At 32.0% G+C, this 144,179-nt stretch overlaps 4 protein-coding genes across 5 annotated transcripts; all 4 read right to left on the minus strand.

Annotated features, from left to right (window-relative positions):
* Positions 1–4,501: 4,501 nt before the first annotated feature.
* On the minus strand, positions 4,502–41,534 carry LOC115884440 (60 kDa lysophospholipase-like). 2 transcript variants are annotated; one of them, XM_030903033.1, is made up of 10 exons: positions 41,280–41,534; positions 35,947–36,048; positions 34,321–34,432; positions 32,444–32,555; positions 32,157–32,282; positions 29,448–29,658; positions 28,142–28,254; positions 18,806–18,991; positions 5,386–5,496; positions 4,502–4,577 (listed from the first exon to the last, which is right to left on the minus strand). In XM_030903033.1, exons 2-10 carry the CDS (start codon positions 36,029–36,031, stop codon positions 4,530–4,532), a joined length of 1,104 nt encoding a protein of 367 aa, XP_030758893.1. In that variant the 5' UTR covers positions 36,032–36,048; positions 41,280–41,534; the 3' UTR covers positions 4,502–4,529. The 2 variants fall into 2 exon arrangements, with proteins under 2 accessions (XP_030758893.1, XP_030758885.1); XM_030903025.1 differs by having other exon boundaries at positions 41,169–41,534.
* A 5,376-nt stretch (positions 41,535–46,910) lies between these two features.
* On the minus strand, positions 46,911–48,441 carry LOC115883320. Its single transcript, XM_030901668.1, has 3 exons — positions 48,254–48,441; positions 47,698–48,038; positions 46,911–47,536 (listed from the first exon to the last, which is right to left on the minus strand). The coding sequence occupies exons 2-3, from the start codon at positions 48,020–48,022 to the stop codon at positions 46,911–46,913; spliced, it is 951 nt and encodes a 316-aa protein (XP_030757528.1). The 5' UTR covers positions 48,023–48,038; positions 48,254–48,441.
* A 1,847-nt stretch (positions 48,442–50,288) lies between these two features.
* LOC115884452 (methionine--tRNA ligase, mitochondrial) lies at positions 50,289–70,177 on the minus strand. Its single transcript, XM_030903045.1, has 7 exons — positions 69,993–70,177; positions 69,483–69,763; positions 67,572–67,803; positions 63,737–64,004; positions 63,225–63,436; positions 57,835–58,029; positions 50,289–50,764 (listed from the first exon to the last, which is right to left on the minus strand). The coding sequence occupies exons 1-7, from the start codon at positions 70,081–70,083 to the stop codon at positions 50,367–50,369; spliced, it is 1,677 nt and encodes a 558-aa protein (XP_030758905.1). The 5' UTR covers positions 70,084–70,177; the 3' UTR covers positions 50,289–50,366.
* A 1,383-nt stretch (positions 70,178–71,560) lies between these two features.
* LOC115884460 (DDB1- and CUL4-associated factor 7) lies at positions 71,561–73,293 on the minus strand. Its single transcript, XM_030903054.1, has 4 exons — positions 72,781–73,293; positions 72,455–72,644; positions 72,001–72,394; positions 71,561–71,942 (listed from the first exon to the last, which is right to left on the minus strand). Exons 1-4 carry the CDS (start codon positions 73,062–73,064, stop codon positions 71,767–71,769), a joined length of 1,044 nt encoding a protein of 347 aa, XP_030758914.1. The 5' UTR covers positions 73,065–73,293; the 3' UTR covers positions 71,561–71,766.
* Positions 73,294–144,179: the final 70,886 nt, after the last annotated feature.

Here is a 144,179-nt window from a genome sequence, read left to right on the forward strand (position 1 = left end):
AGAGCCTTTGAATCTGCTTCGGTTTATTTAAAAAAATACAGGGTGTTGTATTTGAAATAACGAAGTTTTTATGTAAAATAAATCCTTAAAATAGAACAGCAATTTTTGGTACCCCTGTATAAATTTAAGAAAGCAATAACACTTTTCAGTAGAGTTTATTTCTCTACCTTTAAACTTAGCACAAGAATTAATTCTGAAAAGTAAGGTACAGGGTGTAAATAATCTATTTTATTGTAGCATGCTTATTTAAATATCTTTAAATGTCTCAAAAACCAAAGATTTTAAACATATTTAACCCTTATAATAAACGCCTTTTTTTGGGCCCAAGAATTCAAAAATTAAATACTGGGTGTTCCATAAGAAAAAATATAACTTTGGTATGGATCTTAGTTCTGACATACCCTGTACATTTCAAAATAATTTTAAATTATGCACATTGCCTTCCTACATATAGGTACCCATAAAATATTTTGTTTCTACATCTTTCCGTTTTCGTATAATCAACCGAGGCGAATGAGGTGCGCCACCCTGTATATTAATTTTAACAAATTATATGAAAAAGGGAATTTTTTACCTAAATACAGGGACTCTTCGTTTAGTTCGAAAAGGTGAACGGTTTTCAAGATATCTGCGTTTAAAGATTACGATGCATCGATTTTAGTCTTAGTGAAATGATAAAATGTAAGGAAATCTTAAATAAACTAATCTCCTGATTTCGCTAATGCTCGAAATCGATGCATCGGAACCTTCAAATCAAATATCCTGAAAACCGTTCACTGTTACGAACTAATCGAATAGCACTATTTACATAAAAATCCTATCTTCAATTTTCATTTATTGAAATTACTGTATTTATAGGACAAAAAAGTACAACCAGTAGTACTCTCTACCATAATGGAAAGTACCTTTTCAGGGCTGTTACGGAATTTTACACTATCGCCATTCGCTTTGACATTAAAATGTATGTAAGAGCACCAAATTTTAGGAAAAACGGTTTACCAATATTCTTAAAAATAAACAAAATATGTTATTTTTATTTAACCTTTCGAGGGTTGTACGTTGTACCTTCTTCGAGAAGCATTTGAGGGTATATGTTCATAGGAAGTTTTTGTTTTACTTGTATCTGTAGAATCACCCACCGAAGTTAGATTTTTAACATTTTTAACGACCACTATTTTTTTGACACCCTGTATAATTTGGTTTGCTTAGAAGAATACGATACCACGCATATTTCGTAGAATAAAGAGTATGAAACGTGAATTGATAAACACTAGCAGTACAAATTTAGAATCCACCAGTCGTCAGGACGATCAGGGAATCACTCAATTTCTGCCTGTTCGTAAGTTGTACATTGTTGCCTATAATAGTTACTGTTCTTGATATTAAAGATAAGAACAGTTTTATTTATACATATAGGGAGGGATTACATCTGAAATATTTGAGTTTATGCCTCTTGCGATAATTAATCATAAATATCTTGATTTAGAAAAAAATATGTATCTATTATCTTTGCTATCTACTAAAATTATCTATATATACAGGGTGGCGCACCTCATTCGCCTCGGTTGATTATACGAAAACGGAAAGATGTAGAAACAATTTTTTTTGTAGGTATATGTAGAGAGGCAATGTGCATAATTTAAAATTATTTTCAAATGTATAGGGTGTGTCAGAACTAAGATCCATACTAAAGTTATATTTTTTCTTATGGAACACTCAGCATTTTATTTCATTTTTGCATTCTTGGGCATAACATAGGCCATTTATTATAAGGGTCTAATATGTTTAAATGCTTTGGTTTTTGAGATATTTAAAGATATTTAAATATGCATGCTATTACAAAAAAGTTTGTCACAACTCTGTACATTACTTTTCGAGTTAATTCTTGTGCTGACTTTGAAGCCAGAGAAATAAACTTTACTAAAAAAATTTATAGCTTTCTTAAATGTATGCAGGGGTATCAAAAATTGCTGGTTTATTTTAAATATTTATTTTACATAAAAGCTTCGATATTTCAAATACAACGCTATGTATTTCTTTAAATAAGTCGAAGCAGATTTAAATGCTCTTTCAAAATATATATTGGGGTTTCCTATACCTATCTGGCTCAGATTTTGAATAAAAAGCGATTTTTTCGTTCCGTTAAAATAACGGAGTTATTTTACTTTGAAAATTTCCAAAAAAAAATGATTTTTTGCTAAAATGTTGAGAACCACTGGATCTTTTCTGGATTTTCTTGTAAATTTAATGTTTGTTAATTAACCTATGTTGCCATATTATCAAGAAATTATGTTTTTTAACTAAAAACTAAAAAAATTTCGAATTTTCAAAATTTTTTTTTCGCGAAAAATACATCATAGGCATGTTTCTGGGGTTGAACTATACTACATAGAATATTTGCACTTATTTCTGGGACACCCTGTATATCAATATATAAAACGATATATTAGTATAGACTTTAATTTACTAAAAAAACTTAATCACTTTTTAAATTCGTGGATTTTATCAGTTTTATCATTTATTTATGTTTAACAGCATTAATTTTTCATTAATTTATTGTTACACAGCATTAAATAGATTATATTATTGTTATATTGTTAGATATAGTAAATTATACGTTATTGTTTTATTAATTTGTGATTCAAAAAGATAATAATACAAATAATATACCTAATATACCGCATTAAAAATAACGAATATCCGAAAATATCTATCTCCTGATAAAAAAATATACAGAACGCATACGAAGTTGCTCAGCTACGTAGATTGCCTTTTATGTTTTTAAGTGAAACAGAAACGAAGAAGTTGAAAAAAAAGTGTTTTGTTGCTTTTCAAAATATTCGTCCTTAAGGTCTATACATTTAACGATGGCGTCAGTATTGACGCCATCGTACGTCATCGTATGTCATGATATGACGCCATCATACGTATGATGAAACCAATTCTGGAAACATTTTTTCCACTCTGAAACTGATATCGGAGAAGCATGGTTGTGAAAGGCTTAACAGCTTCTTGAGGTAATGAAAATCGCTGTCCGCGTATCTTTTGATTGACAGTGAGTAACAAGAAAAAGTCATTGGGTGATAAATCGGTTGAATAGGGAGGGTTGAATGTTTTTCTCCTTCAAACATGCCATTGTCGTAGTGAAGAATGATGCGACGTTTTTTGTTCTCTTATTTCATCGAAAAGCGTTGGCAAACAAATATTGTATACCATTCAGCATTAACAGTTCTTCGATCCTCTAATGGAATGATTGCAACGTGTCCAGTATAACCGAAGACATAAGCGATTGTAAAAACTTAAAAGGTAACCTACATTATAACATAACATACTGTTACGTTTTTCGTCGGTTCCGTGTGGATAGAAAGTCCCAATTTATTTAAACACTATTTATTTACACTAATTAACAAAAAAAAACAATAACGATAAAAGACTTAAAGAACTATTTACAAACGATTTACAAATATTTATCTAGAAAGAATTTATTTTGAATTTCGCGCGTCATCTGTACTCGTCTTATTTATATCTGTCCTCTTTAGGCCCCAGCCGCCGGCTTTTATACCAACAGCTAAAGATTTCTAGAATAGTCCATAGATCGTTAGGTGCATAGAGAAGGATTCGATTGTTCTCGTATGTACTACTCCATTCCAGTGGAACTTTCTTCTCGAAACTTCGAATGAATCATTACGATGTCTATTCTTTAATGCGATATTAAGGTCATCTGAGGGCGGGCCATATAGTTAAGTTAGGTCGAGTCCACACCGGTCCGCAACAATACTTATCTTTTATTTCAAAGATATTTCACAAAACCTTACAATATTCTTCCGCTACTCAGATTCAAGCTGATCTTCATCATCAATAATTGATAATTCTACAAAGTATAAAAGGCCAATTTATCATTTTTCTTAGGCAATAATTAAACATTATTCAAAATTACTGTAGCTTCCTAATTTTTGCTTTTTGTAAGTAAAAGTAAAGCTTTAAGTTAAATTCAGCGTATAAAAATACGTTTACTACACAATGTACGAGTATCAGGAAGAGATGAGAGCATCATCAACACTAGCGGCTAGAGACAGGTGGCAACTGGCTTTCGGCTGCTTTCGACTAGAAGCTCGGGCGCCGCACTCCACGTGTGCATATAAATACAAAAAAACTCACACCAAAGACTAACCAACGCAATCAAAATACGCCTACGGCGTATTTTGATTGCCAGAGAGATTTTGATTACCAGAGACAACTTCGTCGGGGCAGGCAGATAATCGGCGATGCCGAAAGCCAGTTGCCGCCTATCTCTAGACGCTATTATCATCAACAGATGGTTTTTCGGTTCCAGTGCATTCTAGTGCAAAAGTAAAGTATTTTGGTGTCTTGTGGTGAATTAGTGTTTAATTTTGCTGTTGTAACACCAAAGGATCCAACCTCCAACTGTAATATTGGAATTGCTTTAATATAGACCTGCAAATGACTGAGATAATAGATGAGCAAATAAAACACAGATTCGTTTTTAAGTTAAGATTTATTTGAATTAATTAGTATGGTTGAATAGTCATTTCTCCTCTCATTACTTGCTTCATTAGCTGAAACAAAAAAACGGGTTACTATTTAATTATTATCTATGTATATTTATTATATTCTTAACGTCTATAGCTGCTAGGCAGTTATATCCAAATAAATCCAAGAAATTAAACATTTTTGCCACATTAAACCAGTAAAAATATCTATCATAATATCTTCTCTGTACAGGGTGGCTCGAATTCGACGCTCATCATTGGGATTTCGGAAACCGTAAGAGATACAGGATCGGTTAAATGGAGGCAAAGTTGCGCAATTTGATGCTCAATAAAATCCCGTATTGCATTTTTTTATTTTTTTTGCATAAAATATTCTGGTGATGGAATTTTCTGTACGAAACGTCGGCAAATATCAAAGTGACTATATATAGTGTTTTCAGAGTGATGAAACGATTTAATTAAATTGAAAAAAAATCAGGTCCGTATTTAAAAAAATTAAGTTTATGATGGTCGCCAGAAGACGAAACGTCAGAGTCAATATTTCATCAGAGTTATAGAGCAGAAAAAGTGGCCATAAAAATGTGTTTTTCATTTTAAGTTATCTTAACAAATAAAGCCAGTAAACAATAGAAAACAAAATTGAAAATTCCGTTTTTTTTTTCGAATATATTCGGAAGTATTCGAAATTTTTCAAAATGCAATACGGCATTTTATTGAGCATCAAATTGCGTAACTTTGTCTCCATTTAACCGATCCTGTATCTCTTACGGTTTCCGAAATCCCAATGATGAGCGTCGAATTCGAGCCACCCTGTACACGAATCCGAAAGACGTTCTACTATAAAAATGTTATACTACTATATAAAATTTCATACCTCAGCTCTTTCTTCAGACTTCTTTTCCATGCCGCAAATAACCATCAGTTTAGTGTAGGCTGCTTCAACGGTTATATCGTAACACGGAATAATTCCAATTTCCTCCATACGCTAAAAATATAAAAAACACTTATATAATAATAATAGCTCCCGTATATAGCGTTTAACGCCTTGGGAGTAACAAGGTACAGCTTGCCATACTAGAGCCGTTCGGTATAAAAGGAAGGTAATGTGGCTAGCACTACGCTTCAACCACCTATTATTACCTTAGGATTGTGAATCCCAAATACTCATTTAAGGCTGAATCGACCTAAGTACCCAAACTATTTTTATTTTGATAAAAATAGTCGGCTGATGAAATGCCGGGTGTAGGATTCAAACCCACTACCTTGAGATTGGTAGACGAGAGCCTGTACCTCTACGCCACCGGGCTCAAAAAAAATTGGCGCCGGGAGGCACGTATAGCCGCCCATACTAAAATATGTTAATAATCCAAATTATTAACAAAAATTAATCTCAAAAACGGGACTTTGACTGATTTTTATGTTATTATAAATTTTGTTGCAAATATTATTCCTAATCTTAAATTGAAAACCGCGTTTCTCTAGCTAGTGTAATATTAGAGTTACAATTTTTTAAAATTTGTAACCCCCTCCCATACCCCCATACCAACCCCCCACCCCCACCAAAAACTAATAGCCAGATTCTCGGATGCCACAGTATTTTTGTGCCAAATTTGGTTAAGATTGGTTGAGCGGTTTTTGAGTTATCGTGTTACAGACGGCAGACGGACAGACGGACAGACAGACAGACGGACAGACGGACAGACGGACAGACGGACAGACGGACAGACGGACGGACAGACGGACGGACAGACGGACGGACGGACAGACGGACGGACAGACAGACAGACAGACAGACAGACAGACAGACAGACTGACGGACGGACGGACGGACGGACGGACCGACAGACAGACAGACAGACAGACAGACAGACAGACAGACAGACAGACAGACAGACAGACAGACAGACATACAGACATACAGACAGACAGACAGACAGACAGACAGACAGACAGACAGACAGACCTATTGGTATGGTCGGCTAAAAATATTTATTAGTAGTCAAGTAACTGCGAAAACGGAATTTTGCAAATGAATTCCTTAAGTGTTGTATTCGAAAAATTTTTGGAAATCCATCTTCCAAGAGGATAAAAATAGAGGATTTTCTTTGTAAAACTTCACTTCAATCAACTTTGGCTTTAAAAATAAAAACTTGTACAATGTTCTTTTTAAATAACATTTGTTATTACGATAAAGGGATTTTAGTAAATTCATCTCCTAAGGCATGTGCATCAAAAGCAACATGAAAAACTGGACAAACGGTGTATGAATATTTTTTTACTATTTGGTCTGGGAGTTTTACAAAGGATTCTTGGAGATATATAAATACTCCCTTACTTCTACATTCTTCTCTGTAGTGTGAGTGGACCGACTAACCCTTGCGATGTAATTCACCTCAAATACAAGGAGGCAGTAGAGAATGAAGAAGAGGGATATATCCTCTATTATAGATTCGGGACAACACCGGTATCAGGTCTAAGGAGAGACCAAGTTAAAGAGGTGGTAAAATAGGAGACAGATCCTCCAGCCTCCACCTCACGGGTACTTCAGCCGGATACAAGCTCCTTGACTGTGAAGGGCACGGAGGGCTAAACCCCAACCGTGGAAGGGTGTATACCTTCGTAGAAGGTAGATGCCCACTTCTCGAAGTATGATGAGTTATAGACTGTATGATGAGCTATAATTCAAGAAAAGGGAACACAATAGATATTTAAGGTCGCGGTGATTAACCCCCTCTTACTCATTCTACATTCTACAACATCCAGAAGAAGATCAAAGCAATTTTCCAGGAATCATTGATTTCATTATAAGGTAATTATGAGTGAATATTAGGGTGCACCAAAAAAAGAATATTTTTTTTTTCTTTTTAGTGTATACCCTCCTAGAATGTAGATGCCCACTCCTCGAAGTATGATGAGTTATAGACTTTATGATGAGCTATAATCACAGATTAGGTATCCTATAAGTATACAGATAAAAATCTTGTCCCTAATTCGTGGTACGAAAATTGTTTTTTATGACGATGTGCAAACGAGTCAAATTTCCTGTGCGCAAAAATAAACTCGCGTAAAATAACAATAAACAGCGTAATAGAGAGATATCGCTAAACCGAATAGCGTGCATGGACGTTAATAAGGCCAGGTGTTATTTCCTTTACGTGAGGTGGTATTAACTCTCTTCATTTAAGCTACATGCACACTGGTGCGATCACGGCCGCGATCACGATCACGATCAAGGCAGCAATAAAGTGTTTTTACACTTAAATCCTTGATCGTGATTGTGATCGCGGCCGTGATCGCGCCAGTGTACGTACAGCTTTATAGTTATCGGATCGGAAAGAATTCTGATCGCGTCGCGTCCGCTATTTAAACTTAACCTAACTTTGAATTTAAAACTTTGAAATTGTTTTGTTTACTAGGTATTTTAAAACTAAAGGGCTAAAGTGCTTATTTCCAGTGCTTTATTGTTCAACGTCTGCCAGTGAGTTTAGGGCAACAAGCAACAAATTCTCTTAGAAGGGCTAAGTCGTCATCTGCTGTAAACCTAAGACTCTTTATAGGTTCTTTAGTATTGGAAGAGGTGGAATCCATATTTTGGGCCATATTTATTTAACTAAAACTAATTCCAGCTACTTAAATATCAAATTACCTAATAAAACTAAAGCAATAATTCAAAACAATTCAAACATAACCTAAAATAAAAGATCTCGCCGGCCGGCCCCGATTGTCAAATACCCGCAAATGCCAATTTAAGCAATTTTTAAACGTTATCAGAGGTTATTTAGAAAGAGCGCTTGGTGTAATTGATCCGCAAATTACGTCAGGCGGTAACGTTATTAGCGGGTGTTGCGTTAAAAATTGAGTCGCGCATATCGTAACCATGATAAGGTACGCGTAAGTACTGGATGACGCTATTCGGTTTTCCGATATCTCTCTAATAACTGTGCCAGTCAGGCGCTGTGCACAATTTTAGAGGCCATAAGTGGGCGTGCTATGTGCGCAAACTAGTCACCTAACTAGTGCCCGATTCCGAAAATTGCAACCACGAAAAACAATAAAGAAAAAACAAAGATTATAGTCTGTATAATCTGTGCTATAATTCAAGAAAAGGGGACACAATAGATCTTTAAGGTCGCAGTGATTAACCCCCCTCTTACTCATTCTATATTCTACAACATCAATAAGAAGATCAAAACAATTTTCCAGGAATCATTGATTTCATTATAAGGTAATATGAGTGGATATAAGGGTGCATAAAAAAATATATATTTTTTTATTTTTAGTTACAGTGAAAATATCGTTCAGGATAATGAAAAAAAATCTGATAAAGTTTGATCTTTTAATATTAATATTAAGAGGTGTCTCATCGCGATTTCCTATTTCCGATTTAAATAACACGGAGAAACAAATTTTTCTTCTTTGGAATTTCATTGCATTCTCACAAATCAGCGTTTTGTAAAAATCAATACATTGTAAAATAAAGTAAGTGGTAAATTGAACGGTCTTCAAAAAAGGTCTGATATGAATTTTCATTTAATCGACTCGTTTGAAAGTTATTGAAGGTTAAATTTCAACTTCAAATCGTATATGATATAGTCTGTCCAACGACAAGATCCTTGACAGTGATAGATGTGTCTGTCATTTTATTTTCAAAGTAGTATATTTTATTTTACAAAGAAATTAGTTGGTACAATTGGAACGCATAGCAGAAAATTAATATATTTAAAATTTGAGTGACAATTCAAAATATTGTGAAAAAAAACTGTATAAAATTGAAAAAATATAATCGAGTTATTTTATTAAAGACAATTACAGTATGTGTTAATACAAAACAAGCAAGGATTTATTTTAAAAAACCGCATATCAAAAAAAGATATAAAAAGATTTCTTGCTTTCAAGTCGTGTTTTAAGCTCACGCAACTTCCAGCATTTATTGTTACATTTATTAATATAATTATTTAATATGATTATTATTATTTACCTATCGTGTGCTGCTATTTTACTGTATACTCCAGTTTTTGGTATCATATATAAGATAGTATACAAACTTTATTTGTGGCTAATACAACTCAGTGGCCATAATCTCTGGCAAACTGTCTCTGGGCACCGAATATTAACTATAAACTATGGTTTGGGTCAACACTTAATTTCCCCTTTGAGTTTTCCTCCACATAATTTTAAAAAACACGAAACACACGTAATAACACAGTCCAAAATGCAAAATATTTATCATTTCTATTTGACATAATTTGACACAAAATTATAAACAAACAAACAAACAACGCTTTATTGTGCAAAAAGCCAAAACAGCTTCATCGACAAAGCACTCACAAACAACAAAATCACAAAAAAATACAAACAACAAAAAATACACAATACAAATAATACAATTAAAAAAAATTTAAGTCTTTAAAATTACAAAAAGAATATACATGGACAATTTTAGAACAGTACGCAGTAAATAGATATAATTTTAAAGTTATAGAATATTAAATACTTGACCTTTGACCAGTGTGTGAGATGATCAAAATTTTAAAATTCAAAATTGTTCATAATTAAACATCAACAAGAAAGTCGTTTACCGCATATAGGGCTCTCTCCAGTAGGTATGATTTTAGAGCCTTGCGAAATGCGGGAAAGAATGAAAGCGATTTGATATTCAAAGGCAGATGATTGTACATTTTTTTGGCATTGTACAGTATTGATCCCTTAACTAGTTCTGAGCTCGGGGTTGGCAGATAAAGATCGTGCTCTGCATTCCTAAGTGGATAGTTATGAGATGGCCTTTCGGGAATAGCAGATATGTGCTTGCGGATTAAGCAAACGGATTCAAAAATGAATAAAGAAGGAAGAGTCAGTATTTTCAAATTTTTAAAGAAATTCTGGCAGTGAGTTCTACTGTTCAGTCCCAATAAATATCGAACTGCTCTCTTTTGAAGTATGAAAACACGATCAAATTTTGTTGCGCAGCAAGTACCCCAGAATGGAAGAATGGAATGGATATAACCTATAATTTATCAAATATAATTTTTTTTTTTTTTTTTTTTTTTTTTTTTTTTAATTATAGTTGGCGCCGGTCGGACGTGAAAGACGGTTGAGCGTAAAAAATCCTTTTCTGAATAGAATTTAATTCAGGTTCCAATTTCCCATTGTTGTTAGTTCGTACTTGTTTTTGGTGAGTGTTTTCCATTTTATTAAGTAGTTTTAGTTTTTTGCTTATATAATCCTAGCCTTAAAATCCTGCTGACCCTTCCTGATCGTTCCTGATCCTATGCTAAATGGGGAAGGGGGGCCTACGGGTCCTCCTAATGATTTCGTTCGAAAATTAGCCCATATTTTATCGCCCCAAAATTACAATTTAATTTTGAGCTTTTCAAAAGGTACATGTCAAGAAATACCCGTAAATGTCATTAAGCACCTGGAAGAGGAACTTTATGGAATTAGAAATAAATTTATAGATGATGTTGAAGTACAGCAAGAAATTTCTCAATGTTTTTTTAATATTAGGAAATATACAAATAAAATTTCAGAGTATGATATTTCTGCTTTTCCTCCCTTCCTTGCAGTTATCCAAGGTGAACGTTCCCTTCATCCGATGAATGTTGGAAAATATTTATTTGAAAACAAAATTGAGGGAATTAAAAAAATCGAAAGTAAAGGGAGAAATAGAATGGGCATATATTTTAATACTCCTGAACAAGCTAATTCATTTGTCAATAATAAAGAAATTTTAAATAAAAATTGGGTAATTACTATTCCTCCCAGGATGATCACTTGTAGAGGTGTAGTGTGGAACATGGGTGATGATATATATGAAGAAGATATTATTAATTATGGACTAGGTATAAGGGGTAATTCCAGAATCAAAATTTTAAATGCCCGTAGAATTTATAAAAGATCTCGAAATGAAGATAATACCATGACAAGGAAAAGGACTAATTCCTTTATTATTACATTTAAAGGTAATCAAGTTCCTTTGGATTTGGAATTGTTCAATGTTTTACGCGAAATTCATACTTATAAAATTCCAGTAATTATATGTCATAATTGCTACAGATTTGGACATAGAATTCTGCAATGTAGGAGTAGGAAAAGATGTATTAAGTGTAGTGATACTCATGAAGATGATGATAGATGTTCTTTAAATCAATTAGAAATTAAATGTATTAATTGTAAAGAAAATCATTATCCCACTAACAAGGAATGCAAAGAATTTAAAAGGCAATTTATGATTAATGATGCGATGGCTAAGCATAACATATCTTTTTTTGAAGCAAATAAATTATTTCCAAAGGAACACGTTTCTTCTCCAGATAGTCAGCATTTTCCCGAGACTTTAGTTAATTTGTCTGTCCCTAGATCTGTAAAGAAGCATCATTATATTTCTACCTTAAAGAAAAGTAGACCTCGTTCTCCCGTTTCACAGAGGATACAAACCAAAATATCTTATAAAGACATCCTTTTTCCTGATTCGGCTAGATTATCATCCAGTCCAATTTTAAATAATTTATCACAATCTGAAAATAAATCCAAAATTGATGAAAATATAGATGCATCTATGGAGGTTGGAGAGTCATCCAATTTTAGTTTAGAATCATCTAGCCAAAATATTGTTCAGTCTCAAGAAAGTTTTGTAGATAGTTCAAGTTTAAGAAAGTTGATAAATGATACAAATGTTAAAACTAAAGATAAACATATTACAAAGAAGTCAAAAAGAGCCATATAAAAACTTTATTTTTTAAATTCTTACATGTTATATTTACTTTATTATTTTATGGTTATTTACTCTTATTTATGTCCAGTCAGGTTTAATTTTGTTATTTTTTATAATGTTTAATATTTATATATGATTATTATTTTATGGAATATTAGAAGTGTTTTGTCTAACAGAGATACCTTAATGAATATCATAAGAGATTTTAGTCCTGATATTATTGGATTAAATGAGACATGGCTAAATAGAAATAATTCGTTTAATATTTTGGGTTATGTTTGCTTGAGGGCAGATAGAGATGATGGAAAAGGTGGCATTGCCTTTTTAATCAGGGATTCGATTCCATTTAATTTAGTTGATATAAGCAATATTTCAGTTCCAGCAAAATTTCAACATAAAATTATTGAGTTAGAAATGTTTTATCTTGCATTAATTTATAATCCGCCAGATTCAAATTTACCTAAAAATTTTTTCACTCATCTGACTGCTTATGCAGGGGTTGGGGTGAAAAAGTTAATGTTAATGGGAGATTTTAATGCCCAACACATGGCGTGGGGTTCAGATGTTAATAATAGCAATGGTTTTATTCTTACTGACATATTGGAAACTCATAATTTGACTTTTTTGAATAATGGAGATGCCACGCGGATTACTCCTCCCAATCAGCATAAAAGTGTTCCAGATTTAATTCTGGGAAATAATTCATTACTACAAGATTATTCGTTTGAGGTTTTGTCAGATTATATAGGTATGAGCGATCATCTTCCCATTCTTTGCAAGAATGTATCAATGCTTTTAAATAACAATAATTTTTTAAATAGATACAATACTAAGAAAGCTAATTGGCCTTTGTTTTATGATTGCTTGACGGAGTATGATGGTCAAAGTAACAGTTTGTCTTATCATCATTTTGTTCAGCAGATTAAAAATGCGGCCAACAAGTCAATTCCGGTAAATAAGAAAGAAAAGAGACTAGGTAATCCTTGGTGGGATAAAGATTGTGATATAGCCTGGGAAAGTAAACGAGCAGCATTTAAGACGTTTAAAAGACAGTTTACGGAGAAGAATTATATACTTTTTCGAAAGGCTAGAGCACAATGTCGAAAAGTTCTCAGAGAAAAACGAAAGTTAAGTTTTAATAATTATTGTAGTAGTCTATCTCCATTAACACCTATTAATGAGGTTTGGTGTAAAATAAAACGTTTTTCAAAATCAATTAATCAAATTTCGTTAAGAAAACCTTTGAATTGTTCCATTGCTGAAGATATGCTTGCCCTTTTAGCGCCCCCAATTATTCCAGATGTAGATCCTGACATTTTATTTCAAAAGTGTCAGAGTTCTAATATTTCTCTTGAGGAGACACAGGTTGCCATATTTAGAAAGCAGAGAGATTCTGCTCCAGGCATTGATCTAATAACTTATTCCATGATCAATAATCTTCCTTTGAATCATATTAAATTTTTAGTGTACTTCTTTAATCAAGTTCTTTATCATTCAGAATTAATTCCAGACGATTGGAAAACAGGATTAGTTTGTCCAATTCCTAAACCTAATAAAAATTTAAATAATATTAGCGGTTACAGGCCAATTACTCTCACATCTTGCATAGGGAAAATTATGGAAGATATAGTGAAATGTAGATTGGATTGGTATGTGGAAAACCACAAAATTCTCAGTGATTCTCAGTTTGGGTTTAGAAAAGGTAAAGGAGTTTTTGAAGCATTAACTTCTTTATGTTCATCGATAATTTCTGGACTCTCATATAATAAATTTTCAGTAATTGTTTTTTTAGATATGAAAAATGCATATGATAAAGTTAATATTTCTATTTTGATTCGTAAATTAGCTGAATTGGGTATTGAAGAGAATATTTGTAAATACATTAAAGAGATACATACCAACAGGAAAATTTATATTGTTGATAATTTTTCAAAAAAATTGATTGGTCCTGGTTTTACTAATAAGGGTTTAGCACAAGGATCTCCTTTAGCTCCAATTTTATTTAATATTTATATTAATAATGTTAGTGACTTTATTGGGGATGATGTTAAATTAATTCAATATGCTGATGATATTGCTCTCCTGGCTCAAGGTTATGATATAGATTTGATAGTTAATAAATTAAATGTTACATTGGACAGTCTTGAGGAATGGGCGAGATTAAATGAAATGAGTTTTTCTCCTGAAAAATCTTCCTGTATTTTAATTCAAAGAAAATTTTATAATCGTATTTTACCAGATATTAAATTTCAAAATCATGTTATTAGATGGGTTGAATATGTTAAATATTTGGGTATTTTTATTGATAATCGGTTTTCTTGGAATCATCAAATTGAGGCTATGTGTTCTAAAGCTACTAAGGGTATTAATTTAATGAGATATTTTTGTAAAACCTGGTGGGGGGGACATCCAATTACTATGTTAAATTTTTTTAAGTCCTATATTCGGTCACATTTAGATTATGGTAGTATATTATTAGCTAAATGTTCTAAAAAGTTATTAGAAAAACTTGATAAAGTTCATTTTCAAGCCTTACGCATTTGTTTAGGGTTTATGCGTTCCTGTCCAACTAATATCATTTTATCAGAATCGGCAGAACTTCCCCTTAATATTAGACGTAATTTTTTGGCCACTAAATTGCTTTTAAAAGCATTCTCTATTCAGGATAATCCCATTATTCAGTCTGTTACAGAAGCTTATGGGGCATATAATCAATCATTTGGTTTTTGGTCAAGATATTATCATGTTCCTCCTCTTATTGAAGGCATTGATCAAATTTTTCCTCATGTTCAAGATGTTGATGTTGTTAATATGCATCATTATTATAAGTTTCCTCTTTATTTTAGTAAAAATGAATATTTAAGATTGGATTTAAATAAGAGTGAAAATAATTCTATTAAATTTAGAGAAGTTATTGAGTTAAAATTTAAACAAAAAATTAAGTTTTTTACGGACGCTTCTAAGGAAGTAAATAAAAATGTTGGAGTGGGTATATTTTGCCCGGATTTAAATTTGGAAGCCACCTATATGATTCCTGGATATGCTTCCATATTTGTTGGAGAAATGTTTGCTATTATGATGGCATTGAATGTAATTGAAAGCAAAGAATTGGAGGATTCTGTAATTTTTAGTGATAGTGAAAGTGCTTTACGAGCATTAGCAGCTTATCCAAATTTTAAGGACAGTCAAATTACATTTGCTACAAAACGTAAACTATTTGGGTTAAGAGAAAAACAATTTCGAATTTCATTGGCATGGCTACCCAGTCACACGAATATTTTGGGCAATGATAAAGCTGATCAATTAGCAAATATTGGAAAGACAAATGGTCGAGATGCTGAGATTAAATGTTGGTTTACTGATTTTATTCCAATTCTTAAGGAAAAGTTTTGGTCGTTATGGAAAGGCAGATGGAAGGAGATTTCTTGTACAAAAGGGAAAAATTATGCAGAAATTGTTACTTTTCCCTACAAAAGCATATGGTTTAGATCATGTAAAGATTTTCCCAGGAAAAGATTGACAACCTTCTTCAGATTAAGAAGCGGACATTGTCTAATTCCGTCCCATTTACATCGTATAGGTGTAAATGCAGATTCCTTATGTGAGTGTGGAGAAATTGGAACGTTAAACCACATCTTTTTTGAATGCAATAAATTTCCCGCTTTAGTAGATAAACTATATAAATCACTTATTGGCTTTTACAAAACATCCCCTCATAATTTTACCTCCGCTTTGCATGCTCATCCAATTGTAGTTAATATTATAGGCGAATTCTTAGATAGTTGTGGAATTAATCTTTGACATTTTAAATGAAATTGTTATTAAATTTGTTTATTTTGCAGGATCTTCCTTTGCCAACATTTTCTTCAACTCAACAGTCGGGGTATGGGATTTCCCAGGCTCGCTTTATAGCGATCCTCGTCTGTGTGTCATCATCTATATAAACGCTCAACCGTAGGTAGTTAATTCTACCATCCGGCCGGATAGCCCTGGCAGCTGTGGCCATTAAACTAATATACTACTATAACCTATAATTTGGCAAGAGTTTGACAACTCTCAAAAATTTTAAGTCGAGTTCAAACGCATCGGCGTCCGTTTGTCGTTCATCGTTCCGTTAAACCAATAATATTGAAATATGATCTGTTAGTTTTAAAATAAACCAATAAAACTGGTTAAAAACAACAAGAGATGACCATGACGGATTTATAAATAAACCCATCCATAATTTACTTAAAAAATATTAGAAACTTTTTTTAGTTAAATAAATGGATTGATATGGACGTCATCTGCTTTTTTCTATCATCGTCTGTCGAAATCTTGCCTGAGAAAAAAAAACAGAGTATACCTTCTACATTTTTTTATATTCTATCACGAAATAGTGACCTAAAAACCATAAAATATCATGTTTTATGTATTTGATTATTTCGTGATAAATATAAAAAATTGTGGAATTTATCATATACGATTTGAAGTTGAACTTTAACCTTCAATAACTGTCAAACAAGTCGATTAAATGAAAATTCATATCAGACCTTTTTTGAAGACCGTTCAATCTCCTACAAGAATGTGTATTGATTTTTACAAAACTCTAATTTGTTAGAAAGTAATAAAATTCCCCCAAAAAATTGTTATTTAAATGAGAAATAGAAAATCACGATGAGGCATCTCTTAATATACATACACATACATACTGCCATTACTCGCTGACGAGTATTTGACACGCATCAAAAGATGGTCACGCAAGGCGTTTTCTTTCATGAGCTTTTCTGTGACTCAAAAGCCCGATCTTCTTCTTAAAGTGCCTATCCTCTTTGGATGTTGGCTATCACATTGATCCATATTACCGTTCTGAACAAAGCTGTTGACGTCAATCCGGTCCATGTTCGTAGATTTCGCAGCCACGATATTCGTCTGCGTCCCGCTGATCTTCTGCCTTCTATTTTCCCCTGCTGTATGAGATGGAGTAGGCGGTATTTCTCGTTCCGCATGATGTGTCCGAAGTATTCCAGTTTTCTTCGTTTGACATTTACCAGAAACTCCAACTCCGTTGATGCGATGTAGTACAGTCTCATTTGACACGCGATGCACCCACGAAATCCTAAGCATGCTCCGATAGCACCACATCTCAAATGCCTCCACACGCTTGCATGATGCGTCGGTAAGGGTCCACGCCTCTGCTCCATATAGAAGGGTTGAGAGCACGTAGCATCTCAGGATTCTGATTCTAGTGCGGACGTTGAGGGACAGGTTGCATAGTATATTTCGCATTTTGTTAAATGTCCCTCTCGCGATTTCGATTCGGTGTTTTATTTCGCGAGAGTGGTCCCAGTCTTTAGTCAGGGTGCAGCCCAGGTATGCAACCGTCTAGGCCGCTGGGAGAACGATGTTGTTAGCAGTGAACTGAAAGTTGTTGATGTACTTCTTGCTAATGATCAACGTTTGAGTCTTCTTGCAGTTCATCTTCATTCCGTATCTGCTACATGTATTCGCCACACGAGCCTTTTTTTAAGCCTTTGGGGACATTCAGCGGTATCGGCCAACAGAACGGTATCATCTGCGTATCTCAAATTGTTTACTATTTCTCCGTTTATTACCAGCCCATCCTCTGTGCCATCCAGTGCCTCTCTAAATAGATGTTCCGAGTACACATTGAATAGCAGAGGCGACAATATACAGCCCTGTCGCGACAATAAAAGCCCGATACGTGATGTTATCTGCCTACCGCACTCCGGGCATTCAAAAATCGCATTGCTTTGTTGTCTCTTTACTCTTTAGTTGTCGCTGTTAACTGAGTTTACAATTCTTCTCCATTGAGTTCTATTGTGAGCTGCTTCTTCCCACTCATTCTGCATGTCAATCCCCTTTAAGTTTTCGTGGAAAATATCCTTATATCTTTTGAGTTGCCCACCCGGCCTCCTCTTACCGTCTACAAGCTCACCGTAAAGCAGAGATTTTGGTATGCGGTTTTCTTGCATTCTGCATAGGTGACCAGCCCATCTTAAGCGGGATTTTGTAACCATGACTTCAATACTCTCGCAGTTAGCTTTTTCAAGGACCGATACGGTTGAGACATGGTGGAACCATCGGATACTTAAGAGTTGTCTAAGGTGTCTCTGTTGCAACTTGTTTAATGCCTTCATGTGTCGGCGGTACGGCACCCAGGTTTCGCTCCCATATAACAATGTGGGGATTATGATTGCCTCAATACACTGCAAGTTTCAAATAATTAATATAAATAATAAAAGCTCAAACTTTACCAGAATTTTTTTTTATCATCCTGAACGATATTTTCGCGGTAACTAAAAAGAAAAAAAAATTTTTTTTTTTTGGTGTTTTTGTTTATTTGCACCTTAGTGGATATAATAAGAAATTCAGGTAGACCATAAAAACGGAACAGAAAACTTTATGATTTTTAACCAAGTTCTTACCTTGGTTAAAGAGACGGAAAACTAAAACACAGACGGAATACAGCCTTAGAATTAGAATAGTCATAGCCAGATATGACCTGACATAACTATTTTCTTTAGTCTCAAATTAGTTAGTAATTTCATATTAAAGTTTTTAATTCAAACTTGAAACTCACATGTCCTGTTTCGTATAGGACCGCTACCGATCCTCTTAGGCATTGAGTTACGTTCACCACGGTGACTCCACGTCCTACAGCGTTCCTCAAAACATCGATCAAGTCCTGTCTGTCGGAAGGGATGTTTCCCACCCCGTAGGTTATTAAAACCACCCCTTCCAGGGTTGGTTCCAGGAAGGATAGTAACTGAAATTGATTGACAAATAAATTAGAAAATGTAGTAGAAAATTCAGACGGCTTAATAATAAGAATAATACTAGTTTTTATAATAAAAGTACTCTAAAAGTACTATGATAATAAAAATAAGAAAACCTGCAGTTATAGCAAACATGGACAAAAAGCTCATATTTTTCGTTTAAAGTATATAGAGTGCTCCTGAAACAATCTACTTTATACATAATCTTGATATCTTCTAAAAATCTTTGCTATTTATTTATTACATGACATTTTATCGTTGTCACTTTCTTTTCAGATAAGATATACGTATATATATATATATATATATATATATATATATATATATATATATATATATATATATATATATATATATATATATAGAAAAAAATATATATATATATATATAGAAACCTATATATATATATATATATATATATATATATATATATATATATATATATATATATATATATATATATATATATATATATATATATAGGTAGGCAAGCATAAAGGAAGAGGGGTGTAAGGAACTGCTGATTATAGACAACATTGCCACCATGCAGGCAAGAAAACGTCAAAGAAACCTCTCTGTTGCCTGGATTGATTACCAGAAGGCATTTGACTCGGTTCCTCATTCCTGGCTGATGGAGATTTTGAAAATCTATAAAATTAATGAGCAAACCATCGACCTACTCCGGCACCTAATGGGTTCATGGCGCACCACACTATTAGTTAGAGGAAATACCAACTCTTACAAGACCAGAGAAATCCCCATCCAGAGAGGAATATTCCAGGGAGACAGCTTGAGTCCCTTGTGGTTTTGTCTCGCTATGAACCCGTTGAGTAACATGCTAAACCGAAGCGCATACGGATACAAGATTGACGACCGAACGAAGCTTACACATCTATTTTACATGGATGACCTCAAGTTGTATGCAAAAAGTCGAGAGCAGCTTGAGGGACAGCTTGAGCTGGTCAGAAGTTTCAGCCAGGGTATTTGTATGAGGTTTGGGCTCGATAAATGTGCGACTATCCATATAAAGAGGGGAAAGCTAACTGAAAGCGCAGACATCACGCTAGCGGACGGAAGCGAAATTCGAAATTTGGGAGCGGAGACTTCATACAAATATTTAGGCATACAACAAACCTACGAGCTGAAACAGAAAGACAATAAAGAGCAGGCCGAAAAGGAATTGGTACGAAGAACAAATAAAATATTAAAAACACAACTCGATGCCAAAAATAAGTTTACTGCATACAACATCTGGGCAGTACCGGTGCTAACATATACCGCCGGCATACTCACGTGGTCAAAAACGGATCTAGAAAGACTGGACCGGAAAATTAGATCTCTACTTACAAAGCATGGCATACTACACCCAAACTCGGCCATAGAAAGGTTGTACTTACCTAGGGATGAAGGGGGTCGAGGACTAATCAGTTTAGAGTCTGCTAGCCAGGAAGAAAGACAGAAATTACGAAAATATTTACTCACCAACAATGCACCTGTGTATAAAAGCATACGAGTCTTAGATAAAAACTATACATCACTCAACCTGGCTAGCGACCAAGAACCGGAAGCTGTAAATCTTGCTGGACAGATGAAACAGCGCTGGCAGAGTAAAGAACTGCATGGCAGATTTTACGCCTCCTTACACCAAGAAGATGTGGATTTCAAGGCCTCAAATACCTACCTAACAGCTGGATACCTCTTCCCAGGAACCGAAGGCGCAATACTATCCATTCAAGACCAAGTAGTAAAAACCCGAACATATGCACGGTATATATTAAAACAACAAGTTGAAAACACAAAATGTCGTTTGTGTAATATTAGTGAGGAGTCTGTACAGCACTTGTCTTCTGGATGCAGTAAAATAGCCGGGACCAGATACCTAGAAAGACATAATAACATGGGAAAAGTAGTGCACCAGTTGGTATGCCTGAATAAGGGCCTCCTTGACACATTTACCCCCCACCACATGTACGTTCCAAAAGCTGTATTAGAGAATAACACCACCAAGATATACTGGGACTTTACAGTAGAAACAGATATAGGAGTAGAACATAATAAACCCGATATGGTAATATGGAATAAACCTGAAAAAACCGCCATCATAATCGACTTCTCAGTACCGCAGGATTATAACGTGGCTAAAGCCTATGCAGATAAGATAAACAAGTACGCTGCACTTTCTCAGGAAATAAAAGCAATCTGGGAACTGCGGAAGGTGATTATAGTACCGTTAATAATAAGTGCCAATGGACTTGTGCACAAAATGACAAACCAACATATCAAAGAACTAAACCTCCCGAACAACACCATAATGTGGATGCAAAAAGCAGTTGTGCTTGGTACCGTCGGAATTATTCGAAGAATTGTCTCACCTTATTGACAATATTCGTCGTGCCCTTGGCTGGTTACAGCCCGGCATGGACTAGAACTACCACTAACAGTGTGAAAAAAAAAAATATATATATATATATATATATATATATATATATATATATATATATATATATATATATATATATATATATATATATATATATATATACAGGGTCTTACACAATCTTTAAATATTAAGTTAGAGCTTACCCTTTTGATGAAAATTGATCAGTATTTTTATCCAACATATACCATTACACATACACCCCAAATATCTAATAATCTGAACATCACAAATCTATCACTTGCAAAATATTATAATTAAAATATTTCACATAATTAAACACTAAACTCACAAATACAACAAAAAGTGTTAAAAAACTTGCTTTAATAACTACTTAAAACCTCTTCTGAACTCTCCCACAAAAGAAAATTAATGATTTTACAATAAAAGTGCCAAAACTTTACGCGATACACGCACGATACACGAATACACGTACAACATACGTTGATTTTGGTTTGTTTACATTCTTTAAATGATTTTGGGAACCCCCGAGACATCGTAAATACCGTTAAGAACAGTAGGGCCCTCTACCGCTCCCGTATAATACGACTTGCCTTGCGCGCCACAGTGCCGATTGTCCGTTCACAAAAAAGCTTAATCCGTTATTCTATAGATGTCGCTGGTTAATTGATTTGAGTTTAATTTTGGTAAATAAGATGATCAGCACAATCGACTATCAGAAATCGTTCTAATAGTATCTAGCTTTTAAAACTCCAGAAAGTTATCGGAGATTGTGTTTAAAATGTTTGTTAGTGCGGTAAATGGTGTGGATCCGGTGGCTGACCTTGAAACGAGTTTTTGCTGCATATAATCACAGACACTACGCAGGCGCACATCTTCGATGTTGCCAGATTGCAAGTTATTTTGGAATTATTTTCAGTAGAAAACAAATATGTGCTTTTCAGTGTTTTTTTGTCAATATATACCGTATGATCGAAAAAACGGCGTCCAGTTGGCTGGGAAATGACGATTGAGGACATTTCCCATATAAAATGACCGCGATCTTTATTTCATAGTCATCGCTGACGCTATTTTTTTTTCAATCATAGTACGCGGTATATATTTATATTATTATTTTAATATTTCGCACAACACGTGAACGCTTATTATGTATTTTCATAGTCAATAAAATTAAATAGAAATAAAACTCTAGATTCCCATAATTAATCTAATTGCTCTAGATTATTATGCTACGTTTAAAAAGTGCTTCATTAAAAATTCGGATGTGTCCAAGTTTTTTCTTTTTTTTTTAATTTTTAAATGCTGTAGCTCCATGTCATGTTCATAATAGGTTTTTTTTAACATTCCATCAAAACTACGGAGGCTTTCTAAGGCCTTTTAGCCTCCGTAATTAAAATTGTAGAATCAGCTTCAGCAACATTAACAGTTACCTTGTTTAATTCTGCTATACATATATTGTATTAATTTTCTGCTACCTTCGGTAGCAATCTATTCTTACACCTAATGTATGTGATTTTCTTAGCATATATGATTTATAAACCATATTTTTCCTATGGAAGGATGGAATAGGATATGAAAATTAAGATATTTTAACATTTATTTTCCAGACAAAGCATGATATAGTATTAAGATTAAGACATAACAAATATTATAAGAAAGAGCTTAATATAAATCACAAACTAACTAAGTCTTAATTTGGTCTTGTAGTCTTGTATAAACATAGGTATAAAACTAATAAGATCAAAACTCAACCTTCACCATATTGTCAAGATTTGGCATTTTAGGAAACAATTAATTACAGTAAATTAAGAAAAGAATATCAAAGTACACGATATTAAATACTGTAATGTATTCTACGACACAAGCCATCTCCCTTCTAAAGAAAAAAAGATAAAACATAAAGCTTATTTTAGTCTTATCAACACACTCTTCGATAAAATATATGTCTAAAATTGCTATTAATCTACTAACTTGATATTTTTAAGAAACTATGATACAAACATTATAATCAAAGTAGGTAAAATGTTACCTCTATCTCCCATTGACGTGTATTGTTCTATAAGACTCGTCATGGTAGTACTTTAATACATATAACCAAAACTATTGTTGCCTGTAAATAACTAGAAATTAAACAACTTGGAGTAATAAATGATGTGTCATATTGATGATACAAAATAATTCTAATAAGTTTAAAACCATTAAGAAAAAATCCGTAAATGATAATTTTTAATTCTAATGTAAATATATAAATACATACGTTATTATTATTACAATTTTATATACTCATAATACTTTCATTTCACAATCTTCATTTTCCTTCTTACCTTAATTTTGGATATCAAGATAAGTCTCAAATTATAAACTTAATTATAGAATTTGTATTATTACTGATTCACACTCAAAAAAAATAATTTTGAACTGCAAAGAATTCGAAAATAAACTGCAATTTGGCAACACCGACGATGTGCGCTTGCGTAGTATCAATGATCAAATGCAGCAAATATGGGCTTCAAGGTCAGCCACCGGATCCACACCTTTACCCTATTAGAACGATTTCTGATAGTCGATTGTGCTGATCATCTTATTTACCAAAATTAAACTCAAATCAATTAACCAGCGACATCTATAGAATAACGGATTAAGCTTTTTTGTGAACGGACAATCGGCACTGTGGCGCGCAAGGCAAGTCGTATTATACGGGAGCGGTAGAGGGCCCTACTGCTCTTAACGGTATTTACGATGTCTCGGGGGTTTCCAGAATCATTTAAAAATGTAAACAAACCAAAATCAACGTATGTTGTACGTGTATTCGTGTATCGTGCGTGTATCGCGTAAAGTTTTGGCACTTTTGGTGTAAAATCATTAATTTTCTTTTGTGGGAGAGTTCAGTAGAGGTTTTAAGTAGTTATTAAAAGCAAGTTTTTAACACTTTTTTGTTGTATTTGTGAGTTTAGTGTTTAATTATTATGTGAAACATTTTAAATAATATTTTGCAAGTGATAGATTTGTGATGTTCAGATTATTAGATATTTGGGGTGTATGTGTAATGGTATATGTTGGATAAAAATACTGATCAATTTTCATCAAAAGGGTAAGCTCTAACTTAATATTTAAAGATTGAAACGATTGAAAAAAATCCTAATATGGCGAAAAAGAAGCTCTTATAATTTATTTTTTTCAGCCTACTCAACTGTAAAAGTACTTAAAACATTGCGCATTTTCCTAAAATTAGTATTAGCAATGTCCACTAATATGAATAAATTTAGTTTTCGTATATTTCTATAGAAACTTATGGCGGGTTTATACAACATAATCGTAATCATAATCACAATTTTAGTCACAATCATAAAAGTCATAACAATCGCAGTAATAACATCGCAGTCGTAATCATAAGCATAATTTAATAACCTTGAAGTTCGTAAATTTTAACTTTTTTGATTGGGAGTCCTAATCCCAATCAAAAAAGTTAAAATTAAACCAAACCAAACCAAACCAAAAATCGGCTAGGGGCATTATTTTTATTTTTTTTTCATTTTTATGTTTAATAATTATGATAATTTTCGTGTTTAAAAAACCTGAGTAATAAAATTTAAACAAAAATACACTTCTAAAATGATTATGAAATAGAAAAATAAGAAAATTAGGTTACTTTATCAGCTGTATTTACATTTCCAAGTTATGCGACTATGTTGTATAAACGCATATTAAAATTTTGATTGTGACTGTGCTTATGCTTAGTACAAAAATTATGATTATGATTACTGCTATGTTGCAGCCCATTAAAATTATTACTGTGAATTTATAAACATTTAGAGTGTGGGTATGGTAGGAAGTGGCAACATTGCATTCTCTCCGAGATTCTCTCCATGCACGGTAAACGAATTTCGGAGAGTGAACAGTGGCACTCAAAAGTTTTTTCAAAATTTTCCGGAAAATATAAAATTTTCAACATTTTTTTTCGCAAAAACACCTCATAGGCGTGTTTCTGGGGTTGAACTATACTACCAGTTAAAATATTTGCACTCATTTCTGGGACACCCTGTATATATATATATATATATATATATATATATATATATATATATACCCTACCCCTTCTTTTTTTGTTGCACACGCGGTGCTTCACTATCTATCCTTGTCGAGGACCTATCGCCCACGCCACAAAATTTGGACATTAATTTTAAAAATTTAATTTGCAAAATGTATATATTTGAACAATAATTGAATGTTACTCTCACAAAAATTAAATTATATAACAAATAAATTAGCCACTCCATACGAATATCAATATTCTTAGTAAATCTAACCAGAAAGTATGCATGTGGTTTAATATACCTACATAAAAGAACAAGTGAACACTTGACTTGCCTGTGAAAAGATAATTCGGGGACATTTATATTTTAATTTCCACACTCCAAACACTTTCTTGTCATTTTTACGAGTATTTACCCAAAAATTAAAACCCAACGAATAAAAAATATAAATATAATTGCACAAACTTAAAATTAACTTCTCACTGAACACACTTGCATCCTTGGCTATATAAAAGCGGTCGATAAAAGAGTAATTAATACAATGTTTAAAATAAAAAAAACGCAAAAAACAAGCGTCGTTACACAATGGAAATAACATTATGACATATGATTATGACAAGATTATGACAATATGATGACAATGAAAAGTTGGTTTCCATAACAATGTATAATTTGTACTTTCTAAACCGGATAAAATTGTAATTATTTTAGAAATACGTGCCACTTTTAATGCGCATGCGTAAAGTCAGGTCCTCGAGAAAGACAAACCTATTGAACGTTTCATAAGTGCAATAAAAAGGTTTGAAAATGGCATGTAGTGATGTTGAGGACATATTTTTTAATGCTAAACTTATGGCGTTGATTTATCCACGTAAGTATAAATGATCTAGGATATATACACATACACACATGGCCAAAATTATTGCATATATCGTTTAAAAATATACGGAAAGGAATTTAAAGAATCTTTTTTATACATAGCTTTGATAATCTGTAATAAACATTTTTTTGTTAAAATTCTGAACGATAAACAATGTTTAGAAATAGAATGTTAGAATTTGTAATAATATTGGGTCTGAACGATAAACATTGTTTAAAGTTAAAGTTTTACAATATTATTACAAATTCTTGCACATTTTAATTTGTGGCCTCTTGGGTTTCAGAAGAAATTTGACCATTGTTTTGGCCTTAAAATTCCTAGAAACATTATTTCACAGTTTAATAGAGTCAGAATACACTGTCTCAACAGGGCTACTGGCAAGTTGCAATAGCTGAAATTGTAGGAGTTAACCAAAGCGATGTTTCGCGAATATTAAAAAAAAATCAGGGAGACAAACGAGGTTACAGACCGGCCTGGAAGAGGTAGAAAGAGAGTTACTACTGCTGTGCAAGACCGTCAAATATCCCTAATTGCACGACGCAATCCCCTGCTTTCTAGTACTGCTATTAAAAATCAGTTAGCTCGCCTTGAAGGAGTAAATGTTTCAAGAAAGACCATAGCAAGAATACTCCATGACAGAGGATTACATTTAAGGAGGCTCTACGTGTTTCGAAGCTTAATTTACACCATAAAATTATGCGACTACAATGGGCTGAGGAGATGAGAGCAAATGGAATTTCGTCATGTTTAGTGATGAAACAACAATAGGCCTAGAGAGTGTCAGACTCGCGACGAACTTTGGTCTGGAGAGCATCTGGATGAGCTTGAATGCAGCTCAACCCCGTGTCCCGGTTCAAGGGGGAAGCATTATGGTATGGGCAGGTATAAGCACGGAGCTAGAATTCCCCTTGTTTTTATTGATGGCACAATTACAGGTGCATCATATCTTAGAGACGTTTTAGAGCCTATTGTGCGTCCATTTCGAGAGGAGTATAAGAAAGGGTATAAGAAAACTGCGGTGGCTACCGATGTCATCAGATATGAACGTGATCGAGCATGTCTGCTACATGCTAAAATGCCATATTGCCAAAAGGAATAATCCCCTCCCCATACCTTAAATGAATTGAAAATTGCTGCGCGCGAAACATGGAAAGCCATTCCTCAATATCTTCTGGACAACTTAATTGAGAGCATGCCACGTCGCGTCGTCTCACAGCTGGCATGGAGGCTCGAGGACCCGTCCCGAATACAGACTATTAGTACTGAGAAATAAATAAAATTGTTTTCAATATTTTCTGTTTAAAATGAAATTTGTATTTATTATAAAATAAAATTATAATAACAGCCTAGTTGCACAGCAGGATACCTGACAAGAAGGACGGACAACAGATGGACCACAAAAATTACAGCATGGCACCCACGAGGAATTAAGAGACCTAGAAGTAGACCGAAGCTAAGATGGGAACATGATATTAGAATATTAGAGATTATTTGGGCCCGCATAGCCAACAACAGACAACAATAAATATGCGATGGAGAGTGTACTATAATTGGAAATGGTTGAATAAGCTGAAAATAATGACGATGATGATGATATCTCATCACTTGTTCTCTTCCTCCCAAATGCAATGATGTCTAAAAATATAAAAAAATCAAATCCGTATTTAAAATAATAAAATTGATAATGATATCTCGAAAACAAAATGCACCTTCTTATAAAGAGAAAAAAGTGACAATTATCAAGTGGGTTACAACCTAACCCAGTAAAAATGAATGTATAATTTTGGCCATGTGTACATTTTTTTTCAAATTTTTTTTTTTATATTACCTGCGTTCGAGATAATGTTGGAAAGATATGTAGAATACCAACGCGAGTGCATAAATTTGTAAAAACAGACAACATTCCTCTCTCCATTTTGGGAAGCATAAAGTTTCGATACACTAAAAATAGAAAGAAACTGTGAGCTTGTTGATATTATTAAAAGAATGTGATAAAAGAATGGACTTTCATGGAATTAGAAACAAGGAAAGTAGTAGGTAGATGATATAGATATATGGTAGTTTCTATACCATCTACCTAGATATGGATTATTAATAATTAATCAAATATTTTTAATCCTCCGGAGGTCGCGCGCGGACTTTCAGTCCGCAGATACCTATTTTTCCCGATAATTCGAAAATCTGGAAACATCAGTTCCTGCGCCGCTTCCTGTCACTGCATATTTTATGAGAAGTGTACGTTTGCACATCGTTTAGAGTAGTTAGTATCTTTTTATACTCATATGCGGAGTGCCAGTCCGCGCGCAGGCGTTTATGGTACTATTTTAACATCAATAATTTTATAATGTCGAACTTGGTAAGTTATTTTACTGGTTTGTTTTAATTGAAAATGAGCAAATTGTGATAAAAAAGTGAATAATCGACTTTTTTATTAAATAAGTATTTTTTAGGTCTACTCTGCAAGAAAGATTGCAACAGCTCATGCAAGACTGTTTGGAAGAAGATGACAAATTAACTACTGAACTTGACGATAAAAAGGAAGAACGAGAAGTGGATATTATAGAAAGGCAAGGGCCCAAAATAATTTCTGATAAATAAATTTCAGATTCTGAAGAATCTGAATACAGTAGTACCAGAGGATCGGCACTACAGAATTGTGATAGGCCGAAAAACAGACCAACTTGTTACTCTATGTAGTGTCACAATTTCGTATGTTTTGAGCACACACAAATATTCTGTAATCACTGTTATACGGGTTGGTTTTTTCATTATTATTAATTATTTTTGTTTTTGAAAAATATTTATTAATTTGTTTTTTTGATTGTTTTATATATATATATATATATATATATATATATATATATATATATATATATATATATATATATATATATATATATATATATTTATGCTTTATGTTTGCTATGTGTAATGAAGCAAGTCAATAAATAATTGATACTTTGATTATCATATTATTTTATGTCTTTACACCACTAGCAACGCTTATGACCTCTTGAATTTCGCATGCGGACTCAGAGTCCGCGCGCGACCCCCCCCCTTTCATGTAACAAACAAACGCGACCTCCGGAAGGTTAATGAAAACAAAATATAAAGAATAATTTAGTAATACCCACTTTTTACATGCAGTCCTGTTTCAGCTAGAATATGATAATTAGGCGTTTCGAAGGCTATTATTTGCGAATTGTGAACTTTCTTAACTCTGTTTCCTCGCAACAGTCTGTTGGCGAAGAACACGCACACTTCGGGTATATCTGAACAGCTGGCGAACACTAACGAATACAAAAAGTTGTTCTTCGCGTCGCTTGGAGTTTCAAAAATAGGAATCTGAAAAATAATGTCATATTAATAATACAAAGAGTCTAAAATTTTAGTTTTCGTTTTCTGTTTTTCAAAACTAACTAAAAAACTAAACGGCATCAGCGATGGCTATTAAATAAAGATCGCTGTCCTTTTATATGTAAAATTATATGGGGAATGTCATTGATGTTTATTTCTATTTTATATATTTATAAATGATGCTTCTAGCATTTACTACATTTTTTATTTCTGGTAGAAAACCGCTACATCGCATAGTTTTTGAGTTAAACATTTTTAGAGAATTTATTTTTCCAAAGCAGACCTAAAAATATACAAAGAGTTGTAATATTCTGTGGACATAGAACAACTAAAGACTTTTTATTGTTTAATCACGAACAATTTTGAATTTTAAAATCTTGATCATATCACACACTGGTTAAAAGTCTAGTATTTAATATTTTATGACTCTTAAATGATTATATCCATTTAAAATTTTATTGATACGCTTTTTTTGTGTTCTGCAATGTCCATGTATTAATGTAGGTAATAATTTTAATGACGTAATTTTTTTTGAATTGTATGATATTTTTTATTATTTGTATATTTATATATGTATTGTGCTTTTGTTTGTTTTGTAAATGCTTTGTCGATGAAGCTATTTTGGCTTTTAGTACAATAAAGCGTTATTATTATTTATTACTACTTATATTTTGGATCAAAATAAGTTAATTGCACATAATTTACCTTTATACAAAAGTGCTTTGTTTATCCGTTAGAGGGATCAATAAAAAATCAACTCTTAATTTACAAAGTATTAATTTTTTATGAAACCTATTGTCAAATATAATTTGTGATACTAACATAAAATTCCATATTTTCGCCAGCTAGATTATTGAGCATAATAGATTTTATGTGCTGCCATAGCTCGATGTGACAAAAACATATTTTATTGTCATAACATATTTACATAAGTGAGCTTTGAAAAAATATTTTTTTCCTCAAAAAGTATGCATGGTAGCGTTTTTTTACACAAGGCAAAAAATGTAGTAAATAATAGAGGGACCATTTTACGAAAAGAAATTTGGTCTTCGGTGGAGTCGGAAAAAATATATACTAAAATTTATGTACGGGGGTAGTTTCCCGTAATTTTTCTTGATTTTTGTGAAAGTCAAATGTTAGAGCACTTAGCAAAACATAGACACCCAGAATCTCATTTCAATAGGAATAACGGTTTTTAAGATATCTGAAAAAATGTGTTTATTTTTTAAAGTTTGATGCCCTCTAGCGAACAAACGATGCACTTTTGTATAGAGGTAAATTGTGTCCAATGAATTTATTTTGATTCCAAAAATATGTAGTAGCTATGTCCACGGAATATTGGAACACGTTATATACAGGGTGTTTCAAAACAAATGCGAAAAACTTTAGGGGGTGATTCCTTGTTCAAAATAAAGGGTAGTTTGCTTTATAAACGTTGGGTCAAAAGTCAACCATTAGGGAAATATCGCGGTACAAAGATGGCGGAAAAATAATGTTTTTATTTTTTATCTTGAAAACGAAAAGAGATAGACTAATGAAATTTTATGGAAGCATTACTGATATGAAAACACACTTTCAGGTAATTTTTTACTTTTTTAAAATGAATGGAAGGGGTTGAAATAAACTACCCCTATCATTCTTGTTAACGAAATTTAAAGAAAAATCTTATCAAACACATGCAAATGCTTTAATTTGGATAGTTTAGTTTGTTTAGAAACTTTTTTACCTCTTGTATTTTTTTGATAAAACTCACCGATTGGAAATTAAAAAATAAAATGTAAAGCATTACATGTCAGGACAAAAAACATTTTTAGATTAAGAATCTAGTGATAATAACGATAATAATAATCATCTAGATAATAACGTATTGCAGTACCTAATGTCAAATAAAATAATATTAGGAACATCCTAAAAAGTAACAGAGGCCGACTAGATTTTTTCCTAAAAAAATTACAGCAGCCCACTAGATTCTTTATCAGAAAATGTTTTTTGTCCTGACATGTAATGCTTTACATTTTATTTTTTAATTTCAAATCGGTGAGTTTTATCAAAAAAATACAAGAGATAAAAAAGTTTCTAAACAAACTAAACTATCCAAATTAGTTTTTTTGTATGTATTTGATAAGATTTTTCTTTACATTTCGTTAACAAGAATGATAGGGGTAGTTTATTTCAACCCCTTCCACTCATTTTAAAAAAGTGAAAAAATTACCAGAAAGTGTGTTTTCATAACAGTAATGGTTCCATAAAATTTTATTAGTCTATGTCTTTTCGTTTTCAAGATAAAAAATAAAAACATTATTTTTCCGCCATCTTTGTACCGCAATATCTCCCTAATGGTTGACTTTTGACCCAACGTTTATGAAGTAAACTACCCTTTATTTTGAACAAGGAATCACCCCCTGAAGTTTTTCGCATTTGTTTTGAAACACCCTGTATATTTTTAATAATAGATACATTATTTGAGAATTATTATAGCAACTCACCTGAGACCCTGTCAGTATGATTGGTTTATTCAAGTTCTTAAACATAAACGATAACACAGATGATGTATAGGCCATTGTATCAGTCCCTTGTAAAATCACAAATCCATCAAAGTCATGATAGTTTTTCTATAATAAAAAAATATACTTTACCAATTTACCAAAATTACCAATAAATAAAAATAGTAAATAAAAAAGAAGTAGTAAGAGGTAACTGAGAAAATTTAAAAATACATATTAAACCAGATTTCAAATATTTAAAAAAAATAGAAACGACGTCACGAAGTTACCTCGATTGTTTCCGCTATAGTAATCCACTCTTTTGCAGTCATGTTGCTAGAAGCTAGAAGAGGTTGATACTCTTGGATTTGATATGTTATTACTTTATTACAATGAAGAGCTCTGTAAAATAATACGACATACAAATATGAATATTTGTGTCCACCCTTACATCATTAAAGCTGATATCAAAAAATCAAGATGTATATTCTGTCAAAGGTGTTTATTTTTTTAAAAACAGATATTGTCATTATACCATTTAGTATTTTTTTTATAAAATTTTGGGTCCGTATCTCCACAAGCAATCGTTCGAAGAATTATTTTTCTGCGTTTATGTTAAAAACCATTTTTTTCTAATATGCAACTCATGGATGCAATCAATCCAAATCCTATAAAAACAAATTTCTCAGTTACAGGTTGCTTTTTAATGTGGATTTAAAAGTTTATTATGTATAATAATTTCATCACCGGGAGGCAAGCAGGGACGTATCATCAGCTTTGTCGCTATTGCTGGGCAAGTAAACATGGCGGTGCTGCCAAAGGATTTCCCTGAGGTTCCTCTGACCACCGACCAGCAAACGTCTCTAGAAGAGGCTATACTGGACGAAGTACCTACTGGCGATCAGATCGCAACACAATGATCTACAAAATGTGGGTCAGCTTCGTTTTGCGGGGATACACTTTCGGGTGGGCATGATCCTCATAGATTGTGTATCTCAAGAATCGGCGAATTGGTTGGTGGAAATCGCACCTAAGCTTTAAAATTGGCAGGGGCCGGAACTGGTTGCAGTGAAGGGAGAAAACATCCCTAAAGGGGCGGCCATCACGGTCTTTCTGCCGAGGAGCACGGGGAAAGACACCACCTACCTGCTGACCCTTATCCAGGGTCAGAACTTCAATGTAAGGACATCGAGTTGGCGAGTCATCAACTCGAGGGAGGAGGCTCATGGTCAGGCCCTCACAATAGAAATTGACCTCAAATCCAAGGAGGCAATAGAGAAAGAGGGACATATCCTCTGTTATAGATACGGGACAAATCAGGTCTAAGGAGAGACCAAGTTAAAGAGGTGGAGAAAATGGAGACAGATCCTCCCTCCTCTACCTCACGGGTTTCTCAGCCGGAGGCAAGCTCCTCGACTGTAAAGGGCGGCACGGAGGGCCAAACTCCAACCGTGGAAGGGTGTGTACCCTTGGAGGAAGAACTGTTGTCAGAGGAGGATGAGAAATACCCTCCTATCTACAACAGGGGTATGATGGGTTGTAGACTGTGTGATGACTCAAGGAAGGGGGGCACAATAGACCTGTAAGGTCGCAGTGATTAACCCCCCCTTTTACTCATTCTACATTCTACATGGTGTACACCCAATTCTCGATCGCTGTACCCGGTACCAGTTTGTGCAGGTCCTTGATAGAATGAAAGTAGTTCATAGGGTTCTATCCTTGATTTCTATAGTAGAATGTGTAGCATGCGGTCCATAGCCTTATAGAGATATATTATGTTCTCTGTTCTTTCATGATATTTATGGTACAGTCTGTAGCAATTACTTCGTTGATACAGGTTGAGCTTGTTAGGGGGCACTTGGCAGCTATAGGTCCTGGCAATTTCCTGCTGAGCAGTAACATTTCCTTTGAAGTTTTAGAGTTAGGTCTTTGGATTTGGTCCTGACTATGTCTGTGGCCCCATCTGTTTCTCCAATGGACGGTATGCTTCTCCTTGATCCAGAGTTTTATTGCATGCCATACGTCTGGGTATTTCAAATACTGGTTCTCGACTAAGATATTTTTCCAACGAACCGTACATTTAAGTTAATGAGGATACTTCATAACTCTATTATGAAGTTAAAAAGTAATTTTTAAGATAGTATATTCTAATATCATTTAAACTTACTTGGTTATCAATTCGTGGTCTCTTATGGAGTAAATTCTGGCTAATTCGTAATCGTGCAGCTCCTGGCATGTTTTAACTTTACTCGCAAAAACTTCTGGGACAGGAGCATACACTGAAAGATTAGAAAAGGAAACTTTTATCAGTTTTCCGGATGCATAAATCAAACATAATTTTGGCTACAACTTTCCTTATTACTTTTTTTTATTCAGTGATTTAATTCCTATTTTCCATAATGTTAGATAACTTTCCTTTTTGAGAAATTGTACGGGGGTGTATCAAAAAAAAAATTTTTTGTTCGTCATGTCAAGTGGCAAAATGATTGGAAAACATAATATCCAACATTAGATAGAAACAAAAATCTAATGGTAGATGGCAAATACATAGCCTAGTCACCGTCTAATCTATGTTTAGATTAAGAGTAATTATACTTTTTGTTTTTAAATCATTGGCAAAAGTATTAGGAATCATACCCCTGTAACACAGCAATATAGGTAAAATATTATATTTACATTTAATGGCCCAATATATACTTTTTATATGAACCCGATATTAAAGATACGGTTAAAAGGTTCATATTCTATATAGATATAGAAAAATATATATTATTCGTACATTTTTTATATATTACCATTATTGGGTAAATATTACATATAAAAATAAACATTAGTTACTGGTTTGCGCGTGTTGGGTCAATATAGGCTAGAAATGGCCATTACTGGGCCCATATACATTATTTTACCAATATAGAATCAATGTTGAGCCAATACCGGGTACGTCTCAAAAGTGGCTCACCCCTATAACTTTTATTTTTTCAGATAAAAAAACGAGATTTGGTAGGTTAGTATACGACATAAATTAGGATTGATTGACGTATTCAATTGTTTTTGGTCACTTCCTGTTTCACCGGAAATAGTCATTTCCGGTGTAGTCACAACATTTCATTTTTAAATGGCACCCGCGGTATTTTTTTAATTTATTCGATAGAAAATAACATTCTGAATAGAATGGCATATCATATGTCAACTTTTGACATTCTCGGTTAATAAAAAAATCGTATTTTAAAATTCAATCTAGAGTGCCGTGAGTATGTTAAAAACACTAATTCTTAATCAAGGAGCCTTGGAAAAATAGATTTGATCGTCTGTTTTTAGTGTTTTGTCCTGGCCAGTTACAAAATGCTCAAATCGTGTTTTTAATCATATCTCAATTTTTTAAAATGGAACGAAGATTAGCATATTTGGAAAAATAATTTTTTTTATGAATAATTTGACACCACACACTTGGTATTTCGAGTCAAATTTTCGTTACGAACCGCAAGTTATAATTTCAAATAAACCATATGCGAAAATGTCAAAAGTTGAGATATGGTATGTCATTCTATTCAGAGTGTTATTTTCTATCGAATAAAGTAAAAAAATAGAGGGTGCAATTTAAAAATGAAAAGTTGTAGTCATTTCCGGTGAGACAATCAATCCTAACTTATGTCATATACCAACATACTAAATCTCGGTTTTTTAACTGAAAAAATAAAAAAGTTATGGGGATGAGCCACTTTTGAGACGCACCCGGTATAGTGTGCTACTGTAATAATAATGTACTACTGGGGTACTTATTAATATAACTTACCACCATTATGGTTCTTCTGCATTCCTATAGTTCCTCCCGTATATAGTACCAGCACTTTTCGCATTTCGGCCAAATCAGACATCATGTCTGTATTAGCAGTATCTGAAAAAATATATTTATTATCTGTATTATATCTAAAATTCTTGTAAAAACTTCCGCCAAGATATTCCGCCACCCTAAAATTTCTGGCAACTATGTTCCATAACTTTTTTATTTTCATTCCATTTTCCAAACTTTTTACCGATTTTTATATCAATTAAATGTTATGAAAGATTTTTTTAGGCCTCTGGAGGTAAAAACTAAAATTATATAGATGATCCTAGTTTAAAAGCACCCTGTGGGAAAATTAAGACGGATAGTTTGATAGATAAATGGAATTCTGCAATTCTATATGTATTAGAAACATTGTGTATTTTGAATCGTACCATTATTTCATTTCTTGTACGAGCAATTTGCATTAATGCATGATAAAGGCTTCTCACGTTACATAGAGAGTAAGAGAATATCTGGATAAGGTTGGAATTTCAAGATTGGAGTGGTATGATTGTAGCACCTTTAGTGTGGACACTAGCAAGATAGGAAACCCTAATATAGTTTGAAATATAGATAGATAGATATAGGAAACCCTAATATAGTTTGAAAGAGCATTTAAATCTGCTCCGACTTATTTTAAAAAACGTATGAAAAATATGAAAAAAAGTTCCTATAAACATGGGTATAGAAATGCATAGTTTTACAGCTACAGGGTGTTAAAACTTTTTAAAATTAGTTTTTTTGTAATTATCTTAAATACCAATATTTTTTTATTTGAAATTGATGTAGGTTGGATTAATAGTAATAATAACTAACAGTAATGATATTTAATAATAAATTAGGGAAAATATATAATTTATTAATTTTAATTTTATTAATTGTGATTAATAAAATTGCGTTTATATTATCATGGAGGCCGAATTCGACAAAATATCAAGAGATAACTTTTAATTGGCATTAAACGGTCTATACAATTTCGATATCAAATGAAAAAAGTCAGTGGCGCACATGGTTTTTTTTTGAAAAATATTCCAGTGATAAACCCTACGCACGTCCCTGATGACTTATGAATTTATTGAGACTTGTTTAGCGTTAAAATATGTAGAACTTACAGTAACTTTTACCTTCAAGATTTCATTAGAATCGCTAAAAGTACTTGGAAGTAAATTATAATAAATCGAAAGATTGTTAAAACTTTAACCCCCTGTAGCTACGAAACAAAGCAGAATCGGTCCTATGTTGATATGAAAAATAAATCTTATTTTTACGGGAGGAATCTCCCAAGAGAGATGGCACATGTTGTTTGAAACACCTTATAATCTTGTACAAAAGTATATTTTATTTACTTGAGAATAGAAAACGTTATAATAATTAAAAATATGGGAGTTCTAAACGGTTCTAAGTATGCATATCCTTGTCGGTGCAGACTACAATTCATAAAAGAAGAAAGAGGGGATATTATTATTGCTGTCTATTTTAAATATTTTTATCAGAGCCACAGAGAATGTTTTTTCTCTCGTATTTTACCATATTATAAAAAATTACTGCGAGTATCTGCGAAACCATTAAAAATTCTAAAATACTTTTAAATACAAAAAAATTTCCTTTTTTAACTCTCTATCTCGTAAAGAAATAATATATAGGGTGTTCCATTAAAAAAAACAAAGAAAACTTATTTCATATTTTAGAAAGTTTAGCGTAAAATTGTGAACACCCTGTAAGATTTAAGATTACGATATTTATTCCAAAGCAAGTACAGGCCATCTAAAGTACAGAGTGGGTCAAATTCGACGCTTTTAAATGGAAATACCCTTTTCTATAGGAGATAGACGAAAACTAATATCGGTGTCTGGAACTCAATTTTCATCAAAAACATTATGGTGAAAACCGCACATCAATATCTGTTACCGTTTCGGGGTTACGGTGTGTTTTTCAAAAATGTGCATTTTTAACAAATCGCTGTAACTTTTTTGCTATGGAAAATTTTGTATTTCTATGAAAACATTTCCAAAGCACCTTTTTACGTAGAATTTAATGGTTTAAGTATATATTTTTTTAAATTAATAATTTAAGAGTTATCAACAGAAAAATTGATTTTTTTTTGGGACACCCTCTATATTTTTAAATAACTGAAAAGAATTTAAAATTACCTTTTCAAAAATATAGCACACTTGATACTTTGTTATAATTCCCTTCGAAATACAGAATTTTTAAAAGTTCGCCACTTTTAACTAGTAGGCTTTGGGCCCCTTATTGATGATATGCCCTTAATGGAACTCGAAAACATATTTTTCCAGCAAGACGACGCACCGCCTCTGAGCGCTGAAGTTATCAGCAAATTTTTGCATCCAATTTCAACAATAATTGAATAGCTAGCCAAGATTCCAGCCGTTGACCGTCGAGGCCGCCTGACTTAGTGCCCATGGATCTAATCCTATGGATATATTTGCGGAAAAATAAAGGTTCTTTATTCTTCCTTATATCCTTATAATCTAGACAAGAATTAGAAATACTTAGCAGTTATGAGAGGGTATCTTTCACCCCTACTGAATTAATGAATTCCGCGAGAAATGTTCAAAAACTGCCCAGTCTGTCCATAACAGAAGACGGTCGATATGTCGAACACCTGTAGCAAAATCTCATGTCTTGGTTTGCTATTTAGTTTTATTGTTATTAGATATAGTTTAAATGTGTTGATGTTGGTTAAATATATTTTAAATAGTTATAAAATTCTGAATCTCTCATAGCAATTATTATATTCGTTTTAATTGATGCTCAAAGCTAGATTTTTTTGCATTACAGCCGGTGCCGTTCAAAGCCTACTCATTTAAAGCGGGCGAATTTTTATATACTCTATATCTCGAAGAGGAATCGAGGAAAATATCAACTGTGTTATATCTTTGGAAAGGTAATTTTAAATTCTTTTCAATATATTAAAAATATACAGGATGTCCTATATAAAAAATCAAATTTTCTGTTGATAACTCTTAAATTATTAATTTTAAAAAAATTATACTTAAACCATTAAATTCTAGGTAAAAAGGTGCTTTGGAAATGTTTTCATAAAAATACAAAATTTTCCATAGCAAAAAAGTTACAGCGATTTGTTAAAAGTGCATATTTTTGAAAAACACCCCGTAACTCCGAAACGGTAACAGATATCGATATGCGGTTTTCACCATCATGTTTTTGACAAAAATTGAGCTCCAGACACCGATATTAGTTTTCGTCTATCTCCTATAGAAAAGGATGTTTCCATTTAAAAGCGTCGAATTTGACCCACCCTGTACATAGCTAATATAATTTTGATTTCAAGATACTCCTTGTATTTATATTTTTTTAAGAAAGGCTGAAAAATATATATTTATTTGTTAATTAAAATCGCTGAAACTATCGAAATATAAAAAAATGATAAACTGATCTGGAAGGAATGAATGTAATACTATATACGGTGTTCTATTAAAAATCATCCCAATCCACTTTTTGAGCCATCCTGAAGAAGTTAAAATATTTTCATAAAATAACATCCTAGTAAAAACTTAAGGTGTGCACTTAAACAAAATTCCCTGATTCCTTATTCTAGGAGCTACAGATGCCCGATGCACTATTGCCGGACCCTGTATATCCTTATCAGTCCACAATATAATACATAAAGGAAGAAAGAGTTGATATCTCAAAAAGTATCTCAAAAAGAGTTATCCCACCCTGTATATCTCAAAAGGAGTTAAAACGTTTATTTTTATTTTATTCAAAATCGTAAATATGTCAAACGTTCAAGTCACGCCGTCGCTTTGCAAAACATTAAATAAAGGTCGAAAACGAAAAATAAATGTAACTGAATGGAGGTGTATTAAAAACAAACGGTTAAGAAATGTACAAATTGTACATAAAAAAAATTGCAATCTAAATTGGTTGCCTGCAATAAGAGTTTATGTTACATTTCACATGAACCCTTATTCCAGGGACTCAAGAGTTTATACGGACATATATCTCTAATACTGGTTTATTATTATTTGTGTTGTGCAACTTTTTATATCTGGAGATTAATAAAGTTGATGTTAGTACCACTTGAATATGATTATCAATACGCAAACCGTAAAAATCGTCTTTCTTCATTTACTTAAAACTTACTTTTGTAACATAGCCTCTTATTCGAGAGAAGCCTTCAATTCTAGGATTATTAACATTTAGCATAACTAGTAAAAAAATATTAATTTAGTACAAGAATAAAACACACAACAGATATTAAATTTAATGTAGATCCTATATATACATCCTATGCATACAGGGTGTTCCAGAAATAAGTGCAAGTATTTTAACTGGTTTTTATCGCGAAAAAAAAATTTTGAAAATTCGAAATTTTTTAAAAAAAATTTTGGAATTTTTTTTAGTTCTTAGTCAAAAAATATAATTTCTTGATAATATGGTAACATGGTATTAGCACACAACAAATCCAGAAAAGATCCAGTGGTTCTCAAAATTTTAGCAAAAAATATTTTTTTTTGGAATTTTCAAAGTAAAATAACTGCGTTATTTTGAACTTATTTGAAAAACGATAAAGAGAAAATATGTTTCTTTTATTAAGATCTACCACCCCTTAAAATATTTGCACTTATTTCTGGGACACCCTGTATATTTTCTGTTATAATTCTAGGATTATTAACATTTGGTATAACAAAAAATATTAATTTAACACGAGAATAAAACACACAACAGAAATTAAATATAATGTAGATCTAGATATGTATATCGTTATCGGTCCGGGATATAATAATACATTAAAAGAAGAAAGAGGTGATATCTCGAAAAGAGTTATCCCACCCTGTATATCTCAAAAAGCGTTAAAATATTTACGGCACACATTCATATGAAGTTTCTTTGTTAGAATAGATCCAAAGAATCGCATCCTTAAATATTAGCATAATATATCATTATAAGGGACACTGTATAGTGCAGAATAATTGTAAAATCTTATTCAAAAATACAATATATTTTCTGTTATAATTCTGCATTATTAACATTTAGTACAACAAAAAATATTAATTTGACTCGAGAATATAACAACACACAACAGTTATTAAAAATAACGTAGTTCTAAATATGTATATCCTTGTCGGTCCAGGATACAACACATCAAGAAGGAAAGAGGGGATAGGTAAAAACACGAAATGTGTGTCATGCCGACTTACGTGGGCGAAACGATCTGTCACATTGGGCCAACGCCATCCTCTTAGCGATCACAAACATCACACAGAAGGTGCGGCACGCATCCGCCGAGCAACACGTTCCCTCGCACTTACCTGTTGCGACTTATCCTCCGCTCATTCCTTCCAAAAGGAAGGAGGATAGGCTGGAGGCCGTTTTCAGGCCCTTTTTCCACCAATATTTACTGGATCTGTGTAATTAGGTCGGCGGATTTGGGTTCGATATCCGTCATGCTTCGTCGTATCGATTAGACCGGGGTTTTAACAGGGAAGTTTCCCGTCAAAATAGACGGGTAAGAGATCAGGGTATATCGATTAGGAAATCGCGACGAGGCTTAGCGACGTGGTGCGGGTGACGCCCGAAGCCCAGCCTGTTGCGCAGTGAAAATTTGAGTTTCCAGGATGAGAGACGGAAAAGAAAGGAGAAGGATCGTTTCCGGGATATCTTGGACTTTGATGAATGTCTCTGGGGAAACACATTTGTTTTTTAATCGCTTTATAAGAATTTTAATTCGTTACTTTAACAGCAATTCTAAAATTGTTTTCTTAGAGTAGCGGTCGCGACTAAATTATTGCCAAGACCAAATTAATTGTTTTATAAATCAGTCGTAAAAATAGCTATAAAACATGTCGATAATGTTTTAATAAAGTAAAATGCATATTTTTATAGTTGTTTTGTAAATATTTTATAATTGTTTTAAATTATATTATAAATCAATTATAAAATATATCTATCTCAGTTTCCAGGATGAGAGACGGAAAAGAAAGGAGAAGGGGCGTTTCTGGAATATCTTGGACTTTGATGAATGTCTCACGACGTATCAGGAATTAATAGAATAATTTTAAAAAATCTACAGGGTGGTTTGGTTTGGTTTGGTTAGGAAAACGGAAACATGTAGAAACAAAATATTTTATGGGCATATGTGGGAAGGCAAATTGCATAATTTAAAATTATTTTGAAATGTACAGGGTGGACCATTATGGTTGTTTCTATAGGGTATCTAGAAAACCGTGGGAAATATTCAAATTTTGATACTGCAGTCTCGGGCTCTTTTTTGAAAAAATCGCAATGGCGCAAATGGATCGTGGCTATCTTGATCGGTCTCAAAGCTACAGGGGGATTCTCAAATGTTGTACTTTTTGAAGATGTTCGATAGTTTGTTTATTTCAGCTACAGCAACTACAACTATGCAAAAATGAATTAATCATTATAAAGGCACTTTTCTGTGTAGAATGGCAGTGGAGTAGTCAGACTTTTTTCGAAAAAAATATTTTTTAGATATTAACTTTACTTATGTTTTTTTTTAAATAGTTATTACCCCCTGTATATTTTTAAATTTCCTGATTTAGCTTGGCATGGGCTTCTAGAAAATATATAACACTATATAGTTATTTTCACTATTAACTTTAAAATTCCAATTTAGTTAAAGATATCGATTTTCGTCTTGGTAGGTCATGCCAAATATTAAAGGAAACAAGCGAATCTAACTAGCCTAATCAAATTAATCCATGTATTAGCAATTAAATAAAATCGAACAATACAAAGCAAATAAAAAATAAGTGTGACAGAAACAAAAGAACTTATTGTTTCGTCTCAACTCAACAGGTTACTTCAATCGGCCTTCTCAGTTAATATAAAAATAAATCAAAACACAAAGACTACATTAAATGTTCAAACTGATGCACATTATTATCTAGACAGAGTTGGCACCGTCCCCGCACGCCGCCGCTAACAGCATTTCGAATGTGTATGTTGGTTACACTTTGCAAAGCCACAACAAAACTATCTTGTAACTCTTCTAATGTTCTATTTGCATTTTGATAAATTTCGTTTTTCAGAAAGCCCCAGAGAAAGAAGTCCAAGGGAGTGATATCAGGTGATCTAGGTGGCCACCTGATTGGTTCATTGTTTGAAATCCATTTTTGTCCAAAGTTCACGTTGGGATATTCGACTACAACTGCCGCTGTATGAGCTGGAGCTCCATCTTGCTGAAAGAATATTTGTCCACAAATGGAACAATGTGTTTTTCTAAAATTTGAAGATATCGGTGAGAATTCAAATTCCCTTGGTATATGGCATAGGCAAGAACTCTCCCATACAGCACATCAAATCACATTTACGATGTGTTTACATTATTAGATGTAGACACAGGGTGACACAATTTCCCCGATGTAAATATGCTACGTTTACACATTGTAGTTCAACACGTATGCACAAAGGTTAAACGTCCGCCTCACAATGTAGCCACAGTATAGCATTTACGTATACACAAAGTAAGGGATACACAGTGCTTGTGTATTACGTTTAAACTATGTTTACACATTGCAGTTGTAACTACCGCGTGTATACGTATGTATTTTGCTTCGTATATACATCTTGTGCTAGATAAAACTACTTCTTATGAACGAATTTAGGAAATAATACAAGTTTTGATGCTTAAATTTTCGTTCTTTTTAAGAAATATTTATTCAATGATACCAATTATATCTTTTTAGAACGAAAATTTGGAAGGCAAAACTTTGTATTTTCCAAAAGTATCTCGATCGTAAGTTCAAGAGAAGTAGCCTTAAAATTGTTCCATTTTTGTTTTGTATTAAATGTACCATTTTTCTTCCATAAAATGGGTTAAGTGGTTAAAAAATAAAATTCTTATATTTCTTTATATCATGCAACGGTATATCGCCACGATTTGGTGGACCTCGTTTAGTCATTTTTTTCTCCTCTTTTCCCTTCAAGCAGTTGGTTTATTAGCATACTCATTTATCGAGCACTCTGTTGGACTTTGTTGTATTTTATTTCCAGATTAACAATCTCACCCTTAAATTTTATATGAAACTGATTATTGAATATTAAACATATCTGTATAATGATCCATCAATAAGTTACCGAATATCAGTGTAAGAAGTTCTTTGAAGTGTTTAAATCTTTCTTTCTCTGATTCATTTAGATTTTTATTATTTCCAAATTAAAAAAATTATATTGCAGAGCTAACTCAGCTAACCTCTTACAATATTTGGAGTTTTCATTCATTGAAGTCAAAATTTGGTAAATTGGGTATCGAGTAAGGGGAAGAGTCGCTGCTATAATATTAATAATACTCTTAGGAAGGTGTAACAAGGTAATTAAAAACTTGTACTTACCTTACAATCTCTTTTAAACTACACACAAACAGAACATTTATATAGAGCTTCCGAATGATAAAACAATAATGGCTGCTAACACATACCACTCCTAGAAAGGAGAAAGGAGAGAGGACACATAAGATACACTTGGTCGGTGTATCTACGCTGAGGCTATCCGCGCATGCGCACACCTTCATTTCATGCTAGAATGTAGACACAACAGTACACTATTACAAAGTGTCTATATAGATATTTATATTATGTGTATACGTCACATTTTTACAAGGTGTGTACTATAGGCACAACTATGATACGAAGTATCACACATACATATGACTTATACATTGTATGTCTCATATACCGACGTCAGATTTCATCATTTTAATAATTATTTGTTACGTTACAAAAAAACTCTTTAGAATCTTGAGTGCATACGGTATACAACTATTAGTAAACACTGTATCACACAATTCTATCAATATAAACCTGCGTGTATCTCATATGTATATGTTAGAACTAGATGAACACTTAGGTTCACTTTAACATATCGCACACATGCTTCAAAAGTGACACAACTCAAAAAAACAAGTTTTCCATAAAACGCAAAAAACTGTTTTTTAAATAAATATAATTTTTTTTATAAATTTAAAAACGTAATTATTATGATTTTTTCCTTCCAAAACTAAAAAAATAAGATAAATTAATTAAAACGTCTACTTAGTGTCAAAATTAATGACTTTTGTAGTTGTGCCACTGTTGTCGAAAAAAAAAATTATTTTAGGAAAAATATTTTAAATCATGTCACTTTTGACGATCGTCTTAAGCACTTTGGTCATTTTTGAAGAAAACATTTTTTAAAAAAATTACTCTTTTTTTATAAAAAAAGTGCCTTAAATTAAATGAAATTCAAGTTTTATTTTAAATCGTTTAATTACTTAAACAGGACAGGTACTTTTAAAGAATCTTATGTACATTCTAATAGTGCATCTTATAATTAGTACAATAAAATAACATTTATTAGGAACTTACGAGGAACAAACATCGCGCAAAGTAAATAAATACTTAGTACATACCAACAAAGAAACGCAAAAATTATTAGATTTTAAAACAAAACAAACTAAAGGAAAACATTAAATAAAATTTTCTAAAAAAACTGGTGAATAAAAATATATTATTCTGAAATTTGCAAAACATTTTTATAAAAAGAGTTGTAGTAATATTTTGGAATTATGTTTTTATCAGCCAGTTCTTTCAGGTCCCTTTTTTTATTATCCGATAATGGTAAATTATTTGCATATGCCTGAACTAATTGTATAGGTAAGTTGACTTCCAAATTGTCCTGAGATCGAGTGTTTTTGGCTTTTAGCATAATAAATACAGTCTTAAAAATGTTATCCTCATACGAAGTCTTGTAGAAAAATTTATTATGTTCATTTTTTTCGACCCTTAAAACTTTAATATCGTGCCATTTTATTTTGTTCTTCTCTGTGTCAACTGTAAAATTATGACCTATTTGCTCTTGAAGTAGCTTTAAATCATAAAAATTTTCATAAGTTAATTCATGAACACGATATGGGGGGCCATTCTTTTTTGCGGTTTGAATTAAAGTTATATATTGTTCTGGAACATAAATTGGACCAGATCTAAGGCATCTTTTTATCTGCTTTTCAATAACACTGTGGACGTTATCACCTTCGTGTTGAGAGTGTTCATGAATTAAAAATTTTATGTGTAATGCTCCGAATTTTAAACGTGGTTGTAGCATAAATATAAGCAGCAAGTAAATATTTATTTTTCTGCTGTCCACAACAGTTATCAGAGTAGAATATAACGTCCAAATTATCATTATTCTTATTTTCTGCCAAGGATTTTAAATATTCTAAAACACAGCTACCGATTTCCACTGCACCGCGCTTTCCTTCGGTCTCATTCCAAAAAAAGCAATCAACATTTTTGGCATTTAAATCGCTGATAGTAAAATTATAACAATTCATTTTACTCTTGTAATAAAATGAGGAAACTTGTCCTCTCGGCAACGGCAATACCGCTTGCAAATCATAAACGGCCACTGAAGCAGTATTATTATTTTTATCTTTTTCTTTCTCGGCCCGAGAAAGCTGTTTTTCTTTTAAATGCGAGTTGTAAGCTTCAATTAATTTATGTTTGCCTTCCTCATCGGCATTTTTAAACGATTCACATACGTCACACTGGTCCTTTTTCGGGACAAAGAAGGAAATGTTAAATTCAGTGTTGAATATGCGATTGAACATTATATAGTTTGCAAATGGAAGTTGTCTTCTTTCTCTTTCTTCTTGATAGTCTCTATGTAAATCTGACAAACTTTTGCCACTGTCAATGTATTCCCGTTCTGTTTGGGCTCTTAAATAATGGGAATCTGTTCTTGGTATGGCGTTTATAAATTGTCTTACACTTTCTTTTATTTCTCGATCTACTGTGGGTTGTTTGCCATGTCTTCCCCTCAAATCTTTACTAACAAAACCAGTTTCATTTTTCTTCATAATAGCTGTACGAATGGGTCTATCGTTTATGTCAAGTGTTGCCTTAAAAAATAACTTACAAACTCTTACCCGACTACTGTTTACATCAAAGTAAAATGCTGAAATTCATTTTTCTAACATTTTGAGTGCTCGAATAACGGTATTTTGGTTTTATTTCTTCACAATGAGCAATGATAAATTCCCTTTGTCTTTCTAAATTAGCCAGTGCCCAGTAACTGCGAAACAGCTCTTCTCTAATTTGCTCATTAATCTTTAGGTCACACTGCAATCTGCATTTTTTACCACAACCAGGTCTTACTCTTTTTGCAGGAAATTGTTTTTTGGATTTTGAACTGGATATATACGCCTGTCCAGAATTCCTTAGTTTTTTAGATTGAGTAACACCCCAGTTCTCAAAGTTCCTTCTTCTTTTCTTTCCTTTTTTCTTCTCTTCTTCTTCTTTGCCATTAGGGTATTCATTCTGTTCTTCGCCCTCGCTGCTGTTTGAGTTGCTGGTCGAACTTTTGGATCCGGAAGCTGGGTTAAGATTAAAGGTTGTTTTAGTATTATCAAAATTTGGATCTTCATCTGAGTCATCCATATCACTTTCTCCGCTATGAACCGGAGACACAAAGTAATTTGGCTTTTTCAATATCCTTAAAACTGTAGGGCGCTCGGATTCATACGATACATCATACTGTACATGCTTTTGAGATATGCCTTTGGAGCCTCCTAAAGAAAAACAAAAAAAATAGATCACAATCACAATCTTTTAGTACCTACGTTTTGCTACGTTACTATTGCAAATATTCCTACAGAAAAATTTTAATAAAAAACAATATAAACAATTTTAAGTAAATAATAAAATATAAAAATATCAATTTTGTTCCTACCTAAATATTCACTGCTAATGGACTCTGCTAAATTAGTCTGAACTTCACTTTCTAAATCAGATTCTAGTGGAAGAACTATTTTTGGATCAGAAACTTCAAAGGGAATTGGTTCTGGGTGATGGCTGCTAGATGATAGCTGCTTAGAAATCTCTGTATTGGGTGTTTGACCAGAAATTTGCGAGCCGCTAGTTGATGGTTGGTTCTCATAGTCGGATTCAGTCTGTTCAACATTTCTAGTATTGGTAACATCCAATAGTGTACTGTTTACTTCAAATTTTCTTTTGGCCAATTCTAAAATTTTGGCTGTACGACCTGCTGACTGCATACTTACTGGTTATAAACTGAAAAAAAAACAAAAATTACGACATGCTATGTTTAAAAACAACAAGTAAACAAATTACTTGCTTACATTTATTATTTTTTAGTTTTTAAAATATTTGTAGCATAATTTAAATTTAAATTTAATTGAAATTTAAATCTAATTAAATTTAAGCAAATCTTAATTTTAGCATCTAAAATGGCACAACTTAAAATAAAAACAAACATTTCAACTTACCTGTTCTTTTAAAATGACACAACTTAAAATAATTAAAATTAAGTTTGTAATGTTTTTCATCAAAACTGTCACAACAACAAATAATCTTGATTATCACTGCACTGTTGATCATTAAAAGTGGCACAACTCAAAATGAAACACTTTTTAAGACCGATGGAAGCGTGTGCTCCCGCTGAGATCAGAGACTAAACTGGTATGATGTCGCTCTTGAAAAAATGGTTTATTCTTGTTTTGATCATTAAAAACGACACTAATGCCATCTATCGGCAAACCATTAAAGTTAATTTAATACGGTTTTGTTGGAAAATAAAGCATCTTTTTACGAATTTCTCAAGGTTATTAACTCAAAAAATGCAATTTTTGAGTTGTGTCACTTTTGAAGCAAGGGTGCGATATGTCTCTCCCTTGTAGAAACGTAATTTCATTTGGACGTGCTATATGGGCTGTTACCCAGTAAAGCAACCCATACGTTAAATCCAAATCGCCCTTGTGCTACCCTGTTTACTTGTTGATTGGGATTTTGATCTGCACAAATATGATTATTATGCCGGTTGAATATACCATCACTTGAAATACTGGACTCATCGTTCCAGATAATCTGATCAAGCAATTCATTTGCTTCTAACATTCCCAAATGCCAATTACAAAACTCGATTCTGCGTTCTGCGTCTCCAGGATGTAGAAGCTGGGTTTTCCTTGCTTTATAGCATTTATAATTATTTTTCTTTCAAATATTCAATGTTTTTGTATCATAAACTCCGACATCATTTTCAATAGTTCTACTTGATGTTCTTGGATCTAGTGTTACGGCTCCGAGGACATTAATATATTGATTTTCTTCATTTTCTTTCTGATAATTTTTCAGATGCGGTTTTTCAAAAGATACAAAATTGATTAAACTATCTTCTAACCTTTTAAAAATGGCTGGGTTTGATTGCTCGCGCTTAGGATACCGCTCAAAATATAAATCAGCTGCCATTTGTTTATGTTTGTTAGACTCAATATAACATTCTAACATATATTATTTCTCAAAATTTTTAAATTTACTCATTTTTTTATTATTTAAAATACACACACCTCAATCTATTGAAATGAAATGTCACGCATCCATCAAAGGTATGTTCCGATCACAATGACAACCGTTTACTTTGTTACTCGGCACGGCCTACTACTTGGATATTTTAAGAAAAAATTGAAATGTTGAGGTTAATAGTGAAAATAAATATGAAGTGTTATATATTTTCGAAAAGCCCGTGCCAACCTGAATCAGGAAATTTAAAAATATACAGGGGGTTCTATTTAAAAAAAAAACATAAGTGTAGTTAATATCTAAAAAATATCTAAATAACTACACAGAAAAGTGCCTTTAGAACGTATAATTCATTTTTCCGTGATTGCTGAAATAAACAAACTATCAAACATCTTCAAAAATACAAAATTTGAGAATCCCCCTGTAGCTTCGAAACCGATCAAAATAGCCACAATCCGTTTGCGCCTTTGTGATTTTTTCAAAAAAAGAGCCCGAGACTGCAGTATCAAAATTTGAATATTTCTCACGGTTTTCTAGATACCCTATAGAAGCAACAAAAATAGGTTCGCCACCCTGTACAGGATATGTCAGAACTAAGATTCATACCAAAGTTACATTTTTTCTTATGGAACACCCGGTATTTTATTTCATATTTGGATCCTTGGACACAATATAAGGCATTAATTACTAGGGTTAATGTTAGTAAAAATGTTTTACAAGCTTTGGTTTTTGAGATATTCAAAAAAAAATTGATTGCTTCGATTAATGTATACAGGGGTATCAAAAATTGCTGGTCTATTTTAAATATTAATTTTATATAAAAACTTCGTTATTTTAAATACAAAATCCTATATTTTTTAAAATAAATCGAAGCAGATTCAAATGTTCTTTCAAATTATATTAGGGTTTCCTATACTTATCTAGCTAAGATTTTGAATAATGAGCAATTTTTCAAACTAATTTCTATTAAAAAAATCATTTTTTTGGAATCATACACACTTAATATTACTTCTCTTTAAATTGATTGTTTTAATGAAATAATACAAACGTCTATCAAATAAATATTTAATCTTACTCTTAAAACTACACTTTAGAAATTTTTACTTTCTTGGTTTCTTCTGTCACAAGCCTTTTAAAAAGCGCATTTTTATCTTCTCCTAAACTTCTTCCACGAAAACCCGAGTCAGTCCATGAGAACTCTCTACAGTTTTCAAAATACCTCTCTTCTCTCGGAACACCCAGTTTATTCAATAAAACATGGGAGATATTTGGAATCAGTGGTTGCAAAATAATTCCCGAAATCCTTAACGACTCCATAGCTAAATGCAAAACAACGGATAACTCTTCACTAGATTCTGGCCTTTTCTTCAGTTCCCATGGTTTCAATGTTTCAAAGAATAAATTACACGAATGTAAAGTTGCTATAACAGCATCAGTTGCCTTATAGAAGTTAAATTCATTGTAATGTTGTTCGCACAAATCTAAAAAATAAATTACATATATTGTATAGCTGCCAGGTTAATGGTTCTACCATAGTATAAGGAAACTAGTTGCTTTACTCCTTGTCAAATTCTTTGTTCTTTTTCTGCCACTTTATATGACCTTGTTCTCGCGTCCCGTGACCACTGACGTAGCTGTATAGTCGTGGTCTATAACTAGGTAAAGTATAGTTGCACTCACCATTGTTTCACAGAGATGTATTTAGGAAAATATAAGTTCACAATAAAATAAAATAAAAGAAAATTGATCATCAAGCAAACAGAATATTTTCACATTTCGTGTAAGCAACATTCTTCTGTATTTGAAAATCTTCTGATGGGAAGAAATGAGGAAAAAATATTAAAACTTATTATATATTAAACTTCAATAATTGCTAATAAACATTACAAAAATTTCAAAAGAGAAAAGAAGGAAGAACAATGAGAAATAGCATCACTACTTTCTCACGTAATAAAAAAATAATTTTTTAGTTATTGTTATCGAGTCCCGAAGGTACGGAAAGAACCGGGAATTAATAATTTCGAGTCCCGGTTCTTTGATATCTCAAAAGAACCGTGAATTTCCAGTTCTGAACATTAGTTACCATATTATCAAGAAACTATGTTTTTTAACTAAACACTAAAAAAAATTTCCAGATATTTTTCAAAAAAAATTGCGCAGAAAAATCCTCATATTTCTAGGGTCAAAATATACTACCGCTAAAAAGATTTGCTCTTATTTAAAACTCACCCTGTATAGGGCGATTCACGGTTATGGTACGTTATAGCGTTTCCGTAACCGGAGCTGTTTTTCGGAACCGGTAATTTCGGTTCCATGCCTCTAAGGAACCGGGATTTCTAGGTTTTTTTTCGGTACTTTCGGTACTAGCAAATTTTTGTTCAATGATGGTTCGTTAAACAGCAAGCAAGGGATGGTTGTCACTAGTAAAATCGATAAAAAATTGAGGTTTAAATGAAAATAATATCAAATTATTAAGTAGTAATCAGTCATGAGAAAATTAACCTGAACACAAACATGATTACAAATCACTCTCAAAGCTCAATTTTTTGAATTATTACTACAACCAACGGCAGCACACAGTAAGGCACGCATTTTTTGTCAATCCGTCACTGTGCTGGGACGCAACACCCGAACCTCGCAGGTCGACGGACGGAACTCAACTGAAACGCTCTGCAATCTGCCGATATTCGACAGATTGTAAAAACTGGCAGAAAATATTTGGGAGAGTGCAACTACTCTTTTCCTTCTACTATGGTTCTACAGTCTGACAAACAAATCTGAAACATCGGGGCAATGGTAAGGGGAACGCAGTTTTCTAAAAACATGGCCGATTTCATTCGTAAAATATCCAGCGTGAGGTGTTTTATGAAAATATAATATTAGGAATTTCTATAATATTTTCCAGTAAACATTTATATGTTAACTTTAAATTTATATGTAGATATCTACATTTCATTTAGTGATTTTCTAAATATAGTAGTCTAGCAATATTTGTTAGAAAGCTGTGTACTAAATATACTATACACAAACCATGCTAGAGGTATAAAATACAGTACAATAACACCGCTATTGGATATTTCAATACTAGTTAATATTTCGACTATTTCCAGAGGGGCATAATATGAGGGGTAGCATTGGCCAATAGGAAAACGTTAAACGCATGGCTATCGCTTGACATTGAAACATGCGAGCATCTCCACCAATCTAGTTAGTTTAATGCAGGATGCTATAATTAATTTTCTCAGCGTTGCCGACTTATCCGAAGCGGATGATTTCTTTAGGAAATATTTACCTTTTATAATAAGCAGAATTCAGAAAACCAGTAAATTAAATAAATATACTGTTATACTTAGCAATGGGAACTATCGAATGAATTAGACTATCGAATGGTTAATGAATGAATGATTTCAACTATCGAATGGTTTTATTCGAATAAAATCATTCATTCATTTGTATACTAAAGCAAATGTGACAACCTCGCCGTGCGACCAAATGGTTATCGTTGCGCCACGACTATCGAATGCTTTTGATAAATGAATAATGAAATTTAGTATTCGTTTGATTTTTGTATGCGTCAGTGCATTATTAGTTCTTCCAAATTTTTATAACTTCGCCGTATAAATACTGTGCTATTTTTGCGTTTATTAAAATAGTTAAAATACTAAAATAGTAGTTATTTTTTAATTTTATTTATTGACGATTGTGTGCATGTGCAGGTGGTCAAAATTTTTCCGAAAATTTGTATGGTTTTCCGTAGTCCGATCTTTCAATTATTTAATTTTATATGGTATGTGGTCTATTTTTTAATGGGAAATTTTGTGAAGTAGCAATTTTTAAGAGAGATGAGATGAACTTAGAATTAATTTTAAAAATACATATTTGTATTTTAGATGTTTTAATAATATGAATTAGTTGAATTTAATAATCATATTTAAGTAATGTGGTTAAGTAAATGGTTATCGAACTCAAACTATGGGGTGAGAAAATTAAAATGAAAGTTTTACACGTGTCAATTTAAAAAAAAATTAACGATGTTTGTATTTTGTTTATGCTAATTCTCTAACATGTAGTTTTTGCGAAGAAATATTTCATTTATTTTTTAAAGTAAATGCCAGTAAAAGTAAATATAATTTTTAAATAGTAATATAAAGCACCTAATATAAATAATTTTGATTTCTAATTTTTTATTTATATTTTCGTTCCATTACACTGCATGCTTAGAAAATTAATAAATGTTTATATTTCATGATTTTAAAATTTGTTGTTAATATAACAAATTAGTTCTGTAATTATTATTATTTAATAAACCAACGTTGCCAAAAAAATTAGAGACTATATTATTTTTAAATAGGATCTAATATAAATAATTTTGACATCTAATTTGTTGTTTATATTTTGCTACTACTTAAAAAAAATATTTATATTAAATCATTTTAAATTTTGTTGTTAATAGGTATATCAAATTATTACTGTTATTATTATTTATTAAACCAGTCTTTGCTTGAAAACATTAAAAATCATTTTCTTACATCCAAAATAACAAGTATTATTGCAGTGTAACAACAGAATATTAATAAAAAAAATGCAGAATATATAGACATACTATCCCTAACTAATTAAAGCCAAACAATAATATTCTTTGCTAATATCAACTAATACCAAAATATGGCAACAGCGCCTTTCATAATGTATTTTCTGTGTAAATACTAGCACCTCAATAAAAAAAATAATGTGTCCTTATCTATATCTGACTCCTCAAAAAATCAAAGATGCCGGCTTCTTTCATAGCATTGCCACCGACCGCTGTCGGGTTTCTCGGAAAGAAACCTACGTCGCCGGGCGACAACTAAAATTCAGTTAATATTTTATTATAATCGATCCTGACGAATAAATGAATTTCATAAATGAATGAATTTTATAAATGAATGGTTTTTGCTGCCGAATTACTAGAATACAATATTTCAAGGCAGATGACGGATCTATTCGATATTTTTTATTCGAATAGTTTTCAACGAATGTTTTCTTACTATCGAATTATTCGAATGAATTGCAACTATCGAATGTTTCGATAGTATTCATTCGATAGTTCCCACTACTAGTTATACTACATACACTGTGTCAATTTTAAAACTTCCCACCCTTAATATCTTTCTTGCAGTTAAAAATATGAAAAATCCGAAAAACACGTCAATTTTAATTGTAAGGGGGGCACTTTAAATTAATAATTTTAGCCTTTTTTTCAACTCACTAGTAGGGGTAGATGTCACCCTTGCAATCTTAAATGGGAATGGATGTCAAGTTGCACATCGTTTTAAAGGGCGTTTAATTCTCTTTTCAGTGGTGTCCTACTTTGTTGCTTTTTGTCCAGAGATTTCCAAATAATCGCGCTAAAAAGTTGCAGAAACAATTAAACATGCCCGCAAAAATTATTGCATTGAATCTTCTTGTAGTACAAATGATTAGAAGATTAGGTTAAACCACTTACTTCCTGTTTTATAAGTTGTTCAAAATGTTGTCCATTTTCCTGTAAACAATAATAAAGTCTGTTTCCAAACTCCTCCCTAACATTATGGAATACTTCACCGGGAATTGGTCAATATCAGTAGCATTTTATAAACAATGGATTTAATATTTCCCCAAAGAAAGAAGTCCAAGGGTGTTAAATCCGGTGATCTTGGAGGTTATTCAATTGGTCCCCTTCTGCCAATCCATGTACCCAGAAATCTTTCGTTTAACCACTGTCGAACCCGAGGTCGAACCGGAAGAAAATAATGAGGTAGACCACCGTCCTGTTGGAATATTAACAAATCCTCCTCTAAAACTGGATTACCCTCTGCATCAATTCGTTCATCATTTTTTAACTTGCACCTCGAAGGAAAAATACCTTAAGCAAGAAATCTTGACCTTTGAGGTTATTAATTTAAAGAAATATTAACCTCATACAAAGAAAGCGGACTTTAAGGTTTTAAAATTATGGAAAACCTAACTTCATAGACGAATAGTTAAAAACACCATTAGCGGCTATTTTCTTATCCAATTTGTTTAAAAAAAATATTTTTTTGTGATATTGTTCTAAACTATTGAGAAAAATAAACAGACGTTTATGAATAATACTACCTACCACAAATTAAATTAACTAATTAAGAACTTTAAAATTGTACCAAGGAAGTCAGCTGAAAAAAGTGAGGTTAGAACTTTGAAAATAGCGATTTATTCTAAAATTGTTGAAAATACATAAAATTTTAATGGCGCATAATTTTTTAGGGCCTATCATATTTACATCTCACAGAAAAAATTTCTCCGCAGACATAATTATCTTGGGAATCCAGTAATCCACTTCTTACCAATAACTTATTTACATTTACTAGGAAGTGCATATAATAATATGTAGGTAGTAATGTTCAAACGGCCATGCCAGTTTTACACTTTTTTGTCTGCCTGGTTCATTATTGGGAAATTCATTTACATACACATATTAAAAAGAAAAATACTTTACCATATTCTTTCTCTTTATTTCCCATGTTAAAATGTAGGTATAGTCTGTCCAACGAGAAGATCCTTGACAGTGATAGATGTGTCTGTCATTTTAATTTCAAAGTAGTTTATTTTATTTTACAAAGAAATAAGTTGGTACAACTGGAACGCATAGCAGGATATATTTAAAATTTGATTGACAAGATGACAAGTGATTACTTCAAAATATTGTGAAAAAAACTGTATAAAACTGAAAAAATGTAATCGAGTTATTTTATTTAATAAAAACGGTATGTGTTAATACAAAACAAACAAGAACAAGACACTACATACCAAAAAATATAAAAAGAACTATTATTTACTTTCAAGCTTTATGAAACTACCCGCATTTATGATTATATTTATCAATATAACTTATGTACAAATACAAATTTGTAATATTCCACAGGAATAAATAAAACAACATAGGTAAATAAAACAAACTATTTTATTAATAATAACACCTACCAAATTTTATACCTTAAAGGTTGATTAATTAACTTTAATCTTAATTTTTTTAAACCAGTACCTTTTGGCATTATTTTTCTGCAGTACTAAAATCCATTATTTACCTATCGTATCGATATTTTACAGCTACTCCAGTTTTTAGTATGTGTTTAGTTTGATCCTTCTACCATATATGAGATGCACTTATCTACGACGAAATGGTATACAAACTTTATCGATGGCAACTTCATTGGTGTATAAGACTTTCTGCCTGGGCAGCGAGTATTAACCATAAACTATGCTCTGGGTCTACAGTTAATTTTCACTCGATTTTTCCTCCACTTGACTTCAAAAGACACAAAACACACGTAATAATACGAATCAAAATGCACCATCTTCCAAAACGCAGGGTATTTAACAAAAATTGACACAAAATTATAACCTATAATTTGGCAAGACTTTGACAAGCGTCAAAAATGACAAAAATCTAAAGGCGAGTTCATACGCATCGGCGTCCGTTTGTCGTTCATCGTTCCGTCAAACCAATAAAATTGAAATACGATCTGTCATTTTTAAATAAACCAATAAAACTGGTTAAAAACAACAAGACACGACGCATGACGGATTTATATTTAAACCCATCCATAGATAACTTAAAAATTATTAGAAACTTTTTTTAGTAAAATAAATAGATTGGTATGGGACGTCATCTGCTTTTCTTCTGCCATCGTCTGTCGAAATCTTACCTGAGAAAAAAAAACAGAGTATAGTATAAATTTGGACTATTTTTAGTAAAATTCACCTCTATTTTACCATGTTATGACCTCAGGTCGGTTATTTTTGACTTCATAGCCCATACAAGACATTATAACCTGTTAACCTGTTTTTAACTTCCAAATTACTTTAGTTTTATTCCCCACTTTGGGATTTTTAACGTCAATTCTTGGAAATTTCGACCAATTTCCAGTTGGTCAATAATAGTCCAGATGGTTAATTTAACGTAATTTTAACTTCAAATGTTTGTTGGGAGGAGACCCATTGCAATAGTATTTGTGTAAACACTAGCCTGAAAACCAACATTTCACTGCGGACATGTTAAATTGTTTCTGCAACTTTGAAACGCGATTATTCGGAAACCTCTGGACCAACAGCAACAAAGTAGGTTACCGCTGAAACGAGAATCAAACGCCCTTTAAAACGATGTGCCACTTGACCCCCATTCCCATTTAAGATTGTAAGGGTGACATCTACCCCTCCTAGGAGGTTGAAAGAAAAAGGCTAAAAATATTCATTTAAAGTGTCCCCTTTACAAATAAAATTGACGTGTCTTTCCGATTTATCATATTTTTAACTGTAAGAAAGATATTAAGAGTGGAAAGTTTTAAAATTGATACAGTGTATAATAAGAAGCATTAAATACATTAAATTGGAATACTGTATGCTAAAATGAACTAAATATTATGTTAAATTCACAGGTAATATTAAGAAATTTTGCTCTTGCATTATTAAACATGACAACATCGTTTTTTGTTTACATTCCTTTCGCTGCTTCAGATCCCTTTGTCGGAGAATAATACTTGGTTTTATGTACCTGGAAGATTGTTTAAATTGTCGAGTAATTTCTTGGTTACTTCTAAACTTGATATTTTCTCTAGGACTTCAGTGTTAATACTTGGATAAGTTTGAGAAGGATTTAGTGCTTTTCCACAACATCTACTAAGGAGGTTTCCTAGTGTGTCTGCCAGTTCTGAATTTAGTATTCTAATAACCTTGGTGTCACTGTAATCTGTTAGGAATTATTTCTTCGTAAATTAATTAAGAATTGTCAAAAACAAAAACAGTTATATTATTACAATGACAATAAATTTAATAATGCAATATTTTCAAAATGTTGTAATCGTAATAGACTAACTAATATACCTTAATTTGTTTTGGTCCCAACATATACAAACAAAATGTAAACAAACCGTTTCTCTGTATACAGTATGATTTGACCACAGACAATATGATTTTTTGAAAATTAGTTATTGGCGTATATAGTTTCAATGAATATTTCTATTCGTGCTAAAAGCATTTAGAAAGTATATAAATACAAGTTCAATGACATTATATTATAAAATATAACGTGTACATAAAAATAAACAGAATAGCAGGGTTGGCATGATTTAAATCGTGATTTAAATCAAATGATATTTTTAATTTTAATCATTGATTTAGATAAAAAAATAATTTTATTAAAACTTTATAAATTAAAATAAATAATTAATAATATTTTTTTAATCAAAAAATAGCTTTAAAAGTTATAAAAATGTGTCCTAGAAAACTATAAAAAATATTTCTATAAAAGATATAACAGATAATAAATCGAAAAGTAATTGTAAATGTTATATAAAACTATATAAAAATATATATTCATCAATTTAAATGTTGGACCGATTTTTGAAGTAATTTCGTGTGAATCCATTAGACCGCTAAATGCAGGGATTTATTTTAAAATTTATGTATAAGTGACAAAAATTCGCTGTTCGAATACATATCATTCGCAGTCTAGTGCAGAACTAGGTTCTTCTGATATAGAGACTATATCTTCATTCCCGAGAATCTATAATAATCGTTGTCAGAAAATATGTTTTTTTATATATTTTTTTAAATGGTTGTATTTTTTCAAATTGTTACCGACATTTTGATCTGCAGTAAGTATTTTACACTGTGACATTAGATAATACTAATTTCATTCTCAACTTAAGAGTATTTCCGAACAATAGTGTATTGTTTTATTAGGAGTAAGAATTATACATTTTTTGATGATACTGTACCTTTGAACGACCATCGTAAAGCTATTCCGACTGTAGCATTTTATTTAAATTACACATAATTTATATAAATGTACAGAATTATTTTATTTAAATAAATCAAGTTTAAGTCCTCGCACCGAGATGGCATTCTAAGTACTGCTATTGTCTTTTTTTTTTTCTCCAAGTTTATTTCTGGCGAAATATTTCAGTCGGGTCGAAGTTTGTTGGACTTTATATCTGACGGTGTATATTCGCACTTCGTGCCTACCTTCCCTTGCCATATTGGTGGTAAAGGCTCAAACCGATGGAGCTATCGGCGGTTGTTGGCATTTTGCCAATTTACTTTGAGAAAACCCTCTGAGCAGAGGGTTTTATTTTATGGTACGCATTTTGTTTTATGATAGCATTTTCTGGTGCCATTTTGATTTTTGTACCTGACATTTGGGCCACGTTTTGTCCCTACATTTCACACCAGGAATAACGGAGGAATCTCCTGAATCCACACAAGTTTTTGATCCTGTCTGGGCAGAGATGTTTTTATCACAATCCAGTTCCAGTAGCAGTTCACCACAACCAGCTTGTGACCAGAACGCATAAAAAAAGGCCAGATCATTTCATTTTATATCTACCTATTTAATTTAAGTTCATTTGAATGCATTAAGCCCTTCAGGCATATTATATATTTGATTGCTTTAGAGTCACTTTGAAATATTTTATTCATGTTATGCATATTTCTGATATCTACATAGTACGGTTTTTTTAAATATAAAGAGTCCCTACATTTTGGTACCAAGATCGCCAGACTTTTTGCGGAATAATTAATAAAATATTAATATTCAGAAGCGTGCAGATTTAACTACCATTTTGAGTGATCTATTTTGATACATACAATTTACCAACAAATATTTTCAAACATCAAATTTTTCATACTTAACATTTAATTATTAATTATACTTAGTTATTAGTTTATCTCAGCGTTTCATTTGTGTAATTCCTAAAATAAGTAATACCTATATTCTGAGTTGATTTCTCAGTTCTCAACATAGAAGTTTTCGAAAATAAATGGAAAACTGAGTGGCGCCCAGTATATTATAAAGACGTAAGTATCACAATTTAATTTTCACTAGCTTACGACCCATTGCTCACCGGCGAACAGCTCCGTCGCATAGTATTAGTTGTTTTAATATTTTTTCCAAAAGAAAATTCTTATAAAAAACATTCCATCATTTTTTTTATAACTTCTAATGCTACACGACGTTACAAGGAAGCACAAAAAGTACATTTTTACACCTAATAGAACATACATACTATTTTTTTAAAACATTACAAATCATTTTTAATCAATCTGCAATCATTTTCAAACATTGCAAATAATATAAACAGTAATCGAGCAACAATTTGTACGCTCGTTGAATTTGACACTTAATATTTTTTTTTTGTTTAATAATATATTTTTGTAACAGTGCTTTACTTTTATACCTAGGCGTTAAAATGACAAAAATTAATACTTTTGAGACGTTTGAAAAAAAATCCTTTTGATCTGAAGCGAGCGACTTTTTTGCGAAATATATTGGTGACCCATGTGAAAAAATGACACACGCCGTAGAATTGTTATTGTTATCGATAACGGGTAGAGTTCTAAAGATTTAGCCATTTAGGATAGGAATTTAATTGGAAATAAGTCCTAGTCATTTGAAAATTCAATTTAAATATTGTTTTGAATTAAAATCAAATAAATCTGATTTTTTTGATTTTTTCCAACCCTGCAGAATAGTATATGTTAAATGTATCTTAGATCATATATTATCGTGATCCAGACACAATATAAGGCGAACCTGAGCTAATGTACTCTACTGTTCGAAGTACTAACTTTTGTAAGGTTACATATGTTTTTATTTTTGTCAAATTGCACAAATCATCTACCTTATATGTTCCGTTCATTCGCACAGAATGTTTGACTTAATTTGATAAAAAAAATAGTCCTACAACGTCCAAGGTCCTTTTTCACCAAAAAACACGTAATATAAACCTTAAAATGCAAATTAAGCGAAAAATACCAACGACTTAACATGTAAATAAGTAACTATGATATCAAAATGAATTTTAAAAGCCAAAATTGACGTATATTATTTTTTAATTATTATTTGAATTATTATTCTCAGTTAATTAGGATGTATTATGAATTATTGATGCAGAAATAAATACATATTGTATATCCATAGATAAAAATCTATAAATCTTTGAATAAAAAGAATATGGCATTTTTCATATACAGGGTGCTACAAATTCGAGGTACGAGCATTGGTATCTCGGTAACCGTAATAGATAGGAACATGGTTAAATTGGGGCAAAGTTGCGCATTGGGGTGTTCACCCAGATGCCATCAATAAAGATTTAGAAATTTCAAAGATTGCTGAGTTTTTTGGAAAAAACTGATTTTTCTGAAAATCAGTTTTATTTTTTCCTGTCGTTAAATTTTAGAAAATACAAAAACTAATTGCACATGCTCATAGCCACTTTATTAGGGAATTTAAATTTGAATACCTTAACAACAACAAAACTGTTTAATTATTATTTAAAATAATTTCAAGTCCGACTCTGGTTTCTTAAATTATTTAATCGGATTATATTCATCGCAACAATATTGATCAGCGCTAATTAACATTGAATAAGGAAAATCGAGCCAATTGGAAGATTCAAATAAATAATATCCAGGTCGGAAATGTAAAGATATTATTTTTAATTTTTTTATTGTGAATTTGAAATCTGTGTGTGATCTAATAATATGCATAATATTAATCGTAGTTATTATAAATAAATCAACTTCTACAAACTAGTTTCTTATGTTCTACATGTTCGAAAGGGTTACCATCCCCCTATTGCACAAATTTATTTTTCGTTCAATTTTATTTATAGCTCTTTGACCTTTTTTCTTATACTTCCGAATGCATTTTGTACTCTTTATTGTAAATGTTGAGATTAATTGATTTCACTTTTACAAATAACGTCAAATAATGTAGCCCCTTGGCGGTAGGTCCAGGAACCTCGTTGGACATTATATTGCTCTACCATTTCCAATACAACTTCCGGGAAAATGATTTGATTGTTTATAATATATTATATTTATATTAATTATTTTATTGCATTTGATTTTCCGTATTCAATGTTTTACCCCACGTCATTGTTAAGTTTGAAAGCTTGTCAATATTGTAACGATGAATAGATTAAATATTAAAAAAAACAGAGCTGGGCTTGAAATTAGTTTAAATAAATTGTGTTCAAATGTCAAAACAAAAACAATATTAAGTGCATTAAGCATATCATTGTACACAGGAGACCGAGTTCTTTCAAAATCTAAAATAAAAAATGCAGGTCCGTATTTAAAAAAAATAAGTTCACCTCTGTATCTCAAAAATTATCAGCTAATTTGAAAATCTAAAAATACTAGCAGATAGCCCTAATAAAGTGGCTATGAGAATGTGCAATTAGTTTTTTGATTTTCTAAAAAGTACTGACAGGAGAAAATAAATTTGATTTTCAGAAAAATCAGTTTTTTTCCAAAAAACTCAGCAATCCTTGAGATTTTTAAAACTTTTTTGATGGCATCTTAGTGAATATTCTAAAGCGCAACTTTGCCCCAATTTAACTGTGTTCGTATCTATTACGGTTACCGAGATACCAATGCTCGTACCTCGAATTTGTAGCACCCTGTATATTATATTAATTTCAAGAAATACTATAATCATTATACAATAATCTTATATATTGATGATCTTGGTTAATATATTTTTTATTAAATAACTGCCTATCTATCATATTTATTTTTCTAAAGAAAAGTGAATCAGATCCTCGTATATTATGTTCTGTTTCAATCAGGTTCTGTTTCTGTTTAGATCAGGTTTGTATATCTTGGGTAGTATCATATTTACAGTAAGTCCTGTTTTATTGATTGCCTGGGGTTATAATATTCACAAAATCTCTCAAAAATTATTATTTAGCTAAATATAGCTATATAGAATGAATGGAATAACATTACTACTCATAAATCATACATAATTTATTAAAAAAGAAACTAATAAAGAAGTGTTAATTTTCGAACCAAAAAACTGAAAAATGTCAAATTTAAATATTCCTTTATTGAGAAGCATTCTAGAACTCTTTCACTAGCAAATTATTTTTAACTTACTGCCATCACTATGACTAACACCTTCTCTCAACAGGAAGTACCTCAAACCATCTGTGGAATATAGCTGGGACCTCTCCAAAGGATCAATTACATTTCCTTTGGATTTGGACATTTTTTCTCCATCAACAGTCCAATGGGAGTGACATAGAAGAGTATGGAATGGTTCCAAACCAGCTGCTATTAGAAAAGCGGGCCAATAAACACCATGAAACCTAGATTGTTAACAGACGAAAATAACTAACAGTTATAGTTCGGATATTATGTACATTTTGAAACAAGTAATACAAAAAATATATCGAAGAATTATTGCAATTTGGATATTCAAATACATATAAAATATAAACTTAAAGACAATATTTACATAACAAATTAATGTCTGTAATATTTTTATATAACTAGAATATTAAAACATATTAATAATTATTGTAACATATTAATACAATTTGATTTCAATACTTTTAAAAATGTATATTAGAATAGAGCAAAGAAATTTGTTATGTCCACGAACTTACTTTAATATGTCTTTGCCGATAACTTGAACATACGGAGGCCAACATTGCTGAAACTCTGTATCAGGTACTTGAGAATATCCAGCAACAGTTAAGTAGTTTACCAAAGCATCTAACCAGACGTAGATAGTTTGAGTATCGTCTCCGGGAACAGGAATTCCCCAATGCACCCTGGAGGAAGGTCGAGATACAGAGATATCGGATAAAGCTCCATCGGTGTGAATCAGATTAAGAAGGATTTTATAAAACTTTTTCGGCTGAACTGCATTTTCTAAAACATGTAACGTTTTTTATTTGAAAATAGAAATCAAAAATTAATTATATCTTTAATTATTAAGAGTGGGTCTTCTATTTTCTTTATTTTTTAACAGTGTAGTACTACGTTTCGATAGATAATCGTCTAAAATAGTTTTCAGTTACAAGATAGAAGCTGTCAATTTGGACAAAGTTTACTGACCTAGTCAGAATCAGTGTTGTACTTGAACACGATTAATAACAATCGAGGTTTTAGACACAACCCAAGCAGCATTTGGACGTCGGGACAACGTTGTGTCACGCGACCAAACGTCGGGGCGCAACGTCGGCACAACCTCGTGCCAACCCTAGTCTGCACTAGTTTGGAGAATAATTTTTGGGTCGAAACGACGTTGGATACCGACGTTGGCTAGAAGCCTAATTTAGTACAAACTGCAACGTTGTTTAAAATCCTAATTCACAGAAATACAAAACTAATATGGCGTCTAAGTCGCGTTTTATCCTAAATTGGGATAATTATAGTAAAAATATTATTTTTATGATTTAGTTAGAGACATATGTCAGATGGCAGTGAAGGAAAACAAAACAAAAGTATTTAAGTGTGGAGGATGTTTGAAGATCAGAATTAATGATATACTTTAACCGACTCTGTAACTCGTTACCCAAGGCAAAAAAGTTAAACGCAAACAACTTTATTGATAAATGTATTGTTTCTACTTTGAAAAATACCAATGGGCCTTAAAATTAAAGAAGTTTTAAAAATTTTCTTGAATTTTTTTTTTAGTAAAATGAGAATAATTTATTCGCAGTCGAAAAAATTGTTTCCGCGTGTTTTTTAGGATCAAATATTTCAAGTTAATGTATTCAAAAAGCAGGAATTGCTATTTTAGGAAGAAACATTTTCTTATTTAACAACATGGCGGCTTTCACTTTGTTGTTTTGGAGATTAAGATGGAGTAGTTCGAGTAGTCGCATACTGGACTAATAAAGTCGCAGTTCGGCCTTAACAGGTAGTATACTCGTCGCAAGATTGCCTAATTTAGTCATCCTAGAGTCTACCTTGTGCCGCACTCTATAATCTAAATAAACGAGGGAGTGGATAAATTATTGGTAATATATGTCGATGTATATTTAAATTTAGTTTTATATGTACCTTTCTTATGTCCCATTTTAATTAAGTTTTTTTTATAAAAACAAAAACAGCACTGAACTGTCTGACTGAACAGAACAATGAAGTGAAAATTTAAGATTTAAGGTTATGGTTCAATACAGTTGCAAAAAGGTAGTGACTCGACGTCCTACCAACGTAAGAATAAGGAAATCTAAACAACGTTGGAATTAGTAAAACAAACGACGTTTGCATAACGTTGGAATAGGTCCTGAAACTGACGTCGGAAAACTATATATTGTCCAACGTTGTAACTACGTTGTCCGAATCACCTAAAGATCACTTAAGCAAAAAAGGTTAGAAGACAACGTTTATTCGACGTCGCAGAAGCTTCTACTTTGCTGTAGTACTAGTCCAACGTCGGCACAACGTTATAAAAACGTTTAAATTTATTTTAATACCCAAGGTAGGGAGCTAACTATTTTTTGTAACTAATCCAACGTTGTGTTTAGTAAACATGTGGTCGCAAGTCGTGAAAATGCTACTTGGGAAAGAGCTGGCTGAATGCCGAAATACTTGCATTTCGGCAAGTATTATAGAAAGATCTTTTTATTGCCAATTAGCCATTAACGAGAAAAAAATGAAACAAAGAACGCCCATATACAGGGTTGTTCACCACATACGACACGGAGTATTGTAGCGAAACGATTAGATTTTTGCAAATTGTAAGTTTTGGGTTCGTTGAAGGAATATTAGAGCTACAATTTAAAAATATATTTACAAGATACAGAGTGTCCCAAATAAATAAAAAATATCAAAGTTTTATTTTTTTAAATAGAACACCCTGTATATTATTACATTTTTAGTTTCTACGATTAAAATAAAGGTAAATTTGTTTAAGGTTTACCGCATTTTAATTTTACCGTTTTTGAAATATTAAGGTTTTTGTCAAATACAGTAATAAATTTAATGCTTCATTTCTCTAGGTGTATTTAAGTTTTTAAAACCAAATATTGTACTGACGTATTTCTTTTTGCTAAATTTTGTGTTGCAATAATAAAAATTATACGACCTTATACAGAGTGTCTAAAAATTTATTTTAAATAATTATTAGCTTTAAACGACAATAACTTGTTTAATTTAAATGAAACACCCCGTATATTGTATGAGAATCAGATGCAAAATTTAATTGTCTATCAAATTGTATTATACCATTTTTTACCTATCTCTTCAAGTTTTCGTAGAAAATGTATTTCCTCATAATTTAGACCGCATTTATCAATATACTCATGGAATATTGACCTTTTTGATTATTTTTAAAGATGTAATATATTTTTAAAGGGTAAAGATACTAACATTATCCATATAGTTTGTTAATTTCATTAAAAAATAAAAAAAAAACTGTTTAAATATTTGTTAAAGAGGACCAATTAATATGATTCCAGTATTCAAACTACATTAATTGACTGTTTGCGTTGATTAATATTAATTGCTCCAAATACAAAAAAATTGAATTATGTATGTGTATTAGACAGTGGTGGTAAAAAGTAACACCTTTAAAATTGTATTTCATTTTTTGACGAATGCTTATTTATAACAGAGACGTTCATTTTCCAAACTTATTATTATATTGATTTCTGATTCAAATCCACATTTATTTAGAATAATTTATGAACTAACACAATTAAGTATGTAATTAATTAATATTTAAGCGGAAATAATGGTGGTATATTTAATTAATGGTATACTTTTTTATAAAGATTTAAATAGTTTTCTTTTTGTATACAAATGGGCTAGTAATAGTATCGTTTTTAGCACCTGTACATTTTGTACATTTGTTGCTTTAAAAACAATCTAAAATGTCAATATTCCATGGGTATATTATTGATAAATGGGAAAAACTTGAAGGGATAGATAAAAAATGGTATAATACAATTTGATAGGTAATTAAATTGTGCATCTGATTCTCCTTAAATATGCAGGGTGTTCCATTTAAATTAAACAAGTTATTGCCGTTTAAATCTAGAAATTATTTAAACTAAATTTTTAGACACTATGTATGAGATAGTATTATTTGTATTATTGCAACAAAATATCTGATCAATAAATAAACTTCGATAAATATTTAGTATTTCAAACTTTGATACCCTTGGAGAAATTAAGCCTTAAAATTTTTACTGCAATTTCACAAAATTGAAAATATTTCAAAAACGGTAAGGTTTAAGTGTAATAAACTTTAATAAAATTTACCTTTATTTTAATCGTAGAAACTAAAAATGTAATATACAGGGTGTTCCATTTAAAAAAAATACAACTATGATATTTTTTATTTATTTGGGACACTCTGTATCTTGTAAAAATATTTTTAAATTGTAGCTCTAATAGTCCTTCAACGAACCCAAAACATTCAATATGTAAAAATCTAATCGTTTGTGGTGAACAACCCTGTAGAGAAGGAACCTTTTATAAACTTACCATTTCTAGTCAACCAATACACTAAATCATCTTTAAAGGAACTCAATTTAAAAATATAATTCTGTTCCTCGCTCCACTCTACAGGATGTCCACTTTCCGCCGAAACTAACGTTTCAACTCCATTTCTAACAACCTTGTCTAATTGAGAATCGCTCAGAAATGTCTCGTCCGAAATGCAATACCAACCCTGATAAGTCGATTTATAAATGTGTCCTTTTGTTGCTAAACAATTCTGAAACAACGAAATGTTATACAGGGTATTCCAAACAGCATGTGCCATCTCTCATGAGGAGATTTCATACGCGAAAAAAGAAAAGAAAAAACTGTGCACTACGTATTTTTTTCTCTTGTTAAACAATTGTGTACGCAGTTTAATGCCGATTAAAAGTTGTCTTTTGATATCTTATCAATTTCGATCTCTTTGACGAGATCAACGCAATTTTATTAATTCACCAAATCTAATAAAAAATGTAAAATTTTTAACTAAAGTATTAAAAAACTACTCTTTGATTCCTCATAAAAAATATTAAAAAAGTATGCATAAACATGGATGGAACAAAATGCACAGTTTTAATGATACAGGATCATAAAACTTTCAAAAAATAGCTCTTTTGTAATTATCTTAAATTTGATTTTTTTTTTGTTATTTTTAAAATGGACATAAGTGTTTTAACTCATCAAGGACATCGAAATCGACAAAATATCAAGATACATGTTATAACAATCGGCATTAAATTACCTCACAAGAAAAAATAAATAAATGGCTTCTTTTTTTACAAAATAATACCACAATGATAGCCCATATCGCTACAAGTGCTTGACAGGAAATTATATTAAATTAAAAAAAAATAACTTAACCCACTGTAGATACGAAACAAAGCAGAATCATGTCTATGTTCATATAAAAAATAAATTTTACTTTTACGTGAGCAATTTCCCCACGAGGGAAAGCACATGTTTTTTGAAACACTCTGTATACCGGGTGGGTCTAGACAGTGGCTCAACCCTATAACTTTTTTATTTTTCTCAGATAAAAACACCAAAATTGGTATATTAGTACAAGACATAAATTAGGACTGATTGACGTAGGTATTCAATTGTTTTTGGTCACTTCCTGTTTCACCGGAAATGACTACAATTTTTGATTTTTAAATGGAATCCTGGGTATATTTTTACTTTAGATCGATAGAAAATGACCCTCTGAATAAAGTAACATATCATATGTCAACTTTTGACACTTTCGCTTAAAAAATCGTATTTTAAATTTCAATCTAGAGTTTCATGGCTGTGTTAAAAAAACATTAATTTTTAATCAAGGAAACTTGGAAAAACAGATTTGATTGTTTACTGTTTTTCGTGTCTTGTCCTGGTCGGTTGAAAGATGCCCAAATCGTATTTTTAATCATATCTCAATTTTTTCAAACGAAGCAAGGGTGGTTCATTAGCATATTTGGAAAAAGCATTTTTTACGAATAATTTGGTACCACACACTTGGTATTTCGAGTCAAATTGTCGTTATGAATTAACCGCATGTAACAATTTTAAATAAACCATATGCAATAATGTCAAAAGTTGACATATGATATTTCATTCTATTCAGAGTGTCATTTAGGTGCCATTTAAAAATCAAAAGTTCTAGTAATTTCCGGTGAAACAGGAAGTGACCAAAAACAATAATTGAAAACGTCGATCAATCCTAATTTATGTCATATGCTAATATACCAAATCCCGTGTTTTTACCTGAGGTGCGTACCCAGTATAAATACATTTCAGACTAAATTAAAATAAAATCACCTATTTTTTTGTGATATTTTGACAAAGATTTTACAAAATAACTTGTAACAAAAAGAAAAAAGTAAATGGTGAAAATAGAACTAGAGGAAATAAAAAATAGGGATAGAATAAACTTGCCCAAAACTGTTGCACAGTCTTTTTATGCTTCTCCTCGCTAGTCCTAATAAAATCGGTATATTGGATGGTAAATTGGTCAGCTAGATGTCTATATTGCGAAGATATACCCTCGCAATAACCGGATAATGAAGTGTTATGAGACTTGGCCGCCTGTTGAATTTTTGTTCCGTGTTCGTCCGTTCCAGTACTGAATTTAATTTTAGCGCCTTTGTGGTATATCTGCTGCCATCTTTGAGCCGCGTCCGCAATCAGAGACGAATAGAGATGGCCTATGTGGGGTTCTATATGGATAAAATTACAGGTTACGGAATACATGAGTAGATGGCGCTCACAAAAGTAAACACATTTTTTTTGTGACTATAATTTTTAAAATACATTTCTCAGATTAATAATAGTAATTATTAGTGATTATTAATCATTAATAATTACCATTACCATTATTTAGTACATTAATGCAATTTTTCGATATGTTACTAACATTTAAAGAGATAATAAAACATTTTTACTTACTTGCATTCACATAGTAAATAGGGGTGGTAAAATAACTGACTGATGCTTTTGAACTGAATTTTCTTATGAGATTGACTGTTTTTAAACACATATTTTATAATTTACATTAATCTAAAGTAATATTTTAAATAAATTTGTGTTTTTAAATTTTATAGTTTTTTTGGTTAACTTTCGATACTAATGTAACGAACAATCGATATAAAAATATCGATACAGAAAAAAAAAATTAATCAGCAAATATTGTTTGAACGCATAATCTGTAGGTTATAGTGTTATGCACCTATTTCGCTTATTTTAATCTTTAGTTAGTTTTGTTTAACACAAATATAACTATAAATTAATTGACTAGGATTTATTTCAATAGTTTTAAATTTCTTAATAGCTCTGCAACCAGATATACACTGTCAATAAAAAAAATGCAATTTGTTTTCACTCTGAAAAGAACTCCACTGTCAAGAAAAAAAAGATAATTAATTTAATTTATATCATTTATTGGACACACCTAACATTACTAAAAGATCTTAAAACTATCTGTCTATATACTTATTCTAAAGTGTATCAAAACGTCTTATAAAACAAAAACATTTTGATTTAAAGCAACAATTACATCCTATCACTCGCTAAAATTACAAAGACAATAATTTAAATAAAATTAGTATGACGATATTTCATATTCCAAATATTGTACACCACTCCACATATATTGTTGGTTCTTGAATGAAATTATTAATGATTATATACTGGAAAAATGTCAAAATTACTATTACTATAAGGGCTTCATAATAATATTAATGAATGTATGACGTATACAGGGTGTCCCAGGCAGAGCGTGCATTAGAAGTTTCTAGAGAACTACAATATCAAGCTTGGAGATTTTTGGCACATCATAGTTTCACATCGACATCTATCGATTGAAAATATTTTCAATATGGCGGCACTTCCGGAAATACCGAAAGTTGACAGCAACTTTCTTATTTTAAATGGGTGCCCCCATTTTTATTACATACTTAAATTCTCTGTAAAATTTTATGAATTTTGATATTGAACACTCTATACCTAACATTGACTTATGATGACTCATTATAGGAACATGTTAGTCAAAAAGTAACGTAAGTAGCCTTTTCATTAGTGAAATAAAAAAAGTGGGTTTCCATTTGAAAAAAATGATTTATGATAATTTTTTAATCGCTCAATTCTGACAGCTGCGGCCATTATTAGACGATATTCGAACAATTTAATTTTTGAAAGAGATAGCCACATGTTTTCTCTTTATGGTACAGTGGGTGTGGTAATCACTAAATGTGACGTTTAGGCTATACACATATTTTTGACAGGCATTTTTTTTCGTTTAAAAATGTTAAATACTTTTTTTCACAAAAATGGTTAATGTTAGATATAGAGTGTTTAACATCAATATTCATAGAATTTTACAGAGAATCTAAGTATGTAATAAAAAATGGGGGCACCCATTTAAAATAAGAAAGTTGCTGTCAACTTCCGGTATTTCCGGAAGTGCCGCCATATTGAAAATATTTTTAATCGATAGATCTCGTTGCAAAACAATGATGTGCAAAAAATCTCCGATCTAGATACTGCGGTTCTCTAGAAACTTCTAATGCACGCTCAGCCTGGGACACCCTGTATATCTTAAAATACAATAATTAATTGCACTACCTTAAAAAGACTTGTTAGTGTTCTAAAGTTCCTACACACTATTTCTCATCCATTCACACAACTTCAGTCTTATTATCACATACAGGCACACTTTACACGTTTACACCCTTAAAATCTCTAGAGATTTGTTATAACAAATAGCGATCCAATCTGGTTGAGTTGCACCCCACTGAATTTGATTAACTTCACCCTCAGCAGCCGTATATGCTAAAATGGGATCCTCAATAGCTCTGGGCATCTGTTGTATATCCCATATTAAAGCTTGATGATCATCACCTAAAAAAACAACAATTAATACAATATAACATTTTGTCTTAAATAAAAAAATACTAACCCGCAGTGCAAATATGGCAGCTAGAGTGTGGAGCCCAGGCGATGCCATTAACACACGCCCGATGATTATTCAGTCGTGCAACTGGTGTACAGGGAACTCTGACATCAAGAATAATCACTTCACATGAGTCCATAGCGATTGTTGCCAAGTAATTCGGATCTTGCTTGTTCCAGGCTAGTCTCAGTAATGGTGTGTGAGCGGGATCTTCATATATAATTGTGGAATGTTCTAAATGTCTTAAATCAAACATTCTTACTGAGCCATCGGCGCCAACTGAGGCAAACATGTCTCTTCCACCTCCGGCTCGTGAGAATGCAATATCATATACTTCTTTGTCGTGGGCAATTAGTTGTGTTTTTACGTGGCCAGATACTAAGTTTACTCGTCCCAAAACCTACAATAGAATAATTGTATTATTTAAAAAAAACTTCCTTATTTGTTCTTTTAGAATTACCTGGCCTGTTTCAAGTCCCCATATTGTACAAGTGGTGTCAATGGAAGATGTGCCTACAAGATTAGGGTCTACTTCATTCCAGTCAAAGCTTGTTAAGGGAGCACAAAAATCCGAGTTTTTGTTATTATTCAAAACACATTCTAGTCTAGTATCTGGTTCACCGGCTCTCCATACTCGGAGGTAATCTCCACTAAAACAACAAAAACCATAATAAATTTTCAACATACATAATTACCTATTAATAATGCAATGTTACTCATTTGACCTAGGTGCATTTAACCTTTAAAATTAACTATAAATAAACACACAAATCCTTGAATGATTACCTTGTCGCCAAAAGATCTGGAAATATCCCTTTGCTATCCGGTATCCACATAATTTTCGTGGTCGGATATGGATGTTCGAACGTACTTTTAGCAGAAAACTCGCTACTCTCTTCGTCCAAAGATACAATCTGAACTTTGTTGTTGTACTCCTCCACAAAACTACCCAGCGCTAAACGAAACCTCTTATCCGGTCTCACCGACCAGTTCATGCTGTAAAGGGGCCATGGGGCCAAATACTTGTAGATTTCTTTCCGTTTTCCCGGAACACCACCGGAATGAGCCATTTTCTGAATTTTGAGTTTGTTTGTCACAACACAACTAATCAACTGCAGGTAGTGAAAGCACTGGTTATAGATAGTTATCTTGAATAAAGAACATGTACTTGTATATAATTATAACGTAGGAAATGCCGAAATGGCTTGGTAAACATAGATTTTCGCTTGAAAAACTATATTTTTAAAAGGAACTCAAATAAAGCTTGAATTGACGTTTCTTGAGAAGAAAACATAACCTATAAAGTTGTTGGTCAGTTTCTATCTCTTTTTAATACATGCAACGCGAACCTTTTTAATAAAGATAGAAAGAAAAGGAAACTATGGGAGGAAGGCATTTTTAACTAGTGCTGTAGTCCCCGCGTCGATATTAATATATCGATACCAATAAATTAAAGAAAATTATTTGAATATTTTAAAAGTTTTATGTTCGGTATACATAATAAGAGGAAAATAAACAAATTAATCACAGCATAACTTGAGAATGTTAACTTAACAGTGTTAAAGTCTATCAAAAAAAATTGCTTAGGCGTATTATATGCAAAATTAATCTTATCTCGCACTTGTTAATTTTAATTATCTCAATCACCATTCACCTGATAATAAAATAAATCTACAAAAACGAGCGAAAAAGCAAATATTCAATTACGGCATAATCTTTGCCTACAATCAATCTTCGATTGGGCGCTTAATTTTCGGAATTCGCCAGTCTCTACCTTGGCGTCGTCGTGATAATGCGAGAGCGTCGTTTGTTGCGTCGGAAATTTCAAATTGAGCGTCGCGACGCGTGTTGTTTCGCGCCAAAACGTAACAATACGAAGATTTTGATCTTGCACTAACAGACCTTGGCCGGATTTGGTGTAAATAGTAACATTAAACAAGTGTAGTTGTCTTAAACAAATACAAACTGTGTGAAAACGTATATTTTGGATCTGTTTTTTTATGTAAGTTAAGTTTTAGTCGTTTATCTAATGCAACATTGTAAAAATTTTATTATAAGAGCATAAAACGTTAAGTGTTTTTAAATAGTTTAATGAAGTGTTTTTGTGACAAAATTACTTCAAATTTAAATTTTAATGGCACCCGAATTAAATATTTAAATGTTAGTTGCAATATATTTATTTTTTTTTTAATTTTTAAAAAAATTGTATTAGTTCAAGACAATTATTCAAACAGTACCTAATTTATGTTTTGATCGTTACTTTCGACAAAGGATTAAGAATTTCTTATCATTTTCCATTATTTTTTATATCTAACAAATAATAAAATAAATTCCTTCGATATCTATATAGCCGATAACTGAAAAATTGGCAAGTTTAAAATTTCAATAAATGCGTGATATATCTCAGAATAATTTTATATTTAAATATATGTAGGTACTTGAAAAAATGCGTAATATAATAGAGGATTTTTTATTTTCAAATAATAGCGTTAGAAAAGTTCTGTGAACTTTGGAAAAGTACGACGCGCTAATGTAATTTGAAAGGGGTTAATTGAAAATTGTTTAATCTATACAATACAGTTAAGCGCATAATTTTTATTTTATAAAACTGCAATTCTTTGTCGTGTCAAAAATAAAAATTGAATTTTAATAATATATTTTTTTTAATAAATCCGAATATTTCAGTATCATGTACAAGGTATATCAGTATGAATGTACAAGGCGAGTCAACAATAGAGTAAAGTTTATTATGTAATTTATATCGAAACCATGAAATATGACATACTAATTAAACGTTAATGATGTCAATCCCCATTTCTTCAGATATTTTTGTAAATGCATCATGCACATTATTTCTATTTTTTTATTTTTGTCGCTACATAAATATGGACATTCATTTTTTAACAAATATGAAGACAATATTGTTTTTTTCTTCCATTTTTTAGACTATTGTGTGTGAATTATTTTTATATCGACTGGCGATTGCTAGATATACAGGATGTCCCATTTGTGTGTGTTTTATGCGGTTTCTGGTTTATGAGTAGAGATATAAAGATGCTGTTTTTACATCATTGTTCTACTTATTATGAAACTAAATATGCTACATAAGAAATAAGAAATAACTTTGAACTAAGAAGGCTAGGATAAATATGTATTTATCCTAGCTAGCCTTCTTAGTTCAAAGTTATTTCTTATTTCTTTCTTTTACTTTTTATTTTTTAATCAGTAGAAATTTTTGCATTTTTTGATAACCTCTGTATCTCGATTATCTTATAACTTATCGAAAAGGTGAAAAGGGTCAGTGATGGGCGGTGGGTAAGTACCCAATTTGTTGATAAATAAAACCTGGGTATATATGTATATACCTGTAGATTTAGATGAACATCCTAATTTTAATAAAAGGGGTTTCCGACGACCGCATAGTAAATACCCGGTATAATACCGGGAATAGAAATATACCAATATATAATACCTACAATATATATAAGAAATATTGTAGATATACTCGTATTTCTGATATTACTGGTATTATATCGGGTATTTACTATGCGGTCGTTGGAAATACCTTTTATAAAATTAGACTGTTCATCTAAATGTACAGGTATATACCGGATACTTAATTTTACAAGATAATTTTGCTTTGCATCGTGATATTTTGATAAACTACACGGAAACTGAACTTGTGCTGCTTTTAAATAACATGCCAATAACCAACATTTTACGTCGAATAAATTAGTTGATTGTTTTGATTACCTAATTTAAACCGGCCGACTATGTAATAAAGTTAAATAATGCATTTTTACCCCGTTTATGAAAATAAGTATTTTAGAAAGCTCGTAACAAGGAAAATAAAATAATATACAAAATATCGTATTTAAAAAAACATAAGTTTTAATCAATTTAAAAAAAGACAGATTCCAACGAAGAGATAGTTACGTCACCGCATTCTACGTGAAAAACTGTACGGGAGACCGTTTTCACCTTTTCGATAAGTTATGATACAAAGGGGATTGAAAAATGCAATCATTTCAGATTCGCCCTGTATTTTAGGAAGTAAGAGAGCTAAGACATATCTGTATGTAGCATCTTTAGTTTCATAAAAAAGTAACAGCGTAATGTGAAAACCGCATCTTTGTATTTCGACTCATAAACGAAAATCAAACCAAACCAAATCCTGCAAAACACGAAAATGGGACACCCTGTACAGACGTAGTGCCAAATCATAAAATCAACTACGAATGAAATCCAAGATCGATTTATATATTTTATATATTTTAACATTTTTTTGTGTTCGTGATAATTCCTTTGCTACTTCCTCCAAAAACCGACAGTACTTGAAAGGAGCGTTTCGAGGAAGTAAACGCACGAAGTAGCGTTTTGACGAAGGAGGATGGAACACACAGTCGCATAAAATCGACATTTTCCCATAGTAAATATATGATTTTTGGACGAAGGGACGCGAGGAAGGAACGAAGTGAAGTAGCGAAGTGTGAGTATGGGGTTTTAGTATCACTATTAGTCATATTTATTTCTATAATAATTATAATGACTTGGCAATTGCATGCACGGCACCATAATAATTATAAAAAAGAATAATCTACTATTTAGATTACTAAGTAAATTTAATAAACGGTGCACTTAAGAATAAAGTTTTTTAATTACTATAGAATATTATATCGTGCAATTGCCAAGTCATTATAATTATTATAGAAATAAAGATGACTAATATTGATACTAAAGCGGCTCATACATTACCAAACAACTTGCGCAACAAAGCGATGCGCAACGTGGCGTTGCACAAATGATTCAGCGACCCATACATTATCAAACAAGTTGCGCAAAAAAGTAATGCGCAACGCTGCGTTGCACAACGGCAATCACCGATGCACTTGGTAAAATTTTGATCAAAATTTCTATTAAAAGTTAATTATTATCGTATATACCCTAGATGATGTCGATGATACCAAAAAACGAAAAAGAAAACAAAGAATTTGGATGAAAGAACTAAAATATTGCACAACGAAGCGTAACACACACATGCACACCTATACACGTATGACCATATTTGTGACAACCGTGCAGTAAAGACATTTGTGGTAGCATCTCTATTTTTGTACGAAATGATACGAACTCGCTGTCCACGACCTAAAAATATAATTTATATGTCTATACACTCCACCGTAAGAAAGTTATTGGAGATTTATTAATTGTGGAAACCTGTTCCACAAATATTATAATTTTAGAATGTGTATTTGTGCCACCACAAATACCTTGCACCATAAAAGTGTGTAATATAGATACCACAAATATACAAATTTCAACTTCCTGTGAAAAGGACTCCACAACTATTGTCGAATGTGTGTAATTATCAATTAACCTTTTAATATAAAATTTTTAGTAATTTCCGTGTAGCTACGCTGATTCAGAATTAGTGTTTGTGGATGCTACATATTGCTATTTAGAATCAATATTTTCGTTCAAGCAGCTATATTATATTATCACATATTTACCGAAAAAAATCGTAACGTACCATACGATCGAAAAAAAAACGGTGTCAAAGACGGCTGGGGAATGACAATCAATAATTATTATTATGAGCGAGGTCAAGCCCTAGATCTCCATTTACTTGGCCCGTACTATTCTTTATTTTTTCATGGCGCTTACTGCCAATTGACTTTAAGAAGGTTGTAATTTATTTTTATATTAATAAAAATTATTTTTTTAATAATGTTAGTTAAAATTCGAGAAAAAATATTTTTTTGGAAGTAGATTTGTGAGTCTGGAAACATTCAATCATTTTTAGATGTTAGAAAATTAGTATTAATTTTTGATAAGTTTTATGTCAATTTTTAGAAACTGGCATCTTGAGATTGACCTCGCCGAAACTAGCAACTATTGTCATTCCCCAGGCGTCTATGACGCGGTTTCTTTTTCGATCAAACGGTATTTCTAACCCATTGTTCACAAATATTTAGCCAATACAATTAACGATATAAAAAAAACTTTCACTCAGTGTAAGTAGGGTTTCCAATTATTTAAAATCCCGGAATAAGAACCTATAATCTCGGAATCGCGGGGATCAGAATGAGAAATTTAATCTAAAGAAATACTTAATAAAAATGCAGCTACATAATATATCAAAAAGAAAATGAGGAAAGAGCTTTATTAAAATAGAATAAACAAAGTAATTTTCCATATGTAGTTAGTAAAAAAAATTCACAGATTTTGCAACATGCGCAACCATCATAGGCGTATTGAAAATACCAGACACAAAAGTCGGCGGTGGTCAGCAATCACCTGTTTTTTACATTTTATATTAACTTATGACGTCATTTGGAAGAGCTCAATAGAAATATAAAAGAACTAAAGCTTGTTTGGAAAGCAATTTGACATTCGTGACGTCAGCACTCCGGCAGTCTAACGTATCGCTAATTGCCATTCGCAAATATATTCCAGATAGGTATAGTGAACAAATGAACCGTTCGCAACGTTAAATAATTTTGATATTTGACTTTTATCGTGATGGCTTTTTATAAAAGTGAAGAATTTAGTAAGAAAAATATTAATGATGGAGATGAACGTGTACGGATTCATGAATGGTCACGATCACGGTCACGACACTATAGAAATGTGAGGTATGTGTGTATACATATATATATATAGGGTGGTCCTATAATAACTGTATTCCGGAAACTTCGGCGGCAAATTAAAATATAGTTCGACGATAATTTAGTTTGCAGCTTCTTTTCATCATACCTAGTAAAATCCCGTCACAACCACTACTCATAGTAAGTATACCTATGTATTTTTAAACATCATTATGATATTTAAGTCATAGGTGCCCATAATATGAGTAGCGGTATTGACGGTTTTTTGTTATGATGAAAATGTTGTGTGATATGAAAAAGCAACAAAATATATTATCGATTACAGCAACTATACCTAGTTTACATTCAGTATGCCCAATTAATATAGAACATTATACCTATGCATGATTTTAAAAATTTGCTACCATTATATTTTGATAGTTGAGTTTTTGAAATTATTTGTTAGCTTCTTAAACAAAACAGACCCATAATAATTCAAATCTTTATCATCCAAGACTTCCAAGAATTATAAAGTAATCTCATGTCAAAATTTTTTAAAATTATTGCATGCCTTAAATGTTTGCAAAGTTAACAAAAACATGTCTTTGATTACCTGCAATTAATATATTTGGTCCAATTTATCAGTTCTGCATCATATCCGAAATTCAGATTGTGTGTGACACAACGAAGAGTCAACGTGCAACGTGAACGAGAAGAAAATGGCAAGTAAAAAAAAATTGTAGTCTTAATTACTAATTGCACAGTCGTTCTCTTGAGTTCTCCTGCCTAAAATCTATATTGCCTTCCCTAAGATTTTAAATATAAATGATTGAAACTCATACAAGTTTACCACAATTTAAACTTAAGATAATTATTTAATTATTAAATTCATAATTATATTAAAATATAACACTTACGAAGTTACTAAATATTAACTATTTCTACTTAATCATACAATAATTCTGATAAAAACACTCTTGATTATTTATTTTAGAAATCGTACGGGCTATAATCATTAATATGACTATATTAACAATACTTAAATCAAAATTTATTTGAAGGAATGCTATTGTATTACAATAATTGTAAAACAAGTATGTAATAATAACTCGGAATAATTATTAAAAACTGCTCATCTTGTTATAGATGTCGGCGTCTTGTCTCTATTATTTTATTAGCCGTTTAGCTATAGTTTGATTTCAGATAATGCAGATTTTAATGTGCCATTTGTGTTTTTTTATTGGAATTATTATTTTTAGCATATTTGATATACTCTATGAAGTTATTTTTAAGTGCTCCTGTCCATTTTTCAATTATTAAAGTGCCTTTAGATACAATTAAAATTAATTAATTGGTGTATAGTATTTGTATTATGGGTTTGTTTATTTTTTATGAAATGAATTTTTTGCCTATTAAAATAAACAAAGCTTACTAAATCACTAGATAGCCATTTTTAAATACAGGATGTTAATTAAGTATCTGGCCAAACTTCAGGAGGTGATCCTTTGAATGTTTTTAAGGTAAAAAGTTCATATAAACATGTGCCCGGAAATGTATAATTTTAAAGATACAGGGGTGTCAAGGTGTTTTCTAATAGACCTATTAATATCTCAAAGATTTTGTTGTTGGCTGATTTTGTTGAAATTTCGCCATGTTGTAAAATTTAATAAGTTAGCACTAATTAAATGATAATTATTATTTACAACAATATTTAAACGATAAAAACTTATCCCAATAAATATTTGGCACCGCCTTGAATTCATTTGTTTTTACTGTTGACGGTGGAAACCATGCAAGCTTTTTCTTTGTCCTAAGTTGTTAATTAAAAAAATTAGTATCATATAAAAAATATAGGTCCTAATAGCCTAAATTTTATCAAAATATATCAGCAGATCCGATGAGACCCGAATTATTATATGTTTTGGAACTTAATGATTTAATTAATCATTCCCTTTAATGCATCCATTGTGCGCATTATCCTACGCGCCAAGAAAAAATATTGCATTAGTCTAAATTTATTATTTATGTTATTCCGCTCTTTCACGTATAATGTGCCTCTGCTTTCATAATGGAAAAGAGTTAGATTAAAATAGTCCCACTGTACCTAACAACCCATGCATGCCTTGACGCATATTCTTTTTTTTATAATAATATCAGCTTTCCCAGACTAATCATCCATATCCATAAAATAGTTGGCTCACACTAATAAGACCTCATTTCGGCCCTAGGACGACCTTGGTCTATTCAGCTATCGACTTACGTGTTGACAAGTTGATTAGGCAGGTTATTGAACTCCATGTCGCCTCTAGCATGTCGTTTTTTCAAAGATGGGTCCCATATAAACGCGGCCAGAAGTATTTTCAATACTAAAAAATAGCAGGTTTAGTCGTGACTGACGAAGTTAAGAAAAAACTAAAGTCAATAATCACCACACAGGCTAATAAAACTACTTTTCAAATTTGTTGTGGAAGTTTGACTGAGTCAATTAGCAAAAAACAATCTCTGCACAAAAAGTTCCTTAAAACTAGCATCATATGACGAATACAAAAGAAATTTCCTTTATAAAATATTAATATACATATCCAACGACATTACTTTTTTACTCAGTCACCATTTAATCAAACAGTGACTCAGTCAAAAGTAACAATGTAGAAATTGTCTTAGTAAATTTTATTTTTTTGTGTTAAAAAAAGTAATGTCGTTGGATATGTATTTTAATATTATATAAAGGAAATTTCTAGTATTCCAATGTCATATGATGCTAGTTTTTAAGGCCTTTTGTGCAGAGGATGTTGTTTTTGCCAATTGACTTAGTCAAACTTACAAATTTGAAAAGTAGTTTTATTAGCCTGTGTGGTGATTATTGACTCATCCTCACTAAAATTTTGAGTTTTTTTACATATAGTTTTTCGCTAGGGACTTTTTGATATAAGCGGCAACGTCGCAATGCTGAAAGTATTTTAGATCGATAGAACACGTAGGAAAATCTATGACGACAAAATTTCAGAAAAATCCTGCATCCCGTTTTTCCATAAACGTCTAACCTGGCACCGACCGTGAATCAGCCTGTATACTTAATAATAAATAAATCAGTTTATTATAGTAAACACCACCGAAATATGGACTTGCATAACACCACAGTTTATTTGGGTTAAATATCACCTTATAGCAAAGTTTACAGCTTATAGTTTGGGGCAAATGGGTTAAATCAGCTAAAATTGTTGAAATTAATATAAGCAGCGACCTTTATTGTTCAATTAAAACAATGATGTTTTCTAATTTGATGCATTGAGTTTTAACATAACATCTCCGATAAACATTACTTTTTTAATTTTTTAGTAATCAAAATTTAATTATATTCCTGCTTGTAGTAGGTAAAATAAGTAGGTGCCTACATAGCAATACGCCCGTACTATGCAACTATGCACAATTCGGTATATAGCTAAATTGTTTCTTATCACAAATCTTTTCCTTGCATTTTTGTTTATCATAATCTCAACAAGAAACGGACTCTGGTGTGTATTGAGTTTTGCGAATTTTATTATAAACAATTAATTTTTTTCTATGTAATGTGTGATAATATACTGTTTATATCAAAGTCTGGAACTCATCGAATATCTGACGAATTGCTCATATAATTTTTAAAAAATTGGTTAGATTAAGTTCGAAATTACGGCGGATCCATTAGATATATTGACGTTTGCCAGGTCTACAGTTTTTGAGAATCTGATAGCAACTTTTGTTTTTGTTATGAAACGCTCTGGGTTTTATTCGATATTTGGATTCTGAGAAAAACTCTACTTTTTATTAAACATACTTTAATTTAAACTTCATAATTTTCGAAGTATTCGCAAACATTAACATTTAAACAATAAATGGTGTTTTTTTTTTTTATCTAACAGACCGACCGACGGATAGTGACAGATTTTGGGGCCACGATTTGAGGCAGTATGCTTTTTAGGGGATAATATTATACATACATACATTCTTGTGTTAATAATGCATGAATCAAAGAGTTATCATTTGCTCTTCATATTAACAAACGATCCTTCATTTTTTCGAAAATTGCGTGTATTTAATACGATTATAATCCGACCAGGAATTTTTTGATTTTTAATGAAATTCAAAATCAAAATTCCTGGAAACAACATTGGCAACCTGTTTAAAAAAACGCGAAATATTCCCTTATTCAAACATAAGTTCACATAAATGGTATGCCTATGGTTTGTCAGGATTTTTAGTTTGAATTTCATTACAAAACACAGGATAGCCAGATAAAGTCTATCAAAGACATATTTTTCGAACAACAATGACGAATCAGTTTTAATATGAAGAACACAATCATGATAACACTTTGATTCATACATTACTAACAAGGCTGTACGTATCAGGGGCGGATACAGGAATTTATTTTAGGGGGGTCCCTAATATTTAACCCAATTTATAGTTTAGAAGGTTAGTTTTTATTTTTTAGATAGTTTTTATTTTTTAGAAGGGGCCTTGGCGCCATGGGCCCCCACTCTGTATCCGCCACTGATACGTATAATACTATCCTCTAAAAGGCATATCCGGCCTGCATGCCTATAATCGTGTCCCAAAAAATCTGACACCATTCCTCGGTCTATAAGTGAGAGCCACTGTGTACTGAAAACATTAAATATATCCGAAAAAAATATATTATTATTTTATAAATCTTATTATCAATTTACAACAAGTAGGCTTTGGAGCATCACAAAACAAAACGTTGCAAAGTTTCAATTGCAAATTGCAAAACGTTGCAAAACCTTGCAAAACGTTGTATTAGGGTTGTTTTTGTTAAAATATATTTTTCAAAAAAAAAAAACTTTTAAATTTATGAACGATTTTAAAAGAAATGTAGGAATATCTTATTTTTTTTATACACGTCATTCGCTTAGGTGGTCTTTATACTGTTATGTCGCGCAAAAAAAACTCTGCCCCAAACTGCCACCCTGTGTGGTATTGTTCTGTTGGATACACAGTCCCGCAGTCCGGCAATAGTGCGTCAGGAATCTATAGCTACTAGAATAAAAAACTTGGGGAATTTCTTTAAGTGCATACCTAAATTATGTACGAGGATGTATTTCAATAAAATATTTTAACTTCTATAGGGTGGCTCAAAAAAGTGTGAGTGGACCGGGATGACTTTTTTAAAGGAACACTCTGTATTATTGCATTTTTGGCTTCCTTTCTGATTACTTTACATAATCCAAGATAAGATGTAAATATATTTGGATAGTTTTAGAGATATTATTAAATAAATAAAAAAATATATATTTTCAATAAGTTACAACGTAAGTTGATAAAATATTGTATTTCCAAAATAATTACAAATAAAATTAAGGTACAGCTGTTATCATATTTTTTAAGCAATTGCCTCAAAAAGTCTTAAAAAACGATTTTTTAAGAAAAAACTAGTTTTATAAAAAGTTGATTACTTTCTTACTTTTGGGACACCCTGTATAATAAAATTTTCTCATTTTTTGATGCTTCTAGGCTCATACGTTTTGGACACTAGTTAAGGTGTGCCTTTAACCTGAATCTGCGAAAATATGTTTTTACATAAGTGCGTTAATATTGTAACACCCTGTATAAAAACCATTTCCTATGGGCTAATAATTGTTAATTTTTCATATTTTTGAATTGATTTTGTGATTTTAACACTAATTCATAATAAATAATACTAAATAATATCTATGAGCAAAATAATTTTTCCATAAAATAGAGTCCGCTGGCCCCTCTGTGCGCCGCTGAAAAACTGTAGACTTGGTAACGTCGGCGTCGCTGTCGTGGATATTACTCACACAATCCGTCGTCATTTCGAACTTGAATCAATTTTTTTAAAAATTGGATGGGTAATTCGTCAGATATTCAATGCGTTCCAGACTTTTGTTATACTCTGTATAATTGGTTAGTTTGTGTTTGGATTTGTTGCTCATTCACATTTTCATCTTTAACAGAAATAAATAATGTACAGGTAAATTTAATAAGTTTGACTAGCGATATATTCCTACTTCAACTTTATGATAGAAAGTATATACATTTTTACACCCTGTAATGTTTTTTAGAACACGAACAGAGAACTTAATGTCATACTAATTTATCACTAACTCAAACAAAATAATAATAATTAATTAATTGTTGTTCCAGAAATATATAGAAATTGCCATCAGTTTTCGTCACAGAAGAGCAACAACATTAGGTTCCATAGACAAATCAAAATTATTATTTTTTGACATAGACTAAGACATTACGTTGCCTCTAAATGTTTTAAAGTAAATAGACAACGATTACAGGGTAAAGAAAAATATAAATTTTCTATCAAAAAAAGATTTTTAAAATTTCTCAAAAAATCTTTTGCTGAGATGGTAGTTTTCCTAAACCTGTTATAAATTTCAGCCCTATCACTGCAATAGAAGAAGTTTTAAGATGGGACTGAAACTTTGGCACGTAAAATCTTATGACCCAAGTGATAAAAAACGCACTGCACCTATACTCTATTATTATACATATACGATTAGGAAAAAAGCTCCATTACTTCACTAAGTAGGTACTTACCTTTTTTTTCACTTGTTTTATTAAAGATAACCCTTGTTTGTAATTCTTGTATCACTAATTGAAACACACTTTCATTTTCCACTACACAGGTTTTTCGGTTTATTTTAACATACGCAACACTTCTTACTTTTATTTTTGGTTGTTTTATTTAACACGTCAAATCTAATCAAATTTTTTTGTAATTTTTCATTTAACGTACCATACACTGATTCAATTACTTTTGAATTATTTATGTTTGAAAATTATATTTTTTTAGTATTTTTTAGATTTGTCTATAAAATTAAATATTAACAGCCAAACCAGGTTGTGTCTATGTTCTTATATCATTATTTAAAAGTCTTTCATAAGGCACATGAACTGCTTTTCAAAATCTGAAAATGTCAATTTTCAAATGTAATTAATTAAAAACAGTACAATTATTCATAATATTAAGTTAAATGAATAATACTTATTTTTAATTAAAATCATAATATATCAAAATACGGGGTGCTCCATTTAAAAATGCATTTGTGTTTGTCCATGCGCAGCTAAATGATTGAAAATCTACCTTATACAGGATGGCTCCTCTCATACGCCGGTAGGAGAACGGTAGTTTATATCGAAATGAGATTTTGGCATCAAAGTTATGTTTTTTCTAACGGAACACCCTATATATTAATTGATTTTTGGATTCTAGCAAATAGAAAATAAATGTGAGTTTCATTAAAGAATCTAAGGATTTTGACATATTTCACATTTTTTTCTAACGGAACACCCTATATTTTAATTGATTTTTGGATTCTAGCAAATGAAAAATAAATGTGGTTTTATTAAAGAATCTAAGGATTTTGACATATTTCACATTTTTGAAAACAAAGAATTTTAAATTTCGATAACAGCTACCTAAATTTTTAGTTGATCTTGTATAGCCTGATATTTTTACAGTAACTATTGTATGTTAAACCAAATTGAAATTTGACTCGAAAAGTTATACAGTGAAACCAAATTAATATGGAACATTAGCCACTTTTAAAAGCAAGTTACTCCTTTATTTTAAAAAGGAACATCCAGCATATTTTCCCGGTGTTCAGTTGGGAATTTGTATATCTTCAAAATATTATTAAGGTTGCCAACCCCTTAGACAAAGATTTTCTTAGATATTTTATTTTTATGATTTTACGTCAGTAAATCTTTATTATTTGAAGAAATCTAGGGTGGCTGTGTGATACTACACCTTTGTTAATTTAACAAAAATTAAAGATTGTAGAGTAAAATACTCAACGGTAATAAAAAGATACACGTTTAAAACATATTTTAATTATGACAGAATTAAAACTAGACATAAACCTATAATTATGTGACAAAAATGAAATCAAATGCTCAAAATGCTTCCTTTCCTGTTTGCATACTACTAACTGCATAAAATAATTGTCTTTTCAAAAGGATCTTTTCATTTAAAAAGGCATATGTGGAGTTCTGTCTAGAAGAGCAGCTACAATGATTTCTCTCATGTTGTCGGGAATAGTTGGTCGAGTTTTGTAAACACTGTCTTTAACATATCCCCATAAAAAAACCAGACTTGATAAAATCAGAAACATTTAAGTATTATATTAATTGGTGAATGCACACTGCAAATACAACCTAACTTAACAACACCAACTAATAGAATGATATCAATTCTCTCTGATGTAGGATAAGTTTGCAAATTTCTGAGAAATTTTTTTGTTTTAACTGACACAAAATGATAACTAGTTGTTAAAGTTTGATTAATTAGACAGCTATGTTGAAGTAACGTCAGACATATCAGAGCCACCTAGATTTTATCTAGGTGGCTATTTTACACCTAAATAATAAAGATCTACTTAGATCAAATCATGTAAATGAAAATATCTAGGGAAAATCTTTGTTTGAGGGGTAGGCAACCTTAATAGTATTTTGAAGAGACATGAATTCTCCATTGAATATCTGAATAATACATTGGGTGTTCCATTTAAAATAAAAAGAGTAACATTCTTTTAAAGGTGACCAGTGTTCAATATTAATTTTGTCTCACCCTGTATAACTTTTTGGATCAAGTTTTAATTTGATTTAAAGTACAATAGTTAATTTAACTATATATTAGGCTATACCAGGTAAATTCCAATTTAGGTAGCTTTTATTGTAATTTAAAAATTGTTCTTTATTTCTAGAAAATGTTAAATATGTAAAAAACCTTACATTTTAGTCATATACTTATTTTATTAATATATATTATATATTATATTATATATATATATATATATATATATATATATATATATATATATATATATATATATATATATATATATATATATATATATATATATATATATATATATATATATATATATATATTATATTATATATATATATATTATTAATATATATATTATATTATATATATATTTAATTACTCTTATAAAACTCACGTTTATTTTTCTCCCAGAATCCGAAAAATCGATTAATATATAGGGTACATACATATATAATACATTACAAAAATACAACTTTGATATGTAACTTTTTTTTTGGGGACACCCTGTAGAAGTCTCCTATATTTTTAAAAGTGCTCTGAATTAAACTACATATGCTCACAAAATTTCATTTCAATACAAACTGTCGTTCTCCTTAGAGCCTCCGCGGCGTATGAGAGGCGCCACCCTGTACATTCCCAAATATTTCTTAAAAAATTTGGAACGCAACAGAAAACATAAAAGAATAGAAATTAAATATGGTGTGTATTCTGAATCGGTACGTTTCGGGAATGTACGCATCTAAACGCCGGATTTACCACAAATATGAGTGTGTATAAAATGTAGATGGCGCTGCGATACAGGGAACTTTAGGTTACCACAATTCTGAAAGTGTGTGTGATACCAATAAATATTATGATTTGTGGAAACTTACACACGTAATTTTTCGGATCTAGCCGACCAGACTAATTTTGACCCGAGGATATCGAATTTGCTATCAGAAAATTGTGGTATACGCGTGTATGTATACCATAATTGAGACGTATGTCACAAATACTACTACTGCACACACAAGGTGTCACAAATATGGTCACACATACACCACACAACGCGTTGCGCAAACAGTCCTGTTGCACAAAAGAATTCAAACATTCTTGAAACTTATCAAACAATTGCGCAACGCATCAAACATTACCATACATTGGCAACTCGTTGCGCAACAGCCTGTGTTGCACAATTTCTTTGGTAATGTATGGGTCACTTAACAATTTATAACAAAATTATTGAATAGATGCTTAAAGAGGGACTAAATAAAATAAACTGACTTGGTTTTACATGAGATCCCACAATTTTTTATAGCGGAGGAATTGTGTTGCGAGACTTGGCATTTTTTACATTCTATCTGTTTGATGGGATACGATTTGACTGAAGAGATTAGATGTAAGATAAAACGCGACATGTGTAGACGAAGCTTAACAAATATATTAAGGAAATAAACCGGTTAATTACCATTTTGCGTATCTTTTTTAGCGTACCGTCAATTTTAATTTGATAACCAATTCTTTGCAATAAAAAAATATAATAAACTTTGGATAATAATGTGTATTGAAGGTAGAGGAAAATTTTCCTGAAATCAATTTTAATACAAATTAATTAGCTGTACCTATATTACACCTGATCACGGATACCATTTTTTTCTGTATAATGAATAATTACATTTTTCGCTACCGATGTCAGTTTAATTAAGTTATCGTTATTCTGTTGGATAAAGTTGTTCTATAATGATCGAATTTTTTAACGTCATTTTTTTGTACCACATGCGTAAAGTACTCCAATAAATTAAAAGGATTAATCATTATCTAAGGTATTAAATTTATCTACTTAAATTTAACTAGCTTTATTTTTTACACTGTTATTATAATTTTTGAGGTCATGTACAGGGTGTCCCATTTTGGTTGAAATCATACCGTGTCTCCGTTATTCATGAAGATAGAAGGGTGCGGTTTGCCCACCCTGTCCCACTTTTTTGTTAAACGGAAGATGCCGTAAACAAAATTTTCACAACCAAACCAAACCCTCTTCGTTTCTGAGCTTACAGGGTCTTTTTGAAAATTTTGCTATTTCGGACAGCCCCTGTATCTCTGATATTGTTAAATGTATCGCGAAGATGAAAACTGTTTATTGTAGAACATTTTACGTAGAATACAATGGCGTAGTCTGTTATTCTACGAAAAAAAAATGTTTGAAAATACGAACTAAGGTTATGTTTTTTTTTCAAATGGAATACCCTGTATATTTATAAATCATATGATCCATCTTACTATGAGCTTCTCAAAAATATATATGACTCTATATTTATTTTCTCTATTTAATGCAATATTTAAAATACCTATATCATTTTCTTATTAGTAGGCCGTGATAAATAACAAATAAATCAAAATGGTATTTACTAAAATAGTCATACACATATTAAAATACAAACACAAAAAAATCAGTTTTTACCTTCTCGATATCATTCAAACTAACGGAGATACGGGGGATGTCCCAAATTGCATAATTTTCGAAAAGACCCTGTAGCTCAGAAACCAAGAGGGCTATGACGATTTTGTTTACAGTACGTCTGCTGGATGTCTGTCTATGAAAGGAATGCGGACAAAAAACATTTAAATAAACAACAATATATTTTATACGTCGACTTGACGAGTACGTCACCGCAAATCGCTCCGCCCACTTATTTTATTGGCTACTTGCAAATTTGTCGAATTTTTATTGATGGGACGCGTCGTCTATTTTTTTACGAAAAACATGGAGAGAATATCGTTTCCCCTCTCACGGATACCCCGTAGCTACAGAACGGACAGACGTACTGTACAGCATCTTCCGTTTGACAAAAAAGTGGAACAGGTGAGGATACTCATAAGAGCATAAACATGAACCGCATACTCCTATCCTTATTAATAACGAAGATACTGTATAATTTCTACTAAAATGGGACACCCTGTACACTTGTACAGGGTGACTCAGTGTCCCAAAAAAACGCTAATTAGCTTTTATAAAATATGGGAGCAAAATAGTACAAATGAACCGCGTAAGTCACTGATGTCCAAAATGAAACCGCGTATAAGCCAAACCGTATAATTTATTATACGGGGTGAGTCTTAAATAAGTGCAAAGATTTTCAACGCTGCTAGATCTCGATAAAATAAACATATTTTCTCTATATCGTTTTGTTCAAAATAACCAAGTTATTTTACAATAGCTTTTAAATTTAAAAATACTAATTCACCACAATACACTAAAACACTTTACTTTTGCACTGGACGCGCTTTTTGCTAACAATGTTAAAAAATGATATTAAAAAAAGATGTTTTGCTTAAATTTTGGGAATCATTGTTTTTTTTCTGGGTTTTCTTTTTACTACCTATGTTGCCATAATATGAACTTTGATATGAAGATATATTATGTTTTTTAACTAAAAATTAAAAAGTAACTAAAGTGTTGGGGTCTAAACATAATAATAATAGTTCCCGTATATAGCGTTTAACGCCTTGGGAGTAGCAAGGTACAGCTTGCTATACTAGAGCTGTTCGGTATACAAGGAAGATAATGTGGCTAGCACTGCGCTTCAACCGCCTATTGTGCTATTATTACCTCAGGATTGTGAATTCCAAGTACTCATTTAAGGCTGAGTCGACCTAGGTACCCAAACTATTTTTATTTTAATAAATCCGTACTTTCGGTCACTTCGTGTTTCACCGGAAATGCAATTTTTGATTTTTAAATGGCACCATCGGTATTTTTTTACTTTATTCGATAGTAAATGACAGTCTGAATAGAATGACAAATCATATGTCAGCTTTTGACAATTTCGCTTAAAACAAAATCATATTTTATATTTCAATCTAGGGTGCCATGGATGTGTTAAAAACACTAATTTTTAATGAAGGAGCCTTGAAAAAATAGATTTGATCGTTTTTAGTGTCTTGTCCTGACCGGTTAAAAGATACACAAATCATATTTTTAATCATATCTCAATTTTTTCAAATGGAATGAGGGTGGCTCGTTAGCATATTTGGAAAAAGCATTTTTTACGAATAATTTGATACCACACACTTGGTATTTCGAGTCAAATTTTCGTTATGATTCGCATGTTGCAATTTCAAATAAACCATATTCAAAAACGTCAAAAGTTGACATATGATATGTCAGTCTATTCAAACTGTCATTTTCTATTGAAGAAAGTAACAGAATACCGAGGGTGCCATTTAAAAATCAAAAGTTGTAGTCATTTCCGGTGAAACAGGAAGTGACCGAAAACAATTGAATACGTCAATCAATTCTAATCTATGTCATATACTAACATACCAAATATCGATTTTTATCTAAAAAAATAAAAAAGTTATAGGGGTGAGCCACTCTTGAGATGCACTCAGTATAGAAGATCATAAGACATAAGAATGAAATTGAAGAAAGAAATGAAGGTGTAGTCCCAGGCATCAGAGGAGTTCGTTCACTGAAAATTTTACACAAATCTCTTATCATAACACATGATCTTTGCAAATTGAAGAAGGAAGTTTGTTTATTTTTGTTTGTTGATTTATAAGTTTGTTTGTTTATTTACGTTCATACCTACATACATGTTTTTTTAAATGTTACGTCTACATGTACTTCTATTTATAATAGTCATATATCTACATACTTGCAGAATTCTTCTTCATAATTAATATGCCATACAGTGTGAGTCTTAAATAAGTGCAAATATTCTCAGAGCTGTTAGATCCCGACAAAAAAAATATCCCCTTTCGGCTAAACCTAAAGCAGCCAACATTAAACATTGCCTAAATTTTGAAACCACTGTTTTTTTCTGTTTTTACCTTCCTCTAAGTTTAGTCTACTGCCTATTTTGTCATATTATCATGATATGATTTTTTTAACTGAAGTTAAAAAAAAAACATTTTTTTTAAATATCCCCTAAAAATATCCCCTAAAGACTTAAGTTCCTTAGAAACTGATCTTAGCGCAACACGATTCAAATATTTCAAATATTCTTTTTTATTCAATATTCAAATTATCTTTTTAGGAAGAATGATAATCTGGTTATATCATATACAGGATGTTTAAAAAGCCTGTCTATTTGCTATATTTTTATTCCCTAGCTAACTTAGAAATAAAACTAGCCTATTATAACACACAGCAATTTTTTTCTAGTTTTTCTTATTCTACATAGTACAAAAACATATAATAGGTACAGTAAGCGCTTGTCAACATTTTCATACTTAATGATAAGTAACATATGATATATTGCACTATTTTCCTGTTCGGGAAGTTTGTGCAAATTGAAAATAATATATTTACGTATGTATTATGGATTTAGTTCACCCTATATGTACGTATAAGTAAATAACTTTGTGGGAAACAGGCAGTCGAAAAAATTTATACTTCAGTAATATTTTTGCACCTAATTGTTACATTCGGTATTCGTAAAACAGTAAACATTTTTATGAAAACTACATTATATGTTACGGTGGCTTGGATTGTTTTATCTTAAGTAATATTTACTTGGCAAATTATTGTTTTCATTAGTAAAATTATTGTATCGTTGAGATATCTTACGACAGAATTTGGTATAAACATTATTTGTGTTACAATAATTGTTTATTTGCTTCAATTATCAATATGACACTATCTCTGAAAAAATAATACGTAATATGTGTATCTTTGTGATGCCATTATTACATACAGCTATCTTGTGAATATAGTTCCCCAAACACTCGCTCAAACATAAATTCTTAAAAGGCTGTACTTAAACTGCCGTTAAACGGTAGCTTACTAAAATGCCGTTAATAAGTATGACGTCGTTAATGTGACGCACTTGACGGCTGTATGCAATATAGGAATTTTATAAAAACTAACCAACGCTATCTGCCCCACCAAATAACCAACTTAACCAACGCAACTAACCTCGACACTGATAAAAAAATATAAAAAACAAATATAAATAGTAAAAACCAACCAACCCCACCAAATAACCAACTAACCAATGACTTAACACCCTCCAAATAACCACGCTAACCAACCCGCCAAATAACTAAACCAATCTAACCAAAAAGAATGAAACCAATGCAATAAGATTACGCTATAAGCAAAAAAAAATATAAAGTCGTGGTCGGCGTGAGATTTGAACCACGGACCATTCGCTCACGAAGCGATAGCCTCAGTCACGGAGCCACAGGTGCTCTTGCAAAATGCTTATAGCTAGGCATTACTTTCCGCCGATATGAACGACGTCACAATATCTATTAACGGCATTTTAGTAGTCTACAGTTTAACGGCTGTTTAAGTACATCGTTCTTAAAAACGGAATCGTTTTTATTTAAAAATCTGCTGGCTGATTACCGAGACAAATTCTATAACAGTTTTTCCGCTAGACAAATATTTTATCTCAAAGAAAATTCCTTCTAAGAATATAATACCCTTTATTATAATTATATGTTTTCCATTATCTGCAGTTAGAAAGTAAAAAAAATAGTTATAATGAATATTTCACTCATGTACAAAAAATCCCATATGAGGCCCGATAAAATCGAAAATTACCCGGCGAAAATTTCCCGCAGAATGTCTCAGTGACAATGACACATTTGTCACTTAGACGTAAATTATTTTTTTTCTACAAACGTCAAAAGATGACAAGGTTGACACTTTTTTTCATTTTCCTACGTTACAATGACACGGTGCGCGAAGTAATGCGCGAAATGCCTATTTCGCACAGTGCATGTAAATTATATGGGATTTTGGAATTTAGATTTTTGGAAAATGAAGAACTAAATCATAACTAATTATTTATTTTGAAATATTCAAGAATTAACAAATTACAAATATCAAACTTAACACTAATGCATATTCTAGTTGTTATTTACAATATTAACCAGCTTGGATAACTGACAGCATAAAGGCCTTAATCAATAACAAACAAAAATTCTATCATAGATGGCTCTCAGACCGAACAGATACTAACTGGAGTCATTACAAGCAAAAAAATAGAGAGGTACGAGCCGCCATTAAGGTAGGAAAAACAGATATTTGGGAAAGAACGTGCCAGCAAGTGGAAAGCCTAATAGGGGGCGCACGGAGTACTGAGGTATGGAGAACAATCCGACAAATGAAAACCAATCAAACGGACAAGCTCTTGAATAGAATGGATATAGAAAAATGGCGCAACTACTATGCAGAATTACTGACAGAAAACCGACCAGAATTCCAAGCAGTAGAAGATGAGAACAACCTTGCAGGCACTTTAATGATAAGCGAAAGAGAAGTACATCAAAGTCTCAAAAGAATGAAAAATGGACGGTCACCAGGTCCTGGTAATATTGTAGCCGAATTGTTAAAGTGTGGAACCCAAAGACTGCGCTGGCGTCTGGCAGAGCTATTTAACCAGTGCTTCCTGCAAAGTAAACTACTCCGAGAATGGCGAGTGGCTCACATAGTGTCCATCTTTAAAAAGGGAAATCGTAACGACCCCACTTGTTATAGAGCATTAACAGTTCGGTCAGCAGACTTTTTGGAAAGGTGCTACAGGGTAGGCTCAGGGACAGTATTGGTGACAAATCTCGGAAGACCAAAGCGGATTCACACCGGGGAAATCTTTCACAGATAACCTTTTTGTCCTGCAGCAGGTGATGGAAAAAAAGATAGCAGTAGATCAAGAAGTCCATCTAGCATTTATTGATTTGGAGAAAGCGTACGACTCTATTCCCCGCAGCAAGATATGGGAAGTATTGAATATCTTAGAAGTAGATAGACCTTTGCTTAAGATAATAAAATAGCTATATAAAGAAAATGAATCGTACGTTAAGATAGGACACAGGCTATCTAATCCAATTAACACCACAAAAGGGTTGCGACAAGGATGCAGCTTATCTCCTCTGATCTTCAACGCTTACGTCGAATTAGCCCTTAGGGAATGGAAGACGAAATATCAAGGTATGGGAATACCCATTGGGGACAACACACTATTTACCCTGAGCTTTGCAGACGATCAGGTCGTGATTGCGCAGGACTCATACGATCTAGAGTTCATGACTAAGAGGCTTTATCAAGAATACAACAAATGGGGACTTCAGGTGAGTCTAAAGAAGACCGAATACTTAGCTGTCAATTCCAACGCTTGTTTTGAAGTCTTCATTAATGATAACGTCCAGATTCAACAAGTAGACAAATTTAAATACCTGGGTGCTACTATCAACAACGAGGGTTTGGGCAAAGAAGAAATACAAACACAAATTCAGAAGAGCAAACAAGTTATTGGATGTCTTAACAGCCTCTGGTGGGACCGAAACTTATCTGCAACAACTAAAAAGAGACTTGGAAGAACATTGGTGGAGTCAGTTCTTTGCTATGGTTCAGAGCTGTGGACTCTGAGTGCAGACGCGAAGCGCAAAATCCAAGTTGTTGAAATGGACTACCTTAGAAGAAGTGCAGGTATATCTAGGATGGAAAAAAAGACAAACATCGAGGTCAGGTGTATCATGAATGAATCGGAGGAGACAGTACTGGATCGAATCGAAAAATCCAGCTTAAAATGGTTTGGACATGTTCTGCGTATGCCGGAGAATAGGTGGCCAAAAAGAGTTTTTCAATGGGCTCCCCAGGGCAGAAGAAAGAGAGGTAGACCTAGAAAATCCTGGAACGGAACGGTTACGGAAGCAATGGAAGCTCGTAACCTAGAAGCTGATGACGCTCTAAATCGAGATGTGTGGCGTAGGGTAACGGGAAGGCAGCAATAGGCTGTAGTTGGAAATGAGTATTAAATACTTCAACCAAATCTCGTTTATATATATATATATATATATATATTTACAATATTAACATTAATAGTACAACCAGTACACGAACCAATATTTAATCCCAAACTAGATACTTCTGATTTTGCTTGAGATATAGGGGTTTTGGGACTTGAGACACTATCCAATTTTGATGTAGAGGTACTTGATCCCGGTATTTGACACTCTGAAAATTTATTTGATATTTGAATTTTATTCTTGATAGAATCCTCGACGTATCCCTCGGCCACTGTGGAAAATATCGAATTCCATCCCCCGTGGCGCTTCAAACTAAATATATCACCCCCGGGTTGAGGAGAACACAATGATCAAAATAACTAGGCACGCAAACCCGAAGTCATTAAAACCTTACCTTCAACTCGATGATGAACATCATGCAAATTTGGTAGAAAAAATGAGAGACAAATAGGTTCTTTTAATTTCATTTCAAATCCAGCATTTTCAAGTACTTCAACGGAATCTAAACATAATAATTTTTATAACTGTGTTTTTCACTGCAATTCTTCATGCAATTTTTAATTTCTAATATTATAAGTTCTGTTTCATTTTATTGACTCATTTTTAAATAGATTATTTTGAAGATGTTCAAATAAATGTTTTTAAAAAATATATGTATTTTCACTTGTATTTTCATGTTTTATATTTGGGAAATATTCTACCGAATTACACTCGTGCATCAAAATTAACCTGATAATTTTTCATTTAAGCATGTTGTCAATAAAAAAAACAGCATTCGTTTATATCCATATTTTGAAAGAGCAAAATATGAATATAAACTCATGCCGTTTTTAGACAACATGCTTTCATGAAAAATTATCGGTAATTTTGATGCACTTGGGTATTTACTTCCGAATATAAAATTCAACTAATTCAGGAGAAGTTCCAGAAGAACGCTTTCCAAGCAATTATTTTTGGTGGTCTTCTGACTAACTTTGTAATCATAGGAAATAGATTATAAAGCCTGATAAAGTTTCTTTTAAAAATTTTATGCGCCCAGGGAGTTTTATCTACATTTCCTGACTTATGATTTAGCTAAATAGTTTTAAAACTTACCTTAACTTTTCAAATTCCTTTGATAAAAGTAGATTGCAACTTTATCTTACCATTAATCGGGGTCGAAATATATCACCCTTAAAAGTATTTTCACTTATTTAGGACTCACCCTGTATAAGCGTTTTCAGGAAGCGCTGGCCTCGTTATCAATTGAAACATAATACCTATAAGTCTATAAAAATTTTACGGTGCACATATCGACTCATACACCGATTATTAACTAAAGACTCAGAGGAAGACTCGTTTGTGAGAGCGGGGATCTGCAGTACCATGAGTCAAATACAAATAGTGAGAGAGAATAGTAAATGTATGATATCTGTTTTGAAATAATAAAAAAATATATATATAATATACATGATTTATCTATACTTAAATGGATGAGGCGGCGGGCGTTCCCTGAAAGTGCTAGAGTAATATCGCGCTGTCTGCAGCTGACTTAGCCACGATATTTTTGTCTGTCCTTCTGCATACTTGTTAAAATAAATAAATATGACATTCCACCAATCGGCATGCATGTATGCCATATTTTTTTTTCATTCTTCAAATTTCATTTTTTAATAATTTTCGAGATAATTTTTAAAATGTCATGCCCGTTTCGCGTTGTTTGTCGGCATTTTAGCGACCAGAAAAATATCTGCCAACAATTTTGCACGTTTCTTAATAATAAATAAAAGCTATTTTCGCAATTATAACTCGTGTTCCTTATAATATTTTTAGTGTACAAATTTCACCCTTTCGATTGGCCGCCCCCGTTTTAAGCCCCGGGACCGCGCTGGCAGACGACTATTTCATAATGGCTACACAAAAGGATACTTTACACAACAAATTAGCCATGTAACGATGAAAAGGTTTTTTATGCAGCCAGCTGTTAGACTATTTCTTTGTACAATTTATTTCAAAGTTTGATCATTGTTTGGTTTATTTTGTTAGAATGTTCTTAATAGTAATCAGAATACTAGATAAAGTAAGAATAAGTGAAATGAATACCATGTTTTGTGCATTTTAGTGTAGGGTGTTTATTCTGTTATAATGTAATATTTACTAGACATTTAAAATTTGTTTAAAAATTAAATTCGAATATTTTTATTTGTGAAAATATATTATGATACTTTAATAAAAAAAAACTTTGATAAGCTATTAAATCTTAATTTTCACTGCATTTTATTCAGAGTGAACGTTAGTCAAACCATCTAGAAAAATTTTTATCTACTATTTTTGGACTCAAAAATTATATTTTGTTAATAAAAATATATTTATAAGGTAAAAACTTTTTTTGATAAAGTATTATTTGATTTACATTTTCACTGAATGTTATTCAGAGCAAACATTAATCAAACCATCTAGAAATGAAAATCCCAAAGATTGCAAAAAAGCTGATGAATTACTTATTATGTGTAAAAATTCGTTAATACCAACTTATGTCATAAAAAATAAAAGTCAATGTATAAACAGTGTTCTTTAATTTTAATTCATTTTTCAGTAATAAGTTAAGAGTTATATTGTATTTTTTTCTGTTTCAGACGGTTTAATAAGCTTTCTAGAGGATTTTCTTGGACGTTTTTTTGTGCTAAAGTTCTTTGCTGGATAATATTTTTGTTGCCAGCTTCTTGATTCTTTATTACATTGTGTCAAAGATGGTCTATCTGTATAATGTAGAGCTTTTAGTGTTGGTCCAATAGAAACAGCAATCTTTTCTATTCTTTAAACTGGTTTATGTTTTCGATGCTGAAAATTTCTCGTGATATATTTTCCACCGGTTCTTTATTCTTATTACAAAGATCATTGTTATCAACAATACAGGGTCCGGCAATAACTGTAAATCTAAAGTATGTACGAGGATGTATTTCAGAAAAATATTTTAGCTTTTATAGGGTGGCTCAAAAAAGTGTGGGTGGATCAGGATGAGTTTTTTTTTAAATGGAACACCCTGTATATTATTGCATTTTTGGCTTCCTTTCAGATCACTTTACATAATCTTAAGACATGAGTAAATGTATTTTGATAGTCTCAGAGATATTAATAAGTAAATAAAAATTATATATTTTTCAGCCTTTCTTAAAAAAATTATTAATAATTCAAGAACTGTCCAGAAATCAAAACTATATCAGGTATTTACTTTAGATGGTCTGTACTTACTTTGCTATAATTATGGAAATTGTAAAGCATACAGGATGTTCAAAATTCAAAGCGAAACTTAAATATAAAATAATTTTTTTTCGTTTTTTTTTAAATGGAACACCCTGTATATTATTTTTTCAATAGACGAAGAATTAAAAAAATGAACATTTTTTGTATGTAGAAAATTTTTGACGGTTTCGCAGATATTAGCGGTTTTTTATTTCATATGGCATTTTCCACAGTAAATTTTTCTCTTGTATTTTACCATTGATAATGACATATTATGAAATAATACTGCGTGTATCTGCAAAACTTATAAACATTTTGAAATACTTTAAATACAAAAATGTTCGTTTTTTAACTCTCCATATAATAAAAAATAATATACAGGGTGTTCTATTAACTTGGTTTTTCTTATTACACAAATACATACTTTATTTTATGTTTTAGAAAGTTTGGCGAATATTGAACATCCTGTATGATTTACGATTACTATATTTATAGCAAAGTAAGAACAGACCATCTAAAGTAAATACCTAATATAGTTTTGATTTCAGAACAGTTCTTGTATTATTAATAATTTTTTTAAGAAGGGTTGAGAAATATATATTTTTGATTTATTTCTTAATATCTCTGAAACTATCGAAATATATTTACTTATATTTTAGGATTATATAAAGTGATCAGAAAGGAAGCCAAAAATGCAATAATATACAGGGTGTTTCATTAAAAAAATATCCAGATCCACTGACTTTTTTTAGCCACCCTATAAAAGTTAAAATATTTTTCTGAAATACATCCTGGTACATATTTTAGGTATGCACTTTTAAACAAAATTTCCAAATTTTTTTATTCTAGGAGCTACAGATGTCCGACCCTGTATAAGTAATACCGTATGATCGAAAAAAAAAACGGCGTCAGCGATGGCTATGAAATGAAAATCGCTGTCATTTTATAATGTAAAATTATAAATGGGAAATGTCATCGATCGTCATTTCCAAGCCAACTGGACGCCGTTTTTTTCGATTATACGGTATTACTAGTTATCTGATTAAATACTTTTTCTGATTCGTCTTTGTTTTTTATATAGTATGCCAATATTTTCTAAAATAATAAATTTTATATACATTCATAGTAGTTCAGTTGTTCTTTTACTTTCAAACAATCTTAAAGTCATATCATACATACAATATCATACAAATTTTTTAACGTGTTTCCGAAGCACACTAAACACACACGAAACTGATTCATAACAGTTCTATGTCTAGAGAATATTGACACCCTGTATGTAAACATTTCTGCTATATAAATTATTGATGAATACTCTGGGTGGCTTATTATCCTTTTTCGATATTTTTAAATAACAGTTATCTAATCTGATCAAAAATTATGTATATTTTCTATTTCTTTATTTGCTAGATTTAAAATTAATAAACATATCGTTGAATTTACCAGCCATATAATGCAACTTCGCACATGGCTTCTCGATGGGAATATTTTAGCAATAAAATGATCTCCGAGACCTAAAATTACATTTATATTATTTCCGAAGATAAATATTGCTGATTTATAGCTGTGGAGATTATAAAAAAATAAAATATGTTTATATGTTATTAGAGGAATTACTTTTATCAATTTTACAAACAATTATATTGTTGGTCGTCTTGGCCGATAATTGTAACATAAATATAATAGTGTCAAAATTACTAGGACTAGTAATCCAAAGAATATGATTTTTATCTCTGTTTACAGTGACCTTGATATTTTTATTGTTACAGTATTTATTTGAGTGTTATTTGTCACATACTTGATAAATCTTTAATTAACTTTATCAGTTATAAGTTACATTTCACAAAATTATTCTAGGCAATGCAAGGTATCACGACTCGCCTTCATAGATATACAGGGTGGTCCGAATTGTATACCGGAAACTTCGGCAGCATATTCCGCAGATAAAAATAAGTAAAAAAGTTCGTATAAATGTATGTCCTAAAATGCTTAGTTTCGGAGATACAGGGTGTAGAAGTTTCATTTTTATTTCGTTTTTTTCTAAATAATTTCTGAAGTAAAGTCAATATTTGAATGAAAATTGGTGTCTGGGGGTTTTTTGACATGACAAATTTGAGTTTGATGTCAATAAGGCTCCTACTAGTAGAGGGCGCCACCTACATATTTTTTAAACGGTTTGAAGAGTAATAACTTTTCGTCCGTACCTGTATAAAACTACTGAGTAAAAAAATATATATGTACGACGTTTTTTACGTAAAAAAGGTCTCTTGGTAAAAATCGCTACGAGTAATGGTTTTCGAGATATTTGGAATCGAAATTATTAATACCTGTCATCATTGACATTAATTAAACATATTGACTAAATAGTTATTAAACTGAAATCATAAATTTGAAATATTTTTGTACCAAAAGTTCAACAGAAACTGTTTTATCATCATTTTTTGCAGAAAAATTTATGATTAATTTAAAAAAAAATAAAAATTTTCAAATTTATTACTTCAGTGAAATAACTATTTACTCAACGTGTTTATTTTTCGTCAATAATGACATTTATTGACTATTTCCATTCTAAATATCTTATGAACGGTTTCTCGCAGCGATTTTTACGAAGAGATATTTTTTACGTAAAAAGTCACAGAGATGTATATTTTTTGGCTCGGTAGTTTTATACAGGTACGGACAAAAAGTTATTACGCTTCAAAACAGTTAAAACACATGTAGGTGGCGCCCTCTACTAGTAGGAGTCATATTGACATCAAAATCAAATTTCTCAGGCCAAAAAACTTCCAGACACCAATTTTCATCCAAATATTGACGTTACTTCAGAAATTATTTAGAAAAAATCGAAATAAAAATGAAATTTCTACACCCTGTATCTCTGAAACTAAGCATTTTAGGACCTACATTTATACGAACTTTTTTATTTATTTTTATCTGCAGAATATGCTGCCAAAGTTTCCGGAATACAATTCGGACCACCCTGTAGATCTTATAATCTTGATAATGTAGTTTTAGCTGTATCTAGTAGTTTCTGATTGTTGTATCATCATCACCATCATCATTTTCAGTTGATTCAACCATTTCCAATTATGGTATAGCCTCCATCATATATTTAGATTGTCTCTTTTTAGTTGGGCCCATTATTGTCTATTGTTGGCTATTCGGTCCCAAATGAGGAAAATGCATGTTTTTAAATAATGGTTTTAAAAAATAGTTCATATAATTACAAATTGAAAAAAAAAAATCGTTGATATCGGTTAAGAAATGCCTCTAATATAAAATAATTAAATATTGTTAATTTAAATGGCCGGGCAAACGCTCTCTACCGCGCCTTGCCGCTGTGACGTCACCCGCCGTTCTTCTGGTTGAGTGGAGCCAGACGCGTGTTTATTTTACACAGTTTGCTTTTAAACGCTGTTGAATCCGTGTCAAAATTTTAGTTATTTGTGTTAATTAATACATAATTAGTAATTAGTGATATTTATAAATAGTAATGGATGAGCGAAAACAGAAAAAAATGGTCCAAGGCCACGAGAAGAGATGAAAAGAAAAACGTTAAATCATCCTCTATCTTTACGATTTATTATTGTGAAGATCATTTTGATGTAAGTTCATATATTTATGTATATTGTCTTACATAGGTATATGAAATTTGAATGTACAGGGTTATTCATTATATTTTGACACCCACATACAGCCTTAACTGCAAGTTTTAGAAGAAAACATTAAATAAAAAAGTTACATGGTTTTTCATATACTCTCTTTTAAAATGAATTCTAGTTATACAGGGTGTCTCAAAAAAGGTGGTCCAGAAAATTGTTGGTATTTTTCGCTTTTCAACTGTCAATATTTCGTAAACATTTGAAGATAGGTATAGGATATTATACATGAAATATATCTAGAATATCTAGAAATTTCCGAAGAATCCAAAAATATATAGGGTGTTTCACTTAAAAAAGTAACTTAATTTTGGCGTTTGCTTATGGGACACCTTGTATAATATTTTCATTACTGATACACATTTTATTTTCTGTAATTTCGTAAAAAAAACAATCTTTAAAAATAACAAGGGTAAGGGGTGTCAATATATAAAAAAAACTTTCTTTTTCACGCTATGCTCTGGAGTTATTTTTCCAAGTACTAAAGAAATATTTTTGTCTCTTTTCACTTCTACATAACCTACAGCATTATCTCCATACGTCTCCCTAGCTGATCTGAAAAATAAGTTTATAACATTAATTTATAACTATATAAAAGTTCGTAACAGTAGGCACCTACTTATACTTAAATATGCCTCAGTACTACAAAGAATAAATGTTACATACCTCTCTGTTTTTTTCCTCGTAATTCAGCACCAATAAATTGGGAATTTGTATTTATAAAAGCAGCCAACATAAAAGCATCGACTTTTGGCAAGTTATCTTATTGTGCTTTTACAAACCCGGATCTGCCATTACTTAAAAAATTCTCAGAACACACAACACATACAAATACCAACTGCACAAAAAAGCATAAAAAACTCCTTCAATCAACGCTAAAAGCAACAAAAATGTCTTAGTACGCCACCTAAATACGTACATAAACGGAACACGTCTGGCTGCTGCTGGCCATCGCGCGTCGACGAGAACGGCGGGTGACGTCAGACCAATAGAATATCGTTTCAATTCGCGAGGCGTCGTTTGCGTTATCCGTAGTATTTTAATGGCCTATTTTATAAAATTGTGGTACTGCTTTCAAGAAAAAAGTTTTTTTTTGCATTTATACATATTTATTCTAATAAATTGAATAGTTTCTGGCGAAAAATAAAATATATGCATCTTCCTCATTACCTCTGCTAATTTTCTAATATCCTGGTCCCAACTCAAGTTTGGTCTTCTTCTAGGTCTCTTAATTCCTTGTGGCTACCATGCTGTAATTTTTGTGACCCATCTGTTAATCGTCCTTTTTGCCAGGTGCCCTGCCATGTGGATGACATCTATTACCTGGGTCTGGCGTATCCACTCTATTTTTTTACGGACTTTTTTGGTTATTCCCAGCATATTTCGTTCCGTTGAGCGTTGTGCGACCTGCAGTTTCCTTCTAATGTCCGTTTTAAGTATTCAGAGGTGGAACTAAATAGTGATCGATAGTGATCTAAATGGCAAGCGACAGTATTCTTCATCGCTACCGATCGCTATTTAGTTATAGAGTTACCCAGGTTTCGCATGCATAAGTCATGACTAGTGGTACGCATTGGTCCAATGTTTTCTTCTATAGATAAAGTGGCATTCTAGATTTGATTGATTGATTATAGTATATCAAGTTAAAAATTAAAAAAAAAATCAATTTTTGTAAAACACTTTTTTCGAATCCACGGATACAAACTTCTCAAGCGATTCGAAATGTCAGTTGTGTTGTGTTGATCCTATGACTCTATGAAATTGAGGGTACATCATAGACACATTTTACCGGGTGCGTCTCGAAAGTGGCTCACCCCTAAACATTTTTATTTTTTCAGATTAAAAGACGAGATTTGGTATGTTAGTATGACATAAATTAGGATTGATTGACGGGTTTAATTGTTCTCGGTCACTTCCTCTTTCACCGGAAATGACTACAACTTTTGATTTTTAAATCGATATATTTTTACTTTATTCTATAGAAAGTGACACTATGAATAGAATGACACATCAGGTGTCATCACTTTTGACCATTTTTGCTTAAAAAACGCGTATATTCAAGTATATTAGACTGTCATTTTCTATCGAATATAGTAGAAATGAAAAGGGTGCCGTTTAAAAATAAAAATTTTAGTTATTTTCGGTGAAACAGGAAGTGACCAAAAACAATTAAATACGTCAATCACTCCTAATTTATGTCATACAAGTTTAAGCCTGGCGCATCCGCCACGACATCACTGTCTCTACTGAAGTAACGACGACACATAAACATTAGCATTTTATACGGGGTGTCCCAGAAATAACTGCAATTATTTTAAGGGGTGGTAGATCTCGATAAAAGAAACAAATTTTCTCTTTATCGTTTTTCAAATAAGTCCAAAATAACGGAGTTATTTTTCTTTGAAAATTTCCAAAAAAAATATTTTTTGCTAAAATTTTGAGAACCACTGGATCTTTTCTGGATTTTCTTTCTTGTAAATTTAATCTAATACCCATGTTGTCATATTATCAAAAAATTAAAATTATGTTTTTAAACTAAAAATTAAAAAAAAATGCAAAAAAAAATTCAAAAAATGTTTTTCGGGAAAAAAACCTCATAGGCGTGTTTCTGGGGTTGAACTATACTACCAGTTAAAATACTTGCACTTATTTCTGGGACACCCTGTATATGTAGATACTAACATACCAAATCTCGTCTTTTAATCTGAGCCACTTGTGACTTGTGAGTCTCCACCCGGTATAAAGTAGTTTTATAAATATTACTTAAATAGGCCAATCAATTTTGAGGGGTCACTTGGAATAGTTTGTTGGATAGGTAATTATTGATTTGATTGATTCATTTGATGTAAAAGAGAAGATTCCTAGGTTTGCACAGTTGTTCGACCGCCGCTCGACTCAGGAGACCCAAAAGATGAGACTGGCGGATTCTTGGTCTGTTTTCAGAATTTCGCCTATAGTTCTAGCGAATATTTCAGTGTAACATAAATTAAAGAGAATTAGATTCTCTGTGGAATGAGTATACATTCATCCAAATCGGTTTAATATTATATATACAAGGTGGCGCACCTCATACGCCTCGGTTGATTATACGAAAACGGAAAGATGTAGAAACAAAATATTTTAGGGGTATATGTGGGGAGACAATGTGCACAATATAATATAATTTTGAAATATACAGGGTGTTTCAGAACTAAGATCCATACCAAAGTTATATTTTTTCTTATGGAACACCCGGTATTTTATTTCATTTTTGGATTCTTCGGCCCAAAAAAAGGTATTTATTATAAGGGTTAAATATGTTTAAAATCTTTGGTTTTTGAAATATTTAACGATATTTAAATTTGCATGCTACAATAGAATAGATTATTAACACCCTGTACATTACTTTTCAGAATTAATTCTTATGCTGAGTTTAAAGGTAGAGAAATAAACTTTACTGAAAAATGGTATTAGTTCCTTAAATTTATACAGGGCTATCAAAAGTTGCTGATCTATTTTAAGGATATATTTTATATAAAAACTTTGTTATTTCAAAAGTAACACCCTGTATTTTTTAAAATAAATCGAAGCACATTCAAATGCTCTTTCAAACTATATTAGGGTTTCCTATACCTATCTAGCTCAGATTTTGAATAAAAAGCGATTTTTAAATAAAATTGTAATCAAGATGGCTGGTGTCGCCAAGGCAATTTTATAGTGACAGTTAGTAACTATTTTCAAAGTCGACATTAGTTTATGGACATTATTATTTATAATTTATAACAGTTTACTTAAATTTACCTACAATAGTTTAATAAGTAAGTATTCATTATTTTACCAAGAAAAATAAAGCAGTATCTGCTGGCGGAACGAATAGATATGTTAATAGTGATATTATTTTGTGAGGAAAATTGCTTCTTGGCCTCAAGGGCTTATGCTCAAAGATATCCAAATAGGAATCTTCCTGATACGAGTTTCTTTGAAAAACTTCTTGTCCTATTTCGCCTGGTAGTGTGGTTTATAAAAAACCTATTAGGCAGAAACCTGTCGTTGGAAGTGAAGAAAATGAATTTGCCCTAATTGGCTCTTTTATAGAAAATCCATGCATCTACAAGTCATCGTAAAATAATTCAAAGACTACTTCTTCGTTTTTCTTGATAGAATAAATTTATTAAACTATTATAGGTAAATTAAATAAAGTAAACTGGTATAAATTTAAATAAGTCCATAAACTAATTTTGATTTTGAAAATAGCTACTAACTGTCAGTAGAAACTTGCCATGACAACACTAGCCATCTTGATTACAATTTTATTGAAAAATCGCTTTTTATTCAAAATCTGAGCCAGATAGGTATAGGAAACCCTAATATAGTTTGAAAGAGCATTTAAATCTGCTTCGACTTATTTAAAAAAATACATAGTGTTGCATTTGAAATAACGAAGTTTTTATGTAAAATAAATATTTAAAATAGACCAGCAATTTTTGATACCCCCGTATACATTTAAGGAAGGAATAACATTTTTCTGTAAAGTTTATTTCTCTACCTTTAAACTCAGCACAACTACTAATTCTGAAAAGTAATGTACAGGGTGTTAATAATCTATTCTATTGTAGCATGCAAATTTAAATATCTTTCAATATCTCAATCTTAAAGATTTTAAACATATTTAACCCTTATAATAAATACCTTTTTTTGGGCACAAGAATCCAAAAATGAAATAAAATACTGGGTGTTCCATAAGAAAAAATATAACTTTGGAATGGATCTTAGTTCTGAAACACCCTGTACATTTCAAAATAATTTTAAATTGTGCAGATTATCTCCCCACATATACCTATAAAATATTTTGTTTCTACATCTTTCCGTTTTCGTATAATCAACCGAGGCGAATGAGGTGCGCCACCCTGTATACCCACTTTGCGGAAAATGCATTAAAGTGACATTAATAAATTGCCTACTACATGGAAAACATAATTCTAGCTAGAAAAAATGCAACTAAAGTTATAAGGCATCAAATTGAAGGTTTAACGAGTTAGTTAAATTTTAAATTTGATCAATCGAGAGATATTCTGAGCGAAAGACCCGAAAAATATTTAATGTAAAGCTTCGGTAAATCGTAAAAACCCCAATTGAAACTAATAAATATTATAATTTTAATAAAAAGAAGTGTAAAAATATACGTCAGCTGATTGAGGGAAAAGCCGTCAGACCATGGAACATTCCGCCCTCATACCTACATTTTTGCTCTGATTGACGGCCTTATCCCCACTAGACACGCAGCTGATTGTCATTGAAATTTTGTGTAAAAGTTTAAAACGAGATGAAATAATATGAATTTTAATTTTTTTTCTCAAGTTCAAGCTCTCGACGGACGTATTATCCACCCTCTGCTGTGAGAATGACGTCTTTTTTATTGCTATATATAACACCAATATTACGTAAACAATTTCACCTGGGACGAAATAATTTCAGGAATCTTTTTTTACGAATATCGCAACCTCCCACGCTCATACCCACCCCTACTGAACCAACTAACATGAGTCAGAGATGTGTAGCTCGTCCAGAGATGTGTGAACTATTCCGACCCCGGAATGAAAGGACCTAGTTCTCGCTTTCTCAAAGAACTAGTTCCTCATGAGCTATTCCGGGATGGATACTGTGACCGATCCGTATATAATAATATCGAGGAGTTCCAGCCGTATGTTATCGGATCCGGACCTAGAGGAACCAGAGAACTAAATAAAAGACTAGTTTACGCACGGATCGGCCAGCGCGATGCTAGGCGGGGGTGGAGAGTGCCAGCCGTACGTTACCTGTCCCGGAACGAAAGGACTGAGAGGAACTAGTTAAAAGACTAGTTCACTGGAATCTATTCAGATGGATTCGGCCTTGTGTATTGCCACAGCCGACGTAATTACCACAGAAAATGATCGTGGATACTGTTTTTGATTTTTAGTTTTGTTCTTTGAATATTTTATGAGAAAGTTTCACTTTAGGTCGCTAAAATTAAGAAATATCTTATAAAACGAAGTACATATTCTGAATTTTTAGACAAAAACTAAAAGCTTGAAGTGAGGAAAAATGCAATTTTTTGTAAAATTTTCGTATTACTTTATTATTTGCTCCAATTGATTTGTGATATAGTTTTTTAAACTCTGATTTGAGTTTCTTTTTTATTTTTTTTTATCTGCAATAAAACTTACCTATATGTTTTTAACATACGCAATTACAAGTCTCGTTATAACTCGTACATTATAAAATTTATACAGATCATGCTGTTAATAGTTCTGACTGACAACGAAACCCATTAGCAAACAACGGGGATGTTAATTTTAGTCGGGAACTATTGTGAACTTAATACTTAGTTCAAGGTACTAATCCTCTGGCGGAACTAGAACTAAGGAACTAGTTCCTCCCAAGGGACTAGAATTTCCACTTCTAGTTTCGTCATTTGCAATGTGTGTACCGGGTGGACAACTAAGAATGGACGCCGACTGTGTCTCAGAAATTACTTATCATATAACTTTGGGAAAAAATTCTAATACGTAAATCGACCAAGAGAAATCGCTGAAAATCACTTTCAAGTTCGAAAAATGTCCGCTAGGGGGCGTTTCTCTGATAGCCAATCAGGAAACAGGGTTTTTCTCAAAAATATGAAGGTGAACAGGTATTTTAAATATTATTATTATAATTATCGAGAAATTTCTAATTTTTTTAATATAAAGTATTTTATTACAGTTGAGGGTTGGAACCTTTGGTGTTACACAGCAAAATAAAACACTAAATCACCACAATACACTAAAACACTTTTACTTTTACTCTGGACGCGAACATGGTTAGCGAAACGCGCGTCCATTGTAAAAGTAGAAGTGTTTTGGTGTATTGTGGTGATTTAGTGTTTTATTTTGATAGAGTATTTTGCTCTATCTCATAAAATAAAGTGGTGAGGGAAGGTTAAACTTGCTTTTATTAAAATAAGGATAACTATGGTTTGGTTTACCCGATTTAAACAAACTAGGGCTCGTTTGAAAGAGCTTTTCTTCCTTAATGATCTCTAGTATAATTTTTTTCGTGGTAGCTAGAGGGCGCTGTTTGACATCATAATAGATACTGCGCTTTTGTATAAAAATTTAAATAGGACGGTATATTTCTCTTTGCACAGTTAAATAGATCACAAAATGTCCAAAATATCAGCGCAAACCGCAACTTTCTGTTTTCTCTCTAACCGGGATATTAAGAGAACAAATCATGTTAGGCTGCCGCTTAGTATTATTTGATCTAAAAATTATAGTAGTAGGCTAGGAGTCAAAATATCAATACATATATTTGTGTTCGTTCTTCATTCGACCCCATAAATTAAAACCCAGGCGTCTTGAATCCGATGACCTAGCTGGTTATGGAAATATGCCGCTCCAGCGTCTCTATCTACTAAAGTAAGTGGTATCCAAGAGGCTTCACACATTCATAGAAAAATATGCGGCACAACTGCACCAACTGCATTCATGCTGATGAAATTGCAACAAATGCAATTTGATCGTGATGGATCCCCTAACAAAATTGGCAATTCATTTCTTAGAAATGATGGATAGGTAGTTTATTTAATTCAGATAATTAAAAAAGCCCAATCATTCGCTATTCTACCTTCGGTGCTATATGAACAGTGACCCAAACAACATAAACTTTATAATATAATAATAAATAACACAAACAACAGGTAAAACACGAAAACAAGGGGAACCAAGGACGAACTTGGATTAATAACTAATAACTGTAATGACGTTACATGAAATAACAAACACAACACAAAATTCCGAGAAATTTTAATAAAATTATTGATTGTCCGACTTTCGAACATTTTAGTCTGACAACTACATACGTATAATTAACCAAGAAATTCGTAAAAATTATATGGATGGGCTTTGGATGGGATGATACATAAAAACGTTTAAATATTTATGACGTCATTTTTTAAGAAAACGCCCGAAATTAGGATGCATGAAAATTGAACTTAAAAGTTTTGATATTTTGACGTAACTAATTTACCTCTTTTTGTTTCCTAGCCTACTACTATAATTTTTAGACCATATTAATCCTAAGCTGCAGCCTAACATGATTTGTTAGATTGTCTCTTAATATCTCCGGTTACAGAGAAGATAGAAAGTTGCGGTTTGCGCTGATATTTTGGAAATTGTGTACTCTATTTAACTGTGCAAAGAGAAATATAGCCTCCTATTTAAATTCTTTCATCTGTTATGATGTCAAACAGCGCCCTCTATCTACCACGAAAACAATATGGAAACAAAATTTATACTGGAGATAAAGAGAAAGCTCTTTTAAACGAGCCCCAGTTTGTTTAAATCGGCTAAACCAAACCAGAGTTATCCTTATTTTAATAAAAGCAAGTTAAACTTCCCCCACTACTTTATTTTATGAGATGGAGCAAAATACTCTATATCAAAAAAATTACAAATTTCTCGATGATTACAATACTAATATTTAAAATACCTATTCACCTGCATATTTTTGAGAAAACCCATGTTTTCTGATTGGCTATCAGAGAAACGCCCCCTAGCGGACATTTTTCGAACTTGAAAATAATTTCCAGCGATTTCTCTGGGTCGATTTACTTATTAGAATTTTTTTTTCAAAGTTATACGATTAGTAGTTTCTGAGATACAGCCGGCGTCCATTTTTAGTTGGCCACCCGGTACAACGTACTATGTATTCTAAGCCAGGATGAAATGCCTTTAAAAAAAACGCTGCCTCCTGGACTAATATAGGCTACTATAATAATAGGCTAAACAAGAAGAGGACTAACATGCAAATAATAATAATGCAAGAGCAAATATATTTATAATATTAATTATACAGGGTCTCAAAAAACTAGTGTATCTAACTTTGATGGGTGATTCTCCATGTTAAAATGAAACAAAAGGTTCCTATGAATATATGCATTTAAATGCTTCCCGAAGAAGATTTTTCTTTATTTTTAAGAATATTGGTAAACCGTTTTTCCTGAAGTTTGACACTATTACACTCATTTTAAATAGCATAAAAAGCTAGAACTTTTTTTTATAAAAATGATAAAATGAAAAAAAAAAGAAAATAGAAATTTTAAATAAATTAATCTCTTGATTTCGCTGATACTAAAATCGATGCATTGGAACCTTTAAACGCAAATATATTGAAACCCGTTTACCGTTTCGAACTATAAGAGCACCTTTATATATACACATATATATATATATATATATATATATATATATATATATATATATATATATATATATATATATATATATATATATATATATATATATATATATATATATATATATATATATATATATATATATATATATATATATATATATTCATATATAAGAGCACTTTTTTTACATAGAAAAGTCCTATCTTAAATGAAATTACTGTATCTATAAGGATAAAGGAAGTAGAGGTGGGCAAAGATTGAACGAGTCGTTCATTTGAACGAGTATTAAAAATGAATCGTGAGATTCGATTCATTGATTGCAATAGGGTTCGTTCAATTGAATCATGGCCAGCACGAATCCATAACATTTGAACGAAGAGCCGTAAACAAGAGTCGTGAGAATTGAATCGAATCACAATGCGATCGTTGTTTCAAAGAGTCGTGAGAATTGATTCATTGCTTATAATACGGTTCCTTCAATTGAATCGTGACCAGCACAGATCTATAAGATTTGAACGATAAGCCGTAAAAAAGAATCGTGATTCAATTCTCACTATTCTTTTTTCCGATCAGAATGCGATCGTTGGTTAAAAGAGTCTTGAGAATTGATTAATTGCTTACAATACGGGTCGTTCAATTGAATCGTGGACAGCACGGATTCGTGGACAGTATAAGATTTGAACGATGAGCCGTAAAAAAGAATCGTAAGAATTGAATCGGACGACAATGCGATCGTTCGTTTCTACGGCGCGGGCGCGGCTACGATATAGGCATAGAGTCAGGCATCAATATTTAGACTTGAACATATGCCCTAAACAAATATTATGGGCGTAAAATGCAAACGATAAGAAAGTTATTTACAAGAAAAAAACTTATTTATACTGTGCTTAGTAGGGGAGTATCTGTAAGGTATTTAATTTTCACGTTAATATTTTTGTTAAAATAATATTTATAATATTTAATAACTATAAACCATTAAATGTCGGACTAAAAGACTAAATCGTGTTTTTATGCAACTCCAAATAAATATTGTTAGCCTCTGCTCAAAATATACAAAATGATAAAAACGGCGTCAGCGATGGTTATAAAATGAAGATCGCTGTCATTTTATATGTAAAATTATATGGGGAATACCATCTACGTTCATTTCCAAGCCAACTGGACGCCATTTTTTTTTTCGATCATGCGGTATTTATCTGCGGTTTTTGGTATATTATATACTATTTATTATGATTACTAAATCGGAATTAAAATATGGCTCTAAAAATATTAAATTGGTATTAAGAAGTCTTTAAAATAGCATATACAGGGTGTCCCAGAAATAAGTTCAAGTATTTTAAGGGGTGGTAGATCTCGATAAAAGAAACATATTTTCTCTTTATCGTTCTTCAAATAAATCCAAAATAACGGAGTAACTTTACTTTGAAAATTTCCAAAAAAAAATTTTTTGCTAAAATTTTGAGAACCACTGGATCTTTTCTGGATTTTCTTTCTTGTAAATTTAATCTAATACCTATGTTGCCATATTATCAAGAAATTATGTTTTTAACTAAAAACTAAAAAAATTTCCAAAAAATTTTTAAAAAAATTTCGAATTTTCAAAATTTTTTTTCGCGAAAAATACCTCATAGGCGTGTTTCTGGGATTTAACTATACTACCAGTTAAAATACTTGCACTTATTCTGGGACACGCTGTATAGGTGTATTATAGTAATTGGATTGATACTATTATTTGTAAAATAATCCAATTACGCCAGTGCCATAAAGTGTTGAAAAACAAATGAAAGAACTGTATATTTCTTTTTCTGGTCCCTTAAGTAATTGTCCGACCAAATTATCGCCGGTAGTGCCAGTTACGATTCTTGTTTTTATGAAATGTAAATTGTGTATGTGATTCGTTGAAAAAGACAAATGAACGAATCGTAGGAGTCGATTCAATATGAGAAATTAAATCGTGTGATTCGATTCATTAAAAAAATTCGTAATGTCCATCACTAAAAGGAAGTACCACCAGTAGAAGTATTCTCTACCCAAGTAGCATTTTCACGACTTGCGACCACATGTTTACTAAACACAACGTTGGATTAGTTACAAAAAATAGTTAGCTCCCTACCTTAGATTTTAAAATAAATTTAAACGTTTTTATAACGTTGTGCCGACGTTGGACTAGTACTACAGCAAAGTAGAAGCTTCTGCGACGTCGAATAAACGTTGTCTTGTAACCATTTTTGCTTAAGTGATCTTTAGGTGATTCGGACAACGTAGTTACAACGTTGGACAATATAGAGTTTTCCGACGTCAGTTTCAGGACCTATTCCAACGTTATGCAAACGTCGTCTGTTTTACTAATTCCAACGTTGTTTAGATTTCCTTATTCTTACGTTGGTAGGACGTCGAGTCACTACCTTTTTGCAACTGTTTTTGTTTTTATAAAAAAAAAACTTAATTAAAATGGGACATAAGAAAGGTACATATAAAACTAAATTTAAATATACATCGACATATATTACCGATAGTTTATCCACTCCCTCGTTTATTTAGATTATAGAGGGCGGCACAAGCTAGACCCTAGGATGACTAAATTAGGCAATCTTGCGACTAGTATACTACCTGTTAAGGCTGAACTGCGACTTTATTAGTCCAGTATGCGACTACTCGAACTACTCCATCTTAATCTCCAAAACAACAAAGTGAAAGCCGCCATGTTGTTAAATAAGAAAATGTTTCGTTCCTAAAATATCAATTCCTGCTTTTTGAATACGTTAACTTGAAATATTTGATCCTAAAAACACGCGGAAACAATTTTTTCGACTGCGAATAAATTATTCTCATTTTACTAAAAAAAAAAAATTCAAGAAAAATTTTAAAACTTCTTTAATTTTAAGGCCCATTGGTATTTTTCAAAGTAGGAACAATACATTTATCAATAAAGTTGTTTGCGTTTAACTTTTTTGCCTTGGGTAACGAGTTACAGAGTCGGTTAAAGTGTTTCAATAATTATGATCTTCAAACATCCTCCACACTTAAATACTTTTGTTTTGTTTTCCTTCACTGCCATCTAACATATGTCTCTAACTAAATCATAAAAATAATATTTTTACTATAATTATCCCAATTTAGGATAAAACGCGACTTAGACGCCATATTAGTTTTGTATTTCTGTGAATTAGGATTTTAAACAAAGTTGCAGTTTGTACTAAATTAGGCTGCTAGCCAACGTCGGTATCCAACGTCGTTTCGACCCAAAAATTATTCTCCAAACTAGTGCAGACTAGGGTTGGCACGAGGTTGTGCCGACGTCGCGCCCCGACGTTTGGTCGCGTGACACAACGTTGTCCCGACGTCCAAATGCTGCTTGGGTACCCTAATGAAAAGTAGGTACCCTTTCATGGCTGTTAGGGAATTGAACACTATGACCATTCGCTTTGGCATTAAAATATGTGTAAGAGTACCAAATTTCAAGAAAAACGGTTTACCATTGTTCTTAAAAATAAACAAAATAAGTATATTATTTTTACTTATCCTTTGAAGGGCTGTAACTTCTTCGTGAAGCATTTTAGGGCATATATTTATAAGGAACTTGGCTTATTTTTATCTGTAGAATCACCCACCGAAGTTAGATTCACTATTTTTGACACCCTGTATATTGACACTAATAATGTTAAACGAACTGCTACTGTAAAATATCGTTCGTTATCTTCAAACCGCAAACTGGAGTACAAAAATAGAGAAGACATTGACTAACTTAACTGGTTAAATAAGGATTTTCTTCGTGGTCTTTAATATTGTATTAAAGTAGGAAAACCCCCATTTCCAATGCTTCTTTTCTTTAAATCTCATTTTCTCCAAGTTCTATTAATAGATTGGTGCAGTTGCTGTTACCGCTATAAATAATATTCTTTATTTTATTACTTGATATTCAATTTTATTTCTTTACCAGATTGTTTATTTTCATGTCGAAAGAAATAAAACTACAAATTATTTGACAGATTTTTAGATGCCAACATCATTTAACCATTTTCCACATTGCAAACAAGGTAAATAAGACAAAATCCAAAAATTGTCAAAATAAAATAATTTATAGTTGAATTATAACAACAGAGAATTCACTGATATATTCTATTGTACAGGGTGGTCCAAATTGTATTCGGGAAACTTCGGCAGCCATATTTTGCAAAATAAGTAAAAAAGTTCGAATTAATGTACTAAAATACTTAGTTTCGGTTGGTTTCGGAGAGACAGGGTGTAGAAATTTTATTATTATTTTGGTTTCTTCCAAATATTTTCTAAACTGTAGTCGATATTTGGATGAAAATTGGTGTCTGGGAGTTTTTTGGCATGAGAAATTTGATTTCGATGTCAATAGTAGTCCACAGTGTAGGGAGCGCCACTTAAACCTGTTTTAACTCTTTTGAAGAGTAATAACTTTTTTGTTATAAAAAGTTTATATTATGATAGGGCAAAAATATTATGGTCAGACGACATTTTACTAAACAGAGATATAAACCACATAAAAAATACATTAATAAAAAACGATTATCCACCAAATTTTATTGACAAAACATTAAACGAAATACAAACCCCAAATCATAGACACAATGGTAACAATACACAATATATTCAACTCACATTCCATACATACTAGGCGTTTCGGAAAAAAATAAAAAGGATAGGAAAACAATATAACATACGAACATCTTTCAAAACACAACATACACTTAGATACATTTTATCACTTACTAAACCAATGAATACAGAACAACAAACAAAAAATGTAATATACAAAATACCATGTGAATATGCGATAAGTTTTACACTGGTGAAACATCTAGACCCTTAAATGTTCGAATTAAAGAGCATAAAGATTATTTAGGAAAGGGAGATTTTAGTAAATCTAAGATTTGTCAGCATTCATGGGACACAGGGCACAGAATAAATTTTAACAACGCCAAAATTATAATGAAAGAACCGACAGTCTCCAAAAGAAAAATAAAAGAGGCTTTTTTAATACAATCTAATAAAAATAAATGTTTTGCTCATGCATCTATAGATGTTAGTAACGTATGGCCTTTGGTATGGCAATCGTTTCTTTGATTTTAAAGAGCATAACATTAATAAACATAACATACGTAAAAATTAAAAGCCAATTAAAAATAATCATACACAAAGTTTGAGGATTTTTGGTTTTACCTTATTAAGTAATTGTTATCAGGTAGTAATTGTTAGGTTAGGTTCTTCGAAAAAAATATAATAAAATTTTTGGCACAAAAACACTTCAAATTTATTATTTTATTATAATAATTATACTGACATAATTTAGTCAACATGTTTAATGTAGGTATGTCAATGATGCCAGGTATTAATAATTTAGATTTCAAATATCTCGAGAACCATTACTCGGCAGCAAGAGACCTTTTTTACGTAAAAACATCGTAAATGTATATTTTTTACTCGGTTGTTTTATACAGGAACTAAGAGAAAGTTATAGCTCTTTAAACTAGTTAAAAATATGTCGTTGGCGCCCTCTACAAGTAGGCGAGTGCTGTAGGCTGACACATTGAAATAAAATTGCTCATGTCAAAAAACTCCCAGACACCAATTTTCATCCAAATATTGATGTCAGTTTTTCCCGAATACAATTCGGACCACCCTGTAGATACACAGAATAGTTCTCATTGACATTACATTATAGAAATAAGTGTATAAAATGAAAAGTTGAATAATTGTTTTGGGATCTTACTAAATTTTACTAATAATATCTAATTTTTGTAATTTTAGGTGATAATATGCCTCGGTATAATTTTAAATTGAAATATTTCAATTTTTTGGTTTATTATAAAAGTTCCGTTCGAAAAATCCTCAATACAAAAGGCCTATTGAGTTACACACTACGTTTATAAGCGAAAAATCAATCAATCACCATCTCGACCATTGTTAGAACTGTATAACACAGTCTATTTAAAAAAACGCTGTATTTCATTTACAGTTACTAATTACCTGGTGAATACTTATTGAACACGATATTTAAAATTACTAAACTAAATTAGGTACTTCAGACCTTTCGAGGCCGACACAAAATGCCAAAACGACTGTCAAGGTGAATATTATATTGTGCTTTTTAATAAACTAATTATTAAAGTCTTTTAAATGAGACGGACTATACAGGGTGGTCCGAACTGTATTCCGGAAACTTCGGCAGTATATTCTACAGATAAAAATAAGTAAAAAAGTTCGCATACATATATGTCCTAAAATGCGTAGTTTCGGAGATCCAGGGTGTAGAAGTTTCATTTTTATTTCGATTTTTTCCAAATAATTTCTGAAGTAACGTCAATATTTGGATAAAAATTGGTGTCTGGTAGTTTTTTAACATAGGAAATCTGATTTTGATGTCATATGACCCCTATTTGTAGGGGACGCCATCTACATGTGCTTTAACTGTTTTGAAGAGTAATAATTTTTCGCATGTACCTGTATAAAACTACAGAGTGCAAAAATATATATTTCAGTGACTTTTTACGTAAAAAATGTCTCTTGGTAAAAATCGCTACGAGCAACCGTTCTCAAGATATTTAGAATGGAAATAGTCAATACATGTCATTATTGACGAAAAATAAACATGACAATATTGAGTAGATAGTTATTTGACTGAAATAGTAAATTTGGGAAATTTGTATTTTTTTAAATTAATCATATTTATAATATAATTTTTCTATAATTATATAATTTTTCTGCAAAAAATGATAATAAAACAGTTTCTGATGAACTTTTAGCACAAAAACATTTCAAATTTATGATTTCAGTCTAAGAACTATTCTAGTCAACATGTTGAATTTATGTCAATGATGACAGGTACTGATAATTTCCATTCCAAATATCTCGATAACCATGACTCGTAGTGATTTTTACCATGAGACCTTTTTCACATAAGAAACGCCGTAAATGTATATTTTTTTACTCAGTAGTTTTACTGTACGGACGAAAAGTTATTACTCTTCAAACAAATTAAAAATTATGTAGGTGGCGCCCTCTACTAGTAGGAATCATATTGACATCAAAATTAAATTTATCATGTCAAAAAACACCCAGACATCAATTTTCACTTATAATATCACAAGAGCTTAAATTATTTTCGTAAATTTTTTTGAGGGCACGAATATTTTGAAAATTATCCCGAGTCGAAGACGAGGGATAATTTTCCTAAAATATTCGTGCCCGAAAGAAAATTTCCAGGAATAATTTAAGCTTGCGTGGTATTCGGTAAGAAAATTTCACACCTAAATTTGAAAAAAATATATTAATCCAACATGACATTTTAAAATAATTTCAATTTGTTAAGTTGGCCAAGGTATTGCTAAAACTCAAATGGGTAATATTTCAATATATAGACATTGTAGTTCATTCACATTATGATTGTAGATCTTATGTTTACCTTTTCAACTGTCAAAAAATTTCCACTAAAGTTTCGTGGCGCCTCGAAAAAATTTCCGGAAATTTTTTCAGTTGCCATGGTAACTAGTCAACATTAAAGCATGTTATTGGTTGAAAAGTAGAGGTGTGAAATTTTCATCCAAATATTGACGTTACTTCAGAAATTATTTGGAAAAAATCGAAATAAAAATGAAACTTCTACACCCTGTATCTCCGATACTAAGCATTTTAGAACAAAAACTTATACGATTTTTTTTACTTATTTTTATCTGCAGAATATGGTTCCGAAATTTCCGGAATACAATTCGGACCACCCTGTATAAAGCAATTCAATTTTATGATAACAATACTGAGCCAGTCTAATTGTTTTGTTGTTATTATTATAATGAACGAATCACAGGTAACAATGCAATGAACAAAAGTGAAAATTGTCAATGGCCAGGCTTTTCAACCTAATTTTTTTTTCAAAAATGTAGTATGTATGATGTATAATGTAAAATGACTACATTTTTGAAATATTGGTTACTTTACATATAAAATATGCAAATACTAGTGCAGTATGCGTATTATTAAGAGACGATGGCTACTATTGTCGTGGTTCACCACAACAATATGCAACAGAAAAAAGTGTCCACATTCAATGTTTTCTGTTGATTTTAATATTCGATTATATTGTACTAGCGTGTATCCGCGACTTCGTTCGCGTCGAATTATTCATTTGTAATGGTGATGATAAAGCAAAGCAAGAATTTCCATTAACATACAAACTAGATAAAATGTTCTCACATTTATGTCAGCATGAGAAAAAACAATATGGTGATATTATTATATAACTTGGTAATATTTGAGGGGTAGTCATCTCGTTGAAATTTGACTTTCGAAAAATCCGTTTGCCAAAAATAAGCTTTTTACGTCAATCAGTTTAAGCAGAATCGTGGTTAAGAAATTACCCAACTTTTTGGAACACCCTGTATGATTTTTTAAAAAATTTCAAAATATGTAAAAAAACCAAATAAATTATGTTTGTCCAAGCGTTTTCCCGAAAGTCTAACCGTTTTTTAAATAACAAATATTGTAATATGTGGGGGGGTTTTCACCCTCTTGGAATTTGAGATTCGAGAAACCCCTCCTTATCGAACCTCTACACCCCACAGTCAATCCGTTTGCCAAAAATCAGCTTTAAACGTCAAGCGGTTTAAGCAGAATCGTGATTACTCATATATGTCATTTTTTATGAAACACCCTGTATAAATTTATAAAAAATCTTAAAATATGTAAAACAACAAAATAAAATATACGCGTTTAACAGTTTTTCCGAAAAACTCACCGTTTTTTAAATAAAAAACATTTTAATATTTGAGGGATAGTTTCACCCCCTTAGAATTCGAGTTTCGAAAAATCCCTTCTTATCGAACCTCTACACCCTAAAGTCAATCTGTTTTCCAAAAATCAGCTTTTTACGTCAAGCGCTTTAAGCAGGATCGTCATTAATCAATGACCAGGTTTTTCGAAACACCCTGGATACATTTTTAAATTTTTTTTAAATATGTCAAAAAACAAAATAAAATATTCGTGTTTAAGCGTTTTTTCGGAAACTTGACAGTTTTTTAAATAAAAAATATTGTAATATTTGAGGGGTGGTTTCACCCTCTTGGAACTGGAATTTCGAAAAATGCCTTCTTATCGAACCTCTACACCCTAGAATCAACCTGTACGCCAAAATTGGGCTTCTTACGTTGAGTGGTTTGAGCAGGATCGTGATTAATCAGTACCTATGTCAGTCATTTAAGGATTTTATATATTAGTATAGATATTTTTAAAACCTCGCGAGTAGATAGAAAACTACATCAGGAATCGTAATATACTGAAATTAGAAAATTCAAAAAAATTGACTTAGACCACTCTGGTTTTTAACGGCTCACGTCATACGTGAAAAATATGATTAAGATATTTTCGATAAAGTCAATTAGTGACTTATCTCCATTTTTTATACAAAAGCATTCTTATCTAGGTTAATAGCCCATTGAGCCCCCACGTGATGCAGAAAGGACAGTAACTGAAATACGAGGAAATTTTTAACTCTTAAAAATTTCAAGTTCTTCTCTGCTTAAAAACAGTGATAATTCACTTGATATTATTATCGATTGCGGACTGGCACTTACAAAAAAAAAGGATTAAATAAATATTCTTGATGAGTCTTTGTAAATGTCAAGTTTTTTTTTTGTTTATTTTTAAATTCTTCTGAAAATTTTCTGTTAAGCAGTGTCAAGATAAAATAATAGAAGTTTGAGAAGTTTCTACTTGAAATATTCACTATTGTAGTCTACCTACTTGTCGTAGTAGTCTCACTTGTAGTCTAAATAACAGACTACTACCACAGATTATACAGATTATAATCTTTGTTTCTTCTTTATTGTTTTTCGTGGTTCCAATTTTCGGAATCGGGCACTAGTTAGGTGACTAGTTTGCGCACATAGCTCGCCCACTTATGGCCTCTAAAATTGTGCACAGCGCCTGACCGGCACAGTTATTAGAGAGATATCGGAAAACCGAATATCGTCATCCAGTATTTACGCGTACCTTATCATGGTTACGATATGCGCGAGTCAATTTTTAACGCAACACCCGCTAATAACGTTACCGCCTGACGTAATTTGCGGATCAATTACACCAAGCGCTCTTTCTAAATAACCTCTGATAACGTTTAAAAATTGCTTAAATGGGCAATTGCGGGTATTTGACAACCGGGGCCGGCCGGCGAGATCTTTAATTTTAGGTTATGTTTGAATTGGTTTGAATTATTGCTTTAGTTTTATTAGGTAATTTGATATTTAAGTAGCTGGGATTAGTTTTAATTAAATAAATATGGCCCAAAATATGGATTCCACCTCTTCCAATACTAAAGAACCTATAAAGAGTCTTAGGTTTACAGCAGATGACGACTTAGCCCTTCTAAGAGAATTTGTTGCTTGTTGCCCTAAACTCACTGGCAGACGTTGAACAATAAAGCACTGGAAATAAGCTCTTTAGCCCTTTAGTTTTAAAATATCTAGTAAACAAAACAATTTCAAAGTTTTAAATTCAAAGTTAGGTTAAGTTTAAATAGCGGACGCGACGCGATCAGAATTCTTTCCGATCCGATAACTATAAATGAAGAGAGTTAATACCACCTCACGTAAAGGAAATAATACCTGTGGCGCTATTCTGTAAAATCGTCGGTATCGGTAAGTTACGACAGCTCTCGATAGGTATTTGTATATAGTAAAAATGTGTTAATTGTTGTTGCCATAGTTACCGATCGCTCCTATGGCAGATATCGCAAATTTGTACCGACGAAAATCGGTATCTCTACCGTGCCCTTGTCAACCTCACGGTAGAGATACCGAGAGTCGTCGGTACAAAGTTGCGATATCTGTCATAGGGCCGATCGGTAACTATGACAACAACAATTAACACATGTTTACTATATACAAATACGTACCGATAGCTGTCGGTAACTTACCGATACCGACGATTGTACAGAATAGCGCCCCTGGTCTTATTAACGTCCATGCACGCTATTCAGTTTAGCGATATCTCTCTATTACGCTGTTTGTTGTTATTTTACACGAGTTTATTTTTGCGCACAGGAAATTTGACTCGTTTGCACATCGTCATAAAAAACAATTTTCGTACCACGAATTAGGGACAAGATTTTTGTCTGTATACTTATAGGACACCTAATCTGTGCTACTACTAACTTCAAATGGGAAAAAATCAAGAACGGTAAACTAATAGGATTGCTGATCCTCATAAGACGTACCATTGCGATAAAAAAAAAGTAGTACAAGAATTAGTGGTCCCAGATAGAACTCCTGGTCTATATATATATGATTTTTTTTTGTTTTCACTCTTGGCTTTAGGTCGTTGGGGTTGCAAAGATGTTTCTAGATTTTGTTCATTATTTTTTCATTTTGTGACGACGTTTCGACAGTATATGTCTTTTTCAAGCCTCTTGAACGTAGATTCTTACAGAGTTAAAATTTGTTAAACTGGACAACACAATAACACATATTAACTATTGTTTTTAATTGTTTTTGGACATTACACTTTACTATAGAGCACGTACGTATTTATCGTTTCAATACCCGATGTCTACTTTAAGAGTGAAAACAAAAAAATATATAGTATACAGGTCAAAGAAACGAAACAAAAAATATATATATGATATGATATAATTATGCCACCTAACTTTTTAGGCGTTACCATGGATTTGGTAATAATTGGTAGGTATACGTGGCGAAATAAAAGTATAAAAATTCTGATGACACTGAGTTATCAGTTTGAAAGAAAATATTTTATTATATACCAGCAGATTAAATCATATTTGTTGTACTACTTTTTTTTATCGCAATGGTACGTTCGCCTGTTCCCGCGCTTCAGCTGACAGTTGTGAAGTCATTGTAGTCCTTGTCATGATAGTGTGTATTATTAGTTGCCTATGGTAAACTTATAAAAATAACAGCTGAGAAATTTTGAGTTAATTATTTTGTCAATTTTAAATGCGAAAAAGGTGTTTTTAAAGTTTTTATAGCTATAGAGTGTATAAATACGTTCATTTTGTGTTGTGAATTGTGAGAAAGTGCTTACTAAGTACCTACGATATTGTTTATTAATTATTTTAAAGCAAAATATGGAAGTACTCAAAAAAGAATGCCTGCAAAAGGTGATGCTGGGAACTGCTGTCTTTAAAAATGCATTATCCGAGAATTTAATACGATTTATACAGTTAATTTTCTATACTGCATACATATAAGGTGTTTAAATAAATAAACTAAATACTGAAGGTTTTGCATCCGGTCCGGATAAGAACTAATAACCATGACAAGGACTACAATGACGTCACAAAGCGAGGAGTTTTCGCATGCACCTGGCGGACACTTTTGGCTGAATGAGCAGTCCTATTATAGACCGAGAGCTGGCTACATAAAAAACCTTATCATCGATACATGGCTAATTTTTTGTGTGAAGTATCCTTTTGTGTAGCCATTGTGAAATAGTCATGTCTGCCAGCGCGATCCCGGGGCTTAAAGCGGGGGCGGCCAATCGAATTTTGACACTAAAAATATTATAAGGTACACGAGTTATAATTGCCAAATAGCTTTTATTTATTATTAGGAAACGTGCAAAATTGTTGACAGCCATTTTTCTCGTGGCTGAAATGCCAGCAGACAACGCGAAAGAGACATAGAATTTTGACAAAAGAAAATCATCGCATACATGCATGTCGGTTGGTGGAATCTCATGTTTATTGTTAATTAATTTAAAAAGCCGTATGCAAAAGGCAGACAAAAAAATCGTTATTGAAATAATAAAAAAAAAATATATTTATAACATAATCGTATATTATATGATTTATCTATACTTAAATGGATGAGGCGGCCAGCATTCCCTGAATAAAGCGTTAGAGTAATATCGCGCTTTTGATAACTGTCTTTTTGTCTGCCCTTTTGCATACGGCTTTTAAAATAAATAAATATGGCATTTCACCAATCGGCATGCAAATATGCCATAATTTTTTTCATTCTTCAAATTTAATTTTTTAATAATTTTTAAAATTTAATGCTTCTTTCGCGTTGTCTGTCGGCATTTTAGCGACTAGAAAAATGTCTGCCAACAATTTTCCACGTTTCTTAATAATAAATAAAAGCTATTTTCGCAATTATAACTCATGTATCTTATAATATTTTTAGTGTCAAAATTTCGTCCTTTCGATTGGCCGCCTCCGCTTTCACACAAAAAATTAGCCATGTAACGATGATAAGGTTTTTTATGTAGCCAGCTCTTAGACTATTAGGTTAACTGTTCTTGGGAAAAATGATTTTTAATTTTAATAAATTTCTCTACAGAATAAATGACAATACAATAGAAATATGTAATAAATGTAGGGGAGATCCGGCTGTGATGGCTCACTTTTTTTAAACATCCGATAAATTGAAAAATACTGACAATTGAAAATTGAAAAAAAATATGGGTGCAAAGCTTTATTTTATCATTATTTTGTAATCTAAATAAAGAGGCTATGTAGATAACTGAACCTGAAAAATATATATTTTTGTTTTCACTTTGGTGTGCAATCATAACTGAACCTTCAGGTATGATGGCATACTTGTAGGTTTCTGATGGCATAGTAATTTTTTTCTATGTATTTTTGGTTCTCAGAAGTAATACTAATGTTTAAACAGGTCTTGTTTTTATTTAATAAATACAAAAGCCTTAATATAATTTCAACGGAAAAATGTATTCCAAAAACACTGAACGTTTAATAACTAGATAGATATAAACTTGTAATGGAAAAGTATACTGAAAAAGACATAAGATCTAACATAACTAAATACATATTTCACAAATGAATGTTTTGGTTTTGGGGCTTATTCCAGCACATTCTGCGTGGGCCCATTTTCGACAATTTTGACAACGAATCCAGGTTTCTCTGGAACGAGAATGAGAATATAAAGGGTTGCAATAAATGCAACTTGGATCGTCTTCGTCATCAGATTCTGTATTGATAACATGGTCTTCTTCATTGCTCTCCGGTATTTCCACCCTCCTTTTGACTTTTCTTGCCGACTTTCTTCTTTCTTTTTCTCTTATTTCGTTTTCTTTCTCATGCAGTAATGCTATTTCGGGTGTTGAGTTCAGGATACCTTGCAAACCTTTTTTGTGTTCCCTTTTCTTCAGAATATTTTCTAATGTAGCTTGAGGTGTTGGTGACAACTCTTCGATGAATTGTTTCGATAATTTGCTCAAAGGAATATCTTCGTCATCATTTAAGGGCTCAGGAGATTTGACGTGTCTGGAGCAAGTAGGTTCTGGCATGTCAGTTGAAGCTGCAGACCTGGAGCAAATAGACACTGGGTTGTCAAGGGGCGTTGTGTTAACTGGAGATGCGCTGATTTCATTATTTACTGCCACATTTGTTGTTTTTGCCGGCTCGAACATCCAATCAGGGAAGATGTCGCTATTAAAAGGACATATTCCTGTTTTTGAGAAGCTACTTTGAGCATTTGAAATGCTAGCTGCTTTAGAATATGCTTCATTAAACAACTCTCCAACTTGGTAATGTGTTATTCCACGTCCTGGATGAGCAGATAACCATCTTCGCACTGCCTGGTTGTAATAGGTTCTTAAAGGCCCATACACTGCTATATCTAGCGGCTGTACTCTGTGAGTACAGTGTGGGGGAAAACAAAACAAAATAATATTGTGCTCTTTTGCATATTCTAATACTACTAGTTGTTTATGGCTCCCATGAATCCCAAACACCAATTTATCTATTTGAGAAATTGTCTAAGCGAAACGAAACGCATAACTATCCTACTAGATCAGGCGCGTTGTACAGTGTTCCTAGGCATGTCTCAGCTTTGTTCCAGCGTTCGTTTTCCTATAATGCGGTCCGAGTTTATAATGATATTTCCAAAGACATTATAAAGATAGACCGAACATCTCATTCATAAATACTCATTGGAAGTGTATCAAACATTCCAATGTGTCAAACAAGGACAGAAGAGACAGAGAAGTTTAAAATTTCCGACCCCGGCAACTAGGCGCATTTGGATTGTTCTCATGACCAGTGGCGTATCGTTTTTTGGAAGGAATTTAATTAGTAAAATAAAAGTAAAGTAATTAGTAAAATTTTTACTCCATATTAATATACTACATTAACACTTTTTCGTCAGATAAGTTTTGTTATAAGGTTTAATATAATAATATAATTAATATCCCATATATACTTATGTTGAAACGTTAATAGGTAGTTTTCGAAAATCGCTCCAACGTCGATTTTCAATTTAAACTTTCAGTTACTTCTACATAAACTTTCAGTTACTTTTGAATATTTACAGTGTGATTCAGGTTTCTGAAACAGTTCTATATTAGGTTTGTGGTTGGTGACTTTTCTTTCAATTTTTTTTTTCAGAATATGGAGGAAATGGTAAAGCACATTTTAGACATTTTTGTAAACATAGGTGGCCGGAACATATTTTCAAACTAAAGTTGTAGATTTGCCATTAAATTTCCATTCCAGAAATATCTAGGGTTACCACCTGCCCTTTTTTGAAAAGGACAGTTCTTTATTGAACTAACTTGTCCTTTTGACTTTTTTGACTTAAAAAGTCATTTTTATTTACGTATTTTCCCTGAGAAAATTACCTACAGCAAACAGAAATATTCTTTTCGTCCAAATTTAATTAGAGATGTTATAAAACTTATAAATAATTTTTTTGTTTAGAATAGGCAACATTATTTAGAACTTCCCGTTTAATCTGAAATGATAGTTTAGGTTTTAGTTTTACCTTTTTTGATCTTAAAAAGAACTTTTCAAAATTAGTAATTAGTAACGATTTAGTTAGTTCGCAATCGATAGCTTCCTGTGAAGTACTGTGTAATAGTTGTTTAATCTTGTATTATTAATAACTTCCTATACCTAAAATCAATATTTAATGAGAAAATTGTGTTTTTTGAAAATATAAGACAAGATTTGACTTTCGGTCTTCTTCTTGTATTATGATGGCTTTGATACCAGGCAATTACCTTTTAGTCTCTCAATAGAAGGCATTTATCATTAAAAGTATCAAATCTGTGTGCTACAGTATGGGATTTCTGTCGCATAATAATGAATATTACGTTTATTTACAAACCCATTACTTTTAAAGCTTTATCAGACAATCAAATTTTAGTTAAATGTCTCAATCTTCATGAACTCTATTAAGCATATGTATTGCGGTTTGAATCACCCTGTATGTTGACAAAGATATTTTGAAAATGTGAGTTACAATGGCCCCCATCTTATGTAAAAACTTGAAATAAAAATCACAAACCAAAAACGAAATAGGTAAAAAGCTTTTTTGGAGGCCTGGGTCACTCTGTATATAGGTATGTATAAAACTAGTAGCCTAAAAATTATTTACAGTTCGTCCCATTCTAAAAAAAAAAGGTAAACACATCGTACAAATAACTCTAGGAAGAGGTATTTGTACGGTGGTAAAAAATTGTCTAAACAAGGCCGAAGGGGCAGATATAATAGCAGTAAAATGTAAAAAAGGTCGGGTAAACACCTTTGTTTATTTGTTGAGCAAAATTCCTTTAGAATATCGTATATAATGACCAAAATATGACGCGATTTTAAGAAAAAAAATGTCACTTTCTGGCTTATAATAAAATTTCAAATATGCAACGTTTATATTCAAATTTGTTATGATCTACAACAGTTAGGTAGTAATTGAGACGAATTATAATTCAATTACCGGCTACTACGTTCTTGTTTTAATAGATCAACATTCAACAAATATAATTAGAAATTATTTTAATTGTAAGGGGCTCCCTTGTGGGACGCCTATGTACAATTACGGCGGAAATTTGTACCTACCTGTGAAAAGAGAAATTCGGGTAATTTGAGCTTATTTGTCCACACATTTGGCACTGTCGTACCATATTGAAAATTCGCAGATTCAAAAGTACATTAAACAAAAACAAAAACTACTGAAAAACACTGAAAAGTTCACTTCGGACTTCATTCCGACTTCAAACACACCGTAAGCTAAACGTAGTACGCTATAACGGACCAAGGGCCGTCGCGAGGGATGGTGGGACGGACGGCTCATTTTCATTCTGGAAGACTAACAGCGACGTTGCCAATAGTTCTAGACGTTTCAGCACATTAAACAGTAAACATGTCCTTTAATAGTAACGCATATATCCTCTGATTAATAACATATTTTTACCCATGCTTCTTTAAAAATAAACGAAAAATAATTAAGAAATTGAGATTTATTGATATCCGGTGAAGGTTTTAAAGTCACCTTTTCTGCAAATCAAACTAAGTAGATAGGCGCAAATTTTAGATGTGGCAATGTCGCCTTCTCTATCTCAGTGGGTTTTTACAGTACGTAGTCAACCTCCGATTGTTTGATCGGGTTAAAATGCACAATGTGATATCTGTTCTTCCTAAATCTATGGATATTTCCAACGATATTGGACACCCTTCTGGCATTCAGTCTTTTAAAAAGAGAGTGAAGGGTTATGTGATGGGAGAGCGTGTTCAAAGACTAATATTTAAACTTATGTTCAATTTTTTTTCTCACTTCTTTCATATTACCTTATTTTTTATATATATTTTGTAATTAATTATTGAATAATGTAGATCTTTAATCATATTTTTGTAATAACTTGATTATTTATTCTTTTCTTACATATTTTTTTGGATGGTTGCGTGGAAGAGCACAAATGTGAACGTCGCCATCGTTATTATTTTAATTTGTATACAATTTTTTATATACCTAATAAAGACATTTTGAATTGAATTGAATTGAATTGAATGTTAGATTTTACATGTAAAATTTGTTACATCTTTAAAATTAATCTAAAATGTCAATATACATTCTATAGGTATAGTGATAAATGAGGTCTAAATTATAAGAAAGTACTCGAAGAGATAGGTATAAAATGGTATAATACAATTTGATAGAAAAGTAAATTGTGCATCTGATTTACGTAAAATATACAGGGTGTTTCATTTAAATTAAACAAGTTATTGCCGTTTAAAGCTAGTAATTATTTAATATACATTTTTGAACACTCTGTGTAAGGTAGTATATTGTTTATTCGAACATATATTGTTTATTCCAACACAATATCTGATCAATAAATAAACTTCAGTAAATATTTAGTAGGTTAAAAACTTTGATACCCTTGGAGAAATGAAGCCTTAAAATATTTACTGCAATTTTATAAATTGAAAATATTTAAGAAACGGCAAGGTTTAAGTCCGATAAACCCTACTCAAATTTACCTTTATTTCAATCGTAAAAACTAAAAATAGAATATACAGGGTGTTCAATTTAAAAAAAATGCAACTATAATATTTTTACTTATTTGGCATACTCTGTATCTTGTAAAAATGTTTTTAAATTATAGCACTAATAGTCCTACAAAAATACAAAACTTACAATTTGTAAAAATCGAATCGTTTAGCTACAATAATCCCTGTCGCGTGTGGTCCAACCCTGTATATTTCTTTCGTATTTATGTTTTCAGGATTCTCTCGTCTCTTCACATTTCAGAACAGAGGAAGATCTTTAGTCATTCAGAAGTCATATTAAACAATTAAATGATAAATCATATTTGCCTTATAATCATTTAAATGAAGTATTGATAGCATACGCATAGTTTGCTTACTGTACAAACAAGATTTTTTTAAATTACTTGATTTTATGCTGAAAGATACTGAATTGTTATGGCGTATTAACTAAAAAATTCCAGAATAAATTAGAAATGTTTGATTGGATAGGTAAACAATATGTTTCGATGAGTTTCTTGACGTATCGCATCAGGCGATTCAGATTTGCTATCGGAATTACTACAGAAATCGGTAGAGTAGCTGCATCTAAAGAACAACTACCGCGGCACTAGTGACACGATTGCATTGCGACTGCCTCTTGTTTGCGCACTCAAGTTTAGATAATTTTATCCTAATAATACAAAATTGCCGAATTCATTTGTGCGGCATTGTTTAGTCAATCAAGGGGAAACGTTCCCCAATCAATAATATTGATGAAAGACCAGGTCTTCCTTCATACGTGGCTACTCTTAAGCTTCATTCAGAACCTCGCAATTAGTGGAATAAATTAGTGGTTTCAATTACACCTTATACTTTTTAGTTTGCGATCATTCACAATGTTTAAAAAACACAATTAAAATGAATAGAATATCCTAGCAACAGCTTGCGTTAGTCAGTTGTATCCATAGAGAAAGCCTAATGTTTAGCTTATAAAACAATCAACTTTTGATTTCTAACATAGACAAACAAATAAAAAGAGACTGAGAAATCTCATGGTAAAGAGTGGGACCGCGTTCCCGTAGCGCAACTCAGGATATCAATTTTGAAACCAATTAGCAGAACCATGGCAGGAAGTACGTCTTCATTGCTATCTTTCTTTATTATGTGTGCTTTATATGAAAAAGAAAGAGATAGGTATAAAACGTATCGTAAGACAATATCGCACATTCTGGCTGGCAGGAAATTTAAATTAGCCATTATTAGTAGTATTCTTTCACTCTGAAACTGAAAATTTTCACTTAAACTGATTTATTCCCTATACCACGTAAAGGGAACGTGGTGTAGGGAATAATTCAGTTTAAATGAAAATTTGTAGTTTCTTTCAGAATGAAAGAATACTACTATTATAAGGAAAATTATAAAAAAAGCAAAAATTGTACTGTTTTATAAACATATTTATTTATACATAAAAATAAATAAACTTTTTATAATATATTAACAAAAAATAACAGTGTTTATTCCACCCACCTACCAATTTTAAATGCAGAAGAACTGACTGTTGCAGGAAACGATCGGCCAATTTTTTTAAAGGGCATTAAAAATCTCATTTTCGAAAAAACTGCCTAATTGCAATAACAAAGTGAATATCGAAGCAAAGAAGACTTTACGAGAATCATGATCCTGAACCATTTTCACGTCCAGTTTTAATCCTAAAACAAAAGTAAAATAGGCATATTAATAAAGTTTCTGGTTACTATAAACCAGCTATAAACTACCTACCCAAAAAAATGAAAAAAAAATAATTGTATTAATTTGTTATGTTAAGAGAGGTTCGAAATACTTTTGACACTACTACTTCTAATAACAACAATAAAAAAAAATTGTTAACTACTTACTTTGATTTTACCGGGTGTCCTTAATATATCTATCAAAGAAAGGGGGCACCAATACATATAAAAAATAGATGATACTGGCTCCTGCAGCAAATAAAATAAATAATATAACCTAAAATTATAAGTAACACAATATAAATACCTATGTGGAACAAAGGAATTTGTTCCCTATCCATATTCATAAGTCAATAAAATAGAGAGTTTAGAAAAAAAGGTAAATCACCAAAAGAAAAATTAACAAACATGACGAATTGTCATGATGTTGTCATCTTGGTTGTCATGATGACGAAAACGAAAGGCGATTTTTCTAATTTCTATTTAGAAATTACGTTTTATATGGCTGCTTCTTTCTCTCTTGATACATTAGAATGAGATAGTGGGCCCAATAGACGCAATGCGCAGATCAACATAAATAGAACAAAATTTTCCGTTCTCAGTTGCGCTACGGGAACGTTGTCCCTCTCTTTGCCATTTAATTTGCCAGTCTCTTTTTATTTGTTTGTCTATGATTTCTAACCACAATTTCTCTCGATGGAAGATAATCAAAGGCCAAAAGTGGGCCAAAATGACATTTATCGCAAATCTTGAAGTATAATTAGTGGAAAAGTTAAAAGTTTGATAACTTTTTCTACTAATTGCGATTGTCTACTACTAATTTTGACGTTCTGAATGCTTACATTGAAATTAAGGGACAAACTTCTACGCTAATTGAAACTACTAATTTATTCCACTAATTGCGAGGTTCTGAATGAAGCTTTACATTGAAATTAAAGGAACAAACTTCTGCGCTAATTAAAACCACTAATTTATTCTAGTTATTGCGATGTTCCGAATGAAGCTTTATTCTATAATCTGTGTTCTACACAATTATAATCGTTTAAACGATAATTTTTTTCTGTAAAAATTATACCTAAAGCCTTAAGGACGGTCCACACTTGCTATATAACACTGCTATATAGCAAAGTTATATAACATGTTACATATTTTTTAGTTATATTTAGCAAATTTCGATGCTATATAACTTGCTAGATGTTATCCATTTGTAGTCGGTAAAGATCAAAAGATGTTGTGCAACATTGCTATTGTAACATGAAACAACGCGTCCACACTTAGTTTTTGGTTAAAAAACATAATTTCTTGATAATAGGGCAACATAGGTATTAGATTAAACTTACAAGAATGAAAATCCAGAAATGATCCAGTGGTTCTTAAAATTTTAGCACATTTTTTTTGGAAATTTTCAAAGTAAAATAACTCCGTTATTTTTGACTTATTTGAAAGACGATAAAGAGAAAATATGTTTTTTTTATCGAGATCTACCACCCCTTAAAATACTTGCACTTATTTCTGGAACACCCTGTATAACTTTAGAAGTCTCAGGGCTTGAGCCCCCCCAAAAGTCGGTGTCTAGTTGCGCCCCTGAAATCAGGAACTGCATGGTTTAGATGAAATGGATAATTCAAAATGGTTTGCTTTTGCTTTTACAGTACCGCTGTCCGTTCTGTAGCTACGGGGTATCCGTGAGAGGGGAAACGATATTCTCTCGATGTTTTTCGTAAAAAATAGACGACGCGTCCCATCAATAAAAATTCGACAAATTTGCAAGTAGCCAATAAAATTAGTGGGCGGAGCGATTTGCGGTGACGCACTCGTCAAATCGACGTATAGGATATATTGCTGTTTATTTAAATGTTTTTTGTCCGCATTCCTTTCATAGACACAGATCCAGCAGACGAGACGTACTGTAAATTATTAATGTTTTTAAAAGACAGAAACACACCACGAGAAACAGCCGAGGCAAGTATTGAAAAGATAAGCTAATTGAGTTCAACTGTATCTAGATCTTGCTGGTAGGCTATAGCGGCCTCAAAACCGCTTTTTTTCTCGACTTTCTTTCCCTTATTTTCAAAATAATTACGCACGCCGCTGCTGCGAGCTGAACCTCTTTCTCGCCAAAACGATTCATGACTACGAACACTATAATGTGGACGGCTCCCGGTTTTTTAACATGTTACATGTAGCTTGTTAAATAGCAATGTTATATAACATGTTACTAAATGTGGACCCTCCTTTAGACCACACTATAAGAATATTCCTGAACAATGTTTCTAAAAAAATTCGAAGCGGTATGCGGTATCATAGAATTCAATAAATGAATTAATTCAGGGGATAAGTATAAGATATGGCCAATAGTATATATATAAAATCGAAAAATTCTATTTTACTCCTAAGAGTGTCTGGGTTGTATATTCATGTTTTCTTGTCATAGACAAATAGCAGACAATTTCTTACTGTCTTGATCAAATTAGTTTGCTCTTGTCAACGTACTTCCCTTTCTTTGTACAATCTTTTCTACTCTTTTGTTCCATGTTTCTTTTAGTCTGCCCTTTGAATAAGCAGACTAAGGAAGGAGCATAATGCTATCCATGTATTCATGCATGGTGGGCGGAAAAAGGACTCTAGGGTGGGGATTCGGTTTGGTTTGGTTGTGACGAGTTCTGTTTGACGATTCATTTAACACATTTGGATTTGATTTGAAATTTTGTGGATTTGTCAGTCTTTACGGAGCTTATTTTATGTTATTTATTATTTATTCTACTACTGATAGTTGTATAAAGGTTGTAAATCTAGATGGAAATTGTGGCAGATCTTAAATTAACAGTGACACTACCGCGATTTATCGAAAAAGACTCTAAGATAGTTGGTTGTGTAGCGTGCGGTAGATCTCGGCAAAAATGTGTGAAATACTGGAACAACTTTTCGCTAGTAAGTGACTATACAGGGTGATTCCTGTAAGTCGGTCATGCTTTCGGGGAATGATAGTCGTCGAAATATTAATTTTGATATAGCACACTATGGGTCGGAAATGCCTCTTACGCAAGATGCAGGGTGTTAAAGTTTTTGAAAAATAAATAGATATTCTTTAATAGTTTTTTAACAGTTGAAGGTATCGTTAGAAAATTTTATTATAGGAGTCTGCCTAACAGAGACACTTTAAATGTAAAAAGAAAAGGTTTCAGGTTCAACCAGTGGCGTAGATGTGATACTCATCAGGTATTTTTTCAAAAAAAATAGCACGCCACTGATAAATATAGGAAATTTTTTTTATTTACTCGGTTTATTTTCAAGAAAAAGTGTCTCTTGCAACTTTCTCCTATCTAATACCATTTTATCACAATTTAAAAATAAATAAATTTATTAATGAGAACCTTAAATACAACGAGTTATTATAACTAGAGAGGGCAGAAACACATGTGCATCATTAACTCCCAGATATAAGAGATATCCCAGACGTTACACTTTGAGCATATCTTAAACTAATAAAACTTCATTGTTAATAATTAAATTCTTAGTTTTAAGGTAGTTATAATAATTCGCTGTATTTAAGGTTTTCATTAATTAATTTATTTATTTTTAAATTGTGACAAAATGGTGTTAATAGGAGAAAGTTACAAGAGACATTTTTTCTTGGAAATAAGCCGAGTAAATAAAAAAACTCTTTTTACCAGTGGCGTACTATTTTTTTTAAATACTCGATGCGTATCACATCTACGCTACTGGTTGAAACAAAAACCTCTTCTTTTTACATTTAAAGTGTCTCTGTTAGGTAGACTCCTATAATAAAATTTTATAACGATACCTTCAACTGTAAAAAAACTAGTAAAGAATATCTTTAATTTTTAAAAAATTTTAACACCCTGTATCTTGCGTAAGAGGCATTTCCGACCCGTAGTGTGCTACATCGAAATTCATATTTCGACGTCCCCTATCATTCCCCGAAAGCATGATCGACTTACAGGAATTACCCTGCATAATATACATACGTGTAGTAAACCGATCATTTATGAAATTCACTTAAATTAACTAATTATATCTTTTTTCTGGCATTTTTGCTTTTATTTACTATTTGTCAAAGATTAGATGTCAAAGAATTTAGATAGGTCAATTTGACTTACCTGCTTCAGTAGCGTATCGGATGTTTATGGTTATAAATAATTATTATAACTTAACTATTTTTATTAGAATTTTATATTTTTATAACAATTTTAATAACTACCAACATTTATTCACTACGTAAAATAAAATAGCAAATTATTGAGTCTACCCCACGTCTACCCTACATCATAGTTTTACATATTTTAAATAAAATTAGAACGGCACTGAAAAACCGGAATTTAAGTCGGCCATATTTGAGGACCATTGCGGTGGACCTAAGATTTTTAGTATGCTCCTTCCTTAGTCTTCTTATTCAAAGAGTCTGCCTCTATTTCTCTTGCCTTGCCTCTGTTTCTTGGATTGTCGTTGTTCATCCTTTGTCCCCCACCAAATCACTTGTTGTTCTATAAATTTTTGTATTGATTGGATTTGTAAATGTTCTCTTATTATATCATTTATTATGTTGTATAGTTTTGTTATGTTGTCCTTTTCGTGTCACATCTCAGGCCATTCTATGGTATGTCATTTTGCTCACTTGTACTTCTTTGACGCTCACTTAGTACTCAAGATGTACCCAGCTACCATATTGACTTTACTTGATATTTCTTTTTTGTTTAACCAATCTCTTATTCATTGCAATGTATACATTATTAGCTTTTTGTATTATCTTATTTATTTACACATTTGCTTCTTTGACAATATCCAGATATTGATAGTTCTCCACCTGTTCTAACTTTATTTCAGTGCCATACTGTCTTCCATATGCCTTCGTTAGCCAAATTAGAGAAAATGAGTGTTTTATGCATTGGCCGCAAAACGATTGGTGTCTCCACCGTACAGCACTTGAAACGTAAGGGGAAATCAAATCAGCTTTGTTACGAATTTGCCTACTAGGTTGCGTATCTTCACAATTCTTTGAATCAGCGGTAATATCTATACCTGCATTTATATTTTCTTTGTTTCTTTCTCTACCTGCATTACTTTGGTTTTGGATTGATTGAGATTCATACCCTTCCTATTCAGAACAATATTCAATATGTCGACATTTTACCTGGTAAGTTCTTTACGAATATAGTCAATATAGTACAAAATTAAACATTAATTTTGAAGGAAACACTGTAACATACTATACTATTTTGAAGTAATTAACTTGATAAGATAAAATTTTTATCCGTGCTGTTAAAATTATCTAATACAAATTATTATAAACAACTGTGATAAAAATTCCAAAGAATATACGTTATTATAATAATATACGATTAAAAATAGAAATAGCTAAAAATATCTGCCTCTCCGGAAATAACTTTTATTGTATTGTCAAAAATATATTTAGATGAACTATGAAAATAATAGGTAAAATTAAATATTTTCAGTTGCTACAGCAATTTTATTATTATATTCTCCTCTATTCTGTTTTGGGCAACGTCCCAGCTACGTCGAAACACCGGCTTCCATTAGAACACCAAAGTTAAGCGACGTAAAGCGATACTAGTGGATGGACGGGTGACCGGTTCGAAACTCTGTATCGTGCTGTTTTCTAAAAAAGGCAAAAGTGTAAAATCTATTGACACACACTGCTCATTCACGCCGATTCAAGGCCGGATGAGATCGGATATCTCGTGAGTAAGAGTCGATTTAGACACTTGCCAAGTCGGTAGGCCATTGACCATGATATGGCTGAGGACCGCGGTTCGGATTCCGCGTAAACAAAGTAGGCCCCGTCTAGATTAGCCCTGGCAGCTAAAAGGAGAAGTTAACTGAAATCTTTACTTTACTTTTTTCTATTCTGTTTTATAATGGCGGATATTGACTTGAGCCAAATGAAAAAAAATATTTTTAGTTCAGTCACGAGATACCCATTGCCAGAAATGGGTATCTACATAAGAAGTTCCTTGACATCACAGAATTAAAAAAAAAACAGAGAAATATTATAATTTCTTACTAAAATTTGTTTTCTCTTGTAAACAGAAACGTAATACAATATTAAGGTAATACTTCAGTTTAGCTGCTTCTTAAAATCTCCTGAGGCTCAAAAAAGCACTATTATGTAAACCTTGAATATAACGAGATTCATAAATTACGAAGATTTTAACTTTGCTTTCACAGCATGAATTTTATAATATTATTGTGTGTGCTTATCAAGAGTTTCATTTAATAATTGAATACTTTCATACTATATTCTCTTTATGTGTACTTATTGGTTCAGTAACTTTAAAATTTTAAATGGACTGTCCCTAATTTTTGGAAATTTATGAAACGAAGATCATAATAATATACAGGGTGGCGCCTCTCATACGCCGCAGAGGCGCCTAGGAGAACGACACTTTGTATTGAAATGAAATTTTGTGAACATATTATGTAGGTTAATTCAGAGCACTTTTTAAAAATATAGAGAGTTTTACAGGGTGTCCCCAAAAAAAGTTACATATCAAAGTTGTGTTTTTTGTAATGGAACACCCTATATATTAATTGATTTTCGGATTCTGGGAGAAAAATAAAGGTGAGTTTTATAAGAGAAGTATATGACTAAAATGTAAGGTTTTTGACATATTTAACATTTTCTAGAAATAAAGAACAATTTTTAAATTACAATAAAAGCTACCTAAATTGGAATTTACCAGGTATAGCCTAATATGTAGTTAAATTAACTATTTAAATCAAATTAACACTTGATCCAAAAAGTTATACAGGGTGAGACAAAATTAATATTGAACATTGATCACCCTTAAAAGCATGTTACTCTCTTATTTTAAATGGAACACCCGGTTCCGATATTCAATGGAGAATTCATGTCTCTTCAAAATACTATTAAGGCTGCCTACCCCTCAAACAAAGATTTTCCTAGATATTTTCATTTACATGATTTGATCTGGGTAGATCTTTATTATTTGATAAAATCTAGGTGGATGGTGATATGTCTGACGTTACTTCAACATAGCTGTCTAATTAGTCCAACTTTAACAACTAGTTTTCATTTTGTGTCAGTTAAAACAAAAAAAAAATTCAGAAATTTGCCGAAAATGCAAACTTATCCTACATTAGAGAGAATTGATATGATTCTGTGTGCCACCCTGTATGTAAGGACTTCTTCAAAAATAAACGAATTATATACTGGTGCGAGTTAAAAGTGCCAAAGAATGTTAAATATTTATAAAAACATACTTCTGGAGATATCTGCCGCGTCGTTTTTTTCTCGATCGTATGGTATTAGACCCTTCAAAGGTTATTTCAGAACGATCTAGCTAGAAAAAGAGTTCTACTAACTAGGAAGACACTCCACTAACTGAAGCACACCCGTTCTGCTTTCCAAATGGAAACAAACTTAAAGCAGAACTCAAGAACCTGGAATGGGAACCCTCCAACCGTCTAAGAAATTTCTCAGAACTTACAATCGAGAACAATCTAGATTTTCCTTGATTGAGTAAGAACAATCTTGTATTGTCACGAGGTTTTTAAGTGGAGACTGTCTCCTCAACGGGGAAACACCAGAACTCCTTATCACTCAGTGCGCCGAGACGACCACCGTTTGCGCTCAGATACTAGCTTTTGTTAAAGCTCTACGACTGTACATGAGTTATAACTCGTTATAACTCAAGAAAGGGGAACACCTAATAGATCTGTCAGGTCGCGGTGATTAAATTCCCTACTAAACATTCTACATTCAGTCTGTTAAACCTACCTACCTAAAAGCTAGGAGATAAAATAAGTAATATCAAAGAATATTAATATTCTTTGATTACAGCTTACAAAACACTGAAAATAATTGTAAAACAAGCTGGAGTGAAAATGATAACGTTCGATACTAAACTTTAGTGTCAAAAGATCTTGTGATGTTTGAAATATCATTATGAGTTTCAAATTTTCCCCATATCTACCAATCAATAAAAATTTCCTGAAGTACTGATATATTTTCACTATAGATTACCTATAATACACTTATAATAACTTACTAATTTGCCTTACAACGATTATAAAGTTAATTATTGAATTACGAGATAAACTAAAGTTTTCTGGACACAAGTATGTTTATTTAATATAATCTTCTTGTTTACTGTCTATTTTATAAAATCTACGAAATTTCTCAAATCCTGCGTGCCAAAAGTGATCAATCATCATTAAGCTGGAGAGGTTATTATATACGTACGCCACATGATATGAAATTAAATTTATAGTTGCTGATTTGTAATTATATCTTTCAATTGTGCTTATGATAAGATAAAAATATGTCGAAATTTTTAGAAACTTAATACATACAACTAAAAAATATGAAATACAGCTTATGTTTAGCTATAGATTGTGGGTTAAATATAATAAGAATTATAAAATGAAAATATTTTATGTAGAGAAATTATTAGTCCGTCTAGAAAGTATCCGGAATTTTATATTTTTCCTAATTTTAATGTATTTTTTTCTGTAACACTCTAAGACAACAGTAATCCATCACGTAGGTTGTGCCGATGTCCAGTATAGCCTCTTCAAGGGACGTTTGCTGGTCGGTGGTCAGAGCAAACTCTTGGAAATCCTTTGGCAGCACCGCCATTTTCACTTGTCCAGCAATAGCGGCAAAGCTGGTGATACGTCCCTGCTTGCGTCCCGGTGTTGGACGGCTTTCCATCCTGGCTTTTTTCTTTCCCTGCAGGAGAAGAGGTGAGAGGTTCTCGCTCCCTCTCTTGCCCTTTGATGGAGACGAGTCAAGTTGTTTCTTGGTTTCTTTACTCTCCCCGTTTCGTAGAAGTGTTTTCGCTTTTGCTTCCTCTGGAGCAAGCCCTTCGTGGAGCACTCGGAGGTATCTCCGTGCTTCTGCTCCACTAAGACCTACTCTCAGGGGATCGTCTAGCCCGCCTGGTTGACCCAGGCCGGGTAGACGAAACGTTAGCTTATGTCGCTTATTGGGTCTAGAGGTAGGCTCCCGACCCTTACTGGAGAAGGTGGTAGCTTGTGTGCCACTTGTGGAGGATGATCCCAGGCAGCCCCTCCTGTAGTTTCCTTTGGATTTGGTCCCTTGGAACTTTCATTCGTAATGTCCCCAGTGTCGCTAGGGGGCTTTCCCATAGCTTCACCGGGGGTGTTTGTAATACTAGATCTCATAGTGTTCCCACGAGTCGCTAGGGATAGTCGGTCCACTTCTACAGAGCACCGCATGGTTTTGCCCCATTGTTTTTACCCCTTACCCGTAAGGGGTAAATACTATGGGGTGTCCCTTGATGCCCCAAGGTTGAGGCCAGTAATGGCTAGTCCTCTATCTAGCCACGCATCCCTTTGACCTGGTCCCGCCATCGTAGGGTTTAGGTTTTTGGTGAGGTTGTCTCCTCTTGGTCCAGGCGGTTAAGCCAAGCCCCCCACACCCTCTACCCGCGAGACATGACCACAGTCAGTAGAGGGTGCCTGGCATGACGGACAGCGGTAGCCCCGTTCGGCATCGTTATATGTCTTGGTGTAATTTCCTGGCCACGACACTACAGCCAGGGACTAAGGTTAGATTAAATTTATCATAAAAAATATGTCAAAACGTCTGTTATCGTACGATCTTTCTCCGTTGACGGGCTGGAGTAAAAAATTTACGGATGAAAAGTGGCGCGAAAACGTTATGACCAATCAGACCGTCAGAAGACCAAAGAGATAGTGGAATCTAAAATAGTACTAGAATAATATTATTAAAGCACAATGAAATACTTAATGCAAATAGCAAATAAAGGAATTCAAGGAAGGTCTCCAAAAAGCACATACGTCCTTTTTAAAAATATACATAAATCATTTAATAAGACAAAAGAAATATTTCAGTTGATATAATCTGCTTATATGTTGGAGAATCAATATGTTTGTTTTTCGTATAAAATTTCAAACAAATGTCGCAACTTACTTGTTGTACAGACACCTGTTGTTGATTATTTTAAACGTATTTGCTTGTGTAAAATATCTAAAATATATTAGCCATCAATTAACTTCCATTAAAGTCTGGCTGATAGCATTAATAAGTTATTTCTAGAAATATCTTTATCAAAATGATATTTATATACATTTGTAGACGATTATATTGTAATCAGTTTATTCTCTATTAAATACGTCTTTTTGATCTAAAATGAAAACCAGTAAATAAGCTGATATTATTTTTTATACATTTATAACGAGATTCTTAACTGCTAAAGATTTTTTTGTGAAATACGAATTTTATTTATATCCCCAATATCGTGTTACAAATATCAGCTCATCCTTAATACAGTTGATTTTGATTTAGTTGTTTTGGATGAGTTTAGTAACTCCTTTTGTTATTAACAACAGATTGGATTTGAAAGAGCATGTTGAGAGTGTTGCGAAGGGGATATTGAGGCATAGCTTTGCTTTGAGGATTATCTCGGGGAATATCGGTGGAGATGTTGCATTGAGAGCTTATTATACATTTGTGGCAGCTAAAGTAAGATATGGTTTGATCGTTTCTAGATATTGTACTAGATATAAATTGAATTTGTCTGCTACAAAGAAGATGTATTCGAGGCAGCGCTCTCTATTAAAGTAGACAGCAAACAGCAGGAAATAGGAATGGATATTAGATACAGATACGACGGCGGTCTGTTTAACATAAAGGGGAAAAGTATAAATCTTATCACAGAACTTCAATATACTGATGACTGCGCTCTAGTTAACAAAATCGTTACAGCAATTTTAAGAAAGGCTGAACACATATACCTGGGCATAAAAGGCTTTAGACCTTAAGGTGGGTATTCACTTGCTACAAAACACTCCAAACGAACCAAACGCGCCGCGCGCGCTGTAACAAACTTGTGTAGTCAGTACTTTGCGCCGAACCGAACCGAACACGCCAAACATTTTCCGAAGCTTGTCAGTAAACGGGATTTGCTCAAAAGAATTTGTTCGTTGGCCGGTGTTCAGTGGATACGGCAGTTTTGAACGTTCGTTTTGTTTCGGGTGTTTTTAAACTGTGCCTAGCTATGGAGTGGAACCGAGAAAAGTGTTTAGAGTTAATTGATGAGTTTGAAAGGCGGCCTATTTTATTAAATTAATAATTAATTATTAAATTAATTAAATTCTTCTTATGCATATAGTCTAGGTCACTAAGTAAGGCCATATTATATTGACGGCGCAAAAAGAGGCGTCTTGCCCACATTTTTCGTCCTTTCCTTTTTTTTCTCTTTTTTGTTACCCCTAATGCCTCTATAATTAAAAAAGCACCAGCGGCTATGGAAATATGATATGCATCCATGTCGACAAACACACTAACACTGATTACTGGTGGGAACGCAGCGAACACCGCAAACAGGCGGAACGCTCCGCGCAAAATGTGTTGTTGCAGGTCGTTCAGAGCGCTCTCGGAAATTGTTTTGTTGCAGATTGTTTGGAGTGCGCGGCGCGTTTGGTTTGTTCGGAGTGTTTTGTTGCAAGGAATACGCACCTTTAGGCTAAACATCGATAACACTAAAATCATCTGCACTCCTCCTGAAAATCAAATCGGCAGTTTGATTTCGGAAAAGGCCAATATCGACTCTGAAATTCAGCACAGAACTAGCAGCGCCTCAAAAGCATTCTGGAAGTTAACAGACTTAGACGGTTTCTACAATCATGATTTGAGCACAAAAACAAAACTTGTAGTGTACCGAGCAATAATAATCCCCATCATGTTATATGGAGGCTAAACCTATGTGCATAGCACATGAAGCCATTAAATGGGTTGCAACTAAGACACCTTAAACAACTGTTGAAATTCAAATAGTTCCACCATGTCTCAAACGTATCGGTCCTTGAAAAATCTGGCTGCCAGAGCGCTGAAGTTATGATTACTAAATTCCGCTTAAAGTGGACTAGTCACGTATGCAAGATGGAAGAAAACCGCCTACCAAAGTCTTGTCTTTATGGCGAGCTTGTAGAGGGTAAAAGGAAACCGGTGGGACAACTTAAAAGGTACAATAATAATTTCCATGAAAATTTAAAGGGAATAAGCATGCAGAATCAGTGAGACGAAGCAGCGCACAATAGATACCAATGGAAAGAATAATTCGTTTAACATCGGCAACCAAAAAGTAAACAGGTTAGGTTAAATATTGAGATTTTTGAATGTCCGGAGTGCGGAAGAGAGATATCATCAC

This window comes from Sitophilus oryzae, unplaced genomic scaffold (assembly GCF_002938485.1).
Source record: "Sitophilus oryzae breed Bouriz unplaced genomic scaffold, Soryzae_2.0 scaffold_111_pilon_pilon, whole genome shotgun sequence".
NCBI classification, from domain to species: Eukaryota; Metazoa; Arthropoda; class Insecta; order Coleoptera; family Curculionidae; genus Sitophilus; species Sitophilus oryzae.

What these genes read in the sequence shown, in the direction of transcription:
- LOC115884440 (XM_030903025.1), bottom strand. Translation starts at nt 41,226, where the DNA reads ATGTTTGTGATCGCTAAGAGGATGGCGTTGGCCCAATGTGACAGATCG. An exon ending in GCAGAAGAACCATAATGGTG is followed by an intron (nt 34,433 to 35,946) that starts GTAAGTTATATT and finishes CTAATCTTTCAG; the next exon opens with TGTATGCTCCTGTCCCAGAA. An exon ending in CAACATTATCTCGAACGCAG is followed by an intron (nt 18,992 to 28,141) that starts GTAATATAAAAA and finishes AATCAATTTCAG; the next exon opens with TTACTATCCTTCCTGGAACC.
- LOC115883320 (XM_030901668.1), bottom strand. Translation starts at nt 48,022, where the DNA reads ATGCAGTCAGCAGGTCGTACAGCCAAAATTTTAGAATTGGCCAAAAGA. An exon ending in CATTAGCAGTGAATATTTAG is followed by an intron (nt 47,537 to 47,697) that starts GTAGGAACAAAA and finishes GTTTTTCTTTAG; the next exon opens with GAGGCTCCAAAGGCATATCT.
- LOC115884452 (XM_030903045.1), bottom strand. Translation starts at nt 70,083, where the DNA reads ATGTGTTTAAAAACAGTCAATCTCATAAGAAAATTCAGTTCAAAAGCA. An exon ending in GTATTGGTTGACTAGAAATG is followed by an intron (nt 64,005 to 67,571) that starts GTAAGTTTATAA and finishes TACATGTTTTAG; the next exon opens with AAAATGCAGTTCAGCCGAAA. An exon ending in ATCGGCAAAGACATATTAAA is followed by an intron (nt 63,437 to 63,736) that starts GTAAGTTCGTGG and finishes TTAACAATCTAG; the next exon opens with GTTTCATGGTGTTTATTGGC.
- LOC115884460 (XM_030903054.1), bottom strand. Translation starts at nt 73,064, where the DNA reads ATGGCTCATTCCGGTGGTGTTCCGGGAAAACGGAAAGAAATCTACAAG. An exon ending in CCAGATCTTTTGGCGACAAG is followed by an intron (nt 72,645 to 72,780) that starts GTAATCATTCAA and finishes TTGTTGTTTTAG; the next exon opens with TGGAGATTACCTCCGAGTAT. An exon ending in GGGGACTTGAAACAGGCCAG is followed by an intron (nt 72,395 to 72,454) that starts GTAATTCTAAAA and finishes ATTCTATTGTAG; the next exon opens with GTTTTGGGACGAGTAAACTT.